General features: G+C 40.2%; 1 protein-coding gene across 4 annotated transcripts; it reads left to right on the top strand.

Annotated features, from left to right (window-relative positions):
• Positions 1-1,910: 1,910 nt before the first annotated feature.
• SUMF1 (sulfatase modifying factor 1) lies at positions 1,911-112,715 on the top strand. Of its 4 annotated transcripts, XM_010365731.1 has the most exons (9): positions 1,911-2,217; positions 16,458-16,631; positions 19,857-19,931; positions 55,388-55,470; positions 57,441-57,563; positions 58,327-58,441; positions 67,469-67,582; positions 101,949-102,008; positions 111,609-112,714. In XM_010365731.1, exons 1-9 carry the CDS (start codon positions 1,948-1,950, stop codon positions 111,717-111,719), a joined length of 1,125 nt encoding a protein of 374 aa, XP_010364033.1. In that variant the 5' UTR covers positions 1,911-1,947; the 3' UTR covers positions 111,720-112,714. The 4 variants fall into 4 exon arrangements, with proteins under 4 accessions (XP_010364033.1, XP_010364040.1, XP_030777544.1 ...); XM_010365738.2 differs by lacking the exon at positions 101,949-102,008 and having other exon boundaries at positions 111,609-112,715; XM_030921684.1 differs by lacking the exons at positions 101,949-102,008; positions 111,609-112,714 and adding an exon at positions 83,569-83,710.
• Positions 112,716-121,896: the final 9,181 nt, after the last annotated feature.

The raw sequence follows: 121,896 nt of genomic DNA, 5'->3' as shown, positions 1-121,896 counted from the left end.
TTTTCTTTCCTTTTCCTTTTTGAGACAAGGTCTCATTTTGTCACCCAGGCTGGAGTGCAGTGGCACAATTATGGCTCACTGCAGCCTCCACCTACCAGGCTCAAGTGATCCTCCTGCCTCAGCCTCCGAAGTAGCTGGGACCACAGGTGTGCGTCACCATGGCCAGCTAATTTTCTTAATTTTTTGTAGAGACAAGGTCTTGCTATGTTGCCCAGGTTGGTCTCAAGCTCCTGGTCTCTGGTGATTCTCCTGCCTCGGCCTCCTAAATTGCTGGGATTACAGGCATGAGCCACGGTGACTGGCTGGTCTTTTCTTTATGCTAAAAAAATTCAAACATATACTACATTAGAATAGTGCAATAAACACCCAGAAGCGTATCAACCAGCTATGACCAGTTACCAACTTATGGCCAATCATGCTTCATCTTTAGCCAGACCCTGATTACCCATTTTTTTGGGAAGCAAATCTTTGACTGCCTATATTTTTATCCATGTATATACCTCAATGAGGGGATTATCTTAAAAAACACAGCCACAAATACCATTAGTACTCCTAAAAGCATAAAAACAAAATTTATAGCAATTCCTTAATTTTATCAAATATCATAATTTGACTTAGTGGTCAAAAGTCCCTGATGATCTCAAAATTTTTGAAATCAGTAGGTGTGAATTAGTATTTAGATAAGGTTCATATATTGCAGTTGGCTGCTACTTTTGTTGGTTTGTTTTCTTGAGATACCATGTTAGCCACGATGGTCTTGATCTCCTGATCTCGTGATCTGCCCGCCTCAGCCTCCCAAAGTGCTGGGATTACAGGCGTGAGCCACCGCGCCCAGCCTGCTATGTTATTTTTTAATCTGTAAGTTTTTCCTTAATCTTCTTTTTGTTTTGTTTTTGCATTTTGTTCGCTTACAAAACTGTAGAACAGTGGTTCTTAAACTTAAGTGTGCATTAGAATCATTTGGAGAGCTTGTGAAACCCGGGATTGCTGTGTCCAGTCCCCAGGGATTCTGATTCCGTATTGCATTTCTCTTTCTTTTTTGAGATGGAGTCTTGCTCTGTTGCCCAGGCTGTAGTGCAGTGGCCTGATCTTGGCTCACTGCAACCTCCGCCTCCCAGGTTCAAGCCATTCTCCTGCCTCGGCCTCCTGAGTAGCTAGGACTACAGGGGCGCCCCACATGCCTGGCTAATTTTTTGTATTTTTAGTAGAGACGGGGATTTCACCATGTTAGCAAGGATGGTCTGATCTCCTGACCTCATGATCCGCCCGCTTCGGCCTCCCAAAGTGCTGGGATTGCAGGAGTGAGCCACCATGCCCCACCTCCATATTGCATTTCTAACACTTTCCCAGGTGATGCCAATACTGTACTCAGGAAGGACACTTTGAGAACCATTGTTTTGCATATCTCACAGTCTGGATTTCCTTATCCCTTGGTAAAGTATCCTTACACATGTTCATCTTCCTCTCTATTTCTTGTTAGGAGGAACTTACTTAATTGTCTGCAGTACAAGATAATGGTTAAAACTCAGGGTTTAAAGTTAGATTCCCTGCATTTAAATCTTGCTTTTGATATTTATTTGTCATGATCTTGGGCAAGTCACTTCACTGTTCTGTGAACACAATATTACAGGGTCTTTGTGAGGATGAAATGAGATTTTAAAAAGTGAAGTGCTTAGCATAGTACTCTGTCACTCAGCAAATGCCCAACAAATTTGATTGTCATTTTTCAACCAAGAAATCATAAAGCGGTGCACGGTCTGTAGAAGGCCTTAAGTTTTGTGTTTTGCTGCGTTTTGACGTCAGCACAGGCAAGCAGGAGGGCCAAAAAAGAACCTAATTAAAAGTGAAGAACAACTCTCCTGGCCACTTCGTGTCAGCTCGAAATTCTGCCCCTTTAAGGAGGGCTCGGCCACGTGACCCACCGGGTCACATGGCTCGCGGGACAACATGGCTGCGCCCGCACTAGGGCTGGTTTGTGGACGCTACACTGAGCCGGGTCGCGTCCTCTTGCTGCTGCTGCTCTCGCTGCTGTGTGGAGCGGCAGGGAACGAGGAGGCCGGGACCAATGCGGGCGCGGGGTCCCTTGCGGGTTCTTGCGGCTGCGGCACGCCCCAGCGGCCTGGCGTCTATGGCAGTTCGGGAGCCGCTCACCGATACTCGCGGGAGGCTAACGCTCCGGGCCCCGTACCCGGAGAGCGGCCGCTCGCGCACTCAAAGGTGCTCCATCGATTTCTCCAAGGCGGGTGGTGACTGCTGGGTTACTGGACCGGGTTGGAGTAGGCAAAGCAAGGGACTAGTAGGAAGGGAAGTAAAGGTTATAACCACACCCCAAATCGAGCACCTGCTGATCCCATTTGAGGAGTTACTTCTCTGTGCCTCACCGGCAGACTCCATTTAATTGACCATTAGGGAGGTTTGGTTTGAGGGTTATTGTTACTTCTTTACCCCCTATTTCTTCCTCCCTCCAACCTATTCTCTTGATGAGGGGCTCAGAATTTTAAGTCAATCAAATTATGGTTTAAATCACCATTTCCTCTCTTATTAACGCAATAAATTGGGATCCTGGCTCTCAGTATCTTCAACAGGGTTGTATACTTATCTGTAGTCTCCTCGAGTACACTCTGCTTGAGGACAAGGGCTTGTATTGTTTATCCTGCTATTCTTAGCACTTTAGCACATAGGAAGGACTAAGCAAACTGTAGTTGTTTTATTACTATTATTTATCTGTGTCTTGCTTAGCGCCTCTATGTGTTAGGTGCCAGGATATATAAATAACTTACTGACCGGGCGCGGTGGCTCACATGCCTGTAATCCCAGCACTTTGGGAGGCCGAGGCGGGCGGATCACGAGGTCAGGGGTTCGAGACCAGCCTGGCCAGCATGGTGAAACCCCCGTCTCTACTAAAAATACAAAAATAGCCGGACGTGGTGGCGGGCGCCTGTAATCCCAGCTACTCGGGAGGCTGAGGCAGGCAGGATAATTGCTTGAACCCGGGAGGCAGAGGTTGCAGTGAGCCGAGATCGTGCCACTGCACTCCAGCCTGGGAGACAGAGCAAGACTCCGTCTCGGAAAAAACAAACAAACAAACAAACAACAAACTATTACTTCATTCTGTCTGCCCGGTATTTTGCATGTTGGTGTGTTGTCGAAACAATTTATGAAACTAGAAGTCAGGTGTTCTGACTCTTAAACTAGTGCTCCTTCTTGTTTACTTAGCGGACCCTATCCTTTTCCCATTCCATTTTTCTTTTCTTTGGGTTAATCCTGACCAATATTTAGGACTCCGGTGAGAGGTAACATCCACAGCAGGTTTTACCTGACCTCCTCTCTTTCTCCTTCAGTATTTTCATATCCTGCCTCAGTAGTATGTGTTTACTCTGACATAACAATTATTAAAGATGTTTTTCTGCTAATGTCTCTCCCCACTTGGACTGTGAGGGTGATAGGGTCAGGACCATGATTTAGTCTCTCAAGTGTAGAGTGTAGGAGGTTGATACATGGGCTTCTCATTGTTTTTCCATCCTGTATAATTTTGGGTCTTCAATTTTTTTTCTGTTACCCCTTGGAGCATGCCCTGCAGCATTGTTTATCTTCTGTGTGTTGAAGACTCCTGATTACTGTTTTAGTGTGTATTGGCCATACTTGATTTTAATTCCTCTCTAACTTGCCTGATAATTGATAATCAATCTCTCCCTCTTTCTTTCTTTTTTTTTTTTTTTTTTTCAGGAGTCTCACTCTGTCGCCAGGCTGTAGTGCAGTGGCGCCATCTCCGCTCACTGCAGCCTCCACCTCCTGGGTTCAAACGATTCTCCTTCCTGTCTCAGCCTCCCAAGTAGCTGGGATTACAGGCACAAGCAACCATGCCTAGCTAATTTTTGTATTTTTAATAGAGATGGGGTTTCACCATGTTGGCCCGAATGGTCTCAATCTCCTGACCTCGTGATCTGCCTGCATCGGCCTCCCAAAGTGCTGGGATTACAGACGTGTCCCACCGCGCCCGGCCAATCTCTCTCTCTTTCTAAGGAGAAATCCTTACATCTGCTTATCTGTTTTTTAATAGGGAGCCATCTCATTTGCATATATGCATTGGTCTGTCTCATAATTTTGTCTAGATTCCTCTGGCAAGCCCTGAACATTTCTCATTTTTAAACATTCTATTTTCCTACAGGTTCCAGAATGGATGTGGATGCTAGAATCTTTTGGATTATGTTTACAAGATGTACATTTTTCATCCCTATAGAGTGGTTTTGTGTCTTGATTGATGCTATATGGGTCATCTTTGGCCAGTTCTTATAGTCTGCTTTCTACACTGTTTAGGGGCATCTCAATTTATTAACAAATTAGTGGTTGATGAGAATATACCTTCAAGCTTTCAAGGGCACAACCTAATGACTGAACCTGAAGTAGTCTTGTTGTCAAGACAATGATGTCGTAGGAGACTGTTCTTAATCTCTCTGTTTTCCTTGGTTTCAAATGTCTTAGTTCATGTGCAGACGACTTTTCTCTAATTCTGACACTTTGCCATTTATTCTAAATTCAGGAACTCCAATATTCAGGAGAAGTAAATGATCATAGTGGTGGTTCTGCTTTTTTTTTTTTTTCTCTTTGTTTTCTGTTTATTTGGTTTAATTCAACAAATGTTTATTTGGTACATTACTGTATAACACTTGTTATATAAGATTCATCCTATGTGCTGGGCATACAGAAAAAGACCCATACACTACCCACATGGCATTTACACTCTGGTAGGTGTTTCTCTCTCTCTCTCTCTCTCTCTCTCTCTCACTCTCTCACACACACACACAAGCATCATTTTTCTATAGTGAGAATACTATAGGAGGAATATGTCCAGAGTACCTGGAGAGGAATAAAGAATTCATTCTTCATGGACAAATCAAGGAGTGCCTCAAAGAAAAGGTCACATTTGAGCTAGGCCTTGGAGGAAATATTTTTAGGAGCTGGGAATGGAATTTCAGATTCAAGGACATTCCAAGAAGGAGAATAGTATCAACACATAGCACATTGTGGAAATGCACGGTGTGTGCTGGGAAACATAAGTGATTTAAGATCTGGGAGTGACATGTTCACACTTTTTTTTTTTTCCTGAGACGGAGTCTCACTCTGTTGCCCGGGCTGGAGTGCAGTGGCCGGATCTCAGCTCACTGCAAGCTCTGCCTCCCGGGTTTACGCCATTCTCCTGCCTCAGCCTCCCGAGTAGCTGGGACTACAGGCGCCAGCCACCTCGCCCGGCTAGCTTTTTGTATTTTTTAGTACAGACGGGGTTTCACCGTGTTAGTCAGGATGGTCTCGAACTCCTGACCTCGTGATCCGCCCGTCTCGGCCTCCCAAAGTGCTGGGATTACAGGCTTGAGCCACCGCGCCCGGCCATGTTCACACTTTTTAATGTAACACTTTTTCGATAAGTCTTTTTTTGTTTTTGTATATTCATACAATGAGTGTGTGGCAAGGTGAGGGACACAGAGAAATAACAGTGGGCTTTGCCCTCAAGAAATTTTCAGTTTCACTGGAAAGTTATGGCAATTAGAATTGTCTGGGAAACAATATAGACATTTAAAAATTTGATGTGTATTCCCTCTGGTTATAAAAATACAGTTCTCATTGAGAAAATTATCTTAACAGTTTTCTGCATGGCTTATGATTGTATAACAAGGAAGCAAAATGTTTTAGTCTGCTTTTATCTTTTAGAAGAGTTATTTGAAAGGTATTTAGGATCATCGGATGCTAAGATTGTAGGTGGCATGTCTGTACATATGGATAAAGTCAGTCTTAATTTCCTGTCTGAGGAGGTTTCTGACTGGTAATGCTTCCCTGGGCATCCAGGCACAATCAAATGCCGTCTCTTCCATGAAACCTTTCCACCTCCTACAAAGAAGTAGTTTTTCTATCCTCTCAGTTCCCATAGCTTATTTTGTTGTTGTTTGATGACAGCTTGTATATTTTCTTTAATATAGTGCTAGTTTTTTTTTATATTTTGTTTTGTTTTGTTTTTGAGACGGAGTCTTGCTCTGTCGCCCAAGCTGGAGTGCAGTGGCACAATCTCGGCTCATGGCAACCTCTGCCTCCTGGGTTCAAGTGATTCTCCTGACTCAGCCTCCTGAGTAGCTGGGACTACAGGCATCTGCCACCATGCCCAGCAAATTTTTGTATTTTTAGTTGAGATGGGGTTTTACCATGTTGTCCAGGATGGTCTCGATCTCTTGACTTTGTGATCCACCTGCCTTGGCCTCCCGAAGTGCTGGGATTACAGGCGTGAGCCACTGCGCCTGGCCCTAATGTAGTGCTAGTTTTGTAGTTGTCTGATATTCTACATTGGAAGCATTTTTAGATATTTTAATCTCTATATCCACCTTGTGCCTTGTATATTTTAGGCATGACCTCTTTCCTTTTATGGTGGATACAATATTGAGAAACTGCCTTGGGAATAAAGAAGGTCACATACTTTTTCAAGAAACATTTGTAAAGTATTCTTTTGCCCTATTCATCCTCCTAAGAATCCTGTGAGAGAGATCGTCTCCCACTTTACAGTGAGGCAACTGCGGCTTAATGGAATCATATAGCTGAGAACTGCAAGAAACTTTGAATGTCATTTCATCTATGATTAGTGTCTGTCTGTAGAGGCAGGAGGGTGACAGAATGGTATAGATAGATAAGCCCTGTATAGATAGATAAGGCAGGGGTTTGTGGACAGATCCAGAGAGAATGCTTCTCTTATTCACCCAGCTTTCTCATGAGCCTTTAGCTTATTTTATTTTATTTTATTTTATTTTATTTTATTTTATTTTATTTTATTTTATTTTATTTTATTTTATTTTATTTTATTTTATTTTATTTGAAGGGACTCAGAACAAGAGCCTTTAGCTTTTAATGTCAGGGCTGAGGAGAGGAAAGAAGGAAAAGGAGAAGTTACACAAAAAAGTTATATGTGATCTTATTTCATCTTTGTGTACAAGACAAAAATCACTTATTAGCAAGTGAAAAAAAGACAAGACTGGCTTAAGCAGGAAAAAACTGGAGGAAACTAGCTCTCCTAGTTGGGAAGTTCAAGAGTAAATATGGCCCCAGACACACCTGGATACAGGGTCTCAGACAGCATCTCCAAGGCCTTTCTCTTTGGCTATCTCTTGGCTCTTCTGCTCCATTGTCAGGTAATGTCCCTTCTACTACTGATAAGATAACGAGAAGAGAAAAAAGTTCTTTCCTGGTAGCTCCAGCAAAAGTTCAAAGATGAACTTTGACTGGGTCTTGGGCCTATCCCTAATTACATCTCTGTAATCAAAAGAATGCTGTGGTTGGCCAGGCTTGGTGGGTGGTGGGAAGTAGGATAGAGTTATCCAGTACCCCTGGGCCACTTAGAAAGCTTAAGAAATGGTTTTGGAAAGGAACTTCAGTATTTTACAAGAAGTAGAGGGAGTGGGTGCTGGATGGACCAAAATAGCAGTGCCCACTGCACGTGGCCTAAGTGTGTAGCCCACATATGGTTCTGTTCTTCTAATGAATAATAGAGTCATTCTTGACTTCACTTACACTTCTGGCTTGAGTGGCAGTGGCAGAAGCTGTGGTGTGGTGGGGAGGGGTTTATCTCACCTTCAGATTGGAGGAGATATGGATTCTTTGAATTTGGACCTTCAATGAAGAGTTGACTAAAATGGTCCTTTTTATGTGGCTTAGGATCCTACAGAGTGAGACACTTGATACTCTGGTTTTTACTTGAATGACATTTGACATTTGTAGGACAGAAAACTTTATTTCATGAGTATAAATGAAAAATTATGATCTACTCAGAGTGATCCAGGCTATTTTTATCTATAGTCTCCAGAATGGAAACTTGGCTTATTCAGCACTGGCTATCTCTGATGCTTAATGAAAGAAGGAAAAAAAGAAAAATTCAGCCAGAAGTCCACAGTGGAAGTCGTGATTGCATTAGCATTGTTGGTACTCACCTTGAGGGAGAAGAAGATGAGAAAAGTTAGATAATTGTAAAAGTTCATTAGGTACAATGGGCACAGCTTCCTGTGGGCCTTTGAGCTGAGGGATGAACAACTGTTCTCATAACAGGAAGTTTTTGCCACAGGAAAGCTTTTTATTTAAGTCTTTTATGAAATCTCTTTTTTTTTTTTTTTTTTTTTTTGTTGAGATGGAGTCTCGCTCTGTCGCCCAGGCTGGAGTGCAGTGGCCAGATCTCAGCTCACTGCAAGCTCCGCCTCCCGGGTTTATGCCATTCTCCTGCCTCAGCCTCCCGAGTAGCTGGGACTACAGGCGCCCGCCACCTCGCCCGGCTAGTTTTTTTTTTTTTGTATTTTTAGTAGAGACGGGGTTTCACAGTGTTAGCCAGGATGGTCTTGATCTCCTGACCTCGTGATCCACCCATCTCGGCCTCCCAAAGTGCTGGGATTACAGGCTTGAGCCACCGCACCCGGCCTGAAATCTCTTATTAGAGCCTCTTAATCATTTTAAGACTGCTCTTGAAACTTTTGTCTGATGTCTTCAATTTTTCTACTTCTTTGTAGAGCTGCTTAAACTGCTGATTTCTCCTCTTAGCACTGCACTATCTTGTGTCCCAGCACTTATAGTGAGAATAATGGACAAACAGTTCAGTCCTTGACCTGCATATGTTAAACAGGTTTCACTGTGATGTTGACATGTTATGCATGTCTAGAACTGTTAAAAATTAAATAGCATTTTTATAATTATGCATAATTCAAATGATAAATTCCTGATTACAGTCATGACCTCATTCAACTAGTAAAGATTTTTTGTGTCTACTGTGGACCATGTACCATGCTAGGCACTGGGGATATAGAAATGAAAGATTCATTTCTGGTCCCCAAAGAGCCTAGGTTCTAGGGAAGATGAAAACACAGAATAGATGACTTGGAAGCAAGTGGAGATGTGAAAGGGGACTGAAGACAGGAACACCCTGTCTTCAGAATTACAAGACTTCTGCAGTTATCTGGGGATAGAAAAGAGGGAGAGATTAGAGAGATACATATTTAGGAGATCGAGTGAGACTAGGTGGCCTGTGTAATGTTGGGAGTAGGGGATGTGAGTAGTCAAGGTTGATTTCTTGGGATAGCAGTAATACATTGGACAAACAAAAACACATTTATTACTAATTTATCATAGATGAAAACAGCACCATTTTTATTGGGAAATGCATGCATAGAATCAAAGCAACCACTAACAAGGAAAGTCAGTAGAAATAGAAAGTAGAATCAATGATTGTGGATTCCTAATTTGTTTCTTCTGATGTTATTTTTCTAATGCTTCTGCCCTTATTGCTAAGCAACTCTTTTTTTCCAACTAGTCGTCTCTCCTTGACTTCTTTTTTTTCCTTTTCTAATTTGAGCCCTTGTTTTTTAAAATTTTATTTTTAATTGACAAATAATTATATAATAATTTGTGGGGTACATTGTGATGTTTTGGTATATGTTTACATTGTGGAATGAGTCAAGCTAATTAACAAATCCATCAGCTCACATACTTATATTTTTTGTGTGTGGTGAAAACATTTAAAATCTATTTTTTGGCGGGGCGCGGTGGCTCAAGCCTGTAATCCCAGCACTTTGGGAGGCTGAGACGGGCGGATCACGAGGTCAGGAGATGGAGACCATCCTGGCTAACATGGTGAAACCCCGTCTCTACTAAAAAATACAAAAAACTAGCCGGGCGAGGTGGCGGGCGCCTGTAGTCCCAGCTACTCGGGAGGCTGAGGCAGGAGAATGGCGTGAACCCGGGAGGCGGAGCTTGCAGTGAGCTGAGATCCGGCCACTGCACTCCAGCCTGGGCGACAGAGTGAGACTCCGTCTCAAAAAAAAAAAAAATCTATTTTTTAATAATTGTGAAATATATAATGCATTATTTATTATAGTCACCACTCTGTGCAATACATCACTAAAGCTTATTTCTTCTATCTAACTGAAATTTTGTACTGTTTGATCAACATCTTTCTTTTTCCCATCTTCCCCACTCCCCTAGCCTCTGATAACCACCACTCTACTTCAATTAGTTCAACTTTTTTAGATTCCACATTTGAGTGAGATCATCAAGGTATGTGTCATTTTGTGCTTGGCGCATTTCACATAGCATACCGTTCGCTAGGTTCATCCATGCTGTCATAAATGGCAGAGTTTTCTTCTTTTTTTTTTTTTTGAGACGGAGTCTCGTTCTGTTACCCAGGCTGGAGTCCATGGCGCAATCTCTGCTCACTGCAAGCTCTGCCATTCTCTGCTCACTGCAAGCTACGCCATTCTCCTGCCGCAGCCTCCTGAGTAGTTGGGATTACAGGTGCCTGCCACCATGCCCGGCTAAGTTTTGTATTTTTAGCGGAGATGGGGTTTCACCGTGTTAGCCAGGATGGTCTCGATCTTCTGACCTCGTGATCCAACTGCCTTGGCCTCCCAAAGTGCTGAGATTACAGGCGTGAGCCACCGCGCCTGGCCAAGTTTTCTTCTTTTTAAGGCTAAAATGTATAAATAAAATATATGTATATGCATATATATATATCATTTTCTTTATCCATTTGTCTGATAAGGGACACCTAGGTTGCTTCTGTATCTTAGCTATTGTGAATAATGCTGCCATGAATATGGGATTGTAGATATTTTTTGAGCATACTCGTTTTATTTCCTTTGGCCATATACCCAGAAGTGGGATACCTGAATCATATGGTAATTCTGTTTGCAAATTTCTGAGGAACCTCCATATTGTTTTCCATAATCACTGTATTTACATTCGCACCAACTGCACAAGGGTTCCTTTTTCTCTACAACTTCTCCAACACTTGTCATCATCCATTTTTTTGATGATAGACATTCTAACAGGTGTGAGGAGATAGCCCATTGTAATTTTAATTTGTGTTTTCCTGTTGATTAGTTGGGATGAACATTTTTCCTTATATTTGTTAGCCATTTGTATGTCTTTTGAGCAATGTCTCTTCGGGTCCTTTGCTCATTTTTAAATTGAGTTCTTTGTTTTCTTGCTATTTAGTTGAATTCCTTATGTATTTTGAATATTAACTCCATATAAGATGCATGGTTTGCAAAGATTTTCACTCATTCTGATATATCTCTTCACTCTGTTGTTTCCTTTGTCATACAGGAGCCTTTTGGTTTGATGCAATCTGATTTATTTATTTTTGCTTTTGTTGCCTATGCTTTCGGGGTCAAGTCCGAGAAGTCTTTGCCAGGCCTGCCTCATGGAGCTTCTTTTCCCAATGTTTTCTTCTAGTAGTTTTACAGTTTCAGACCGTACATTTAAGTCTTTAATATAGTTTGAGTTGATTTTTGTCTATGCTATAAGGGTCTAATTTCCTTCTTCTACATGTGGATATTCAGTTTTCCTAATACTATTTATTGAAAGATTGTCCTTTCTCCATTGTGTGTTCTTGGTGCCTTTGTTGAAAATCAATTGATGGTAAATGCATGAGTTTATTTCTGGGCTCTCTATCCTGTTCCATTGGTTTTTGTGTTAGCTTTTATGCCAGTACCATGCCATTTGATTAGGTTTGTATTTATTTTGAAGTCAGCTAGTGTGGAACTCCACCTTTGTTCTTCTTGTTCAAAATTGCTTTGGCTCTTTGGGGTCTTTTGTGGGTCTGTACAAATTTTAGGATTTTTTTTTCCTATTTCCTTGAAAAGTGACATTGGAATTTTGATAGGAATTACATTGAATCTGTGGATTGCTTTGGGTACTATGGACATTTTACTATTAATTCATTTAATCCATGAACATAGGATGCCTTTCCATTTGTTTGTCTTTTTATACTTTTTTTCATCAATGTTTTATAATTTACAGTATATAGGTCTTTTACTTCTTTGGTTAAATTTACTTCTAAGTGTCTTTTTTTTTTTTTTTTGATGCTACTGTGAATGGGATTAATTTCTTTTTCTTTTTTCTTTTTTTTGAGACGGAGTTTCACTCTTGTTGCCCAGGCTGGAGTGCATTGGCAGGATCTTGGCTCACTGTAACCTTCGCCTCCGGGGTTCAAGCAATTCTCCTGCCTCAGCTTCCCAAGTAGCTGGGATTACAGGCATGCACCACCATGCCCAGCTAATTTTGTATTTTTAGTAGAGACGGGGTTTCTCCACTTTGGTCAGGCTGGTCTCGAACTCCTGACCTCAGGTGATCAGCCTGCCTCGGCCTCCCAAAGTGCTGGGATTACAGGCGTGAGCCACCTCTCCCAGCCTGGGATTAATTTCTTAATATCTTTTTCAGATAGTTCATCATTAGTTTAGAGAAATGCTGGCTGAGCACAGTGGCTCATGCCTGTAATCCCAGCACTTTGGGAGGCCGAGGCGGATGGATCGCCTGAGGTCAGGAGTTCAAAACCAGCCTGGCCAACTTGGTGAAACCCGTCTCTACAAAAAATACAAAAATTAGCTGGGCGTGGTGGCAGGCACCTGTAATCCCAGCTACTCGGGAGGCTGAGGCAGGAGAATCACTTGAATCCGGGAGGTGGAGGTTACAATGAGCTGAGGTCAGGCCATTGCACTCAAGCCTGGCCGACAGAGAGAGACACAGTCTCAAAAAAAAAAAAAAAAAAAGAGAAAAAAAAGAAATGCTGCAGATTTTTACATATTGATTTTTGTGTCCTGCAACGTTGCTGAATTCATATATCAGTTCTGACAGTTTTTTGGTGGAGCCATTAGGTTTCTGTATATAAGATCATGCTGGCTGGGTGCGGTGGCTCACGCCTGTAATCCCAGCACTTTGGGAGGCCGAGGCGGGTGGATCACGAGGTCAGGAGATGGAGACTATCCTGGCTAACACAGTGAAACCCCGTCTCTACTAAAAATACAAAAAATAAAAAAATAAAAAGATTAGCTGGGCGTGGTGGCAGGTGCCTGTAGTCCTAGCTACTCAGGAGGCTGAGGCAGGAGAATGGCATGAGCCTAGGAGGCGGAGCTTGCGGTGAGCCGAGATCGCGCCACTGCACTCCAGCCTAGGAGACAGAGTGAGACTCCATCTCAAAAAAAATCAATCATGGCATCTACAGTCAGGGACAATATAACATCTTTGTTTCCAGTTTGGATGCTGTTTCTTTCTTAACTTGCCTGATTGCTCTGTCTAGGACTTCCAGTATTATATGTAATAGAAGTGGCAAGAGTATGCATCCTTGGCTTGTTCTGAATCTAAGAGGAAAAGCTTTCAATTTTTCCCCATTGAGTATAGTGTTAGCTGTGGGCTTTTCATATATGGCTTATATTAAAGTACATTCCTTCAGTGCCTAACTTGTCAAGAATTTTTATCGTGAAAAGATGTTGAATTTCGCCAATGTCTTTCTGCATATATTGATGTGAACCTTTGGTTTTGCCCTTCATTCTGCTAACATGGCATATCACATGTGTAGGTTTGCATATGTTGAACCATCCTTTGATCCTAGGGATAAACCCCACTGAATTTTGGCGTATGATCCCTTTAAAGTGCTGTTGAATTCACTTTGCTAGTATTTTGTTAGAATGTTTGCATCTGTGTTCATTAGGGATATTGGCCTGTATATATATATATATATATATATATATATATATATTTTCTTCTATATATTCTTGTCTGGCTTTGGTATCAGTGTAATGCTGGTATCATAAAATGAGTTTGGAAGTGTTTCCTTTTCTTCAGTTTTTTGGAAGAATTTGAGAAGGATTGGTATTAGTTCTTCTTTAAATTAGAATTCTGCCATGAAGCCATCTGGTTCTGGGCTTTTCTTGATGGAAAATTACTATTATTATTATTATTATTACTTGAGATGGAGTCTCACTTTGTCACCAGGCTGGAGTACAGTGGTGCAATCTCGGCTCACTGCAACCTCCGCCTCCTGGGTTCCAGTGATTCTCCTGCCTCAGCCTCCCAAGTAGCTGGGATTCCAGGCATGTGTCACCACACCTGGCTAATTTTTTGTATTTTTAGTCGAGACAGGCTTTCGCCATGTTGGCCAGGCTGGCCTCAAACTCTTGACCTCAGGTGATCCACCTGCTTCAGCCTCCCAAAGTCCTGGGATTACAGGCGTGAGCCACTGTGCCTGGCCAATTTTTAAAATTATTTATTCAGTTTCCTTATTTGTTATCAGTCTGTTCAGATTTTCTACTTCTTCTTGATTTGGTCTTGATAGGCTTTATGTTTCTAGGAATTTATCCATTTTTTTCAAGGTTATCAAATTTGTAGATATATAATTGTTTATAAGTAGTTTCTTATGATCCATTTTATTCTGTAATATTGAACCCTTGTTTATAGATGAGGGACTTGACAGTTCCTAAGCTGCTATGGAGTCTATTAATTGACTCACTCAAATGATTTGAAAATAAGACATTATGTCTGTTAAGAGTGTATTTCTGACAGATAGTATGGTTGAAGGCCTGTGGGTTTTGAAAAAACTTGAAATAGAATTCATATAGCATACAATACACTCTTTTAACATGTACAATTTAGTGGTTTTTAGTATAGTTATGAGGTGTTACAACTATCACTGCCTAATTCCAGAAGACTTCATCATCTCAAGAAGAAACCCTATGCCCATTAGCAATCATTCCCCATTCCTGCCTCCCTCTAGCAACCACTAATCTACTTTGTGTCTCTTCGGATTTGTCTATTCTGGACATTTCATATGAATAGATTCATACAATATGTGGCCCTTTGTGATTGGATTCTTTCACTTAGTATAGTATTTTCAAGGTTCACTCATATTGTAGCATGAACTAGTACTTATTTCTTTTTATGTCTGAATTATTCCATTTTATAGATATACCATATTTTGTTTACTTATTCATCAGTTGATAGACATTTGGATTGTTTCTGCTTTTTGACTATTATGAATAATGCTGCTATGAATGTTTTTGTACAAGTTTTTGCATGGACATATGTTTTTATTTCTCTTGGGTATATACCTAGGAGAACTGCAGGGTCATATAACTCTTTGTTTAGCTTTTTGAGAAACTGCCAGACTGTTTTCCAAAGCAGCTGAACTATTTTACATTCCTACCAGCTATATATGAGGGTTCCAATTTCTTCACATCCTCATCAACACTTGTTATTGTGTCTTTTTTGTTATAGCCATGCTAGTGATCATGAAGTGGAACCTCATTATAGTTTTGATTTGCATTTCCCTAATGACTCATGATGTTGAGCATGGACCTGCATTTTTTAACTGAACATTTTCAGTGTGATCCTCAGACCCTGTGCTCAGTGTTGGGAATAGAGCTGTGAATAAGGCAGCCCCAGTTGCTGTCTTCTTGGAGTTTAGAGTTCATGTGGGAAGGTAGATAGGAACAAAGTAATTGCAATTAGGTTTTTTATAAGGAATTATACAACACATAGCCCCTTAGTAAACTTTAAAACTTTCTATTTTAGTGAGATAAGCCTTTTTCATGATTGTTGAAGGCCAAAATTCATGCAGTGGTTATTTAAAGATAGAGATTGTATTTTTACATGTGCTTTTAAAAATAATTCAAAAGAAACAAAAGCATATGCAAATAAAATATGTATAAAGAAAAAAGTGGGGCTGGGCATGATGGCTCATAATCCCAGCAGTTTGGAAGGCTGAGGTGGGAGGATCACTTGAGCCCAGGAGTTGGAGACCAACCTTGGCAACATAGTGAGACCCCATGGCTTAAAAAAAAATTAGCTAGATCGGGCGCAGTGGCTCACACCTGTAATCGTAGCACTTTGGGAGGCCGAGGCAGGTGGATCACCTGAGGTCAGGAGTTCAAGACCAGCCTGGCCAACTTGGTGAAACCTTGTCTCTACTAAAAATACAAAAATTAGCTGGGCATGATGGTGGGCGCCTATAATCTCAGCTACTCAGGAGGCTGAGGCAGGAGAATCGCTTGGACCCAGGAGATGGAGGTTGCAGTGAGCCATGATCATGCCACTGCACTCCAGCCTGGGCGACAGAGCAAGACTCCATCTCAAAAAAAAAAAAAAAAAAAAAAAAAAAAAAAAATTAGCTGGTCATGGTGGCACATGTCTGTACTCCAGCTATTTGAGAGACTGAGGTGGGGAGATCTCTTGAGTCTGGGAAGTCAATAGTCAATGCTGTAGTTAGCCCTGATCATGCCACTGTACCCCAGCCTGGTCAAAAGAGTGAGAACCTGTCTCAAAAGAAAAGGAAAGTTGAGTATTCTCCCTACCTCTGCATTCCAGCCATTAGCGGCTTGGTGACTGTCATTCCAGACCTGTTTCCAGACCTGTTTCCAGTACAGGTATAGATTTGTATCAGTAGAGGTTTGATTAAGGAGATTACTTTCCTAAAGAATTTTCACTTCTTTTTGAGAGACTTGTGATTCACCTTCTTTGGGGTATAGAGAGATTTTTCCTAATTTTACAGTTATTACTGTGGTGAAGATTTACTAACTATTGAGTGCTTACTGGGTGCTAGGAACTTTACCCCTACACAGGTACACCTTGGTTGTGATACATGACTTCCTGTGTTTCACCTTTCATTGTAGATGGTCCCCATCCCTGCCGGAGTATTTACCATGGGCACAGATGATCCTCAGATAAAGCAGGACGGGGAGGCACCTGCGAGGAGAGTTACTATTGATGCTTTTTACATGGATGCCTATGAAGTCAGTAATGCTGAATTTGAGAAGTTTGTGAACTCAACTGGCTATTTGACAGAGGTAATGGGATTGGGGAAAGGAGGGAGAACTTGTTCTTTTCCAGAACTTTTAAGAATGCTTTAATAGCAGCTAAGATTGACTGACCACTTTTACCACTTTCTGTGGTAGAACTGTGTGAAGCATTTTATTGTATATATTTCATCTTAATTTCTCACAACAACCCTATGAGGCAGGTTAGTTTTCAGGTGACATACTGAGGATTAGAAAAGTGATTTGCCCCACATCACACAGCTAGTTGGTGGTAGAGGTGGGATTCCAGCCTGGCCAGTGTGACCTCAGAACCTGTGCTATAACTATTATGCTATATTGTGTTAATGCTTAATGTGTCAGAGAATACCACTGACCACTAAGACTTTTTGAGATAACAGATGGCATGCAAAGTAAGACCACTTTTCTTCTCAGTAAATCGCAGTTTGATTTTTCCAGAAGCATCTCATATTTTTTAAGTGATAAATGCAGAAGTGCAGTTTTTCATTTTTGTGGCTTTATTCCAACACCTTGACAACTCACACACACTGTGCTGTGGCAGTTCCAAACATTATCTGGTGGTCACTGAATCACAAAGCAAGGTTCTGAAAGTGGATATTGTCCTAAATGGGAATAGGAAGAGGAAGGCTTTCTAGTCTATATATGTTTATGTCAGTTTCTGAAATACACTTATTTTATTTGCTTTCCAGTTTTCTCTCACAAAAAAACTTTACTCTTGTCTTCAGTTCGTGGAGTCCCTGTTCCTTTTTTTTTTCTTTAAGGCCCCAAATGTCTTTTTGTAAATTATTATTAAATGAATAATTTGAGAGTGAATGTTTAAAGTAAAACAACTTTCAAATTTGGTTTTGCATTGTCACATTTCTTTGGAATTTCTTCAAATATACAAAGTGGTTAGAAACCTTTTTTGTACACATTTATAGTAAGCAGAAGTCCTTTTCCTTTTGGTTTCACAGGATACTCTCAGCTCAGGTTCCTCATTAGTTTACTTAAGTTAGAAGACTTCTAAAGAACCAGGGTTCTCCATGAAGATTAGATAGAATAAGCAGAACTTAGGGCATCTAAAAACATAGATGGGGAAAAGTTATAAGTTGGTACAAAAGTAATTACGGTTTTTGTCATTACTTTTAATGGCAAAGACCGTGATTACTTTTGCACTAATCTAATACATCTGGTTATTTACTACCCTCGAGCCCAAATGTAGTATTTCCTTCAATTATGATGCAAACAACAAACCACAGCAAGTAGTAGCAGTACCTCTGCCTTTGTTACCAGTAGAAATCACAGACATTTTTAATCATATTTTTGTTGTTGCAGAGATCTTGAAATATTGTCTACATTCATCCCCACTTTGAAATATGATAATTATGAGACCTGCCACTAGATCTTATTTAATATATTAATGAAGAGCATATTTAATACTATAGCACTAATTTGTTTATTAATATTTTGATATAATGACTTTTCTTCATAATACTATTGATTTTATTTTATGCATTTAAATGTTTTATTCTGAGAAGGGGGTTCTTAAGCTTCACCATACTGCCAAGGAGCTCAAAAAGGACCAAGAACTGCCTTGGACCAAATGCTCTATTTTTTTAATGGCACTCTATAGACTTCTTTTCCCATCTCTCCAGCTTCACTTTATATCATGCTCCTCTTGTGTACCGTGTTCTAGCCCTGCTGGTTTTGTTTCTATTCCTTGAAAACTCAACATTCTTTCCCACCTCGAGCTTGGTCCGTATTTTCTCTCTGCTTGGAATTCACAGTTCTCTTGCTTATGCCCCTTATGCATGACTGGCTCCTTCTCGTTCTTGAGTCGTCTCAGCTTAAGTGTCACTTTCTCAAGAACGTTTTTCATGACACTCTTTACCTTACAAAGTGAAGTAAAGTTATAATTATTTTCTTCCATTCTTTGTTTGCTTGATTTTTTCTGTGCTCCCACACTTAAGCACAATAAGGATAGGGACCATGGCTATCTGATACTGACCTTATATTCCCTAATTTAGCCCCAAACTAGGCACATGGTAGGTGTTTAATACACATTTGTTGAATAAATAAATGGCTTAGGTAGTTAGTCATGGCAGTGTCACAAGGGAATGCAGGAAGAAGACTGGGGTGAAGAAGAGATGGTAGCCTCCCCTCCAGAAAAGGAGTTGGAGGTGCTTGTAAGATCTGCAATATAAGATCCGGTATTCAGTTAATTTCATCTAGTAAGAACAGGACAGAACTAGAGGTAGAGATTTGAGAGTCATTTGGAGTACTGGCTATAGTTAATTTGGTGAGATTGAAAGAAGTTGTCCGTCAACAAGCATCGATCAGTGTATCTCAAAGTGTATCTCTTGAGCTACCTGTGTTAGAATGACTAGCTGTGTGCTCTTTACACATACAGACTCCTTGACCTCACCCTAGAGCCCCAGAATCAGAATCTCTGGGGTTGGGGAGCAGCAGTATATAGTTTTAACCAGCTGATTACATAATCTCAATTGTACAAAGCCTGAGAGCCACTGGTATAGTAGAAGTGCAGAGAGCCAAGGGCAGAGCTCTGGGGATCAACAGTGTTTCAGTGGCTGAAACAAGAGCCCACATATTTTAGGAGATGAATAAGAACACTCAGAAATGTAGGAGGAGAGTCATGGCTACCAAGGGACAAATGACCTAATTTTCAGAATAGGGTTACATACAACAAAAATAATCAGGTGGATGAAGACTTGAGACACTAATGTTAAATAAAATCGTTAAAATACAGATTTCCATTTGGTGCTTGAATTGGCCAGTTGAGATTTGTAAGCACATTTGACCCCTTAGTGGAGCTAGAATGTGTCAGAATATGAGCAAACAGTGCCATTTTATTCATTTAGCTCGATTCAGGACAAAGGACAAAGCTTGATTATGTAATCTCACATGTACAGAATACTATTTCCCAGAGTCATTTGTAATACTTGGGGAAATGTATTTCCTTCAGGAACAGTCGTGTTCTCAAAAACTAATCTTGTTCAGTCTGCATTCTTATCAGCTAAGTGAGTCTTAAATGAAAATGGTCTCTGTAAGTGACATTAACTTGTTTTAAGAGGAAGCCAGAGACTTGTAGGTCATTTCTGAGTCCCCTGGGAAGTCATAAGAAAGACCCAAGTTCAACCAGACAAGAGGAGTAACTTTAATAGTGTGGAGAGAAAATGGCACACATGAAACACATTACCACAACCTTTTCTGGATTTTTATTTCCTACCTTCCTTATAGGCTGAGAAGTTTGGCGACTCCTTTGTCTTTGAAGGCATGTTGAGTGAGCAAGTGAAGACCAATATTCAACAGGCAGTAAGTAATGTTTCAATAGGCTCCTGTATTTCTCTAAGGCTCATTGAAAAGGGTTTGGGTGAAAAATCCAAAACACATATGTCAACCCCCTCTCCCCCTGATACCTAACCATTCTTCTGCTGAGGCCTGACCCTAAATAATAGGCCCATGGACCAGGATGCCTTATCTTAAGGAAAATGGGACAAGATGTTATCTGAGGAAGTGCTGGGTCTGCCTTGAGCTTCTGTCTCATGTGCCAAGGAACACACTGTGTTGCTAGGTAGAACTCAGTAGGCTCCAGACACTTCTGAGTTTCATTTACTTATAGCCATTTCTAGAATGGAGGGCTCAATGAGAACATTTTAAAATTCTATTCTTAAAGTCTCCATCTCCTCAGGTGCTGGTGTGGAGATAGCGCTTCCTTAAACATTTTTGAATTCATGGGATCAGAGTAGCATTCAAGAAAGGAGCCTTTTGTTCTGAATATTCATTAAAAAATGGAGGTGGTGAACTGGTTCTTACACACAGGGTATACCCTCTCATATGGAGGATCCAGGGGATGCAGATGAGGTGTGTTTTTCTCAGACATCGTGGAAACAAATAGTGGAGTAGACTTCCACAAGCACCTTTGTGATGAGTGGAACTTGGGATTCTTGTTCCAGACATTTTAGCAGGTTTTTGTATGTTTGAGTATTTGCTTGCTTACATGTCTCTTGAAAATATAAGAACAAGGGATGGAGTGAGGGTAAGCTGGGAAGTTGAGGGTTCACAAAACAAAGAGGGTAGAGAATGCAAAAGAGATAGGAGATGGCGAGAGAGGGAAGGAAATGGGGGTCTGCCCACTCAAGGGAAGCTGATGAAGCTAGAGGCATTGAAGACAAAGGAATCCAACCCTTATCTTCCTTTTTAATCCAAGTTGCCTTTTAGTTCCTGTCTGTACTTCATCTTTATGGTTGGGCCTCACTCTGTCCTCTCTTGTGAGCAGCAGTGCAAGAAAAATTAAACTGTCCTGGCTTATGTTTTCTTTCTCTTAAAACTAATGTAGAAAAACTTGGGGGAAACGGTGAGGTAAAACAAGACTTGTTTTCAGATCATATATAGGTGAATCGAGCCACTTTTTAATATGTGTTTTAGATAAATGTTTGAAAAATGTGATTGAGTTCCATTCGAATTCACAGCTTTCTTTGCTCCTTACAAGTTTATAAGTCTAATATGTTATCTGATACCCCCCCCACCCCACCTTTTTTTTAAAGGACTTTGAGGTCAGTTTAGGCTAGTGTTGATGAGCCAGCAACTTGGGACAGGGGGCCTCATTTTAAGATACTGAGTTCAGGTGAGGGAGGGCGTTTGTGCTTATATTTGTAATTTGGGTTTTCAGACACAAGGTCTCTTGTCACTTGAGAACACATTAGGTGTGAAGACAGAGGTGGGTCATTGCTAGGCTCTGAAGGTGCCTGTTGAGTACATGGTGAAGTATGTGTGCTTGTAATTAGGATGAGGACAAGCAGCTCTCATTGGGTTGTAGTGTCAGTCACTTGCTTAAATGCTCATAATGGAAAAGCAAACCTTTTAAGCTTATTTAGAAAGGGCTGAACGAGTAACGTAAATCTGTTGATCATCAGGGAGAGCAAAGTTTTTGTTTTTTTTCATCCTCCTCATAAGGCCTGACTTACCTTCATTCACTGCACCAGACCTTTTTTTTTTGTAACTCAGTGTCTCCAAAAAAGTAAGATGTGAGCTGGCCTATGAAGTAAATTTAAGCAGTAGGGAAGATGATTTTGAGTGGTAGATAGGCAAGCCTCCGATCTCCCTGAATCACATAGTGAGAAAGCGCTTTCCTTATAGGTGTCTTTCAAGACTTCATTAAGTTAAAAAGAAAGACTCTTGAGTGCTAGCATATCCTTAACACTTGACTACACTTGTTATTCTCCATTTTAACATAGAAAAGGCCTTGGAAGTGTCCTCAGGCTACCGCAGCTAGTTAATAATATTATTTTCATGTAATTATTTTAAGTGTTGCATTCTATTTATGACAGGTTATAAAAGTGAGATAAATTCTCCTTTTTTTAAAAAAAACCTTTTTTTTTTTTGTAAAATTAGACAAATACAGAAAATAACATAACACAAATGTACAGCTTACTGAGTTATCCTAAGGTGAACACACCCGGTTCACCTTAGGTCCAGAATTATAATTTTTCTGCCTGCCCTAGCAGCCCCATCCAGGTGCCACATCCTAATAATCACCCCTCTCTCTCCTTAAAGTAGCCACTCCCCTGCTTCTCAAAGTAGACACTTGTTTGCATTTCTTTATAATATTATTATCCAGGTGTACATCTCAAGTTTAATCTTGCCAATTTAAAGGAAATTTGAGTCTTTTAAGACTCTTCTAATCTACAGGTTTCCCTTTCATTGCATTGCTTCCCCTTACCCCCTAGTTTTTCCTCCAATGATTTATCTGTTGAATAATCTAGGACATTTAGCCTTGAGACTTTCCTACAGTCTGGATTTTGCTGAATGCCCTGTCCTGGTGCTGTTCACCTGTTCTCTCTGACCTCTGTATTTCCTGCAAATTGGTAGCTGGATCCCCAAGTGTCATCAGACTCAGGTATGAACCCCACAGTAAGACATCAGATAATTGGTGGGTTCTTTCCCCATGAGGCACCTGATGTCTGGTGCTGCTTCTTTTTAGGATGTTAGCGGCTGTTGATGCTTAGTGTCTAATCCATTAATCCATTGGAGGCCATATGATGGTGTATTACTCTCTTCTCGTGCTGCTAATAAAGACATACCCAAGATTAGGTAATTTATAAAGAAAAAGAGGTTTAATGGACTCACAGTTCCACATGACTGGGGAGGCCTCATAATCATGGCTGAAGGTGAAGGATGAGCAAAGGCACGTTTTACATGGTGGCAGGCAAGAGAGTGTGTGCAGAGTAACTACTGTTTATAAAACCATCAGATCTCATGAGACTTATTCACTATCATCAGAACAGCACAGGAAAACCTGCTCCCATGATTCAGTTACCTCCCACTGAGTCCCTCCCATGACAGTTGGCGATTATGGGAGCTATAATTCAAGATGAGATTTGGATGGGGACATAGCCAAACCATATTAGATGGTGATAATCTAATCTTTTTCATTTATTAATGGCGATTCTTTCATAAAGAGATAGTTCCATTCATCTACTGTTTCTTAACTATTGTTGCAGGTCATACAGGAAAGATAGGATAAATGCTTGATTCTTTACTAGCTTTTAAGATAATGATTTGGTTCCCTACTGTTCTTCAAAGGTGACCAATTAGAGTATTTTTTGATTAAATATTTCATCTTCAGATAATTATATATTCTCATGCATTGTAAGGAATAATACGGAGAGATCTGGTGTACCTTTCACCCAGTTTCTTCCAATGGTACCATCTTATATAACTATAGTACGGTTTCACAGCTGGAAAATTGAGCATTCATATGACCCACTTGTTTTTGTCTGATTTCGCCAGTTTTATATTATTCATTTGTGTGTCTGTGTATATATTTAGTTCTGTACAATTTTACCACAAATGTAGATTTGTGTAATCACTGGATTTAAAAAAGTCTTCATGAACTCATGGATTTAAATATATTTTATGGCCAGGCATGGTGGCTCATGCCCATAATCCCAGTCAAATTTTGGGAAGCCGAAGCAGATGTTTGCTTGAGGCCAGGAGTTCAAGACCAGCCTGGGCAAGAGAGAGAGAGACCCCATCTCTACAAAAAATACAAAAAATTAGCCAGGTATGGCAGCATGTGTCCATAGTCCTAGCTACTTAGGAGACTGAGGTGGGAGGATCACTTGAGCCCAGGAGTTCGAGGTTTTAGTAAGCTGTGGTACTCCTGGCTGGCTGGAGTACCACTCCAGGCTGGCTGACAGAGTGAGACCCTGTCTCTGGGGAAAGAAAAACAAAACATATTTTATTTTATTTTATTTTACACCGAAATCATGATCCCTTTTGAAGGTTTGGGCATATCTTTTTTTCCAACAGCTTTATTGAGATGTAATTTACATACCATAAGTTTCAACATACTAAGTGTACAATTCCATATTTTTTATATAGTACAGTTTCACAACTAGAAGGCTGACTGTTGATACAACTCACTTATTTTGGGGTTGTATCAAAAATTTATCTGTATCATCACAATCAAATTTTAGAACATATCTATCAGCCCTAAAAGAAACCACATGCCCATTTGCAGTCATCACCGATTCCCATCCCCAGCTTTAAGCAGCTGTCCTGAGTCCTAGCAGTGACCCTGGTGGTCCTTCATGGCCTCATGGCTTCATAGCTTTGCTTTTTGTAATGACAAGATCTGCTTCCATCCCTACCCCTCACCCTTAAAGCCATTTCTTTAAGAAGCTCTAGTATCTTTTAGTAGGAAATAGTATTTCGAGGACCCTGTCTAGGCCCTGGGTGTGCTTATTGCTATTAGGTTTCTAGGCCACTGCAGTGGACAGAGATAAAATGCCAAAATCAGTTTACACTGATACTTCCATTTTGTGATTTTTAATTTAACCTGTTCTGTATTACATCTATCGCCTTTCTCCCACAGCAGGAATCCTGGTTTTCAAGGACACAGGGGATGATAGACTAGTCCATAATCACTCATTTATTTTATCCCAGATTATATACATAATGGTCTCAATAATACTAATGCTACCATCCCCAGTGTAATTACTGAGAATAGGTTTTTAAAAATCTGAAAAGTTTATATCTGCTTTTGCTGTTTCTCCCCTAGTTTTAAAATATTGTACTATTTCTGTATTATTGAAACATATGTCCATTATAGAGAGTACTCTTTCCATTTTAGCTCTCAACTAATCTCAGTTCTATAAGTAACTACATGTTTAATGCTCTCTGTGATCATGTCTCTGTAGTCATTTGAATTGATCAAGCTTATTCTCAACTAGATTCTTCAGGAAGTGGCCATGGGAACAATATGCCCTGAGTTTTTCCATGTTAATAACAGTTAGTGCTCTTTATACTTTAAAGTCAGCTTTTCTGGATATGAAATCTTTGGTTCACATTTATTTTTCTTGAGTAGCTCACATACCTTATTTTTTTTTCTTTTGGAATGAATCATTGCTATTGAAAAGCCTGATGATAATCTATTTTTTTCCCCTTGAAAATTCGTTGTTCTTGCCTAAATACCCAATGATTTTCTTTTTTCTCATTCTTTAGTGTCCAGTGATTTCATTAGACTGTGTGTTGGTGTTGGACGTTGTGAGTCAGTATTCTCAGGTATGGGGTAGAAGCTTTCAATATCTAGTTTCATACTTTTTTTTTTAAACTTCAGGAAATTTTTATATTATACTTTTTACCATTTTTCATGTCCTTACTTTTATTTTATTCTTTAGGAATTTCTCATATCTTTCTTTACATAATTCTTTTTACCCATTTTCATTGTTTATTACTTTCTTTTTAATCATTTTTATCTCTCTCTCTTTTTTTTTTTTTGAGACAGGGTCTTGCTGTGTCACACTGGCTGGAGTGCAGTGGCACGATCTTGGGTCACTGCAGCCTTGACTTCCTGGGCTGAAGTGATCCTCCCACCTCAGCCACCCAAGTAGTGGGGACAACAGGCACATGCCACCATACCTGGCTAATTGTTTTGATTTTTAGTAGAGATGAGGTCTCACTATGTTGCCCAGGCTGGTCTCAAACTCCTGGGCTTAAGCAATCCTCCCACCTCAGCCTCCCAAAGTGCTGGTATTACAGGCATCAGCCACCGTGCCTGGCCTCTTCTTTTTATTTTAATTTTTTCTTCTTTTTTGTCTTCTGTGTCTTTTAATTATCTGTGTATTTCTGAAATGACTTTTTATTTTATTTCTAATTGCCACTTGACTTCTCTACCTCATCTGAGTTTGTGGATTCTGATTTATTTTGTTCTGTCATGCATCATTTTCTTTATGCCATTTACCTCATTTTATTTTTATTTTTATTTTTATTTTTTGAGACAGAGTCTGGCTCTGTCACCAAGGCTAGAGTGCAGTGTGCAGTCTTGGCTCACTGTACCCTCCACCTCCTGGGCTCAAGCAATTCTCCTACCCCAGCCTCCTGAGTAGCTGGGATTATAGGGGCCCGCCACCACACCTGGCTAATTTTTTGTGTTTTTTAATAGAGACGGAGTTTGGTCATGTTGCTCAGACTGGTCTCTAACTCCTGAGTTCAGGTGATCCATCTGCCTTGGTCTCCCAAAGTGCTAGGATTATAGGCATGAGCCACTACGCCACACCATGTTATTTATTTATTTATTTATTTATTTATTTATTTATTTATTTATTTTTGAGCATGTATTCCTGACTGCATTTGTTATTCATAAGGATGTTGTTCTGCTTCTTCTTCTCTTACTTCTTATAGAACTTTGAATTGCATTTGAGCTTGAGTCATTTCTGTTGCTCATTTCTATTTGAACTCAGTTTTTCTGAACTTTTAGAAAGAGACATGGTTCAGGGTAGCCTTGTAACTTCACTGAGCTCCCTCTTAGTTGTTCTCAGCATAGTATTTAAACGATGGCCTCCTGTCTCCTGAGATTTCCTGGATTTCTTCCCCTCCTCCACTACTTCTCTTTCCTTTTTCTCTCTTGTCCATCTATTTCAGGAGTTTGGTTTTGTCTCTTGAGATTTCTCCTTGGTGTGAGGCTGTATTCTGGAAGGGAACCCTGGCAGGTCAGTTTCAAGAGTTCATGGTGCACAACTACTTGGGCACCTACACAGTTTCTTACCATGGGCCCCTTAAACCTACTCCTTATTGGAGTGGACAAAATTCCTTCCAGTGTGAGCTACTATTGTCAGACTGTCCCTCCATGTTTTCTAGTAATGCCTGTTGGCTCTTTTGGGATTTTCCTTTTCACAGGTCTGATTGTCTGTTGCTTTCTTTTTCCTGCCTAACCATTGCCCAGCCACAGACACCATGCAGGTTATATGGCCGTTGGTGGTTTTTCTTCACCTGTTTGTGTTCTGGGTTTGGTGAGGATACTTTGTCACATGGATTTGCTGTGCACATTGTTCATGGGTTTTGGGTATTGCTCTCTAGTTGTTTTGTCTGGTTTTATACGTAGAGAGGAGAGATTCAAAAGCTTTGCTGATGTTGTTCCCATCTTAGCTAGTTTTCTTTTTATGTAAAGTTTTGAGGTGAAACATTGAGCTAACTTTCAGAGTTTGTGTGTAAAAATATCTTAAACTGGTGAATTTAATGGTTTAAAACAGAGTATGATTAATTCATGATTATTATTTGCACATTGAATTTGAGACAAGAATCTTAAAAAGTATAGATATTAAATCCCAGAAAGGATTAAGGCTAGTTTTGCTATTGTGGCAGTGTTTGCTTTTTGGGGGATATTATACTATAGATCAGCAGTCCCCAGCCTTTTTGGCACCAGGAACTGGTTTTTGTGGAAGACAGTTTTTCCTTGGATGTGGGGCAGGGGAGGGGATGGTTTTGGGATGATTGACGCACATTACATTTATTGTGCACTTTATTATTATTAAATTGTAATATATAATGAAATAATTATACAAGTCACCATAATATAGAACCAGTGGGAGCCCAGAGCTTGTTTTCTTACAACTATGTGGTCCCATCTGGGGGTGATGGGAGACAGTGAGAGATAATCAGGCATTAGATTCTTACAAGGAGCCAGCAACCTAGATCCCTTGCGTGAGCTCTTCACAACAGGATTCGCACGCCTGTGAGGATCTAATGCCACTGCTGATCTGACAGGAGGCGGAGCTCAGGCGGTAATGCAAACAATGAGGAGCAGGCTGTAAATACAGATGAAGCTTTGCTTGCTCGCCTGCCACTCACCTCCTGCCGTTTGGTCCGGTTCCTAATAGGCTACAGACCAGTACTGGTTTGTGGTCCAGGGATTGGGCACCCTTGCTCTAGATAACCCTCCTTTCTTGAAAAAAAGGATAATATTTAAGATATACTTCCAGTATTTAAGATGAAGACTGTTTTGATTTTATAATTGTGTTATTAATATGCCTCATAAAACTTTGACTCAAGGGATAGCCATAGGCTGGGTAGAAAACAGTTGCTGTTAGTGGGAGCTTGAGGAACAAGGATTATCTCTTCATTTGTAGCTTGGCACTTTCTAGATTAAGTTTAAGGAAACAAATTCCTGACTAGGTATCCTTGACAAATGAGAGGAGTAGGCTATTTTAAGTTCTTTTCAACTGAAAGTCAATTTCAGTGAAGGATGAGAATTACCAGGCATCTTTTTTCCCCCTGCAGTAAAAAGTAATTTCTAGGCAGTCATATCCTGCCCAAGTGGTGCTGGGTGCTTTGTTATTTGGATGACACTGGACTGGGACAGAAGGCAAAGAATAATGCAGTCTGACCCGCTGTTACTTAATCACAACTGCACAAAAACTCTAAACTGGAAAGAGAACTGTTAGTAACGATGCCATCCAGTTGTCTGAAGGTGCATGGGTTGTAATGACAAATGCCTTGAGGTCCAGCAGAATTCTAAAGTCACACCCCCCAAAATGATTTTTAGAAAAGCTTTACGAAGTTAACTTCAGTGTAAACCAAGCCAGAAAGTATTCAGGAAGGCAAGTTTCAGTACATAGGAAAAGTAAATTAAAATAACTGAAAACACATGTAAGTCAGATAAATTGCTCAGCATCTTTTTTTTTTTTTTTGAGATGGAGTCTTGCTCTTGTTGCCCAGGCTGGAGTGCAGTGGTGTGATGATCTCAGCTCACTGCAACCTCTGCCTCCTGGGTTCAAGTGATTCTCAGCTTCCCAAGTAACTGGGATTACAGGCTCCTGCCACCATGCCTGGCTAATTTTTTTGTATTTTTAGTAGAGATGGGGTTTCACCATGTTGGCTAGGCTGGTCTCGAATTTCTGAACTCAGGTAATCCACCAGCCTCCCAAAGGGCTGGGATTACAAGCATGAGCCACTCTGTCCAGCCTGCTCAGCATCATTTTGAATGTTTGAACTTTCAGTTTTCTAGTAGTTTAAGTAACACCTTCTTGAAAACTTTAATTCTGCTTTAAGAGTTTTTTTTCTTGGCTGGGTGCTATGGCTTCTGCCAGCACTTTGGGAAGTTGAGGTGGGAGGATTGCTTGAGGCCAGGAGTTTGAGACCAGTTTGAGACATACTGAGAGCTCATCTCTAATATTAAAAAAAAATACAAATTTAAAAATAAAAAGAAATTTAAGAAAGAATTTTTTTTTTCTCTTATAAGACCACTAAGACTTTTCTTGCTGAAACTCACTTGTTTGTTTGGAAAAGCTATATGGAAAAGATCATAGCCTTTGAATGAGAGAGATTTGGTTTTGAATCTGAGCTCTGCCATTTATCAAATGATTTTGGTAAAAGCCACTTAACTTTTTTTTAATTATTTTATTTTATTTTATTTTTTGAGGCAGGGTTTGGCTGTGTCACCCAGGCTGGAGTTCAGTGGCGTGATCTCCGCTCACAGCATCCTTGACCTCCTGGACTCAAGCCATCCTCCCACCTCCGCCTCTCGAGTAGCCGGGGCTATAGGAGTGTGCCACCACACCCGGCTAATTTTTGTATTTTTTTGTAGAAATGGAGTTTTGCCATGTTGCCTAGGCTGTTCCCAAACTCCTGAGTTCAACTCCTGCCTCAGCCTCCTAAAGTGCTGGGATTACAGGCATGAACCACCACACCCAGCCTCACTTAACTTCTTTGCTATTCTTTTTTTGACTTCTTAAGTTTAATACATAGTTTAAAATTGTTGAGTCTTCTTTGCTAATGTAAACATTTTAGTCTGCATATTTCTAAGTGACCACTTTAGTTCCACAAGTGTTATTGTAGTTTTGTAATTGTTTATTTCTAAATGTTTTGTAATGTCCATCAGCATTTCTTCTTTAACACATAGTTTATAAGATTTTTACTTTTTAGCATGCAGCTATTTTGCTATCATTTGGTGCTGAGATCTGACTCAGTGGAGCTGTAGTCAGAGAATGTGGCCCTTATAATATTGATCCCTGAAATGTGTTGGGGCTGGCTTTAGCACCTACCAGGGGTCAACTTTCATAAATGAATCATGTGTATTTGAAAATAATTCTTTATATTAATTGGGTGCAATATTCTATACATATCCATTATAGGAAGTTGTTAATTCTGCTGTGCAAATTTTCTATATCCTTACTAATTTTTTCCTTCTGCTTGATCTTAGTAATTGCTGAGAGAGTTGTTAAAAATCTCCATTTAAGATGGTAGATTTGATCATTTCTCTTAGTCATTCTGTCAAGTTTTGCTTTATATATATTAAAGCTATGTTATTAAGTGTATGTAAGTTTGGAAGTATGTCTTCCTCAGATGAAAAATTACTAAGAGGAAACATCAGAGGTAAGTAGGGGTTCTGGCTCAACTAGCCTAACAGGATTCTTGCTGAAGGCAGGTCAGTGTGATCAGACTTCACCTGGGGGACTGGGGAGGATGAGGAGTTTGATCAGATATCAAGGGTGATCACACATTTAAGGGTAGGCAAACTAACTTAGCAGGATTCTTGGTGCAGCTGGACAATGCAGAGATGAGATTGGAAGCCCAAAACTCAGGGCCTAGTTGAAAAGAGAGTTCAGAGGAGCCTCATTAGAGTTTTGCCAAGGAGAGAATCTTTGTCATTAATGAGGTGCATCTTTCATTGTAATCTATGTACTTCTATGAGATGTCTCTTTTTTTTTTTTCGCTCTTATAGCTGTTGAAACTAAATATTGAAATATTTTTATTGAGAAAAAAGTTTTTGTGCTATTTATAAAATGAAATAATTAAAATAGTAAGAAAAGCATGTCTTACCATTGAATTGAACATTTTATTATTATATAGAGATTCTCTTTTACTTTGATAATGATTTTTATCTTAAAGTCTATTTTGTCTGGTATCTGCTATATAGGTATACAAGCTTTCTTTTGGTTAGTATTTGTCTAATATATACTTTTTCTTTTTTTCACTTTTATTTTATTTATTTTATTTTATTTTTGTGTTTTGAGATAGTCTTGCCCTGTTGCCCAGGCTGGAGTGCAGTGGCACGATCTCAGCTCACTGCAATCTCTGCCTCCAGCGTTCAAGAAATTCTCCTGCCTCAGTCTCCCAAGTAGCTAGAATTACAGATGTGCACCACCACGCCCAGCTGATTTTTGTATTTTTAGTAGAAATGGGGTTTCACCATGATGGCCAGGCTGGTCTGGAACTCCTGACCTCAAGTGATCCCCCTACCTCAGCCTCCCAAAGTGCTGAGATTACAGGTATGAGCCACTGTGCCTGGCCTTCTTTTCAGTTTTAATTTGTATCTTTATGTTTTTAGGTATATCATTGTAAATAATATATAGCCACATTTAAAAGTAATTTATTCTTTGTGTTTTAATTAAGACTTTAGTTCATTTATATTTATTGTGGCTACTGATATTTTTGGATTTAGTTCTACCATCTTATTTTTTGCCTTCTGTTTATCTGTTTTTCTCTTCTTTTTCCTTAATTTCTGGCCTATGTTTTATTTTTCTTTTCATTCCAACTTTGCTTGTCTTCTTAGAAGTCATATACTTTATGTCTCCTCATTTAGTAATCAATTTTAATACTTGAGTATAAAGTCTAAAGTTTATTATTCCATTAATTTTTCTGTTGTATAATCCCATAACCTTACTCTAGTCATCCTTATCCAACTTACATATTACTGGTGTCCACTCTTTCATTCTAATTTGTTTTCTTCCTCCACTAATTAGACATTGTTTTTTTTTTTTTTTTTTTTTTTTTTTTTTTGAGGCGGAGTTTCGCTCTGTCGCCCAGGCTGGAGTGCAGTGGCCGGATCTCAGCTCACTGCAAGCTCCGCCTCCCAGGTTTACGCCATTCTCCGGCCTCAGCCTCCTGTGTAGCTGGGACTACAGGCGCCCGCCACCTCGCCCGGCTAGTTTTTTGTATTTTTTAGTAGAGACGGGGTTTCACCGGGTTAGCCAGGATGGTCTTGATCTCCTGACCTCATGATCCACCCGTCTCGGCCTCCCAAAGTGCTGGGATTACAGGCTTGAGCCACCGCGCCCGGCCCCTTAATTAGACATTGTTAATACTTTTTTATATAGTCAGTATTTCTTTACTCCTATAATTACTAATATCTGTACTCTCCATTCCTTTCTGCATCTCCGGGATTCTGTCTGAGATCAATTTCTCTTCTGCCTAAAGGATTTCCTTTGGTAGTAAACTTTCTTGTTATTGTTTGAAATATCTTTAAGTACCTCATTTTTGAAAGATATTTTCACTAAGTAAAAATTTTAGGTTGGCAGTTATTTTCTTTTGGCACACTACAGGTATTATTTGTCTTCTAGACCTCCTCACTCCATCTTCCAACATCTCTTAACCTCACTTTTGAATATTTTCATTTATATCTATATCTATGTCTATATCTATATGTATTTAGCATTCCATTGTAATTCTGTTGTCTCTTTGGCTATATCTTTAGTATCATTTTTAGTGGTAGCTCTAAGAATTACAATATAATATACATACATAACAACTTACACTATAGAGTTAACATTTTAACACTTTAAGTAAATGTGTCCTATAACCACATAGATTCCACTACCCCATCCCCTGTGTTAGAGTTGTCATATATTACATGTACATACACTGGAAAAAACCTAGACTATGTTCTGCTTTTTTTCTTGCAATACTCATACATATTTAATTTAATTTATTTATTTACTCTTTCAAAATAGAGATGGGGTGTTGCCCTGTTGCCCAGGCTGGTCTGAAAGTCCTGGCCTCAAGTGATCCTCCCACCTTAGCCTCCCAAACTGCTGGGATTACAGATGTGCACCACTGCATCTCGCCTCGTACATATTTTAAAGACAAAAAATAGTCTGTTATAGCTATCCAAACCATTTCTGTTGCTCTTCCTCCATTCCTAAAGTTCCATGTTTCCTTCTGGTATCATTTCTCTTTAGCCTAAAATAAAACTTCCTCTAGTACTTTTTTTAGAGTAAGTCTTATGGTAATGAGTTCTCTTAGTTTTTCTTCATCTGATGTTTTTATTTCACCTTCATTTCTGAAGGGAATTTTCTGAGCTGACAGGTCCTTTCTTTCATCACTTTACAAATGTTGTTTCACAATCTTTTCTGGTCTACATGATTGCTGATGACAGTCATTTCAAACACTTTTCTTATGTGTATTGTGTCATTATTTTATGTCTTCCTTCAAGTTTAAAATTTTTTTGTCTTCAACAGTTTGATGATGATGCATTTGGACATTGTTTTCTTAGGGATTATCCTATTTGAGATTTGTTGAGATTCTTGTGTGTGTCCATTTATGTTTTTAATCATATTTGGGATATTTTCAGATATTGTTTCACTTGTTTTTTAAAACCAATCTCTCCTCTCTTTTGGGGACTCCAATGTATAAATTTTAGACCTCTTTACAGTATCCCAGAGGTTCCTTAGGTTTGTTCATTATTTTAAAGTAGTCTTTTCTCTGTGTTCTTCAGATTGTGTACTTCCTGTTGATATGTCTTCAGATTCCTTATTTTCTCTGTCATTCTCTTGAGTTTCTTCTCCATTTTTTTGCAGAGCTTATCTAGTAAGTTTTTAATTTCAGGTGTTGTACTTTGCAATTCTAAAGTTTCATTTTTAAAGACAGCTTTTTTTTTTTTTTTTTTTTTTTTTCCTGGTGAGAGCTCTCATCTTTCCATTCGAGACCATTCACCTTTGCTTCATAGCTGATGATTGTAATAGCTCCTTTAGAGTCTTTGGCTGGGCGTGGTGGCTCACGCCTGTAGTCCCAGCACTTTGGGTGGCCGGATCTGAGGTCAGGAGTTGGAGATCAGCCTGGCTAATGTGGCGAAACCCCATCTCTACTAAAAATACAAAAATTAACCAGGTGTGGTGGCGCAGCCTGTAATCCCAGCTACTCGGGAGGCTGAGTCATGAGAATCTCTTGAACCCGGGTGGCAGAGGTTGCAGTGAGCTGAAATCACGCCACTGCACTCCAGCCTGGGCGACAGAGTGAAAGTGTATGTCAAAAAAATTAAAAAAATAAAGTGTTTGTCTGATAATTCCAACTTCTGGGTCATCTTGGGGTTGGCATCTGTTCATTTTCTTTTTTTTTTTTTGAGGCGGAGTCTCGCTCTGCCGCCCAGGCTGGAGTGCAGTGGCCAGATCTCAGCTCACTGCAAGCTCCGCCTCCCGGGTTCACGCCATTCTCCTGCCTCAGCCTCCCGAGTAGCTGGGACTACAGGCGCCCGCCACCTCGCCCGGCTAGTTTTTGTATTTTTAGTAGAGACGGGGTTTCACCGTGTTAGCCAGGATGGTCTCGATCTCCTGACCTCGTGATCCGCCCGTCTCGGCCTCCCAAAGTGCTGGGATTACAGGCTTGAGCCACCGCGCCCGGCCTCATTTTCTTTTTCCTCCAGTATTGGGTCTCTGGGGCTTGTTATAATTCTCTGGAGAATTTTTTTTTTTTTTCCCAGCAAAATCAACCTGGTTAGGAACAGACTGTAAGTTTTGTCTCACCTAAAGCTCGTGATCATTCTGCAACTCTGTTCATTCATGTTTTTCATGCCAGCACAACATTGTAGTTTTTTATTCACTAGTATTTTACTTGTTTTAATCATAGAAAGCCTTTTAGTAAGTGGCATTGTTCTAGTTTCTTCCAGTGGACTATTTCTTTGCTTGATATAATTGAATATTAAGTTAAATTTCCTTTACTGTTGCTTATTTTTAAGATTTGGTAATGCCTCATATAGTATTCTGCCAAGTTACAATGATGTTTTGAAAAGATTTGCTATTGTGGAATACCAAATTGCAAAATTTACTATGAAATAAATCCTCTTAGATTATCTCAGAGGCCTTGGCTGGAGGAATATTCTAATAACATACATTGTATGTGTGTGTATGGTACACTATACATAGCATAAAATTTACCATTTTAACCGTTTTTAAGCATAAAATTCAGTGGCACTAAGTACAATACCAGTGTTATACAACCATCAACATTATGCATTTCCAGAACGTTTTCATCATTATAAACAGAAGCTCTATGCTCATTAAACAATAACTCTTCAGCCTCTGGTGACCTCCATTGTACTTTGAGCCTCTATGAATTCTCCTATTCTAAATACCTCACCTAAGTGGAATCCTTGTCCTTTTGTGCCTGACTTACTTCACTCAGCATTACGTCTTCAGGGTTCATCCATGTTGTAGTATGTATCAGAATGTCCTTCCTTTGAGCCTCTGCTTTCACTTGTTCTGGATCTATACAGTGACATATCTCTTGACCTATCATTTGTATTCATGCCTTTTTGAGGTCTGTTATCCATCAGTGGGGTGTGTTCTTTGACTTCCAGTGATGGAAGTGAGTCTAATTCCTTCTGTGACAATTTGCTTTCTGGCTTAAGATGTGGTCTGTGTGTTTAGCATACAACTCTAGATGTCCCACTGTCTTCCAGATACTATGCTGTTCTGTTCCTGAGAATAAAGGGATGAAAGATACCCTCCATGCCTTTTAGCTGCTCAAAGTCTAGGAGATGCAGTAACAGACACTGAGCCAAAAGTAGGTTGGATTTCTCCCCCGATTTATACATTTTAACATCAAGTATATTAGAGAAATACAATGAAAATATATTTTGTTTAAAAATTATACAGTAATTATTCAAAAGGAACAAGAGTATGTGAAACCCACATTATCCTGGAGTGTCTAGGTCATATGAAATAACAAATTGAGAATAGTATTAGGATGGGAACCAGCAAGGTGCTATGGTCAAGAGCACCAATAAGGAGTTGGGGAAGTGTGTGGAAAGCAACATTTGTTTATCTGGGAAGGCCTGGGTGAGGAAGAGGCATTTGAGCGGAACTTTGCTGATGAGGAAGAAGTCATCCTGGGAACACTTGGGGCAGAGCATCTGACAGAGGGCCTGCTATGTCCACATGCTTTAAGTGCGCACCTTTAGCTTTGCAGCATCAGGTCTCAGCCACACTTACTCTGGAAAGTCCATTTGGAACACTGTTCTGTCATCCACATGCCAGATTTAGACGATCTGCATGTGTTACTTGTTCCTATGGTTTCTTGTGCCTTCCTTTCATATCATTCATCTCACTTATGATAATTATTTCTATACATGTTTCTTGAATGTTCTTCCCTTTACTACAGGGGTGTTCAATCTTTTGGCTTCTCTGGGCCACATTGGATGAAGAAATATCTTGGGCCACACATAAAATACACTAACACTAACGATAGCTGATGAGCTAAAAAAATTGCAATAAAATCTCTCAATGTTTTAAGAAAGGTTACAAATAAGTGTTGGGCTGCATTAAAAGCCATCCTGGGCTGCTTGTAGCCCATGAGCCATGGGTTGGATAGGCTTGCTTTAGTAGGTATGTTCTGTGAAGGTGGTGGGATTGCATCTGTATTAGTCACCACTTTATCCCCAGCACAGTAACTGTCACTTAATAAGCACTTAATACATATTTGTCAAAACATGAAAGAATGCCATTTGAATATCATCTATTGGAGCCTTTAGTTTTTGAAAGCAGCAGGGCTCAGACCTGGTATGACCCATCTCATGTTGTAAAGTCAGCTTTTCCTTGGTGAGAGAACACTAGCCCAGTCACCAGGGTGAAGGTGGGTTCACAGTAACTGAGTTATTTGGCAAGGGCAGGCCAGGGCTGGCTGACTGGATGAGATAAGAAGGTAACACTGTCTTTTGTATCTTTTTTTGAAAAGAGTAGTTGTTCACTTGACTTAGGAGCCAGTGTGTGGCATAAGCTCAGGAAGCAAAACATGATAACCCTGGAAGGTGAGAACCTAATATAATAGGATAACAGGGCACACAATATTTTTTTCTAACCTGCTCCAAGAGACCTGATCAGAATGAGTATGTGTGAGGCCTGCTGAGGTCCCAGAGGTGCAGGTTTGAAATACCTATTTAATGTAACCTTAAATTTCTTTTCATGTCTTGGTTCTTTTGAGGCCAAACTTAGATTAAGAAGTAACAGTGATTCTGATATTCCCTGCCCCTCGAATATTGGACTCTGTATCATTGTCCTCTGTGGGAAAACCAAGGTAAACTGTTGAGTAGAGAGTCATCCCCAGGGATATCTAGCTTTAAGAGAAACTTATGAAAAAATAAGAATTTAGAATGGATGAAACTTTCAAAATTATCTGGCAAAAAATCTTATAGATGAGGCAACAATGGCCCACGAAGGGGCACAAAGGGATATCCCACTGAAAGACTGTATTCGAAGTTGATGTTTATGCAGAAGAGGGTCACCCAGGGATAGGGTGGGTTTGGAAATCATGCAAACCTAAGGAACAGACGACTTTTTTCATTAAAAGTATTGTTTATCCAGTATGTCCTATGGGCTAGGTTGTGTTTTAAGTGCCGTAGATACGACAGATAACTAGATATAAATCCTTATTCTCATGGAGGTTATAATTCTAGTAAGGAAGAGACTCTAAACAGGTAAATTTATAACTGACTATGACGATGGACTGCGATTAAAATAAAACAGAATAATGGAAAAATTATTGGAGTATAATGCGGTTGAGCTCTTGGGTCTTTTATTTGTAGGATTAGTGATGGCCTGTCTGAGGTGATGACTTCTGAGCTGAAACCTAAACAATGAGCAAGGCTAGCATGACCAGGAAGGAGGGAGTTAGGAACAAGGGGGACTGTGATGTGGGGTCAGGGTTAGGTTGGAGAAGTAGGCAGAGTTGGATTACACAGAGCTTTGTAGGCCTCAAAGAAGTTTGGTTTTCATCTTAAACACAGTTAGAAGCCATTGGATCTAATTAACATTTTAAAGAGACTACTCTGGTTCTGTTTGGGGTTTTGTGATAGTCCAGGTGAGAAATGATGGGTCTGAGGAACAAGGTGGTAGGAGGAGAGAAGCTAAGAAGTGATCTGATATTTGGAAGTACCTCTGAAAGCATAGGGAGAAAAGAAAAGACAGAAATCCAGTATGACTCCTGGGTTTTGGGGAGATGGTGATGCCTTTAATTTGAGATTGGAGTGCCTGGGAAAGGTTGAATAAATTACTAAACCTAAAGACTAAGAGATAAATGAGTTATGATTATTCTACAAATGTCTGAAAGATGATAGAGAAAGAATTTGATCTATTCCATGTGATCTCTGGGAACCTAGAAAGGGACAGCAGAGGCAAGGTCTCCAGGAGACAGATTTCAGTTTAGCTAAAGATTAGGAACTCTGTTAGAGTGATCTGAACATGACAGGGACTGCCTACCAGGAAGTGATATCTGTCACCCAGATTGTTCAAGCTGAGACTGTGGGACCATCTATTCACAGAGTGTCTTCATAATTTATTGTCCAAATCAAGACACTTTTGAGAGTGAAATGGGATGCCCTTAATTATGCTTGGATAATAGTGACTTAGGACTTTTCTCAATCACTTTTGCCAGCTGGAGATAGCTGGCTGGTAATGCCCTTGCCACACCTTGGTCTGTGACTTCAGGGCTAGCTTGGCCTCACCACCATTTTTGTCATGTGGGGTGGCTGCTCTCTGCTGGTAAAGGGCAGAGGGCATGGTGTTACAGCCTTTTCTGCACCCATGTTCAGGGGGTCCCAAGCTCTTGTCCTACATCCAAGAAGAATGAGGATATGCTGACAATCAAAGACTGAGGAGGGCGGAGAAAAATTTTATTGAGCGACACAACAACTCTCAGTGGAGAGAGGACACGGGGGTGGTCCCTACCCTCGCAGTTGGGTAGTTTCTCTCTCAGTGTGGCTGAGTCCAGGGCTTTTATGGGCTCGGAATAGGGGAATGCATGCTGATTGGTTTGTGTGTATGCAAAAAAGGCTAAAGCAAAGAAACCACTCAAAGGTGGGCATGGCAGTGTAGAAAACCAATTAGTAAAGGGTAGGTATATGTAAAATTAGTGAAGGGTAGGGATCAATCAGAGGAAAGTGTGCCAAATGGGAAGGCAGGTTCTCAATCTGGTCTGTGGCTTTGACTTAAAGCTTGGCTTTCAGGCTTTAAACTGTCTTCCACTTTTAGGTGGGGTTTCACCTTGGACCTGCCTCTGTCTGCCTAGGCATTTGTCTGCTTCCTGCCACTATCAACAGGTATAAATTTGGACTGCCCTTGTCAAGTAGGGAACAGTATTCATCCTACCTTATTTCTGTTCATCCTAGAGACACTATAGAGGGAATGCTTTTAGATACCTGTTAAAATCAAGTAACCTTTTGGCATCCTTCCAGATCTAAGGTTCTGAAGATCTTTGGTACATTTTATTTAACAAAAAGTATTGATGCCCAAGTTTTCTGGATTAGTTCAAATCCACCTGTAATACAGGTGGCCTCCCGTGTGGAACACCCTTCCCACTCCTGCCCTGCCTTACTTGCTCCTCCTTCTCACTTCCTGCAGGAAGCACCTGCAGGGCATCACCCCCCTGACTTTGGGTGCCCCACCTTTGGCTACCATGGCTCATTGAGCTTCTCTTGGCCACAGTACTTAGAACAGGCTTGAAATCATCTGCTTGTTTGTCTCTCTTCCCTTCTCAATTATGTACTTTGGTTGTGTATCCCTGGGGGCTAGCACAGGAGTGGCATAGAGAAGATGCTCACCAAGTATTTGCAGAATGAGTAGATAGCATTATGAACCTATTCTATAGATTTGTAGTCATGTGCCAGTACCTACATAATACCTAACTACATGTTGAGTGCTTTTTATGGTATATCCTCATGGCAAGCCTATATGATAAATTTTCATAGAGTACTAATTTTACTGATTGAGGAAACTGAGGCTCAGAGAGGAAAGTAATTTGTCCAGCCAACATTACATGGCTAGTGATGTAATAGGAGAGCCAAAATTGGCACTCAGAATTAGCCACTTGGCTCAAGTGCCTACTATCTGTCCTGTTACTCAAGACTTACCATACACTTTATAAGATTCTTAGAAGTCCTGCAGTTAAAAATTAGTTTAACTTTGAGTAACCCGGTGCTTTCCTAACTAGTGTGACTCCTTAGATGGTGGAAACCTTTTATTCTCTGTACCTTCTACCATCTTATGGAAAACTGTCAGGAAACAGCTGTTGGGAAATGCTTGAATAGTGGAAAAATTTCTGAATTGTAAACCTGCAGCCGTGGGTTACTTTCCTGGCTCTGCCACTATCTTCCACTTTTAAGGGCCTATTTTCCCATTTATAAAATGAGGGAATTTCAGTAGATATCTTCTCAGATCCTTCCCAACTTTAAAGTCTTTGCCACTTTTAAAATCCTTTAAAAGTATGCAAATGTTTCCTGTATAGTTTGCCTCCACCAGGAGGAGAATCAGCAGTCGCCATCTTGCCACTGGTGCGGTGTCCTGCTGCAGGGTGAAATGAGATGTGCCAGGCTGGCAGCCTGAGGAAATTAGCTTTGCAGAATGTTCAGAATTTGTTCTGTGCTCTTGCGGCCATAGGCTGAGATTGGCTCATATAGTACCAGCCTCTCGTTTGAAGGGCTAGCAACAGAGCCATGATGTTATATGGTCATCTGCAGGTATGAGTCTCTTACTATTAATGTAAGTAGGAAGTAGATCATCTCAGGCTGTGAGCCTGTGCTGCCTTTGCAACTAGAGCCCCTGTCCCTTGAGGATGCTCTTTTTCCTGCTTTTACAAATAATCGATGAGATTATTTATATTGTTGTTTACCTCCAAGACAACGTGTGTGGGAGAATTTCCTGTTCTTAGAATGCCTTTTCTATGTTCTGTCTTCTCTTTGACCCCTCTTCTCAGAAACTTGAGAGCTTATAAACCATGAAAAAATAACATAGGAGCAATCAGATGGCATTCCAACTTTCTGTAATTTCCCTGTTTTAGACACTGGAAAAGATCTATAAGTAAGGTACTAGCAATGTAAGGAACCTAAGTGGAGCCTTCTTGTAGAGTTGAAATAAATACCTTCATCTTGGGTGTACACTCAGACGTCTTTCCAGAAGGAAACTAAGCATACCATCTAATAATATTGAGGATTTTTGTAAATGATTTTTAGCAAAGGCTATGAAGACATGCTCTTAGGTTGCAGTGATGCTACTTGTGGAAATTTAGCAGAAGCAAAAAATATACATGAAGGTGTTTGAACATCTTCACTGTAGTGTTATCTATAACAGCAAAAAAAAAAAAAAAAACACCAACAGACAAACTTTAACATAACCTGAATGGTTCAATGTTAGGAGACCGAAACTTATAGTGTATTGACAAGACAAAAATATTGGCAGCCACTAAAAGTGAACATTATGAAGTTCGGATAAAACATAGAAAAATATTCAATAAAATCAGTGAAAACATTCAATATAAAATTTGGAAAAACTGTAAAAATGTGTATGCTTACTGATGAAACTGGAAGGTAAATATAAAAATGAAACTTGTAATAGAATGATGAATATAAGTAATTTTTAATGAACGCTTATTTGATATTGCTTACTTTTGTTTTTTCAATGTAAAATTAAGTCTCACCTCCATTAAAAGAAGAAACTAAATGAAACTAAAATGAAAATACGAATAAAAAAAAATATGTTCAGGGGGCGGAGCAAGATGGCCGAATAGGAACAGCTCCAGTCTCCAACTCCCAGCGCGAGCCACACAGAAGACCGGTGATTTCTGCATTTTCAACTGAGGCAAACAGGGTCTGGAGTGGACCTCAAGCAATCTTCAACAGACCTACAGCTGAGGGTCCTGACTATTAGAAGGAAAACTATCAAAAAGGAAGAACACCTATACCAAAACCCCATCAGTACGTCACCATCATCAAAGACCAGAGGCAGATAAAACCACAAAGATGGGGAAGAAGCAGGGCAGAAAAGCTGGAAATTCAAAAAATAAGAGCGCATCTCCCCCTGCAAAGGAGCGCGGCTCATCGCCAGCAACGGATCAAAGCTGGTCAGAGAATGACTTTGATGAGATGAGAGAAGAAGGCTTCAGTCCATCAAACTTCTCAGAGCTAAAGGAGGAATTACATACCCAACGCAAAGAAACTAAAAATCTTGAAAAAAGAATGGAAGAATTGATAGCTAGAATAATTAATGCAGAGAAGGTCATAAATGAAATGACAGAGATGAAAACCATGACACAAGAAATACGTGACAAATCCACAAACTTCAGTAACCGACTCGATCAACTGGAAGAAAGAGTATCAGCGATTGAGGATCAAATGAATGAAATGAAGCGAGAAGAGAAACCAAAAGAAAAAAGAAGAAAAAGAAATGAACAAAGCCTGCAAGAAGTATGGGATTATGTAAAAAGACCAAATCTACGTCGGATTGGGGTGCCTGAAAGTGAGGGGGAAAATGGAACCAAGTTGGAAAACACTCTTCAGGATATCATCCAGGAGAACTTCCCCAACCTAGTAGGGCAGGCCAACATTCAAATTCAGGAAATACAGAGAACACCACAAAGATACTCCTCGAGAAGAGCAACTCCAAGACACATAATTGCCAGATTCACCAAAGTTGAAATGAAGGAAAAAATCTTAAGGGCAGCCAGAGAGAAAGGTTGGGTTACCCACAAAGGGAAGCCCATCAGACTAACAGCAGACCTCTCGGCAGAAACTCTACAAGCCAGAAGAGAGTGGGGGCCAATATTCAACGTTCTTAAAGAAAAGAATTTTAAACCAAGAATTTCATATCCAGCCAAACTAAGTTTCATAAGTGAAGGAGAAATAAAATCCTTTACAGATAAGCAAATGCTTAGAGATTTTGTCACCACCAGGCCTGCCTTACAAGAGACCCTGAAGGAAGCCCTAAACATGGAACGGAACAACCGGTACCAGCAATTGCAAAGCATGCCAAAATGTAAAGACCATCGAGGCTAGGAAGAAACTGCATCAACTAACGAGCAAAAAAACCAGTTAATATCATAATGGCAGGATCAAGTTCACACATAACAATATTAACCTTAAATGCTAATAGACTAAATGCTCCAATGAAAAGACACAGACTGGCAAACTGGATAAAGAGTCAAGACCCATCAGTCTGCTGTATTCAGGAGACCCATCTCACATGCAGAGACATACATAGGCTCAAAATAAAGGGATGGAGGAAGATCTACCAAGCAAATAGAGAACAAAAAAAAGCAGGGTTTGCAATCCTAGTCTCTGATAAAATAGACTTTAAACCATCAAAGATCAAAAGAGACAAAGAAGGCCATTACATAATGGTAAAGGGATCAATTCAACAGGAAGAGCTAACTATCCTAAATATATATGCACCCAATACAGGAGCACCCAGATTCATAAAGCAAGTCCTTAGAGACTTACAAAGAGACTTAGACTCCCATACAATAATAATGGGAGACTTCAACACTCCACTGTCAACATTAGACAGATCCACGAGACAGAAAGTTAACAAGGTTGTCCAGGAATTGAACTCATCTCTGCACCAAGCAGACCTAATAGACATCTATAGAACTCTCCACCCCAAATCAACAGAATATACATTCTTCTCAGCACCACATCACACTTATTCCAAAATTGACCACATAATTGGAAGTAAAGCACATCTCAGCAATGTAAAAGAACAGAAATTATAACAAACTGTCTCTCAGACCACAGTGCAATCAAACTAGAACTCAGGACTAAGAAACTCAATCAAAACCGCTCAACTACATGGAAACTGAACAACCTGCTCCTGAATGACTACTGAGTACATAACGAAATGAAGGCAGAAATAAAGATGTTCTTTGAAACCAAAGATACAACATACCAGAATCTCTGGGACACATTTAAAGCAGTGTGTAGAGGGAAATTTATAGCACTAAATGCCCACAAGAGAAAGCTGGAAAGATCTAAAATTGACACTCTAACATCACAATTAAAAGAACTGGAGAAGCAAGAGCAAACACATTCAAAAGCTAGCAGAAGGCAAGAAATAACTAAGATCAGAGCAGAACTGAAGGAGATTGAGACACAAAAAACCCTCCAAAAAATCAATGAATCCAGGAGCTGGTTTTTTAAAAAGATCAACAAAATTGACAGACTGCTAGCAAGACTAATAAAGAAGAAAAGAGAGAGGAATCAAATAGACGCAATAAAAAATGATAAAGGGGATATCACCACGGACCCCACAGAAATACAAACTACCATCAGAGAATAAACACCTCTACGCAAATAAATTAGAAAATCTAGAAGAAATGGATAATTTCCTGGACACTTACACTCTTCCAAGACTAAACCAGGAAGAAGTTGAATCCCTGAATAGACCAATAGCAGGCTCTGAAATTGAGGCAATAATTAATAGCCTACCAACCAAAAAAAGTCCAGGACCAGATGGATTCACAGCTGAATTCTAACAGAGGTACAAAGAGGAGCTGGTACCATTCCTTCTGAAACTATTCCAATCAATTGAAAAAGAGGGAATCCTCCCTAACTCATTTTATGAGGCCAACATCATCCTGATACCAAAGCCTGGCAGAGACACAACAAAAAAAGAAAATTTTAGACCAATATCCCTGATGAACATCGATGCAAAAATCCTCAATAACATACTGGCAAACCGGATTCAGCAGCACATCAAAAAGCTTAACCACCATGATCAAGTGGGCTTCATGCCTGGGATGCAAGGCTGGTTCAACATTCGCAAATCAATAAACGTAATCCAGCATATAAACAGAACCAAAGACAAGAACCACATGATTATCTCAATAGATGCAGAAAAGGCTTTTGACAAAATTCAACAGCCCTTCATGCTAAAAACGCTCAATAAATTCGGTATTGATGGAACGTACCTCAAAATAATAAGAGCTATTTATGACAAACCCACAGCCGATATCATACTGAATGGGCAAAAACTGGAAAAATTCCCTTTGAAAACTGGCACAAGACAGGGATGCCCTCTCTCACCACTCCTATTCAACATAGTGTTGGAAGTTCTGGCTAGGGCAATCAGGCAAGAGAAAGAAATCAAGGGTATCCAGTTAGGAAAAGAAGTCAAATTGTCCCTGTTTGCAGATGACATGATTGTATATTTAGAAAACCCCATTGTCTCAGCCCAAAATCTCCTTAAGCTGATAAGCAACTTCAGCAAAGTCTCAGGATACAAAATCAATGTGCAAAAATCACAAGCATTCTTATACACCAGTAACAGACAAACAGAGAGCCAAATCATGAATGAACTTCCATTCACAATTGCTTCAAAGAGAATAAAATACCTAGGAATCCAACTTACAAGGGATGTAAAGGACCTCTTCAAGGAGAACTACAAACCACTGCTCAGTGAAATCAAAGAGGACACAAACAAATGGAAGAACATACCATGCTCATGGATAGGAAGAATCAATATCGTGAAAATGACCATACTGCCCAAGGTTATTTATAGATTCAATGCCATCTCCATCAAGCTACCAATGAGTTTCTTGACAGAATTGGAAAAAACTGCTTTAAAGTTCATATGGAACCAAAAAAGAGCCTGCATTGCCAAGACAATCCTAAGTCAAAAGAACAAAGCTGGAGGCATCACGCTACCTGACTTCAAACTATACTACAAGGCTACAGTAACCAAAACAGCATGGTACTGGTACCAAAACAGAGATGTAGACCAATGGAACAGAACAGAGTCCTCATAAATAATACCACACATCTACAGCCATCTGATCTTTGACAAACCTGAGAGAAACAAGAAATGGGGAAAGGACTCCCTATTTAATAAATGGTGCTGGGAAAATTGGCTAGCCATAAGTAGAAAGCTGAAACTCGATCCTTTCCTTACTCCTTATACGAAAATTAATTCAAGATGGATTAGAGTCTTAAATGTTAGACCTAAAACCATAAAAACCCTAGAAGAAAACCTAGGTAGTACCATTCAGGACATAGGCATGGGCAAGGACTTCATGTCTAAAACACCAAAAGCAACGGCAGCAAAAGCCAAAATTGACAAATGGGATATGATTAAACTAAAGAGCTTCTGCACAGCAGAAGAAACTACCATCAGAGTGAACAGGCAACCTACAGAATGGGAGAAAATTTTTGCAGTCTACTCATCTGACAAAGGACTATTATCCAGAATCTACAAAGAACTCAAACAAATTTACAAGAAAAAAACAAACAACCCCATCAAAAAGTGGGGAAAGGATATGAACAGACATTTCTCAAAAGAAGACATTCATACAGCCAACAGACACATGAAAAAATGCTCATCATCACTGGCCATCAGAGAAATGCAAATCAAAACCACAATGAGATACCATCTCACACCAGTTAGAATGGCAATCATTAAAAAGTCAGGAAACCACAGGTGCTGGAGAGGATGTGGAGAAATAGGAACACTTTTACACTGTTGGTGGGATTGTAAACTAGTTCAACCATTATGGAAAACAGTATGGCGATTCCTCAAGGATCTAGAACTAGATGTACCATATGACCCAGCCATCCCACTACTGGGTATATACCCAAAGGATTATAAATCATGCTGCTATAAAGACACATGCACACGTATGTTTATTGTGGCACTATTCACAAGAGCAAAGACTTGGAATCAACCCAAATGTCCATCTGTGACAGACTGGATTAAGAAAATGTGGCATATATACACCATGGAATATTATGCAGCCATAAAAAAGGATGAGTTTGCGTCCTTTGTAGGGACATGGATGCAGCTGGAAACCATCATTCTTAGCAAACTATCACAAGAACAGAAAACCAAACACTGCATGTTCTCACTCATAGGTGGGAACTGAACAATGACATCACTTGGACTCAGGAAGGGGAACATCACACATCGGGGCCTATCATGGGGAGGGGGCAGAGGGGAGGGATTGCATTGGGAGTTATACCTGATATAAATGACGAATTGATGGGTGCTGACGAGTTGATGGGTGCAGCACACCAACATGGCACAAGTATACATATGTAACAAACCTGCACGTTATGCACATGTACCCTAGAACTTAAAGTATAATAATAAAAAAAAATTATGTTCACTGTAGACGTTTCAGACATTAAAAGTGGAACAGGACCTAGAGAGGTGGCTCATGCCTGTAATCCCAGCACTTTGGGGGGCTGAATTTGGAGGATTGCTTGATGCCAGGAGTTCAAGACCAGCCTAGGCAACATAAACAAGACTCCATCTTTACAAAAAATGAAAAAATTAGCCACGTGTGGTGGCATTTGCCTATAGTCTTAGCTACTTGTGAGGCTGAGGTGGAAGGATTGCTTGAGCTCAGGAGTTCAAGGTTACAGTGAGCTATGATAGTGCCACTGCACTCCCACCTGGGTGACATAGCAAGATCCTCTCTCCAGAAAAAAAAAAGGCACAAGAAGAACATTAGACATACCCACAATCTCACCACCCAGATTTAATCATTATAAACATTTAAATATATGTTCTGCTAATATTTTCTTGGGTTGTGTGGGTATGTGTGTGGGTGTCTCTATATACTGATATATTTTTAATTGAGCTTGGACAAACATTTTTGTAAATGGCTTTTTTCACTTTCAGTAAAGGGCAGACATTCAAATTTTAGTTTTTCAGCGTATAATTTTTAATGACTATGATGTATTCTTTCAAATGGTATAAAATAAATGATTCTGAATATTGTCATATTGCTTTCAAGGTAGGTTATACCAATTTACAGTTACTTATTTGACAAAAATGGGTAAAACTTATTTTTAAATAATAAAAAGTGTTTTTCTTTTATTTTTGTTATTTTTTTTTACAAGCCCAAATCAGTTCCCCCTGTCCCCTGATAATTATGCAGGTCTTAACTGAAAATGAGTAAACTAGATCAATTTTAAGGCTTAAGTCCATAGATTCTTTGGGCCATATTTTGCACAGTCTAAATAGTGCCTAGAAATTCTGCCTAGAATTTCCACTCCTCTCTTCAGGACATGAAATGTTTTGAGTATACTGATTACTGATTGTGTGCCTTGGGAATGCAGTGTATTATAGCATGAAGAATTTCACTAAGAACTGAACCAAAAAGTATTGAAAAAGTTCAAGTCTGCCTGAAGTTTCATAAATATTTTTACCCTATTTGAAAAAGCAGGCATTTTTCTCTCCCATGCAGTCTATTAAGTCGTCAAGGTACCTGATTTAGGATTTAATTTGAAGTAAGCTGCAGACTTGACTACCTATTTTCATGATGAATTTGTTTTTAGCCTTCATTCAAGCCTCATTCTTAGCTTTCCACACTTGTATTGGGTACTGAAGAAATATTTTTACTGTGTGCTCTTTACTCCATTTAATTCCTTCAGTTGCTAAATTCTCCTCTGGTTTTATTTATACTTCATGAATTTGAGCAGATCTGTAATTTCTCATTGTTCACTGATGCCAGTTGAAAAATTCTCCCTGGTTGTTTTTATAGGGGTAGCTGTCATGTTTATACTACATTTCAAGAAACGTCCATCTTTTAAATTTGCTGTCTAAATGCATTTAATTTTTAAGAGAGCAGTTGTAAAGTTGTGAACTTGACATCTTTCCACTTGAGTATGCATAATTATACAGAGCTTTCTTTTTCCTGTGCTGATTTTATTCTGGGCTGTTTGTATAAGAAGCATAATTTGCCACCTCTGGCAAGAATAAAGACACCTTTGCTGTCTTGTTTCCTTTTCTTTAAGCTGCTACTACAAGTCTGGTTACATCCCCAGGGAGAGGTGGGAAACGTGTCTTTGCTCTCTGAAGCCCATTTCTCAAGGGGACCTCAAAACTCACATGGGTCCTATTTACATTGTAATTGGTCACTGGCTGGCTCATACAGCTGTTTCAACTTAAACCCTAGACAGTTGCTATGGAGATGGTTGACTAGAAATAGGTCACGTTAAAGTCCTTTTTCCTCCGAATATAAGGGGGTGCTGTAACTCTGGAAATTGTCTCAGTTGACCAGAGAATGCGTAGGTGGAAAACCACATCCAAAAAAATGTCTCTTTTTAGGTTGAGGTTTATCATAGATGCCAGTCCACTCATGTTGCTGCTTCTGCTCTGTAAACAACACACCTGAACACTATTCCTGTTAAAAGGAATTAGAGATGTCACAATCTGCAGTATAGCCTTGATAAAATGCCTAATATATGACTCTTAAAAGTTGTTTATTTTGTTAAGTTCCGAAACCTAGTAGAATAGCACTTATTTTCAAGACAGAGTCAGGATTTCAAGAACAAGTTATTTGAAATGTTTAGAAACAGTGACACTTGGAAAAGGAAAGCATCTAGTGAGTTTGGATGGGATTTGCCCTAAATTTGGCCAGAAAATATTTGACATTCCAAGGGAAACTTGGGCAGGATGAATAAGGCCCTACCTCTGATTTTGTCAGTCCTCAGTTGTGGGGTGACTTTGATTACTTGTCTTTCCTTCTTCATGTGTGAAATGGGAAAATGGTTTCTGACTGTGCATCTGACCATCACAATGGTGACTTATGATCTGTCTTACAGACAAGTGTGTAGTTTTGTTCCCTTACAGGGGCCCAAGCTTTCTGGAGTTTGGAGGTTGAGGAATGTGGATCCCTCCTGTATTCTGTTTACCCCTCACACCCTCCCTGATATGGTTTGACTGTGTCCCCAACCAAATCTCATCTTGAATGAATTGTAGCTCCCATAATCTTAACGGGTCGTGGGAGGGACCCGGTGGGAAGTGATTGAATCATGGAGCTGGGTTTTTCCCACACTGTTCTTGTGAGAGTGAGTAAGTCTCACGAGAGCTGATGGTTTTATAAAAGAGGGTTCCCCTGCGCATGCTCTCTTGCCCTCTTGCCTGCTGCCATGTAAGGCATGCCTTTGCTCCCCCTTCACCTTCCACCATGCCATGATTGTGAGGCCTCCACAGCCATGTGGAATGTGAGACAATTAAACCTCTTTCCTTTGTAAATTACCCAGTTTCGGGTATGTCTTTATTAGCAGTATGAGAATGGACTAATACACTCCCCTTGCCCTACCCTCATAGTGCTGCTTGCTTTAGAGAGTGGGTTAGTTCATGTGTGGATGGTTCTCACACCTTGACTGTGATGGAAGATGGTACGTCTTCTTGAGAAGTCTTTGGAAGTGACACATGTTCCAACACTTCCTTCACCTCTTAGCCCTTGGTCACTTTTCTCAGCTGATCAGTACTCTGAAAAGGGTGAACTGGTGGGTGGAGGGGGCTCAAGCTGAAGAGATATGGGGGTAGATTTTCACTAATTAGCATATATGTTCTTTGAAAGCTCTAAGAGAATATTGTAACTTGTAATAACATAAATGAATAGTAGTAATAATGACAGTTAACATTCTGTACCAGGTACTTTTCTAAGCACTTTACATGTATTTTTAAATTTAATCCTTATAACAACCACAGAAAGTAGATAGTAGTATTTTATCCCCACTTTGCAGATGAGTAAACTGAGGCCTGAAGGGGTTAAATATGCAGCTGGAGATCTTGTAGCTTGTAAAAAGTGGTACTGTTGTTCAAGCTTAGGCAGCTTGGCTCTAGGGTCAGATACTCTTACCACTATGCTACTATGAACTGTATGTTAATATTTAAGAAGAGTAATCTTTTTTTTCCTAATTATCATAATGCAGTAGATAATTTGCTTTCCCCAGAGGACATTTAGCAATGTCTGGAGACATTTTTGTGTGCCACAGTTGGCGTGGGAGCGGGAGGATGCAACTGGCATCTAGTGGGTAGAGGTCAGAGACACTGCTAAACATCCTGCAATACATAAGACAGTCTCCTATAACAAGGTATTTGGCCTTAAAATATCAGCAGTACTGAGGTTGAGAAAACCTGTGATAGTGACGCACACTCATTCTAAAAATGTCTAATAGTACTCTCCTGATCCTTTGCTCATGTTAAGTTTATGTATAGTCTTTCCAGACATTTTTCTCCTGATGATAATAACAAAGATTGTTATGCATACATTTTACAGAAACGGAATCAGATGTGTATTCTGTAGGTTACCTTTGTGACAGTATATTATTTTCATATTTCCTTATTAGAGTATATTTTGATAACTAGCCATATAGTATTCCTTTTTTCATGGACACCAAGGACAGTTGGGTTATTTTGTAATTCTCAGTTAGAAACAATATTATGTCTAGATTTACTATACATATATCTTTGCATACTTGCTTCAGGTCTTACTATTTTGGACCAAAAAACTAGGTTGCAGCCCTTGGTCAAGGATAGTGTTATCGTGGTGGTGTTCTCTTCCCCGTCCTCCAGCTAGTGTGTTGGCGTGTTTTTTCCATCTTACTGTGCACCTGATTGAGATTGGTGATCATCGTATAGCTCCATGATGTTAAGCTAGTAGTGTGTTTTGCGTGGGTTGCTAGGGTAGCATGAAAGATTTCAGAAAGAATAGATGCCGAGAAAAAAGAAAAGCAGGTGTCTAGAATGAGAGAAAGTGTGAGTGAGTAGGTGTGTGTATAGCAGAGGGTGGGGTAGCGGGTGGAAGGAGATAAAAAAACTATAGTACTAACATGTGTAGGGTGATATCTGGACCCACCAATTTGTATTTTAGAGACATTTATCAAGGAAAATGAGGTGACTAATTGTACACTTTCTATCCCAGTTATTGCAACTGAGGAATTAATTGTTGTATTAAGCCATTCTTGCATTGCTGTAAAGAAATACCTGAGGCTGGGTAGTTTATAAAGAAAGAGGTCTAATTGGCTCATGGTTTTGCAGGCTGTACCGGAAATGTAGCTCTGGTATCAGCTTTTGGGGAGGCCTCAGGAGACTTTCGATCATGGCAGAGGACGAAGTGGGAGCAGGAGCTTCCCATGGTGAAAGCAGGAGCAAGAGAGTGAGGTGGGGGGAGGTGCCACACACTTTTGACCAGATCTCCTGTGAACACAGTGAGAGCTCACTCATCACCAAGGGGACGGCGCAAGCAATTCATAATGGTTCTGCTCCAGTGATCCAAAGACCTCCCACCAGGCCCTACATCCAATGCTGGAGATTATATTAATATTTTAACATGAGATTTAAGTGGGGATAATAAATAAACTATGACAAATATTATATGTAAAATAAATACTTTTAAAACTATTTAATATACCAACTGTCTTAAATCATACTCTGAGGATTCCTGGGACTTGTAGATCCCCTCCAAGAATCAGGTTCAGTGCTAGCCATATAGTGGGTGCTCAATAATATTTGTAACCAGATTGAATTGAGAGGAAAAGGAGAGTAGAAGAGTATGGGCTGAGAGGCCACTAGAGAGAAGCCCTGGGGACTTCTATACATAGACTGACTTGAGGGAAAGCTCCCCTTTGAAAAAGGGGTAGGCTCCAATCCCATCCAGGTTGCTATGAATGCTATTAATTCATTCCTTTTTATGGCTGAGTAGTATTCCATTGTGTGTGTGTGTGTGTGTGTGTGTGTGTGTGTGTGTGTGTGTATCACAGTTTCTTCATTCACTTGTTGATTGGTGGGCATTTGGGTTGGTTCCACATTTTTGCAATTGGGAATTATGCTGCTAGAAACATGTGTGCAAGTATCTTTTTCATGTAATGACTTCCTCTGGGTAGATACCCAGTAGTGGGATTGCTGTATCAAGTGGTAGCTCTACTTTTAGTTCCTTAGGGAATCTCCACGCTATTTCCATTATTCTAAGTGAAGGTAACTCAGGAATGGAAAACCAAACAACATATGTTCTCACTTATAAGTGGGAGCTAGGCTATGAGGATGCAAAGGCATAAGAATGACACAGTGGACTTTAGGGCCTCAGGGGAAGTGATAAAAGACCACAAATTGGGTTCAGTGTATACTGCTCAGGAGATGGGTGCACCAAAATCTCACAGATCACCACTAAAGCACTTACTCGTGTAATCAAATACCACCTGTTCCCCAGAAACCTAAGGAAATAAAAAGTTTAAAAATAAATAAATAAATAATTTTTTTTTAAAAAAAAGAAGAAAAAGGGGTAGGAAATGGCAGGGGCCTTCTCATGTTTAAGGCTTGTGTTTGTCTCTGCTAAAGCTGTGCACATGTGTATTCTAGGACCCAGCTGTTCCACTCCACCGTGTACTGTTGGCAAAAATGCATACATATATTTGCCAAAAGCCACAAACTCTTTTAAGAATATCCATAGAAGCAGTACTATTCATAATAACCCCAAACTGGAACTACCCAAATGCCCATTAGTAGTAGAATGGATAAACAAATCATAATTTTTAAAAAAAATCACTAGTGATGAAATATTCTCATACCCACAAAAGGGTATGAGAAGAAAAGTCATTCTAGTATCTACCACTCAGATTTCACAGAGGTTAACATATTGCTATATTTTATCATTCTTTTAAGCTTTTTTTATTTTTATTTTTTAATTTAAGAACTAGAACCTTCTGGTGGTGGCGTTAGTGTTGGGGACAGGGTAGAGTTGGGAGAATGATCTGAGGATCGTCCTGAAACACAAGTGTGGGCTGACCTGAGCTTTCACTGCAGCTCCTCCCTTGACACTGAATGAGTTACCTGTCATGGGCACCTAAACCTGCACAGCCCAGTCAGTGAGAACAGCCCCAGATGAGCTTCTACAGCACCACAAATGAAATAGAAAGAAGCCATGCCTTTTCACTCTCCTGTTCTCTGTAAAATAAAACACCTTGCTGTAGTGTCGTTTAAGGAGCTAATGCCTTCTTTTGTTGAAATATTTTAAAAATTGGTTTTTCCCACCAAATTGTGATTGAGATATCATGAATATTCTGATTGTGTTGGTGTGAAAAGAGAATGAACAAGAATGGGGCTTGGTGTTTTCAGTGATTGCTGTAATGGTTAGCAGGAAAATGTTCTCCCTTAACTTCTACTCAGACAAGCTCAAAAGGATGAAAGCAATCAAAGAGTAACATTGTTGTGGGGATAACCATGAGTCACTTTCTTTTGTATTTGTATTTGTATTGGAAGAATCATTTGCAGGCCAGATGCAGTGGCTCACACCTGTAATCCCGGCACTTTGGGAGGCCAAGTTGGGCAGGGATCACTTGAGCCCAGTAGTTCAAGACCAGCCTGGGCAACATGGCAAAACCCCGTCTCTACAGAAAATACAAAAAATTTAGCTGGGCATTGTGGCGCACACCTGTAGTCCCAGGTACTTGGGATGCTGAGATGGGAGGATCACCTGAGCTGAGGAGGTCAAGGCTGCAGTGAGCCATGACCGTGCCAGTGTTCTCCAACCTAGGCGACAGGGTGAGACCCTGTCTCAAAAAAAAAAAAAAAAAAAAAAAAAGAATCATTTGCAACATCCGTTCTTTAGCTAGTATTAGCAGCAATGATTAGTTTTGTGGCTCTCCTTGTGACTGAGTGTCATGGGGCCATAGTGAGACTGGTTTCCTTTACTGAGTGCTTGCTAAGTCATATTAACCTCAGTTGCTAAGGGCATAGTCATAAGTCCTGTATGCGTATTATATTTCCTCCTTGTAATAACCCAAGATATAGGTGCTGTTACTATCTCTATCTCCACGTGAGAAAACAGGCTTGGGGAAAGAGGTTAAATAAGTTGCCTTGGGTCACACTGTGAACAGCAGAGCCATGATTCAAATCTCATTTTGACTGGCTCCAAAGCCTGTGTTCCTAACTAAACCATTCACTAAATGAGGACCACATACTGTTGTTATTTTGGTTAACAGAACCATAAAGTAGGAGTTAAGGTTCTAGTTGCAGTTTGCTGAGCATTTTCCAATCTTACCTCATTTGACCTCTGTATTCTGAGTTAGGTGAGGCAGGTGGGTGTGCTCCCATTTCACAGACAAGGACTAGGAGGGTCCAGACAAGTAGTGAACTTGCCCAGGGTCACCCAGCCAATGTTGGGTTGGAAGTTTAATCAGGGTCTTTTGAGAACACACCCCATTTTTTCCTCTGTGCTTCAGCTTGATCTCTGACCACAATGGATGACCTTCAGCCTCACATTTAATTGTAAGGTTAACTATGTTTCCCCATCTTTTAAATAGGAGCAGCACTACCTGTCTCACTTGTTAGAGATTATAGAGGATTGACTAGCCATGCACTTTTAAAAAATTCTTACAAAGGCCGGGCACGGTGGCTCACTCCTATAATCCCAGCACTTTGGGAGGCCGAGGCGGGCGGATCACGAGGTCAGGAGATTGAGACCATCTTGGCTAACACAGTGAAACCCCATCTCTACTAAAAATACAAAAAATTAGCTGGGCGTGGTGGCATGTGCCTTTAGTCCCAGCTGCTTGGGAGGCTGAGGCAAGAGAATCAGTTGAACCTGGGAGGCAGAGGTTGCAGTGAGCCAAGATTGTACCCCCTGCACTCCAGCCTGGGTGACAGAGCAAGACGCTGTCTCAAAAAAAAAAAATTCTTACAGATAAACACCATTTAAATACATATTTATTTGTTCACTGTGATGCTTTATGATATTACATAATACTCTTTTGTTAAAGATTTATTTACATATAAGTCTTTTTTTTTTTTTTTTTTTTTTTTTTTTTTGGTATTCTGGCAAATGTATTTGTTTGGTAACCCAAATGGAAGTTGAAGACACTGAGATTTTTGCTGCATGCACTAAGTTGATGTTTTTCTAGAGTTGATGTTAGTAGCTAACATCAGCCTGTTCTGGGTTGCTTTGAGGTTGCAGCTGCTCCCTGGTGGTTACCTGTGAAAGGCGCTAACTGGAGACACCCAGAAGGGCCCGACTCTACTATTCGGCACAGGTGAGGCTGGTCCCTCCTTCCCCAGTTGACAAGTTCCATTGCAAAACAGATACCCTTTGCTCTGGCAAAAGAACTTAGTGGGCGTCTTCATCTGTAAAATGGTGAGAATGACAAACTGTAATTGATTGGTAGGAAAATAAGCTGGTGGGAAATAATGTATGTAAAGACCCAAACATTGCACCTTGCTCATAAGAAGGCTCTTAATTAGTGGCCTCTTTCCTTCCTCATTTGGCCTGTCAAAGAGTTGCCTCTTCCCATTTTCCCTGCTCCTTTTGAGAGGCCTATTCCAAACCTCATGACTTGTTTAATCTTTACATTGTGTTTCTATTCTCTCTTATTAGTGGGTCATTATGAGGAAGAAGACATCTGTCTTACAGATAACTAATTGTGTCCTGCCAAGTTGCCACTGTAGAAGCCCAGGCCTTGGGTATAGGATTCACATGATCTTTAGTCCCGGATTGGAATTCTTTGAAGCCACCATCTAACTGGAAAACCACAGAGAGCCAAGTCGGTCAGCAAGTCTCCAGGGTGGCAAGGAAATAATTATCTCAAGCAAAAATAGAGTAACACTTTAAACCCTGGAGTTGGAGCAAGGTTTGGGTTAGGACTCAGCATCTCAGCAGCCCAAGAAACCTACTCTTCTAACCTAATTTTTCAGATGCAATTTTTAAGTCACTATTTTTAACAACATTCCTGGTTATTGCCCTCATTGTCAGGGAGCTGGGAGTATAGGAAGTTCAGCTTTAGGGATATAGCCCCTTGACAAAAGTCAAACGTCTTTCAAAGCCTGAATTGGAAACCTCTGTGCTGAAATTAGGCTTCAAGGTGGAAGTTATAGGATTCCTGGGCTTCTCAGGTAGACTTGGCTTCTTAGCTCCCAGTTAATATCTGCTTTCCTGAATTTAGTAACAGAGGAAAAAGCTAAGGGAGGAAGGAAAACCCAAAGGGAAATGTATGTTATTCATGCAGTCAACACCAATGGGTCTTCTGAGAGGAGTACATCTCTTGGCTGTGCTGGGAAACAGTGACTGACACGTGATAGGTACTCAGTAGATGTTTGTTGAAAGAATAAATGAAAGGCCTGGTGTAATTACTGTGGGGAATTGAAAGGTGTATAAGGAATGGACTAGGAATGTGTAGCCCACTTTAAAAAAAGTGAGCAGGGAATTCATCCAAAGCCATCTAGTGCTGGGTGAGTGAGTCTATCCCCTTTTTCTCTGTTTTTTTTTTTTTTTTTTTTTTTTTTTTTTTTTTTAACCAAGCTTCCACACCCTTTATACCCTCAGGAGAAAAAGACTGGCCACCTGTAGAGGAAAAGTAGAAAAACACAGAATTGAAAGCCAAGGGTCACGGGGTGGGTTCTGTGGAAACAGAGGCTGAGATAGAGTTTAGGATGCAGAATGTTAGGGCTCCACACCTGTGGAAAGGAGGTGGCCAGAGCAGGACCAGGCAGAGGGAAAAATCAAAGCCACAATGCAGGTCCAACCAAGCTCCATCCAATACAGGGGCCTGTAGGGTGTATGTGGCCCTTAGGTTGAGCCACTGTAGGCTGAAATGGCTGGGTCTGTATGCCCCTGCTGTGGTTGGTTAGTCACTGGTGGCTCTGAGATGGCTCTCAGCTCTGCTAAACCCCAAAGGAGCTAGAAGCTTCTGCTGATGGCCCTCCTAGCAGCTGGAGTATCTCTGCGTCTGCCATAGCAATGAAATTCTGTGGGAGTCCAAGCCTACAAAGTGAAGAAATGTTTTCAGTCTAGCTCCCAGTGGAACTGTAATCCATTTTGGAGCCTGGGTTGTCAGAAACCCTTGGTGGAGTGTGACAGATGTAGCATGGCTGGGGTTTGACTTCAGGACCAGGATGACCTCAGTGTCACAGATTGAAATGAGGGGGATTATGGGCACTTTGCTGAAGCCAGTTCCTGCTTCCTGTTGTGGTTGGTGCTGCTTTTCATTCTACTTTTGCTGTTCACCAGGCCGGATCATCCAGTTCTCCATGTCTCCTGGAATGATGCGGTTGCCTACTGCACGTGGGCAGGGAAGCGGCTGCCCACGGAAGCCGAGTGGGAATACAGCTGTCGGGGAGGCCTGCACAATAGGTACTTAGAGGGTCTCATCTTGCCTGACAATATGTTGATCATTTGAACAAACAAACAAACAACAAAAAACTCCATGGAACTTACTTTGGTTAGAAAGTTAGCAATGACAATAATTCTTTTTCTTATTTTTCCACAAAATTACTTAGAAGACACTGGAGAATGGTTCACAAATCTTTTATCACCCCTAAACCAAGTGTCTGGCCAAGTGGGCTCCCTGCAGCCCCAAAGCAAGTCCTAGCAATTCAACCCCCTTGAGTTACATATCACTGTTTAGAGCTTCTTGGCAGACTGCCTTGCTTTTAGCATTTTCTTATTTTGGGCATCTCCTGAAGCAGCGGTATTTCTCTGCTTCTAGAGCCATGAGACAGAAAACTCATGTTGGGTTCACATCTTCTAGGAAAGGCTCCTTAAAATAGCCCAGGCTTCATAAAAAAGTGTGGTGTGGTGGTGCCTGATCACGCTACCGTATAAGTCCAAAGTGAGGTCTACTCTCCCGCTTTCTATAAGTCCTTCTTTTAGTTTTGTGATTTCAGGCCTCCTGAGTACCTGGGCAAGACTGAGGCTGTTGTGGACATGACATGAGAAGTTATAAGGAAATTGAAAATAAATCCTGATTAAAAGCTTTGTTTATTTATATATATATTTTAAAAGGCTCACTCAGAACAAGTGAGCAATGTTCTCTTTTTCATTGCATCCCTTCTGTTGACTTTAATCCAAAACCTGTGCCTGTTTGACAGGCTGATGCCTGTGTCTCTTCTGACAGACTTTTCCCCTGGGGCAACAAACTGCAGCCCAAAGGCCAGCATTATGCCAACATTTGGCAGGGCGAGTTTCCGGTGACCAACACTGGCGAGGACGGCTTCCAAGGAACTGCGCCCGTGAGTAATGAGACCTCTGCAGGAGGGTGGCAGCTGCTGAGAACTGCGGCTCCCAGTAGACATGGGTGAAAGGCATTGCTCATTTTCTGACTCACATGGTGTTCCCTTCGTGTATGCATTCACTGTTGCACGTAGTAAATACTAATAATTAATCAGATGTTCTTTTTGTATAATGGATTTTCTTTTCTAATTCCATAATACTTATTGTAGAATATTTGGAAAAACAAGAAGACTATAAAGGAGAAAGCTAAACTGACCTGGAATTCTACCACCCAGAAATAACCTCTGTTAGCATATCGGTGCATTTCTTCCCCATTTGTTCTCTGTGTTGATGATGCTAATAATGGCTTGTAGTTGTTGAGTGTTTGCAACGTGCCAGGCATTGTGCTAAGGCATTTGCATGAATTGTCTCATTTACTGTCCATTCAACTCTGTAAGGTAGGTACTATTATCCCCATTTTCCAGGTGATCATTCTGAGGCACAGAGAGGTTAACTAACTTGTTCAAGGTTACACAGCTGGAAAGCAGCACAGCTGGAATTTGAACCAGGTTGGTTTGTTTCCAAAGCCCACGCTCTTAACTACCATATTTGCCAGCATATGTGTTTCTGGTGTATATGTATCATATTTTTTTACATATTGCATTTAGGTCAGACTGGATACAGTATTTAAAATCCTACTATTTTAAATAGTTTTAAATTATAGGCAGGGACTATATCAGAAACGTTTCATCTGTCATTAGCAGTATGCCACAAATACATTGTCTTTCAGCAGCTGGGTAACCTATCATATAAATAAACCCCAATGTATTTATCAGAAACAGGTTATTTCTGTTTTTTTTTTTCCACAGTGAACATCTTGTACATAAATATTAACCTATATCTTTGATGATTTTTGAAAGATAGATTCCCAGCAGTGAAATAATTCAGTCAAAGGCTAGAAAACTTTCTTGGTAAGAGTTTCAGATATATGGCCAAATTGTTTTCCAGAACGCTTGGGGCATGTTTTCCTCTGTGGGTGTATGGTGTATAAGAGTTCTTTTCTCACCGTTCTTTTGTTGGCATAATCATATACTCATAAAGCCATGACTTAGTCTTAGTGCCTTTGTGCTGCTGTAAGAAAATACCACAGACTGGATAATTTGTAAACAACAGAAATTTATTTCTCACAATTCTGGAGGCTCAGAAGTCCAAGACCAAGGCACCAGCATGATTGATGTTGGCTGCATCCACCAGAAGGAGCTCTCCTGGCAGAAGGCAGAAGACGGGCAAAAGAGCACTCACTTCAACCTTGAGCCATTTTATTTGCTTAATTATCTATCTGTTTATTTATTTATTTTTGAAACAGAGTCTCACTCTGTCACCCCGGCTGTAGTGCAGTGGTGTAATCTTGGGTCACTGCAACCTCTGTCTCCTGGGTTCAAGCAATTCTCCCATTTCAACCTCCCAAGTAGCTGGGATGACAGGTGCACACCATCACGCCTGGCTAATTTTTGTATTTTTATTAGAGACAGGGTTTCACCATGTTGGCCAGGCTGGTCTTGAACTTCTGACTTCAGGTGATCCTCCCGCCTCAGCCGCCCAAAGTGTTGGGATTATAGGCATGAGCCACTGCACCCGGCCCTTTGATGATTTTTTATTTTTTATTTTATTTTATTTTATTTTTTTTTTGAGACGGAGTCTCGCTCTGTCACCCAGGCTGGAGTGCAGTGGCCGGATCTCAGCTCACTGCAAGCTCCGCCTCCCGGGTTTACGCCATTCTCCTGCCTCAGCCTCCCGAGTAGCTGGGACTACAGGCGCCCGCCACCTCGCCCGGCTAGTTTTTTGTATTTTTTTAGTAGAGACGGGGTTTCACCGTGTTAGCCAGGATGGTCTCGATCTCCTGACCTCGTGATCCGCCCGTCTCGGCCTCCCAAAGTGCTGGGATTACAGGCTTGAGCCACCGCGCCCAGCCTTGATGATTTTTTAAAGATAGATTCCCAGCAGTAAAATAATTGAGTCAAAGGTTAGAAAACTTTCTTGGGAAGAGTTTCAGATATATGGTAGAATTATTTTGCAGAACGCTTGGGGCATGGTTTCCTCTATGGGTGTACAAGAGTTCCTTTCTCACCGTCCTTTTGTTGGCATAATCATACACTCATAAAGCCATGTTAAAGAGTGTCTTAGTCCTGTTGTGCTGCTGTAACAAAATACCACAGACTGGATAATTTATAAACAACAGACATTTATTTCTTACAGTTCTGGAGGCTGGGAAGTCCAAGACCAAGGCACCAGTATGATTGGGTTGACTGTATCTGCCAAAGGGGACTAACGCTGTGTCCTCACCTGGCAGAAGGCAAAAGAAGGACAAAAGAACACTCCCTTCAACCTTGAGCTCTTTTATAATGGTGCTATTCCCACTCATGAGGGAGGAGCCCTCATGATTTCATCACACCCTCAGAGGCCATACTTGCATTGAGGATTAAGTTAATCCCCAATGGGGCACAATGGTTCACGTGTATAATCCCAGCACTTTGGGAGGCCGAGGCAGGTGTATTACTTGAGGTCAGGAGTTTGAGACTAGCCTGGCCAACACGGCAAAACCCTGTCTTTTGTAATAATACAAACATTAGTCAGGTGTGGTGGCAGGCACCTGTAATCCCAGCTACTCGGGAGGCTAAGGCAGGAGAATCATTGGAACCCAGGAGGCGGAGGTTGCAGTGAGCCGAGATTGTGCCACTGCACTCCAGCCTGGGTGACAGACCAAGACTCTGTCTCAAAACAAACAAACAAACAAACAAAACAAAAAAAGAGAAACCAAGTTAATTCTGTTGCATTGGGGATTAAGTCTCAATATGAATTTTCGAGGGGACACCATTATTCACAGCATAGCAAACACATTTTTATTTTTTCTTAACACTGTGAGAAAGGAAATCTTGTGGTGGAGAAATAGCCCTTTACTAGGTTTGTTGTTACAGAGAATAATTTTCTTCCAACAACCCTTCTAACAGTAGTCATTTAAAAAAAATTTGTATTTTTGTTTCATGCAGTAATTGTTCTTCCAAATTTTTTTTCTTTTTCTTTTTCTTTTTTTGAGATGGAGTTTCACTCTTGTTGCCCAGGCTGCAGCGCAGTGGCACGATCTTGGCTCACTGCAACCTCCACCTCCCAGGTTCAAGCAGTTCTTCCACCTCAGCTTCCCAAGTAGCTGGGATTACAGACGCCTACCACCAAGCCCGGCTAATTTTTTGTATTTTTAGTAGAGATGGGGTTTCATTGTCTTGGCCAGGCTGGTCTCAAACTCCTGACCTCAGGTGATCCACCCGCCTTGACCTCCCAAAGTGCAGGGATAAAAATTTATTTCTAAGTGTGACACAGACAAGCTATTGAAAACATCACCAAGTGATTCCAAGATTTCAACTGAAAAACTAAACAAGCAGTAGGGAAAGAACAAGAGATTTTTAGAAAAGATGAAGAACAAAGAGACACTTGACCTAACAGAAATGAAAGATTATTTTGAGCTATAGTAGTTAAAACATTATAGTTCTGGCCCAGGCACCATGGCTCATACCTGTAATCCCAGCACTTTGGAAGGCTGAGGCTGGTTGATCACCTGAGGTCAGGAGTTCAAGACCAGCCTGGCCAACGTGATGAAATCCTGCCTCTAGTAATAATGTAAAAATTAACCAGGCATGGTGGCGGGCACCTGTAATCCCAGCTATGTGGAGACTGAGGTAGGAGAATTGTCTGAACCCTGGAGGTGAAGGTTGCAGTGAGCCGAGATCGCGCCACTGCACTCTAACTTGGACGACAGAGTGAGATTCTGTATCGAATGAATGAATGAATGAATGAATGAATAAATAAATAAATAAAGCATTATACTTCTTAGGGTGGAATTAATATAAGAAACAAAATACTGCATGAGAGTGTTTGTTTGTCCCTTAAATAAGTATATGAGTGCATATGTGTATAAAATTCCATATATGTGAGTTGCATATGTAATAAACCAACACAAACTCATGGGAAATGGATGCATTATTTGGTAGCGGCAAATGACTTATCAAACCTAGTAGCTGTTTCCTCTGACGTTTCCCTTAGAATGAGCTACTATTGCAGGCGAATCATTTTATTAGAAAAAGTGACTGATTAGAGGTCTTGGGGAAAAAAATGATCTCAACCTTTTCTCAAACTTTAAATGGGTAGGAAGCCCGGCTTGCTGGTATGGAGCTGGGTGTGGAATGAAGGTGCCCAGCGAGCTACTTTTGGTTCAGCAGAAGTGGTACTGCAGGATGCACAGAATGTCAGTGAAGGTGCCTGCTGTGGATGCTCATTAGACCCCAGGAAAGGTATTGGTTGTTACAGACAGCAGGACAGTAGCCATTAAAGTCAGAATCTGCTAAGGAGTGTATAACAACTGACCTGTGGATGCATCTGACCCTGAAAATGGATGGCACTGGGCCACCAGGCCCATATTCGGCCTTCTTAGGCAGTGGACACACTAGAGATGCTGGCAGGAAAAGGGCCTTAGCAGGCTGGATCCCCCTCATGCATGCCAGGGTGTGACAAGCAAGGCAGCTGCAGTACAGCTTGAAGCCTAGGTATGGGCCTGGGTGGAGCTGTAGATGCAATTGTTAGTTGTCCTAGTAGCAAATATTCAAATAAGCGCTTTGAGAGCCAAAGTGCAGGAGGGTCCGTGTGATGAGCAGTTGAACAGGATCAGTTGGTCCTGAAAGATGGGTGAGCTCCGTTCCAAAGACACAGGCGATGGCCTTCATGGCCCTCATTTGGACAAGACAGTGATAATCATTTCTTTTCTTTTTATTTTTTTTTGAGATGGAGTCTTACTCTTGCCGAGGCTGGAGTGCAGTAGCGTGATCTTGGCTCACTCCAATCTCCACCTCCTGGGTTCAAGCGATTCTCCTGTCTCAGCCTCCTGAATAGCTGGGATTACAGGTGCACGCTGCCACGCCTGGCTAATTTTTTTGTGCTTTAGTAGAGACGGGGTTTCACCGTGTTTCCCAGTCTGGTCTCCGAATCCTGAGCTCAGGCAATCCACCTGCCTCAGCCTCCCAAAGTGCTGGGATTACAGGCATGAGCCACTGCGCCTGGCCTGTGATAAGCATTTTTGATGAACCAAACAAATGATATAAGTGCCTGTTCATTTTAGCAAAAGGCCATGACAAGGTTTTCTTGGACAGTTATGCATATTTGACAGCACTTGCAGCTACAGAGTTTCTTTTCTATTTAATTACACGAGCTACCAAGGAATATAGAGCCATTTACTCTTTTAAAATCAGTGTACCTTTTCAAAAAACACATTGTTCAGTATGAAATAAGGACACTCTACAGATGTTTAGAATTGGAATATTTAACTGGAAGTTCAGCATGTGCGTAGGAAATTAACCTGAAGAAGTTGCCATGGAAGTTACTAAAACAAATTAGAACATTTACTGGGAGTCCTAAAGGAACCAATTTGACAAACAGGACTAGAGGAGAAAGCAAGCAAGCCAGCCAGAGAGAGACAGCTGCCATCTGTGTTTAGAATGAGACTTAATGAGATCTCTATCTTATGGAAATCATTTACACGTAGTATCTCAAGTCCACCTAAGCTGCTCTTTTGTGTCCACATGCTCTGGTCAATTGGAGCAGGAATTTAACTTTGATGATGAAATGGACTACAGGGAAATAGCTCCCTGACCTGATATTTCATGTATTTATTATTTCAGGTCTGATTTTATTTATTTGAAACAGGGTCCTGCTCTGTTGCCCAGGTTGGAGTGCAGTGGCATGATCACAGCTTGCTGCAACCTCAGCCTCCTGGGGCCTCCCAAGTAGTTGGGACTACAGGTGCACACCACCATGCCCAGTTAATTTAAAAATTTTGGTGGGGCCAGGCACGGTGGCTCATGCCTGTAATCCCAGCACTTTGGGAGGCCGAGGCAGGTGGATTGCCTGAACTCAGGATTTAGAGACCAGACTGGGAAACGCAGTGAAACCCCGTCTCTACTAAAATACAAAAAAATTAGCCGGGCGTGGCAGCGTGCACCTGTAATCCCAGCTACTCAGGAGACTGAGGCAGGAGAATCACTTGAACCCAGGAGGCAGAGATTGCAGTGAACTGAGATCAGGCCATTGTACTCCAGCCTGGGTGACAGAGACTCCATCTCCAAAAAAAAATTTTTTTTTAATGAAGATGGGGTCTCATTGTGTTTCCTAGGTTGGTCTTGAACTCCTGGCCTCAAGCTATCCTTCTTCCTCAACCTCCCAAAGTGCTGGGATTACTGGCATGAGCCACCAGACCCAGCTAGATCTGATTTTATACTGAGCAAACTATTTTGACCCCAGTGAGCCTAAAGAATTTACATTTTGCTATGCTGCTTGTTACACAATGATTAGTTTTGGCTTTAATGCATATCAACTCATTCATCTGAAAATGTGCCAGGAGTATTCTCATATACATTTGTTTGCTTTTGAGGCTCCTGAGAGGAAGCTTTAGTTAGTGGATTGGTTTAACAGCAGGCAGTTAAAATTTTTATTTTCCTTAGTGGCATACTCACGTATGGTAATTTTAGGGGTGGTGACCTCCACATTCTACCTCACTTAAACATCAAATTATTTAAGGTGGGTAAAGAAAAAAATACCCAAACCCTTGAGTAGGTACTATTATTTTTCCCATTTTACAGACGAAATATAGGTTAAGTTGCTTGCCTAATGTTAGCTGTTAACTGTTGGTGTCACTGGGTCTGGTGCCTCATGCTTATAATCCCAGCACTTCGGGAGGCTGAGACAAGAGATTTGTTTGAGCCTAGGAGTTCAAGACCAGCCTGGGCAACATGGGGAGACCCTATCTCTACAAAAAATTCCAAAAATGAGTCGGGTGTGGTCGTGCACACCTGTGGTCCCAGCTACTCAGGAGGCTGAGCTGGGAGGATTGCTTGAGCCTGGGAAGTTGACACTGCAGTGAACTGTGATTGCATCACTGTACTCCAGTCTGGGCGACAGAGCAAGACCCTGTCTAAAAAAAAAAAAAAAATAGTGTTGGTGCACAGATAGGACCTGAGATTTGAGAGCACTTCCACCTGTGCTCTTTGAGTCTGGAAAATGATTCCTTCCTCCAGTGTGTGTTTCATCTGTTTTTGTTTGTTTGTTTGAGACGCAATCTCGCTGTGTCACCCAGCCTGGAGTGCAGTGGTGCCATCTTGACTCAGTGTAACCTCCACCTCCTGGGTTCAAGCAATTCTCCTACCTCAGCCTCCTGGGTAGCTGGGATAACAGGCATGGGCCATGCACCTGCCTGGCTAATTTTTTTTTGTATTTTTAATAGAGACAGGGTTTCACAATGTTGGCCAGGCTAGTCTTGAACTCCTAACCCCAGGTGATCCACTCACCTTGACCTCTCAAAGTGCTAGGATTACAGGCATGAGCCACTGTACCTGGCATGTTTCATCTTTTAACTGCACTTGCTCCCCTGGCTCCTTTCCTTTTCTTCCTAAAATAACTGAATTTCTTCTTTTCCTTCGTACTCCTTCCAGCTATTACTCTACCATGTTTTTTTGGATCATCTCCAAACTGTTGAAAAAGTTGTTTATGTCTGTGGCCTCTTCTTTCTCTTTTGAACTCTGAGCCCTATTCGAAATCTGCCCAGACAACTCTACTTTTGTAAAGGAGAATGCCTTCAGCCAGAAATTTCTCCCTCTTGTGAATTTCTCTGACATTTTATTTCCCTCTCTTACGCTACTCATCCCATTCTGCCTTTCAGAATTAGATTTTGAGTTTTGGGCATATTCTTTTTTTCTCCCTCATTAAACTAGTTGAGGTCATTCATTATTTGTCATTGAAGCCTTCCCTGTCTTTAGTCACTGTGCATGAAATTACTGAATGAACCAATGAATAAGTACTGCTGTTTCCATAATGATTGCTGATTTTGGAAGCAGTGTGGTGAGAATTTTCAGCTTTCCAACTCATCCAGATTAAGTTCTTTTCACACTAGCTTCGTGACTTTGATTGGAGTGCTCTGAATTGCCCAAGCATCAGATGCTTCCATATTCATGTGTAGATGTGAAACCATCTGAAGCCACATGGAATGAATTTTAGTTTATTCATTCCTTCCATTCTACTTCATTTAGTATGGAAAAAGCATGGATTTACAAAAAGATTGTTAAACCCCCAAGGATTACTTGATATATGTATATATATTTTTCATTTTAAAAATGAAATTTTCCTTTATGTTTGAGAATTTCCATTTTAAAATGTTGGGAAAAATGTTAAGCCATTAAGCCAGCAAAACTATTCTGTATTTACTATTGTTCAGTTAGATTTTTTTTTTCTCTTGCTCTCCCTGCTTTTATAAAAACTCTACACTTTGGTCCTGTGTTTGTGACAGTATTATGTGGCACTGTCTGACCTACCTTTGAAATGTATAATTTTCTGCTGAAGAACGCATACACTTTGCCTCAGACTCAGGTTTCAGAGGCTGAAACCCCTCTATTACCAATATATTTGATAATGAATTCACATTTTCTTTATAAAAACAAATCCCCTTAAGTTTTGAGGCTTAAGATAAGATGATGAGTTGGCAGAAACTTGTGGAGAGGACAGAGCTGACTGACTTGGGGTTTCTCAGTGCTGAAAGACATTTTGTGGCCAGGAAAGTTGAGCTCTGATGGCAAGACTCATATTGGGTCCAATGGGATTTGTGAATGATTTTTAAAGTCTAAGTATCTTCTATCCTCCCACTACTCACCCAATGCTTGATACAAATTTTTAATTTATGATAATATTAGTAACTCTATTAGGAATAATTTGTCTGACTTTCATGCCATTTAATATGAACTCTCTTTAGGTTTCTGAATTCTCTTAGAGCTCAAAGCCAAAAAAAAAAAAAAATGCCCCTTTCTTTGTCTTTATGTTGGCCGAATTGTACTTTGACTATTGGAATAAAAATCAGTATTCATACTCTGAAATTAAAGCTCTTGTTGCATTTCTGCACTGAAGACTTTTTCTAAACCAGGTGAATAGTTTGACAGCATTTTTCTTTTCTCTATTTTTAGGTTGATGCCTTCCCTCCCAATGGTTATGGCTTATACAACATAGTGGGGAATGCATGGGAATGGACTTCAGACTGGTGGACCGTTCATCATTCTGTTGAAGAAACGCTTAACCCGGTGAGTATTATTCGCAGAGCATGTATCTTGGAATGGTAACATCCGTCCTCTGGGCAATCTGCAGCCAGACTTTCATGTATTTCCAAAGGATATTTACTTACTCTGGAAATTAATCTTGGGATTTCCCTAAAGGGATGTTAAGCACATGTTTCTTATTTCAACCTTAGAGCATTTTGTAAAAATGTCTGTGAGCATCTTATCTTTTCCTGGATTGTGATGGTGATAACTATTTGAGGAAATTTGCCTATAACTTTAGAAATTGTATTCAGTCTCATAAATTTGATCAAAGCGTGATATATAAATAATTATAAAGTTTATTACTGTTTTATTATTAACTATTAAGATCTGTTAGATGGTATTTATCATGCCTCTAGTTGCCTGAGTTCTGATGGGTTGAAATTTTGATTCAGCAGCATTGTTTGGAGAGAATGAGAAGGGGTGTTTTCTGGTTAAACATTGAAGCAGGAAGTTGTGTCATTTAGTGATTAATTCCTCTTAGTATGTCAGGCCAATGCACCTTATACCTTGGGAACAGAAGACAACCATGTTTGTCTAAGTTTTACTTATTCTGGCATGTGAAAAATGTTGAATGCAAATAGTATACTACCCTGCCTCTAAAACCAAACTATCCCAGCAGAATGTATACAAATTGAGACACTACATGGGCATGTGTGTGGAAAGTGCTTCCTTTAAAAAGAACATCTCTGAATATTTTTTATGGTGTGAACAGATTGGGGGGAAAATATCATGTAAAATCCCATCTCTAGCAAAGTAGCCATTCATAAGTCAGTTCCAGGAATGGATATTTATAACCAAACTAGCTAGACTGGGTACTTGATGTGCTTAACTTTAAACCTGAACCTTTTGAAAAGGCTCAAAGGGTAATGATAAAGAAAATTAATTCTTAAATATTTTCTCAATATAGGATTATAGAGCAATTGAAGAAATAGACTCTGCCTGAGGTTCATTTTTCAGAATACAGGAATAAAGTTGTTTGATATGCTTAATTTTTCTGCACAGAATAACACATGGGCTGCTCATGAATAATCTAGAGAAACAGATCTACTTTTGGGGGGGTGCAGATAAAAATGCTGAGTTCTTCAGAAACTGTCATCCCTCCTCAGTTTCTTTTAATTTGCAGCGGGGCTGGTGGAAGTAGTGGTCAAAATGAAAATAAGGTTGTAAAATTTTAGGTGGGTTTGTGGTTGGGAGATGTCCTTCTCTACTGGCAAGATGTGACTTGCCATTTGCTGTCAGAATCAGAAGTAGAATTTTTTTCCTCTCAGATAAAAGCATCTGCATGCTTGGAAGGGAGTGCACAAGGCCTTAGAATGCTGGCAAGTTGTGAATGTATCTATGTGACCATCTGGTGTGGAGCTGAGTGCTTGTTAGCTTTCAGTTTTAGAACTACTTGTGTTTCTTCTAAGGATTTACAGAAAAATTCACATTTTTCTTTTTACCAATCCTAGGCTTTATCCTGGATGTTGCCCTTGCTCTAATGAAATTGTTCTCATTTTAGGTTTCTCTTTGTCCCAGTGGCCTCCTTTGCTTCCTCATTTGACTGGGATATAATTTAGCAGTTTTGAAAACTAAACCCCAAATCCTTAGACAATTCATACTCTATAATTCAGGTCTTTACAGCTATTCTTCATTGCCAGCAGAAAAGCCATGATCATCCCTCATCTGGGTTACTGCAGCAGCCTCCCAGAGGGCTCCCTGCCTTCCCTCTCTTTGTCATATTGAGACTAGACTGATCTATATAGATAGCAAGTCACATGCGGTCACTCCCCTATTGAAAATCCTTTAATGCCTTCTTATTACCTGAAGAATAAAGTGTAATATATTTTTAAAAAACTTATTACTTTTATCTTTTTATTATTATTATTATTATTATTATTGTTTTTTTTTTTGAGAGAGAGAGTCTCACTGTATCCCTCAGGCTGGAGTGCAGTGGTGTGATCTCAGCTCACTGCAGCCTCTGCCTCCCGTGTTCAAGTAATTCTCATGACTCAGCCTCTCAAGTAGCTGGGATTACAGGTGCCCGCCACCACACCCAGCTAATTTTTGTATTTTTAGTAGAAATGGGGTTTTGCCATGTTGGCCAGACTGGTCTTGAACTCCTGACCTCAGGTGATCTGCCCGCCTTGGCCCCCCAAAGTTCTGGGACTACAGGTGTGTGAACTACCATGCCAGGTCTTATTACTTTTATTTTTAATTTTTGTGGAGATGGGGTCTTGCTCTGTTACACAGGCGGTCTCGAACTCCTGGCCTCAAGCAATCCTCCCGCCTTGGCCTCCTAAAGTGCTGGGAGTACAGATGTGGGACACTGCACCTGGCTGATTAAGTATAAATTCTTGCACATGACTTCTGAAGGCTAACATAATTTAACCCTTGCTGATCTCGCTAGCCACATCTTTTTTTTTCTTTTTTAAAGTTAATTATGAAATGTTACAAAAATTCAAAACAGGGCAGAAAATAGTATAATAGATAACTGTGTACCTACTACATAATGTTAACAGTTTACTGTGTTTACTTTCTGTCTCTTTTAGCCAAAGAAAAAGAACAAAAACTGTTCTTCTCATCAGTGCTTGATATCATCAGTATGTTTTATTTAAGCTGCTCTGGTCAGCGTGCAGGGCTGTTTCACTGTGTTTTTCAGTCATCATTTTTAAAAGTTTGTCTGATAACTCTGATATCTGGCCACCAGGTTGATCTGTTTCTGTTGTTCTTGGCTTTCAGTCACATCTTTTTCTCTCACATGCCTGGTTAGTTTTGACTGCGTGTCAGACATTTTATGTGAAAAATTGTGGAGGTTATTTGAGATCTAGATAGTGTCATGTGTCTCTGGAGAGGATTTACCTTTGCTTCTAGAAACTTCTATTTCAGATTAGCTTTAATCTAGTCAGGAATTGAGATGATTTGAAGCAGAGCTTCAGACTCTGTAATGGCCAGACTATTTCTAGTTCCCCTTGGTGCCAACCAAAAGTCTAGGGGTTTTACCATAGATCCTCCACCTTGGAGGGCCTTGAACTCCAATTTTTTATTTCCTCAGGCCATGAGTCTATTGAAAGTTCTGCTCAGCTTCTCAGCCTTACATCTGCCATTTGAGGCAATAGATCTCTAAGGACAACAGTTTCTCTTCTCTAGGATTTGAGCCCTGCAATTCTTCACAGCTGTGATAGTTCTCGTCGGGTCTGGTTAAGTCCTATTTCTCTTTGAGATCTTAATTTATTTGCTTTTCTTCCCTAATGGACTATGTATCTCTAGTGCTTAGCAAATAACCTGTATATAATTATTGACCCTACAATAATACCAATTCAAGATATACGGAATTGGGGGAGTTTGGTGACTGTCCAGACTCCAGGTGTTTCATAAGCAGAGGCTGGTTAGAAGAGACATTTTCAGGGAAAGTTTAGAACCAAAATATCCATGTGGTTAGTAAATATTTCAATTCAGGAACTGACCTCTTCTATGTCGTGTATTTATGTTAGTTCTGTGACTAACTCACAACGGCAAGTCATTTTAAAGCTTCTTTGGAGAGCTTGGGAATATCAGTGCCCTGTATGCAAAGGTTATTCAGGAAATATATTTTTCTTATTCAGTGATTTCCAGGGAGCAAAAGTTAATCATTAGTTTTTATTTTATTGGGCAGTTATTTATGGCAAAAGCAGGTTGTGGAAACAGCCGTGTGTGCTTTGTACACATCTAAGAGAAGATGAGGTATTTGGCCATGTGAAAAAAGGGTCAGCTTGGTTAGCATGTGTGTGTGTGTGTGTGTGTGTATATGTCCCATGTGTGTGTCCTGTGGAGGTGCCACATTAAGATGGCCTCATTCCCCTCCTCACAGGCACAATCTAGTATATGGCCAGTGCTGCAATGTATTTTAACCCAATAATAATGTGGTTTTTGCAAATGTAGTTTGTGGTTATTTGCTTCTCAGTTGCCTAAGTCTGAGACGAATATGAATCTGTGGCGCCATGTAGTGCTTTCAGTTAAAGAAATATGTAGCGGTTATATAGCATTCTGATTTCCCACATCTGCGTACTCACTTTCAGTACCAAAGTACCATGCTGACTTGTTCAGTTGATGATGTGACAGGATGGGGTGATCTGTGATATCTTTCCCTCTCTGTTAGGGACACAGTTGCATTTAGGTGGTGTCTTTTTCTCAGGGAAAGAACTCTAATTTTGTTTTTGTTTTATTTGAGGTGGAGGCTTGCTCTGTGACCCAGGATGGAGTGCAGTGGCACAACCTTGGCTCACTGCAACTTCCGCCTCCCAGGTACAAGCAATTCTCCAGCCTCAGCCTCCCGAATAGCTGGGATTACAGGTGCCCATGCAACCATGCCCAGCTAATTTTTTTTGTATTTTTAGTAGCGACTGGGCTTCACCATGTTGGTCAGGCTGGTCTTGAACTCCTAACCTCTGGTGATCCACCCGCCTCTGCCTCCCAAAGTGCTGGGATTACAGGTGTGAGCCACCATGCTTGGCTGTCAGGGAAAGAACTCTAATTTTGGAATTAACCAAAGTAACTTGGATTACAGCTCTGTCACTTAATATTAAAGGACTACTGCTAAATTTGGAATATATCTTCATTTTCCTTGTCTACAAATTGGAAATAATTATACTGGATGAAATTGTGTGAAATTTAATTTGTCACTGTATGTGCAAACTTTATATCACTTCCAGAGGACTGTTGTTATTTTACTGTTTTTGTTTATATTATGTTTTGGCTATCTAATTATAATATTGCTTACTTCCATCAGCAGAGTTAATGAGAAACGTTGGTCTTCAGAAGCATAGGGGGAAAAAAAGAAAAAAGAAGCAGAGGGGAAGAAAACGATATTTATAAATAATGATTGCTGATATTCCTCTTACCCTTACCTTTTGTTGGCTTATCGCATACTCATTCTCTCAATGAAAACTTTGCTCATCAAAGCCCAGTGAGATCAAAGTTTTCCAAAACGTATTCCTCCTCTGAATGAATCTCTGCTACTTACCACATTTTAGCCAGAAATTCAGTTTGTTTTGCTTCCGTTAATGTGGAATTTGATTGTCTGGTAGATTGTATAGCTCTCGACATTTTGGAAAGTGTCCTCTGTTTCTCAGGGTTGTTTGATGTATGGAATTGACCTGAGATATGCTGGGTGCAGTGGCTCATGCCTGTAATCACAGCACTCTGGGAGGCGGAGGTGGGAGGATCGCTTGAGCTCAGGAGTTTGAGACCAGCCTGGGCAACATGGCAAAATCTCATCTTTACAGAAAACACAAAAAGTTAGCTGGGCATGGTGGCACATGCCTGTAGTCCCAGCTACTTGGGAGATTGAGGTGAGAGGATGGTTTGAGCCTGGGAGGTGGAGGTTGCAGTAAGCCGAGATCACACCACTGCACTCCAGCCTGGGCAACAGAGCCAGACCAGGTCTCAAAAGATAAAACAAACAAAATACACACAAAAAATAGAATTGACCTAGGATAAGCCCTCCTTGTCTGTCCTCCGTGGTGTGCAGAGGCCACTCCTCTGAGCTCTTGCCTATCCACACATAGCACATTAAGTACATTTGGGGCACATACCAGTTCTCTGGCCAGAGATTAGCATGTATACTCATGCTTGCAGATGCCATACTTGTTGACCCTGCTCAGATCCTTCTTTGTCATTGCATGATAGGGCTTAGGGCTTGGACTCACAGTAGTTTTTTAGATCCTCTAAACTCCACACTTGATTGTTCCTCTTCCCCATGATCCTCTGGCCTCCCACCACTGTGTCTCAGTGTGCAACAGAAGCATGAGACTGTTACTTAGCTTGCCTCCTGATCTTCCTCTGCCCAGGCGATGAGACTGCCATTTTCTCAGTCTGGCAAAAACCGGTAAATATCATGTCATCTTTCTCCTTAATTAAGACTTTCATACCCATTGATGGTCCCATCAACAGTCTCATCATTTCAAGCAAGCATTCATTGAGTACCTAGTATGTGCTGGGGGCTGAGGGAGGAAGTTGATTAAGAATTTTTCCCTGCCATAAGGCCTTCACTCACATGTTTTTTGTTTTGTTTTGTTTTGATTTTTGGAGACAGTTTCCTTCTTCTTGCCCAGACTGGAGTGCGATGGCACTATCTCAACTCACTGCAACCTCCACCTCCTGGGTTCAAGTGATTGTTCGGCCTCAGCCTCCCAAGTAGCTGGGATTACAGGCATGTGTCATGTGCCACCACGCCTGGCTAATTTTGTATTTTCAGGTGAGATGGGGTTTCACCGTGTTGGTCAGGCTGGTCTCGAACTCCTGACCTCAGATGATTCACCTGTCTCAGCCTCCCAAAGTGCTAGGATTACAGGCATGAGCCACTGTGCCTGGCCCACTCACATGTTTTTGATCAGGACATTCTGAGGACATGAATAAATCAGTTTGATGGAGAACTAACCTAGTGTTCAAAATGAAAAAAAAGCACGAAAGTGATAATGAAGTTCACCTGATAATAAATTTAATACGGCTACAAGTTATACATAGTAAATGCCAAGGGCAAAACAAGGTGATCAAAATAACAGCCTTTTGGGACTATGTTTGGGAAAATAATTTTATCTCCTTATCCCTAGTGGAAGATGAATGTCTTCTGGAGGAAGTACTAATATTTACCCATTGTAATTTTTCACTGTGGATCAGTTGCAAGGTTCTTCACCCAATAAAATAGAACTATTGAGAAGTAGAAATAAACTCAAATGTATGGTTCAGATATTTAGATCCTGCAGACACATTTCCAAACACGTTATCCAAACATATGCTTCTTGCTTGAAAAGAGCGAATTCTAATTCCAGTTACTATTTGGACGATGTTAGAAATACCATTTGTTTCCAGTTCGGGACAAAATTACCCTCAGAGCCTCATGTTACAACTACTGATTCTTCCTGAGCAAAAAGAGCAGAACACTAAAATGTACCATGGCCTCCTTAGTTTGGAGGGTCAGGGGGGTATCTGAAAGGTGGGAAGTGGAAACCTCCTCTAACCTCTCACCCTGTAGGAATTCCTTCTTTGATACCCCTGACAGCTGTGGTCCTGCAGCCTCTTGCTAAAAGCTTCTTGGTGAACAAGAACTCTCCAACACTTGGGGCAACTTACTGCCTTGTCAGATGTTCTCACTGAAGGTTCCTCTGTCCAACTCAAATCCTCCTTGAAGTGTCAACTCAGTGGCCCTCATTCTGCCGTTGCTGAGAATAAGAAAGTATCTTCCTTCTGCCTTGTACATACAAGCTCTTGAGATACCTAAGGACAGTTGTTGTGTCTCTCCTGCCCCACCCATTTTTCTGTTTCTAGATAAGCATTCCCATTCTTCTGCTGCACCTGGGATAACTGGGTTTGCAATTCAGGGCAACCCAGTTACATTGCTCTGAATAACATGAATTGGGGGAAAATGCCCCTTTTTGTAAATGGACATGCAGAATTATACACAGTGTTCTAGATGTTGTTGGATAGATGCAAATAATAGTGGGGCTATCCTCTTTTTATTCATTCTGTCTCATCAGGTCTCAGATTATGTCAGCAGTTACGGGTTTGGTTAGTGGATGCCAATCAAGCTGGGTTTGAATCTTGTCACTGTATCTGTGGCTTGCCAGATGTGTGACCCTGTGCAAGTCACTTAAGTGCTCTGAGACTCAGTTTGCTTCCTTCTTAAACGGGGATGAAGATTCCTACTTCATAGAGTTGTAAGGAAGTGAGAGAGTGTAGTACGGTACTTAGCACAATGTTTGGCAAATAGCGTGTGATACATGGTAGCTTCCGTCCTAATTGCTGTCAGTGCTATACCACCACTACTATGGGCACTACTACTGTTACTATGAGTAGTAGCTGCAGTAGTAACGAAGAACAGTATCTCACTGATGGTTCCTGTTAAGCTTGTAGCCAAATAAAACTTGCATTTTTCTCCCATGTTGATCTCAGGCAAGGTCTCCCCTAGTGTTGTTGTTACACAGCGATTTTTTTTTTTTTATGTAGCTATTTTTTACATGCAGTTATTTTTTAAGAAACATTTTTAAAAATTTTGAATCTTTTCTTTGTTTTGTACGTGCATTTTGAAACTTCATGCAATGCCTATCTCATCTCTCCATGAGATTTCATTTTGTTTATGGGTTTCAACCTTGAGAGACAGCTTATAGAAATCATTCTGGCTCTCAGTGCTGTCTTCAATGGTGGTAGCTTTCCCTTCCAATTTATTATAACCAACAGATTTGGCTGTTTTAAAGTCATTGATATAGTATGAATGGGACAGGGCCCAAGGCAAAGCCCTGTAGCACTGGAGTCAGCCTACATTTTCTGAGTATCTACTGTAGTATCAGGCTATATATACTCTTGGGTTACAGAGATGTGTAACACAAGTCTTGCTGTTAAGAAGCTCCTAGTTTGTTGAGGAAAGATTGAGTGCCATTCAGATGAATCAAGATGCACTATGGTAAGATTTGCTATGGATATGATTGAGGTGGAGCCTTGGTGACCTCTCTGCTCTCCACCAGTTGGAGCTGTGAAGGCTTCTTGGAGGAGTGCCTTTAGAAAGAATGGCAGCAATTGGCGTGGTAACTATGATAGGTCCATGGGATCCAAAGATGAAGAAGACAGGGTCCAGCCTTTTGAGGAATTCAGGGTAAGTGGTGAAAGGATTTTCTTCTTTCTTTCCCCACTTCTTTTAGTTTCTTAAGTAAATGCCTAATCAGTGCCCTGAGCCATAGGTGCCCTCCATTTACCCTTCAGTCCTGAAGCGTGATGACTTTTCCATACCCAAAGTAAATACAGTGAGAGGGGAGCATGTGTGTACGCACACTTCTTTCTTCTCATTTTTCTGCAACATATTTTCCTACTTCTTACGGAGCAGTAGAACTGTTTCAAGAATTTCCTTTAGCTTACCAGCTAGAGGCTTTGGAGAGTGACTGGCAAATTGTCTTCCTTACTTCAGTGTGCTCAAGAAAGGGGCTGTTATTGGTTACCTTTTCACAGTGTATCACACTCCTGGGAAGGGAGAGCCATATGCTATAAGATTGAGATGGCAGCAAGTGAGCAGGATGGGTTGGGCTTATAACAGAAACATTAAAAGAAAAGAGCAGAGAGTTTGCTAATGTGGTTATTCGTCATTCTCAGTAAAATTCTTTCTGCTGCACTGAATAACAGAGTCATGGTTAAGTGATGAAAGTGAGGTCAGTCGCCTGGGTTTCCATCTGAGATTTAGCTTTAAAATGTCGTGGGGCCCTAGGTGAGTCATGTCACCCTTGTAGGCTTACTGGTTCATCTATAAGTTGTGCTGAGGATGTAGCAAGCCATTCCTAAGGGTGCAGTAAATCTGGGGAACTGCCCTTGGGTCTGCTGCTGGCTTGGAAAGTAGGCAGTGATGGAGGCTGCAACTGACAGTAACATGGTTAAGAGGGTGGTTTTAAAATGATTTCCACCGAGTATAAACTAGTTCAACCATTGTGGAAGACAGTGTAGCAATTCCTCAAGGATCTAGAACTGGAAATGCCATTTGACCTAGTGATCCGATTACTGGGTGTATACCCAAAGGTTTATAAATCATGCTACTGTAAAGACACATGCACACGTATGTTTATTGGGGCACTATTCACAAAAGCAAAGACTTGGAACCAATCCAAATGTCCATCAATGATAAACTGGATTAAGAAAATGTGGCACATATACACCATGGAATACTATGCAGCCATAAACAAGGATGAGTTCATGTCCTTCGTTGGGACATGGATGAAGCTGGAAACCATCATTCTGAGTAAACAGAAAACCAAACACCGCATGTTCTCACTCATAGGTGGGAATTGAACAATGAGAACACTTGGATACAGGGTGGGGAACATCACACACTAGGGCCTGTCATGGGGTAGGGGGAGGGAGGAGGGGTAGCATTAGGAGAAATACCTAATGTAAATGACAAGTTAATGGGTGTAGCACACCAACAAGGCACATGTATACATATGTAACAAACCTGCACGTTGTGCACGTGTACCCTAGAACTTAAAGTATAATAAAAATAAAATAAAATGATTTCCACCTAGGTCCACATCCCAGCTCTGCTATCTTAGGGCCAGGGGGTGAAATCCTTTGCTTCTGTTTCCTTGTCTATAAAATGGAGTAATAGTAAGATTCAACAATATCGAGCTGTTCTGAGGATTAAAAAGAGAGGTTAACTCACTGTGCCCACCACACAGCAAGCACTCGGTAATGAGAGCAGATTATGGTTTCTAAGTGCCTCTCAGTCGGAACATCTCCCTTTGGAAAATCCTTTCCCCTTCAGCATTGCCTCTTGTTGTGTAGTAGACCAGATTATGTTCTTTTTCTTTTGTTTGTTTAATAGCATTTTTGAGCACCTGCTCTGTGCTAGTGGCAAACGTAAACATCACACAGTCCTTGCCTCCAGAGAATTTGAATCTCAGAATTCCTAATGGTGGTTACTTATCATTTCCATGGTAATAGGCACTTTTGCTCCACTGATGCTTAGGAAGCCAGAACCAAAGCCCAGGTTTTTGGATTTCTTTCAATGAAAAGATTGTTTATTCCTTTCCTGTACTTTTCTTCACCTGGAAAGGCCATGGGGAAATTTCAGGGTGAGGACTTGAAAGCCTGTGTCTCTTGGCTCCCTTAGTTGCATCCACAGCTGACAGGCCATGTCTGAGCAGCTTTTCTGGGCAGAGGAAGGGTACTCTGGGAATTCAGGTAGAATTAGGCCGCCAGTTTGGGTCGGTTGCTTGAGGATTTTTATCTCTTGTCTTGGTGTGGTTTGAGGTATGAATTGAGAACATAAATTTAGGCTCTCGGCTGGGTGCAGTAGCTCATATCCGTAATCTCAGCATTTTGGGAGGGTGAGGTGGACGGATCACATGAGGTCAGGAGTTTGAGACCAGCCTGGCTAACATGGTGAAACTCCGTCCCTAATAAAATATACAAAAATTAGCTGGGTGTGGTGGCATGCACCTGTAGTCTCAGCTACTTCGGAGGCTGAGGCGCAAGAATGACTTGAACCCAGGAGGCAGAGGTTACAGTGAGCCGAGATCGCGCTACTGCACTCCAGCCTAGATGACAGAGCAAAACTCTGTCTCAAAAAAAAAAAAGAAAGGAAATTTATGCACTGTTTGGAGGGCCAGACCCTTTGCCAGGGCTGGCATCCTGTCTTCCACTTCTGTGTTCCTTCCTTTCCATCTTCTTCATGACCTGGGATCTCCCTGGACAGATTGTTTTTTCTTGGCAGTGAATTACAGTTAACCCCAAATATTCCTGCATTGTCTCAGCCTGTGATTGCTGCTTAATATTTTCAGATAGAGCTCAGTCTCATCACTCTTGGCTGTAAGCAAAGATTAATATACATATATATTCCAACTCACACAATAATTCTCTTCTTTACATTTTCTCACATACAGTAGTCCATATTCATAAACAGTTTTCCCACAGTACTCCTGAGTCATTTCAAATGGTTTGGGGAGGAAGAGTGGTCTCCGTCAACTTAAAGATGGCCCCCAAGCCCATCCCCACTGTAGCTTTATAGATTTTTAGTGTGAAATGTGTTTCGGGTTAAAAGAAGGTATATGCCTCATACCCTGCCTCCCTGTGTAATAGTCCTGACTTTACTCCAGACTGCTGTGCTTCTGGAGTGAACAAAATGAGGAGTGAGGAGTGAAGTCAATGTCTTAAAGCTTTGCATTTATATGGGACTTTTCTCCCCTGAAGAGCTCTAAGTGTTCACGCATGCGTTTTTCCCACCCCTCCGCCCCCTCTCATTCTCATATCCTCAAAATATTCCTGATTATGCAAAAAAGAAGACGTGGTCTTGGACTCATTTTTTATGGTGTGGAGCTCTAGAGGTTTTGACTTAACCGAGATTTTGAACTTGATTTGTGGTCAGGATTAAATCCCAGATCTTCTGATCCCCAGATTGTTAATGTTTACTGGATTCCAGATGTTATTTCAAATACAAAATACGAAAGTCTACTTATTTCCTTGTAGTAGTATTTTGTCACAAGCCACATATGTTAAATCAGGCATCTCAAGACTTGTTATAAATATAAAGATAATTTAAGAGATGGGAATTGCTATGTCATACAGTGGCTTCTTCCAAAAGCAAGAGGGAGGCAGTGAATTTTTTCTATAGTTTTCGATCTCTTGAGATTTTAAATCACTTTCTTGTCCTTTTTACCTTCCTAACCTCTTATTTCCATTAAATTATTTTTTAAAATTATTGATTTGGCAAGCTAGTTTTTGTATCTGACGTCTGACTTGTTAATGAATTGTAAAGTAATATAGTGCCGTTTCCCATTCCTATAGCTTACTTTTAGTGACTTCCCCATGTCATAGTATGACTCATTTGTTCTTTCCCTAAGGATCTGAAAATAAAACCAGGTTATTAAGAAGAGAAAATAGAATAGTTAAATTGTCTTTTTTTTGTTACCAAATTATGCTGTGATTTTTTTCATGTGGATGTATGGATGCCTTTTAAATATGGGAATATGCATATCCACACATAGAAATTTTATGCAAGGGTATTCTTTTATCCATTCAGCAAAATGTACTGGCAAGCTACTGAAAGCCAGATTTGTGTGCTGGGTTCTGGGAATCTAACAGACAAAATCGTCTTTTCTTAAGGAGCTTGCAGATGTTAAAAGAGCAAGCAAAACCCACCTCAGTGGGTTTACATACATATACATTCATAGCAATAAATACATATACATAATGAAGGAAGAAGTATAGCATGATGGTTAAAAGCATGCAGTTTGGAGTGGGACCTGGATTTAGGTCATAGCTCAGCCACCTACTAGCTGAATAACCTGGAGCAAGTTAGTTAACCTTTCACCCAGCTTCCTCATCTGTAAGTGAGGAAATAGTAATACCCTTTATGGGGTTATTGGAGGTTTCAAGGAGATGCTACAGAGAAAAGGTCTAGGATAGAGGCTGTCATGTAGTCAACACTTGATATATGTTAATTATGAGTATTATGTTTTATGTATAATGAAAATTCAAATAAAATAAACCAGCAAGCTATGAAATTATACCTTACTCTGAAATCTAATCCATGGAAGACATTTTTTTTGGACCTTTTTAGGGATGTGGAAAGGAGATAGGCCATCTGGTAGCATGCAATTATAAATAACACTTCTTTCCATGGACAGTCTCCACTTTATACTCAGTAAAGGAAGTAAACATGGCATCTAATCAAGCAGCAGAACATACAGAATTGGGCACTTAGCACTTATCCACTTTCAAAACGTCCAAATAAAATCATGGAAGTCTTCAAGTGGTTCTCTGAAAATAATGTTTAAGTAAAAATGCCATTTGGTATAAGCTAATTGCTTTATTCTCTCATAACTTGCTAATGAATTGTCACTGAAGAACACAGAAGATTGTGAGAATAAAAGAATGTGATAGATCCATAGTGAGACTAAACCGTGTCTGCTTTTCTCACTTCAAGTAATACTTAGAACCATATGTGGCCTCGCGCTCAGGACTGACAGTTTTATACAGCTATTCTAAGCAATATAAGTGATTGATTCTGGAGCAAATCTTTCAGTGAATGTGGTCTCTACCCTGTGTTGTTGGTGGTTTGGTTTTAGTTGACCTAGAAGTCGCCTTTGCATTTAGGATGATGCCACTGTATAACATGCATTGCTTAGGATAAAACAAACTGATTTCTCTATACTTTAGATCTAATCCATCTGAAATTGGATAGAGCAGGCATGTTCTTTTGTGTTGCATATTAGTGTGTTACACTTTCTGAAGTTAAAGAACCACCTGCATTATTAGGAAACTAATTCCATCTAGCAGTCTACTGCATTCCGCCTGACAGTCTACCACTACCAGTAGATGAGAAAGTTTCTTCTTTGTTGCAGAAATCTAATGTGTTATATGTTTTCTCTTAATCGTTGCTTCTTCTGTGTTTAGGCTGATTGGTTTTCAGCACATAGATGCTTTATAGCCTTGTGTTTCACAGCTATAATAATTCATGCTTCTTAAACAGAGCATATGTATCTGCCGTTATACAGGTCAGAGAATTAACTGTTCTCCTGGGGCCTCACTCTTTTTTCTACTGTCTCTCCTTCCTGTCTCACAGTGGGGAGAGAGGCTGCAAAACTTGAGGCCCTCGAATGAGGCACCTCAAAGAAGATTGTAGTTGCTTATCTCACACCTCAGCAAGAAACCATGGAAAGTTCCCTGAAGGAAGTGAAACAATTTGGGATGGAGAAGCTCCAAGATGAAAGGATTTGGACATGTGTCCACCAGCTCACATCAAATGTTTGGCAGGGAAGGACCTTATAAGGTCTCTAGAGGAGCACAAATGAGGGAACTCAGGCCAGGAGGGAAAGAATGGAGCCCAGACTAGATACTGGTTCTCCCAACTACCTGGCCTATACGGTGGGTCCCCTGGTGATGCCTTCTGCCTGGGCTCATCCTGTGGAGTCTCTGCAGGTTATTTTGCAGGCACTTTCTACTTGCAATCTCTTGTAAGACTTTTTATTGTGTGCTTTTAGGCCTTGTGAAACTTGTGAACTATAGAGAGGTTTGTGTGTCTGAAACTAGAATAGTTGGATGATTTATTTGAAAAATGTGATAGTCTATGAGTTAGCTCAGAAGGGGCACATGGCAGAATGGCTGAGTATGATGCTGAAGCCAGACGTCCTGGCCTTCAACCTGGCTCCTCTGCTTACTAGCTGAGTGACCTTGGGCACACTCTTCAACTTCTCTGTTCCTTAGTTCTTTAGCTGTAAGATAAGGCCAATGAGTGGGTGTCCAAACATTCCTGGTTTGTATCTGTGCCTGGCACAAGTGTTAATAGTGCCACCTTTCAATCTCTAAAGTATGCTTATTTGGATGATCAATTATATGTCTGCCATACCAATAAGAGAATCTATATCAAAAATTTGTTTGGAAGACTAAAAATATAGAAAACAATACCCAATTGTAACGTGCTCAGTAAATATTAGCTGCTATTGTTTATTTATGTGCTGTTTATTTTACAAGTAGACTAGTATTTTAAATACCCAATTTCATGTATTACTCCAGGAGCAAAAACTGTTACCACAGACTTTGGGGTCTGAAAGTGACTTATATTATTGGAAAATGAGGAGCTACCAAGGTATAAGCAAGTGTAATACAATTTCAAAAAGTCTCTTCCTTTCTAATCTGGCGTGGGTGAAACAAGTAGCATGGAGGAAATGACTGTTTTCATTCATTTCACTAAAATGGTAATCACCTCAATGGCATGCTGGTTTTACAGAGAAAATACAGTGGAGGTTGCTAATTTGGTTCGTGTGTTTTACTGCACTGTTCTTTCCAATTTGATCTCGTTTTCTTTCTTTGACCTTTCTTTGGGTGTCACCTTTTCCTCTCGCAGGAGAGGCTAGTTGCAGTCCCTTCTTCATTGATCCTTGTCTCCAGAAATAAATAAAATTAAACATAATTCAAAAAGCTTTATTTGAAGTAATGGTTTCATCTGCTCACTCTTAAAATATTTTTTCATGTTGGACATTAGGTAAAATAAATACAAATTATTGGTATTTTGACTTTATTTTTCACAAATATGTACTTTGGATAGAGATGCTGCTGAACCTAGAGGATCCTCTATCTGGTTAGGCAGGGGGGTGGGATAAGCTTGCAGGGGCCATGGTGTGATGGACTTTGACTCCTGGTTCTCACTTGCTAGCTGTGTGATCTTGGGGATGCCATTTATTTCATCTCTCTGAGCTTCAGTATTTTTCATCCTTAAAATGAAAATAATGATACTTCCTGCTCTACAGGGTGATTATGAGGATTAAATACAATGATAAGGATTAGTATACTCTTAACAAACGGATGGTATGGTAATTAACAGTTGTCAGTCATTTTAAATTCTAGGATATTTGGAAACAGAGTTCCTTTCTCGAAAGATGGTTGAGGTGATTGAAAGAGACTTCTTTTAGGAGGAAGATATGCAGAGGCTGTGTCTCTGATGATAAAAATGCTTTGATGATGTGGGTTTCATACAGGAGAAGCTAGTGCTCTTCATCACAGAGCTAAATACAGACCTGCCCAGGACCCGGAGAAACTAAAGGAGGATATACGGTCAGTGAGAAACAGCTGTAGCCCCGCCTGGATCCCTTGTATCAGTCTTCTGAGAATAAAAGCACTGTGGCTATTGCTACTCTTTTGTCTTCCAGATCACTCAGTAAATGTCTTTTGTAGCACACCCTAAGCAGAAACATAAAGGGAAGAGAATTCTGGGAAATGAGGTTCAGTCTAGCCAAGGTGACACATTACCAAACTGGCACATTAACAGTTATCCAATCTAGTTTAATCTAACACCTTTAAATTATTATAAAACCAACTCCAAATCATATATACTTTTTTCCCTAGAAAACTTCAGTATGTGGCTGGATGCTGTGGCTCATGCCTGTAATCTCAACACTTTGGGAGGCCGAGATGGGAGGATCACTTGAGCCCAGGACTTTGAGACCAGCCTGGGCAACATAGTGAAACACCGTCTTTACCCCAAAATTTAAAATGCTGCATGTGTCTGTGGTCCCAGCTACTCAGGAGGCTGAGGTGGTAGGATTGCTTGAGCCCAGTAAATTGAGGCTGCAGTGAGTCATGATCATGCCACTGCACTCTACCCTGGGTAACAGAGTGAGACCCTGTCTCAAAACACACAAAAAAGTACTTCAGTATGTGACTGTAAAAGCTAAACACTCTTTTTTAAAACAAACAAACAAACAAACAAACTAGAATGACATTATCAAATCTCAAAAAAACTAAAAATAATTCCTTAATATTATCAAATACCCAGTCAGCATTCACATTTCCTTAATTATCTCATGAATGTTTTTCTGTAATTGGCTTGTTGAGAATCAGGATCCTAATAGGTTCCATTCTTTTTGGGATCCTAATTACATTTGGTTGAGTTCTTATTTTGGTAATTGCAATGTCAGAGGTCAAGTGATTCACTAATACAGAAAACAAGTACAAAACTGAACAACATTGTAAAGAAAAAAAACCACACACCCAACCATTGGAAACTGAAAATCCACCAAAGCAAGGTGAAAAATTGAGAAGTGTTGATTCTTGAGAAGCTTCTGTAGCTTTGGCCAAGAATGGGTGAGAATGTGGCATTCTTGCCTGGAACCGATTCCATATCCTCTTCCTGCCACACTCTATTATTTAAAAAAAAAAAAAAAAAAGGCCAGGCATGGTGGCTCACTTCTGTAATACTAGTACTTTGGGAGGCCGAGGTGGGATGATCACTTGAGTCCAGAATTTCAAGACCAGCTGGTCAATATAGTGAGATGTTGTCTCTGCAAAAAAATAAAAAATTAGATAAGTGTGGTGGCGTATGCCTGTAGTCCCAGCTATTCAGGAGGCTGAGGTGGGAGGATCACTTGACCCCAGGAGGTCGAGGCTATGGTGAGCTATGATTGCACTACTGCATTGTAGCCTGGGTGACAGAGGGAGACCCTGTCTAAAAATAAAATAAAATTTTAACTCAGTTCAGGACTGGTGGCGAAAACCAAAACTTTACAGCCAAAGGTAGACGTGATTCAGGGTGGAGGATGGGGGCACTGAAAGCCTGTGGCTTTGTGAGCTAAAAAAGCAGACTCACGTTAGAATATTTCAGGAAATCCTGCAGCATGACTAGCCCACGGTAGCAGTTGTGATTTGGGATGGGTGGTAGACCAGCCAGAATTTAACAGGGAGATCGTGCAAGTGAGAGAGACATTAAAGGTGTGAAATAAGCTTTTCTAGGCTTTCTGGGAAACTAAACATAAGCAGGGAAGACCCAAGAGAGCCCAGCAAAAAGTAAAAGCCAGGGGGACTTGCGATGACTGCCACTTTGAATGCCATTCCTCAATCCATACACCTTGGTTAAGGAAGGGTGAAAGCGCAGTGAGTTCAGGGTGTCTAAATTATTGGTCAGCTGTTCAAGTATGTAACACAAATATGACCTCAATGGAATTGAAAAAAGAATTCTGAACAGAGACATCAGTGGGTACAGACCACGGAGAATGAGATTCTACAGTTTATATTCAGGTAAGTTATCAAAACAAAACGAAACAAAAACCTTCAGAAAAATAAGGTAATCAAGAGTTGCTGTTACTTATATATGTGCTCTCTCTCTCTCTCTCTCTATGTGTGTGTGTATATATATACACACATATATATCTGAACATATAAACATTTAAGATTATATATGTAATCTTAAATTATGTATATTATATATATAATCTTAAATGTCTAGTTTTCAGCTAAAATGTAATAAACATGCAGACTAACAAGAAAGTGTGACCCATACTAAAGAAGATGAGTATTTAAGTTAAAACTAACTCTGAGTAGGCCCAGATGCTAGATTTAACAAAGACTTAAAAATAGCTATTATGATTATATTTAAAGAACTAAAGTATATTTGAATAGTTGCTATAAAATACGCCAACTGTGAGTCAACAAATAGAGAATCAAATGGAAATCATAAAAAAAGAACCAAGTAGAATTTCTAGAATTGAAGAGTATGCTACTAACTGAAATGAAAAATTCCCTGGTTGAACTCAAGAGCAGATTAGAAATGGTAGAAGAAAGATTCAGTGATCCTGAAGGTAGATCAAGAGAAAGTATCCAGGACAGGTGCAGTGGCTCACACCTATAATCCTAGCACTTTGGGAGGCTGAGGTGAGTGGGTCGCTTGAGCCCAGGAGTTTGAGACCAACCTGGGCAACATGGGGAAACCACGTCTCTACAAGAAATAAAAAATTAGCCAGGTATGGTGGTGCACATCTGTAGTCCTAGCTACTTGGGAGGCTAAGGTGGCAGGATCACCTGAACCTAGGGAGGTTGAGGCTGTGGTGAGCCAAGATCATACCACTGCACTCCAGCCTGTGTGACAGAGCAAGACCCTATCTCAAAAAAAAAAAAAAAAAAAGGGAATTATCCAAACCAAAGAGCAGAGAGGGCTGGGCATAGTGGCTCATACCTGTAATCCCAATACTTTTGGAGGCTGTGGCAAGTACATCACTGGAGCCCAGGAGTTTCAGACCAGCCTGGGCAACATGGCAAAACCCTGTATCTACAAAAATTAGAAAAATTAGGTGTCATGGTATGCACCTGTAATCCCAGCTACTCAGGAGGCTGAGGTGGAAAGATCTCCTGGGCCCAGGAAGTTGAGGCTGCAGTGAGCCAAGATCATGGCAGAGTACTCCAGCCTGGGTGACAGAGTGAGACCCTGTCTCAAAATAAATAAATACATAAAAATTTAAAAAGCAGAAAAAAATTCAGAGAAAAATCAACAGAGCCCTGTGCAACAACATCATGTGTTCCAACATAATTTTAACACCTGTGTAATGGGAATCTCAAATGGAGAGGAGCAAAAGGAACAAAAAAATTGAAAGAAAAATCTGAAACTTCCCACATTTGATGAAGATTATCTATAGATCCAAGAAGCTAAGTGAACCACAATTAGCGCAATTATGATAAACCGCAAAAAAAAAAAAAAAAAAAAAAATTAGACAAATCATATTCGCACTGTTGAAAGACAAAATCTTGAATATAACAAGAGGAAAACGATTCATCACATACAGGGCAACAATAATGTGATTAATAGCTGATTTCTGATCAGAAACAGTGGAGACCAGAGGATGATGGTGTGACATAATCAAAGAGCAGAAAGGAAAAAACAAAAAACTTGACAGCTAAGAATTCTATATGCAGGAGAACAATCCTTCAAAAATGAAGGTGAAGGAGGTTTGACTCATGGTTCTAGAAAGATGGAGTAAATGTACATTTACTAGTTGTATCTTACTAAATACAACTAAAACTCTGGACACTGCACATAAAAGAATTAGAAGCATAATTATAACCATGGAAAATTAAAAGAAAGCAGAGTGGCTGAAGATCTGAGTCCTAGAAATCACATTATGGTGAGCCCAGGAATTTGAAACCAGCCTAGGCAACGTGACAAAACCTGGTCTCTACAAAAAATACAAAAAGTAGCCAGGTATCATGGTATGTGCCTGTAGTCCCAGATACTCAGTAGGCTTAGGTGGAAAGATCGCCAGGGCCCAGGAAGCCGAGGCTGCAGTGAGCCAAGATCGTGCCACTGCACTCCAGCCTGGGTGACAGAGTGAGACCCTGTCTCATATATTTCCTTTTTGCTGCATATATCCCAGACTTGGACCTAAAGAAGCAAGCAACTCAGAAATGCTAACAGGTGCAGACAAAGGAAGTCTCAACAAAAGCCTGCTCTCTCTAGCCAAAGGAGCAAGTAGGAAATGGGCAGTCTAACAATATAGAAAGCTTTTAGACAATAACCACTCTACTCTATCTAAACACCAAAGAAAAAACTGTCCAGCAAAGGCTGAATGGGGGAGCCTAGGCTTGTACCCTCGTGAGGCTGTATTTAGGTGTCAGAGAAGGCTAAGTAGGTAGTCAGGTCTTTCATATTGTCTAGTAGTAAAGAGGTTACCTCTACCTTGCTATAAACAACCAGGTGGGGAGCCAAAACTCCTGCCTACATCTAGTAGTAATGAGTGGTCCCTTTTGAGTTGTTAATGGAGGCTGAGCAGGGAACCTGAACTTCTACTTCTGGCTGGCAGTAACAGGATCACACCTCCTCTCTTCCCCTGCCAGGGTGGTATCAGAGAAAGACAGCTAAAACGGGGTGTTTAATAAGATCCAGAGTCTTTTAACATAATAAGAACATGTCCAGGTTTAAGTTGAAAAGTCACTTGCCGTTCCAAGAACCAGGAAGATATCAAAGTAAATTTAAATAGACAGCAGATGCCCACGCTGAGATGACAGAGATGTTAGACTTACCCACCAAAGATTTTAAAGAAACCGTGGGAGAAAAAAGAAATCAGTGAGCAACTATGATCACATTTGAAACAAATGAAAAAATTGAAAGCTTCAGCAAGAACCAAATGCAAATTTTAGAACTGAAAATTGAAAAATCAAACTAAAAAGCTCAGGGTATGGGCTCAACAGCAGAATGGAAGGCACAGAGGGGAAAAATCAGTGAACTGTAAACTAGAACAAAAGAAATTACCCAATCTGAACAATGGAAAGAAAATAGTAAATAAATAAAGAAATGTTGACAGCCACAAGGATCTACGTGATTATAACAAAAGATCTTACATTTATGTATTGAGAATCCTAGAGGAGAAAAGAAAGAAGACAGCACAAAAAGAGTACTTTACAAAATAATGACTGAAAAGACCTCCAATTTGGCAAGAGACTTAAACTCACAGATTCAAGGAGCTAAGCAAGCCCCAACGAGGGTAATTCTGAAGAAATCTACAAGAAGACACAGTTATAATTAAACTTCTGAACACTAAGGACAAAACTTGTAAAAGCAGCCAGAAAAAATGACCATTTGACAATGGATATCCCATTGGTGACCATGAAGATCAGAGGAAATAGCATGATGTTTTTTTAAGTGCTAAAAGAAAAGTACTGTTAACCCAGAATCCTTATCCAGTGAAATATTTTTTGGAATAAGTAGAAATCAAGACATTCTCACATAAAGGCAAACTAAGAGAATTTGTTGCTAGCCAGCCTATCCTAAAAGGATGGCTAAAGGAATTTCCTTAAACAGAAAGAAAATGATTAAAGAAGGAACCTTTGAATATCAGACTAGAAGGAAGAACATGGTAAGCCCAAATATGAGTATATGCAATAGGCTTTCCTTCCTCTCTGGAGTTTTCTAAATTTTATTTGACAGTTGAAACAAATTATAACATTGTCTGATATTGTTCTAAATGTACTTAGAGGAAATATTTAATATGATTATATTATAAACAAGGGAAGCTAAAGGGATTTAAAGAGAGTTATGGTTTTGTTACTTCACTGGAATTGTTAAAATGACATAAGTAGACTGACACATTTATGACTATACATACATGAGTAGAGTGATATGTTTATGAATATGCATACATCTTTTAGCAGCCACTAAAAAAGCTACACAAAGAGGTATGCTTAAAAGCACAATAGGTAAATAAAAATGGAATTCTTTTTTTAAAGTTTGGGTAACCCACAGAAAGTCAGAGAAAGGAAAACAGACAACAAATAGAGAACAGACAGAAAACAAAAAATAAAATGACAGACTTAAGTCGATATATCAATAATTATATTAAAAGTACGTGGCTTATTATATCAATTAAAAAGACAGATTGGCATAGTAGAATAAAAAACCAACCCAATTATATGTTGTATACAAGAAACTTCAAATATTATGATATATAAGCAAGTTGACAACAAAATGATGGGAAAATATATATTACGTAAACATTAGTCAAAGGAAAGTCAAGAGTGGCTATATTCATATCATGTAAAGCAGACTTCAAAGAAAATTACCAGAGTCGGGGAAGAACATATATAATGATAAAATGGTTAATCCGTCAAGAGGACATAGTAATACTGTATATGCCCCAGTGAATGAAGCTGAAACATGTGAAGCAGAAACTAATAAAATTGAAAGGAGAAGTAGACTAATCCACAATTTTAGTTGGGGACCTTACCACTCCTTTCTCAATAATTGATAGTACAATTAGACAGAAGGTCAGCAAGGATACAGAAGAACTCAACAATACCATCAACCAAAGGATCTGATAGAGATTTCTAGCACTGTCTACCCTATAACTACAGAATACCCCTTTTCAGGTATGCCTAGAACATATACCAAGTTAGACCATATCCTGTGCCATCAGATGAACCTCAACACATTTTTAAAAATTGAAGACATACAGAATGTGTTCTCCAACCACAATAGAATCAAACTAGAAATCAGTAACAGAAATATAATAGGAGAATCTCCAAACAGATGGAAACTATGAAACATGCTTCTAAATAATCCTTAGGTCACAGGGGAAGTTCCAAGGCGAATCAAACAATGTGCGGAAGTGGGTGAAAATGAAACATATCAAAATTTGTGGGGTACAGTGAAAACATTGCTAAGAGGGAAATTTATAGAACTGCATGTGTACATTAGAAAAGAGAAAACGTCTAAAATCAGTATGTTTCAACTCAAGAACCCAGAAAAAAAAGGAGAAAACTAAACCCAAAGCAAGCAAAAGGAAGGAAATAATAAAAACAGAAATCAATGAAATAGAAAACAGAAAAACAGAGAAAAATCAGTTAAATGAAGAGCTGGGTCTTTGAAAAGATTTATAAAATTGACAAACCTCTAGCAAGTCTGACAAAGCAAAAGGAGAACACCCAAATTACTAATATGAGAAATGAAACAAGATATCAGTGCAAACTCTGTAGACATCAAAAGAATAATGAGGGAATACTGTGAACATCCGTATATACATATAAGTGTGACAACTTAGACAAGGAACAACACTTCCTCAAAAAACTCCAACTACCACAGTTCACCCAATATGAAATAGATAATTTGAATAGTCCTATAACTATTAAGGAAATAGATTTAGAAATTTTAAAACTTCTCCAAAAAAAAAAAAAAAAAAAAAAAAAAAAATCTCCAGGCCCAAATGGATTCATTGAAGAATTTTTTTTTTTTTTTTTTTTTTTTTTTTTTTTCAGAGACGGAGTCTCGCTCTGCCGCCCAGGCTGGAGTGCAGTGGCCGGATCTCAGCTCACTGCAAGCTCCGCCTCCTGGGTTTACGCCATTCTCCTGCCTCAGCCTCCCGAGTAGCTGGGACTACAGGCGCCCGCCACGTCGCCCGGCTAGTTTTTTGTATTTTTTAGTAGAGACGGGGTTTCACCGTGTTAGCCAGGATGGTCTCGATCTCCTGACCTCGTGATCCGCCCGTCTCGGCCTCCCAAAGTGCTGGGATTACAGGCTTGAGCCACCGCGCCCGGCCCATTGAAGAATTTTACTAGACATTTAAAGAAGAATCAACACCAATTCTACACAATTTGTTTAGAAAATGGAAAGAAGGGGGCACTTTCTAATCATTTTATGAAGCTAGTATAGCCTTGATCCCCAAACCAAAAGCAGTTAAAAAAAAAAAAAAAAAAGATTACTACAGGTGAACGTCCCTCATAAATATAAACACAAAAATCCTTAACAAAATGTTAGCAAATGGAATTCATCAATGTATTTTTAAAAACATGATAATTGAGGTTTATTCCAGGAGTACAGTCTGGTTAAATATTTAAACATCAGTCAGTGTAATCTACCATAAGAAGAAGCTAAAGAAGAAAAAAAAAATCACATGATTATATCAGTGCAGAAAAAGCATTTAACAAACTTCAACACTCATTTATAACAAAAATTCTCGAAAATAGGAATACAAAGATTTTCTCAAACTTAATAAAGAGCATCTACAAAAAAACTGTATAGCTACCATTATATTTAATGGTAAAAGACCAAGTGCTTTCCCACTAATATCAGGAAAAAGGTAACTATGTCTGTTTCAAGAACTCTTATTCAGCATAGTGCTGGGATTTCTAGCCAGTAGAATAAGGTAAGAAATGGAAATAAAAGATATACAGATCAGCAAGGAAGGAACAAAACAGTCCCTATTTGCAGATATATGAGTGTTTGTTTACATAGAAAGTCCCAAGGACATTGAAATTTAAAATACAATACATTTACAGTTACCAAAACCAAATGAAATGTTTATCTGTAAAGCTAATAAAATGTGTATAGTACATGTGTGCTAAAAGCTATGCAACACTAATAAAAGAAATATCTGAATAAATGAAGAGACAATGCTCATGAATTGGAAAATTCAGCCTAGTAAAGATGTCAGTTCTACCAACTGTTTTATGTAATTCCTGTCAAAATCTCAGCAAGATTTTTTGTAGACATTGTCATGATTATTCTGAAATATATATGGAAAGGCAAAGGAACTAGAATTGCTAAAACAATTTTGAAAAATAATAATGTGAGAGGAACCAGTATACCCAATTTGAAGACTTACTACATAGCTACAGTAATCAAGACTGTTTGATATTGGTGGAGGGATATACTCATAGGTCAGTGAAACAAAATAGAGAACCCAGAAATAGACCCACACATATATGATGCCCAACTGATTTTTGACAAAGTTGCCAAAGCAATTTAATGAAGGAAAGAAACCCTTTTCAACATATGGTGCTGGAACAATGGGACATCCGTGGGCAGAAAGTGAACCTCTACCTTAGTCTCACACCTTACACGAAAATTAACTCCAAATGAATCACAGAGTTAACATTTAAACTGCAAAACTCTAAAACCTTTAGGAAAAAACACAGGAGAAAATGTGAGATCTAGGGCTAGGCAAAGAGTGTATACACTTGACACCAAAAAGCGTGATCACCCACATATGGAAAAATAAATAAACTGGACTTTATAAAAATTAGAACTTTTTTGCTGTGAGAGATCCTGTTAAGAGGATATAAAGACAAACTACAGAGTGAGAGAAAATATTCACAACCCATATATCTGACAAAAGCCATGTATATTTACAATATGTAAAAAACTCAACACTCAACAGTAAAAAACCAAACAATCCAATTAGAACATGTGCAGAAGACATGAAGAGACACTTCACAGAAGAAGATATACAGATGGCACTAAGCACATGAAAAGATGCTCAACATCATTAGCCATTGGAGAAATACAAATTAAAAACATAATGAAATACAATTATACACCTATCAGAATGGCTAAAATTAAAAAGTAGTGACTGGCTAGGATACAGAGAAACTGGATTGTTTATCCATTGCTGGTGGTTATGTGACAGAGTACAGGCATTCTGGAAAACAGTTTGATGTTTTCTTTAAAACCTAGACATTCGACTGGGCGCAGTGGCTCACTCCTGTAATCCTAGCACTTTGGGAGGCAAAGGCAGGCTGATCACATGCGGTCATGAGTTCGAGACCAGCCTGGCTAACATGGTGAAACCCCGTCTCCACTAATAATACAGAAATTACCTGGGCCTGGTGGCGTGTGCCTGTAATCCCAGCTACTCAGGAGGCTGAGGCAGGAGAATCACTTGAACCCAAGGCTCAACCCTTGGAATGAGCCAAGATTATGCCACTGTGCTCCATCCTGGGCAACAGAGCAAGGGACTCTGTCTCAAAAAAAAAAAAAAAAATTCAAGTAAACATTCGACCACCATATGCCCTTCTTTGGCACAGATTCCAAAGGGATGAAAACTTACGTTCATACAAAAACCTATACGTGACTGTTTATAGCATCTTTATTTGTAATAGCCAAAAAAAAAAAAAAAAAAAAAAAAAAAAACCTAGAAACAGCTGAAATATCCCTCAGTGGGTGAATATTTAAACAAACTGATACATCCCCACTATGGAATACTACTCAACTGTAATAAGGGACAGACTGTTGGTACGCGGAGCAACCTGGATGAATCTCTGGAGAATTATGCTGAGTGGAAAAAAAGCCAGTTCCAAAAGTTTACATACTGTATGATTCCATTTATATTAATATAACATTCTTGAAATGACAAAATTATAGGAGTGGGAAGGGGTTAGTGTTTTCCAGGGGTTAAGAAGGGGTTTGGGGACAGGAAGGAAGTGGTTCTAACTATAAAAGGGCAACGTAAGGGATCCTTGTGATGGAAATGTTCTGTGTCTTGACTGTGTCAATGTCAACATCCTGGTTGAGATAGAGTACAGAGTTTTGGAAGATGTTGCCATTGGGGAAAACTGGATATAGAGTACACCAAACATACGATTGTTTAAAGCAATAATGGTCACACTGTGTTGTTAAGTTTTTCACGTATATAACTGGAATATATATGCCAGTAAAACTGTGTATTTTGTTTGTTGATATGTCTTCGTCAAGACTATGAAGAGTCTGAAATTTTATCCTATTTGCAAGCTCAAGAGTTAGGCCACTACAGTGTCATGGATGCTGGCAGAAGACATGAAGTTTCTGTGTCAGAGTTACAGATTTTTCTAGTCACAGCACAGCAGGCAACATGCACTTCATGTTCACATCGCTTCCCCTTGTCCCCCAAGTCCCACAAGGATGACACAGTAGGTCTTTGTCACAGCTGGATAATCCTGAGCTTAGGAGACTTCCAGTCTTATAAAGAGGTTTCTAATAAACATACCCAACCTTTGACATTATTATTCTGGCCAGGAAACAAACCTGCCTTCTTCTGTCATCTTCTGAGACTCTTGGTTACACAAACATCCTTCAAAAGATAATCCAAGACAAAAACTGCCACAAGGCATATAGAATTGCCCCATGCCACCACCACGACCAGAGAATATTTTAAGTCTCTCAATTTATAACTTTTCTCTTTTTCCTCCCTTGCTATTTATTTGTTGAAAACATGTCTAATCTCTTCTTATTTTTATTTATTTATTTATTTATTTTTGAGTTGGAGTCTTGCTCTGTCGCCCAGGCTGGAGTGCATGGTGCAATCTCGGCTCACTGCAGCCTCTGCCTCCCAGGTTCAAGCAATTCTCCTGCCTCCCCCTTCCTAGTAGCTGGAATTATAGGTGTGTACCACCATGACTAGCTAATTTTTGTATTTTTACTAGAGACAGGGTTTCACCATGTTGGCCAGGATGGTCTTGAGCTCCTGGCTTCCAGTGATTCATCTGCCTTGACCTCCCAAAGTGCTGGGATTATGGGCATGAACCACTGCACCCGGCCCTGATCTCTCTTTTTTTTTTTTTCCTTTTTATTATACTTTAAGTTCTGGGGTACATGTACAGAATGTGCAGGTTTGTTACTTAGGTATACACGTACCATGGTGCTTTGCTGCACCCATCAACCCATCACCTGCATTAGGTATTTCACCTAATGCTATCCCTCCCCTAGTCCCCGACCACCGACAGGCCTCAGTGTGTGATATTCCCCTCCCTGTGTCCATGTGTTCTCATTGTTCAACTCCCACCTATGAGTGAGAACATGTGGTGTTTGGTTTTCTGTTCTATTGTTAGTTTCTTGAGAATGGTGGTTTCCAGCTTCATCCATGTCCCTGCAAAGGACATGAGCTCATCCTTTTTTATGGATGCATAGTATTCCATGGTGTATATGTGCCACATTTTCTTTATCCAGTCCATCATTGATGGGCATTTGGGTTGATTCCAAGTCTTTGCTATTGTGAGCCGTGCTGTAATAAACATATGTGTGCATGTGTCTTTATAGCAGAATGATTTATAATCTTTTGGGTATATATCCAATAATGGGGTTGCTGGGTCAAATGGTATTTCTGGTTTTAGATCATTGAGGAACCACCACAAATGATCTGTTTTTAGAAGAATTTCCCATGGCCTGGGTTTTGTTCATTGCATCTTTGTGGAATCATTTTAGAATATTCTTCTATTCCCTGTATTTTCTACAATCTTTATTTAGATTTAAAGTCTTGATTATATTTAGGCTTTAGGTAGGGTGTGTGTGTGTGTGTGTGTGTGCATGAATGAGTGTGTGTATGTATAAGAGTAATTAAAAATACTTCATAGGGCTGTGTACATTCTTTATATCATATCAGGAGGCATATTATGCATGGCTCTTATTGTGACACTGATAAGATTGTTTGTTAATAAGATTGATCAGTATTTAAGTAGGCATTGTCAATCTGAACCATCTGTTACAAGGTTCTTCATTAGCCTTTCACTCACTGATTTTAGCAGCCATTGATACTCATTGCCTAGATTCAGTTCTTTAGGAGGGTTTGTTTTTGTTTGCTTGTTTGTTTGTTTGTTTTCCTGAGACAGGGTTTCTCATTCCTGTTGTCTGGGCTGCAGTGCTGTGGCACAGTCACTGCTCCCTGGAACTTCTGCCTCCCAGGTTCAAATGGTTCTTCTGCCTCAGCCTTTTGAGTAGCTGGGACTACAGATGTGCCCCACCACGCCTGGCTAACTTTTGTATTTTTTGTAGAGATGAGGTTTCACCATGTTGCCCAGGCCGGTCTTGAACCTCTGGGCTCAAGGAATCTTCCCACATTGGCCTCCCAAAGTGCTGTGATTACAGGCGTGAGCCATTGCACTTGGCCAAGATTTTTGAAATAGTGATATTCTATTACTCTTTCTGCATTAATTATCTGGAATTCCTCTATAAAGAACATTCACTCATAACTCTTCTATTTTCCTGAGGCATAGTTTGTGTGAGGAAGTCAGAATAAATGCTTGATGCTGTTATTTTCTTAGTAAAAAAGTATAGTAACGTGTACACATACAGAAGTGCCTCGTTCTTTTTAATGGGTGCTTAGCATTTCATTACTATGGATTGTATCAAATAACATGTTTATTATTTGTTTTACTTTTTTTATTTTTATTGGTTATTAGGGAACAGGTGGTGTTTGGTTACATGGGTAAGTTCTTTAGTGGTGATTTGTGAGATTTTGGTGCACCCCCACCTGAGCAGTATCCACTGCACCCGATTTGTTGCCTTTTATCCCTCACTCCCTTCCCACCCTTTCCCCCTGAGTCCGCAAAGTCCATTGTGTCATTCTTATGCCTTTGCATCCTCATAGCTTAGCTCCCACTTATGAGTGAGAACATATGATGTTTGGTTTTCCATTCTTGAGTTACTTCACTTGGAATAATAGTCGCCAGTCCCATCCAGGTCTCTAGTAGTGCCTTTTGACTATTTGCTAAGTGATGGAAATTTGTCACACTCTCCATCCCTTCTGTTGCTTTCCTTGTCAATGTATTGGGCATGACAAGGAGGGAAAGGAAAATGTCTCTTGACTACACAGAGTGCAACCATGGTGCTGTGAAAAATGTCCTGGTAGCCCTGAGCAGGATGGCCACCCCTCTTCCTTACAGACTCATTCATCCTCCAAACAAGCCAGTCTCACTGATTCGTGGTTCTGTGGCATCTCCAGTGGATTTGGACTCATTGTTAAACATGCCTTCCCAGGTGTTTTAAACAGGGGTAGATTTCTCTACACTAATGCTGAGTGTTGCTTCTTCATCTCTTTTCCTGAGAACTTTAACTTTACCTTGGCCTTTTGAGATTATTGGGACTGATATGTAGAAACCTGTGTGTTTTGCTGTTCTTGCAACCATGCAAGCATTGGAGATGTGTTAATATTTTGGTGTCTATGGGACTAGAGCAGTTACAGGCAATAGTACCTTTGAAGATAGCATTCACGATGGTTCCTGCCTGGTTATAGGCAGAGTCCCTATGTTCCGTATGTTTTTCCACTGAGACATTTTTTTTCTTTCCAACTTTCATTTTAAGTGCAAAGGGTGGATGTGCAGGTTTGTCACATGGGTAAATTGTGGGCCGTGGCGGTTTGGTGTACAGATAATTTTGTCACCCAGGTAATCAGCATAATGCTCAGTATGTCGTTTTTCAGTCCTCATCCTCCTCTCACCCTCCACCTTGCTCAAATAGGCCCCAGTGTCTGTTGTTCTCTTCTTTGTCTCCATGTGTACTCAATGTTTAGCTCCCATTTATAAGTGAGAACATGCAGTATTTGGTTTTCTGTTCCTGCGTTCATTCACATAGGATAATAATGGCCTCCAGCTCCATTCATGTTGCTGCAAAGGACATGATTCATTCTTTTTTATGGCTGTGCAGTACTCCATGGTGTATATGTACCACGTTTTCTTTATCCAGTCCACTGTTGATGGATATCTAGGTTAATTCCAAGTGGTTTCTTATGCATCCCTGAGACTCTTGAGCATAGGAGGTGGAGGTGGTAGGGCCCTGTGGCTGCTCTTCCTGCTGCGGTATACAGGCAAACAGATGAGGTGTTTAAACACCACCACCAGTAGCCACTTAAGTTGTTTTAGCCTGCAGTAATAAACTTGATCATGAGAGAGTGTTAATTTTGATTTATTAATGTTTTTTTCCACAAATGGATATGGAGATACCCATCTTCCCCAACTCTCTGGATTAGTCTGCTAGGGCTGCATAACAAACTACCACACACTTAGTATCTTTTTTTTTTTTTTTTTTTTTTTTTTGAGATGGAGTCTCGCTCAGTTGCCAAGCTGGAGTGCAGTGGCACGATCTTGGCTCACTGCAACCTCTGCCTCACAGATTCAAGTGATTCTCCTGCCTCAGCCTCCTGAGTAGCTGGACTATAGGTGTGTGCCACCACGACCAGCTAATTTTTGTATTTTTAGTAGAGATGGGGTTTCACCATATTGGCCAGGATAGTCTCTATCTCTTGACCTTGTGATCTGCCCGCCTTGGCCTCCCACACTTAGTGTCTTGAAACAACAGAAATTTATCCTCTCACAGTTCTGGAGGCTAGCAGTCTGAAATCAAGGTGCCAGCTGGGCCACACCCCATCTGGAGTCCCTAAGGGAAGATCCTTCCTGGTGGCTTCCAGGAATCCTTCACATTCCTTGGCTTTTAGCTGCCTCACTCCAGTTTCTGCCTCCATCACCATGGAGACTTCTCTGTGTTCCTCTGTGCATACTCTCCTCATCTTACAAGGACACCAGTCATTGGATTTAGGGCCTGCCCTAATCCCTTATGATCTTATATTAATTACAAAATTTACAAGTCTGCAAAGTTCCTATTTCTGAATCAGGTCAGATGCTAGGGATGTGAATGAACATTAATTTTGGGAACATTTTTCAACCCACTACACCCTCCTAGTAATTTTTCTGTTTTTTGGCAAAGTGGCAAGCATTTCAAACAGTTTCAGTTAATTATCATGTTGTTTGCTAGCAAAAATAGTTTTATTTATAAGAAGCAGCTGAGCAGTCACCTAAATTGAGGACTGTGTTAGGGGCTACAGTTGTGTCAGCCTGGGATGACTGTCATTAGTACTCGCATCACTGTGGTAAGTGTCGTAGTTATTGATTGCAGACTTAGTTCATTGAAGTTGATGATGAAAGGGAACTATTTTGTTCCCATGCCTTCCCATTGGCAAATCAGCTCCTCCTTGTTCCTAGATCTACTTGAAGAGTCTAAATTGCATGCTAGCAGATACTGTGAAAGACTTGAATCACAATTTGATACATTGTAACAGAGCATGCAGAGAACCACCTAAAGCAGTGTAATGTAAGAACTGTTAAGCAAGAAACAGTGTAGGAGAGTGTGGCTGTAACATGGGAGAGTTCCACAATTTTAAATGCTTTCATTGATGCTACGGTGAATTCTCGGTAATTGTCTTACTTTTATAGAGTAATAAACTGCCTCGGAATGTTTGTCAGATTCTAGATATTCCTGGGAAGAAAACTGCTGCCAGCCATTATTTTGACATGTAGCTTTTCACGTTTGCAGTGTGTCTGTTTATAATTAACAAAAGTTTATTAATATAACATTAAGCATTTAAGGCCTTGGAAATATTGTAGCCCTGCAGATGAAGGAGGACTAGCCAATGGCTTTGTCTGTGATAGTTTCTGAGCACAGCAGTCCCCTACTTACAATGGTTTGACTGAAGATTTTTTTTTAGTTTACAATTGTGTGAAAGTGATATGCCTTCGGTAGAAACTGTGGTTTAAGTGTCCATACAACCATTCTGTTTTCCACTTTCAGGTCAGTATTCAGTAATTTACATGATATATTCAACACTTTATTATAAAATAGGCTTTGTGTTGTTAGATGATTTGCCCAGCTACAGACTAATGTAAGTGTTCTGAACATGTTTAAGGTACGCTAGGCTAAGCTATGATGTTGGGTAGGTTAGGGGTATTAAATGCATTTTCAACTTAATAATATTTTCAACTTATGGTGGATTTATCAGGACAGGACCTAATCCCATGCTAGGGAGCATCTGTACCTGGAAATGCTTAGAAGGTAATGTGCACTTCTGCCCACATGATTTACATTTGCAAGAAAGTACTTTAGCTATACTTGGAGAAAACGTGGCTCTTTTAACTTCTGCCACTTGAGTAAGGACCCTTTTGATTCACAGGAAAAGGAAAAACTGAGATATGAGCGGGGTTGTCCCGGCTTCTTGCGTTTTCGGAGCAAATAGTAGACAGGTGTGTGATTCATTGTCTTTTTGGACAAAAAAAAGGAGATAAATCCCTCTCCCCACAGACTCCCCTGATATCGTTCTGACTTATTAGAGCCTATTTATTGGTACCTTTCAGATGCTGTGTATGGCTTACCTGATATTGAGGCTTTTATCTTGGCAACTGATGCCTTAGGATTTTCATTTCCTTTGAACTTTTATCTGAAGCCCGTCCTAGAAAAAAGACTTGCCATTGTACTGGCTCTGTGTAGATCTCAATTCTTATTACAGTGGTAGACACTGCTCTTTCTTGCCTCCTTTTAAGCACTGCCTAATTTCCTATACTTCTTGTCTCTAAGTGGGTGCACAGTGGAGTGCCTCAGAGCTTGGAGTCTCGAGCAAGCCTGCCTGGTTGTGCCACTTATTTTGCCAGTAACTTAACCTACCTCCAAGGTTGGATGGAGAATACCTGAGCTAATATTTGTAAAGTGCTCAAACTGTGCCTGGTTCATAGTATGCAGATGTGTCTTTTTTTTTCTTCAAGATAAACCATGTTCTATATCTTGATTGTGGTAGCGGTTACATGATTATATATGTTTGTCAAAACTCACTGGAACTGTGCACTTAAAAAGGATGAATTTTACTGTACATTAATTATATCTCGATCTCCTGATCTCGTGATCCGCCCATCTCGGCCTCCCAAAGTGCTGGAATTACAGGCTTGAGCCACCGCGCCCGGCCAGCTTATTAATTATATCTCAATAAACCACACCTAAATTTTTTGTTAAGGCTAACAAGCAAACTCTTTCATTCAATCAGCAAAGTGTTAAGTGTTACACAGTGGGATTATAAAAACATATAATTCTGGCCTGGCATAGTGTTGCATGCCTGTAATCCCAGCACTTTGGGAGGCTGAGGTAGGAGGGTCACTTGAGCCCGGTAGTTCAAGACCAGCCTGGGCAATATAGCGAGACCCTGTCTCTACAAATAATAATTTTTAAAAACTAGCTGGGCGTGGTGGTTCATGCCTGTGGTTCTAGCTACTTGGGAGGCTGAGGAGGGAGGATTGCTTGAGCCCAGGTGGTCAAGGCTGTAGTGAGCTGTGATCATGCCACTGCACTCCAGCCTGGGTGGCAAGGGAGACCCTGTCTCAAGAAAAATTTTTGTTTCAAAAAAAAAAAAAAAAAAACCATGTAATTCAAAGAGGCTTGCCAGTGTAGATGAATAAACCAATTATAACACAGGATAAATTTCCTTATTAGCATGACATGGTAAGAGATGAAGCCAAGCAGCTTATTAGTTATCTAGGCAAGAAATGCTGTAGGGACTTAGAGGCAGGATTGCTTCCTATAGTCACGAAGACTTCACCAAATAGTGGGAACTTGAGGGGGGCCTTGGAAGATGGGTAGGATTTAGGGAGGTGGGCATTTGGGAGGGCCCATGAATACAGATACAAAGCCTAGGGGTGGAAATACATGTGGAGAGTTTAGACAACCATGAGAGAGCTGGTTGGATCAAAGTGGATTCTCTCCCACTGTGTAAGGGGCAGCTTTGCCTTCTGCTCTAACACAGCCTTTTTTCTTCATCCGTAGAAAGGTCCCCCTTCTGGGAAAGACCGGGTGAAGAAAGGTGGCTCCTACATGTGCCATAGGGTAAGTCATGTCACTAAACTATTTTGCTGTTCTTGTTCTGATAGCAGTTTTATGGATCCATTGTAAATGATAGCCCCGAATGTCTCATTCACTTCTGCAAATGCATACCTGACCCCACTGAAACCAGAAAAAAGGGAGGATAGTCATCTCAAATTTGGTTACAAGCATGGAGAAAAGTAACACAAGAGGCAGAGGTTGTGAATGACGTATTGTCAACCACATTTCATCTATTGAATCTTGCCCCTTTGAGAGACCTTTGTTGTCTCGTGAACTGCATGGGGGTGAGTGTATATATACCTTTTCCAGCATGTGAGTCTGAAAGCACACCCTTAATTTATTTGAGAATCCTGTACATTTCTGGATTTTCTATTGAGATTCAGGTGAGAGTTATATATGGAGGGCAGATTGTGATATACTGAAATGAAAGCATCCCGTGTTCTAGATACAGAGTGTGCCTTATGAAATAAGCATCATTCCCAGAGAGTGTTTCTTCTCTTTGGGCTATGATCTTAGCGTCTGAGCTGGCTTTCTTCGTCAGTTAGAGTGACTTGGTGTTTCATAAATAACCTTTATAAGGAATTTGGAAATAGAATACCATCCCTTCCCTTTTTTCTTTGAGTCATATATTTTTCACATCTCCTCAACTCCAGCTTTCTCTCCCTGTGCAAAGATGGCATTTTGCAGATTGTTATTGCCTGCAAAGCTTCCCCTAGTAATTTATTCAGTCCAGGTGGTTAGAGACTTAAAACCACCTATAATGGCTCCAAATTAAGTTACTAATTTGATAATGATGGCATTATCGAATTTTGTTTTAAAACAGTGGTTCTCAAACTTTATTCCACATTGTAATCATCTGGGATCTATATGAAATACTGATGTCTGGTTCCTCACTCACCCCCATTCTGATTTGATTTTTCTTCAGTGTGAGCTGGGCGTTGCATTTTTTAAAGCTCTCCCGGTGATGAAAACATATGTCCAAGTTTGGGAATCACTAGCCTAAAGCAAATCTCTCTAGATTATATATATATGTGAGTTTGTATGTATGTGTATCTTCTGTATTTCTTAGAATTTTTAATCCAGTGATTCAGGTAGAAGTTCATAAAGCAGAGCTCGATTGATGCTTTAGACCTACACTGATAATAAAATGTAGACCAATTTGTGTTCATAAAATCTTTTTTTTTTTTCTTTTTTTTGTGACAGGATCTCACTCTTCATCCAGACTGAGGTGCAGTAGCACAATCACAGCTCACTGCAGCCTCGACCTCCTGGGCTCAAGCGATCCTCCCATCTCAGCTTCCCAAGTAACCTGGCGAATTTTTAAATTTTTTGTAGAGATGGGGTCTTGCCATGTTGCCTAGGCTGGTCTTGAACATTTGGGCTCAGGAAATTCTTCCTGCCTTTGCTTCCCAAAATGTTGGGATTCGCTGTGCCTGGCCTAAAATTCTAGTTTTAATTTTAAATAAAAAGCGTTGTCCCATGTCTTCCCAATATATTTATACGTCCACATATACATTAGAGTCTTTAATCCCAGATTGTTTCTCTATTTGAAGTTGTTTCTACAAATGTACCTGGATCTTCTTGCCAGGGAACCAGGCTTCCATGGAAAACACGTGAATCTCTCTTTGTACAGTAGTATCTCAAAATCCTAATTGTCACCAGTTATGTCTCTGACATATGGCATTTTTCTAAATTGAGAATCCATTTACTTTCTAAGTAATCGAGGACCAGAAGATTTTTCTTCAAGAACAAATGGGGTAACAGAAGCTTGTAAAAAACATTTGAAGCAAGTAAAGAACATTAACTGTCCTAATTCCATGCATATGAATGTATCTACTTTCATGTTTGTAATTTTTAGCTTATTTGTAATCTACATTTTTATAAGCTTCCCAGTAGATTCTTTTTTTTTTTTTTTTTTTTTTTTGAGACGGAGTCTCGCTCTGTCACCCAGGCTGGAGTGCAGTGGCCGGATCTCAGCTCACTGCAAGCTCCGCCTCCCGGGTTTATGCCATTCTCCTGCCTCAGCCTCCCGAGTAGCTGGGACTACAAGCGCCCGCCACCTCGCCCGGCTAGTTTTTTATATTTTTTAGTAGAGACGGGGTTTCACCGGGTTAGCCAGGATGGTCTCGATCTCCTGACCTTGTGATCCGCCCGTCTCGGCCTCCCAAAGTGCTGGGATTACAGGCTTGAGCCACCGCGCCCGGCCAGTAGATTCTTTAAAAATATCTTTTAACCTCCTACATGCTTTATTAAGTACACTTACATGGTACTGATTTTTGTATATTCATCTTGTATCTTGCAACCTTGCAAAACTCATTTATTAGTTCTAGTAATGTTTTTGTATATTGTATTATATTTTCTACATAGGTGATCATATGATCTGTGAATGTTGACAGTTCTTCCTTTCTAATCTAGATGCCTTTTATAACTTTTTCTTGCTGTATGCCATTGGCTAGAACCTTCAGTATAGTGTTGAATAGGAATAAGAGTAGACATTCATATCTCATTCTTGATCTTAGGGAATAAACATTCACTTTTTCAAAATCAGATATGTGTTAGCAATAGCTTTTTGATAGACGCCCTTTACAGCTTGAGAAAGTTTTTTTCCATTGCGAATTTTTTGTGAGTTTTTTTTTTTTTTTTATCAGCAGTGGATGTAGATTTTGCTGGGTGCTTTTTCTGCATCTATTGAGATGATAATATGATTTTGCTTTTTCCATCTGTTCATATGGTGAATTACATTGATTTTCAAATATTAAGCTATCCTTGCATTCCTGGGATACGTATCATTCCACTTAGTCATGATGTATTATCTTTTTTATACATTTTGGATTTGATCTGCAAAAATTTTGAGTATTTTTGCATCTAGTTTATTCTGCGTTTCCTTGTAATATCGTTTTCTGATTTTGGTTTCAGGGTATTGCTGTCTTCATAGATTGAGTTAAATGTTAACTTATTTTACATTTTTTGCAAGAGTTTATGTAGAATTAGTGTTATTCTTGAAATGTTTGATAGGATTCCTTGGTGAATGCATTTGGGCTGAGAGAAAATTTTAACTATTAATTAATTAATTTAGAAAACAGGATCGAATTTCTGAACTCAAAAAATTGTCCTACCTCAGCCTCCCTAGTGGCTGGGACTACAGGTGTGAGCCAGTATGCCGATGTTTTTTTCTTTTACTATAGGCCTAATTTTTAAAATAGATGTAGGACTATACAGCTTATCTGCTTCTTCTTGAGTACATTCTGGTAGTTTGTATCTTTTAAGGAATTTGTCTATTTCATTTGAGTTATTGTATTTATTGACATAATCTCTGCCTTTCTTTGGGTGTTTAGACTATTTATATTTAATGTGGTTTTTGATATGGTTGGGTTGAAATGTGCCATCTTGATTTTTTTTTCTCTTTGTCTCACCTGTTCTTGTTCTCTGTTTGTCTTCCTTTTGATTACATACTTTTTATCACCCCATTTTCTCTCCTTATGCTTATTAGCTGTACCTCTTTGTTTTATAATTTTAGTGTTGCTTTAAAGTTTATATTATGCATTTTTATCTTTTCTTAGCTTACCTGAAGGATTTGTTTTAATTTAGTCAGGTTCCATATGATGGGGATAACATTTTAGAAGAGGAGAATAGCAGAGTGACAAAACTGAGTGGGATCCACAGGATTTTCCATAGAAAAATGGCACTTCCAGGATCTTGGTCAAGTGAATTGTTTATTAGGTTGGTCTTTAACATCAGTCTGGTTATATCTGTAAGGTCAGGAAAATAGCACAGTGTTGATTGTGAATTATTTTCAGAGTGCTTAGCCTTTCCAGTAGATTAAGAGTGACAGCTTTTACTAAATTATTGGGATGTGGATTAGGGAATTACATCTGGATTTGAGTTCTATATCTGTTTCTTGCCCGGTATGTGACCTTGGGCAAATTACTTAATCTTTCCAAGCCTCAGTTTTCACATTTGTAACATGCTATAATTATACCCATTATAAGGTTCTGGTGAAGAGTAAATGAACCAACATATATAAGTTCTTGGTACAGTGCTTAGCTTGTGGTAAAGGCTCAGTAAAAGTTGCTCCTATCAGCATCATCTTTATTGTAATTAGATTATTTCCCCTCTTCTTTTTTGAAGAAGGAACCGACTAATAAACTCCCAACTAGACAGGCAAAGGCAATGTTTATGGCATAGGTGAAAATCAATAAAAGGAAAAAAAATCAATAAAAAGAATAATGTTATAATTCATTTTTAAAAACATTTTCTTGCTTAGACGATAACTTATTTTTGATCATGGGCCAACACGAGTTTGCCTGGCTAAAGTAAATTCTTTTTTTTGAGACAGACTCTCACTCTGTCACCCAGGCTAGAGTACAATGACATGATCTTGGCTCACTGCAACGTCCGCCCCCCAATTTCAAGTATTTCTCCTGCCTCAGCTTCCTGAGTAGCTGGGATTACAGGTGTGTGCTACCACGCACAGCTACTTTTTGTGTAGAGATGGGGTTTCACCAAACTGGCCAGGCTGGTCTCGAACCCCTGACCTCAAGTGATCCTCCCGCCTTGGCCTCCCAAAGTGCTGAGATTATAGACATGAGCCACCATGCCCAGCCTGCCTGGCTAAAGTTAATTCTGATGATCATTCATAATTTTTTGAAAATCTATCCAAAGTATAGCTTCAAGAAGGAGATAGGGGCACAGAAAGAAAAACTATGAGGCAACATGTCATCTGGTTAAGGGTGCAGACTTTGGAATCAGATTGAATAGGCTGGAACCTTGGATCCACCATTTATAAACGATGTGACCTTAGGCACACTATTAACATCTGTGTGCCTCAATTTTTCCTCAAGTATACAGTGCAGATACTAATAATGCCTATCTCATAGGATTGTTGAGAGGATTAAGTGAATTAATACATAAAAAGTTCTTAGAACAGTTCACATAGTAAGTACTCAAGAAATACTCGTTGTTGTTGATGTTGTTAGATTAATCCCTCTGGGTCTTTAGCTCAGCCTACAACATTGAGGAAATCCTCACCTTCCTGCCAAGATGAAGAGCGAAAGGAGTTGGTCTAGTGTCAGTGGCAAGTGCAATGGATGGGAAATTGAGACATCTCTTCTGTTGTGGAGTTCTCAGTAATGATTTTGTTTAACATGAGCTACAATTATCTTTAAAATGCCCTTTCTCCCTAAAAGTCTTCCTCTCATAAAAACCATATTGCTGTTCCACTTGACTTTTAAGCCCCAAGGCTGGTAAGTCATTATCTTAAATGGATTGTTCCCAAGTCCAGGATCACATTCTTAGCACAGACATGGAGATCAATTTCACACAGTAATTAGCCATCTTGATGAAATAGGACTAAAACAGGTCCTTCCCACTTTCCCTGTTCTTAATTAATAGAATGACCCATTTTTTAGCCACCTAAAGACCTCACATCCTTAAGAACCACTTTTGGGGCTAAAAATAAAGTTGGAAAAAAAGAAAGAGCAATGAGAACATTTATAATGAGGCCATTTACCTCTTTAATTATGTGCTTTGTTAGTTGGAATTTAAAATGAACGACTTATTAATAAATGTTTGCTGAGTGAATGAGTGCATTTGAAATGGAATGATGTGTGAATTGACTGTTTTCTCCACTGATGGCTCTGACCTCTCAACACTAACTTTTGCAGTGAGTCTTGCTTTTTAGGGTTTAATTCTTTATTGTCATTTTGGTTAATGGACAGTCTCAGGGATTGCTGTGATCTAATAAAGAACTTTTGGTGGTGGGGAAGGGAGAAGCACTGATTTTAAACTTTTTATTATACAAAGAAAACATTTTCATAGCATAAAAATTAGAAAATATATAATAAAGATCAAAACGAAAATGAAATCATTATGTTTCCTAAAGAAAACAATTGATAGTATTCCAGCAAACTTAATTTTTGTCTTTCAAGAATGGAATTATTCTGTATATACCAGGGTCTTCAGATACAGCCCTAGGAATAATCTCTTATGTATCTCTTTTCTACTGTCCTGTGTCACAGCTGTAGAATCCTCAACACAGTGCTTTGGGCAGGTCCCACCAGTTCATTTGAGTTGTTATATGCTAGGTTTTGTGGCATATGAACATCATCTTATTTTAAAATAGTTTCTGATATAATTTAAGAGATAAGTGACAGGTAGAAATACGCCGTTCAACAAAAACCTAAGTCCTATGCCCTATCACCAGAGACATTTCTTAACTTTCCCATTTATGCAGCAATTGTATATCCACATTCAGATGCTGGCAGGGGTATTACCATCTTCCTGCAGTTGAACACAAGGTTTCTAAGACCTGCTTAGAAGCTGGCTAATACCTTTGTTGTTTAGTGAGGAAGCCAGTTACCCCAAAGACAGTCATTGCTCTTGCCTGGAATTCTCATGCTCCAGATCTTTGAGCAACTCAGCCCACATGTGATCTTCTTAGAGGGGCCTTTCCAGACCACCACCCTGTCTAAAGTAGCTACCCAGTCACTCTGAGTCCTCTTTCCCTGTTTGCCTTCCTGCAGAGGTGACTACTCCTGGAAAACAGCTTGAATGTATTGGTTGATTTATTGTCTGACAATTCCCTGTTGAATGTCAGCTCCCTGATAACAGGTATCTTGTTTGTCTTGTTCTGATTGTATCCGTCATACCTAAAATAGCATATGGCATATTGTAAGCTCTTATATATTCAATGAATAATTAAACCATGCTCTGATATTATCAGGATGTGGCCTTGCTATCCTCTCAACTTGCCCTTCTAAATCCTATAAACCAGTGTTACTCAAAGTGTGGCCCATGGGCCTGTAGCATCAGCAGCACCTAGAAGCTTGTTAGAAGTAGGTTATCGAGGCCCATACTAGACTTCCTGAATCAGAGTTTCTGGATGTGTGGCCTAGGAACATGGATTTAAGCAAGCTGTATTGGCCGTTCTTATGTATGCTGAGGTCTGAGGACCACTGCCATGATCATGGAAATCTCATCCACATCAATTTTTGCCTTCTAAAAAAGTCTTTCCTAAAAACTGTGGCATTCTACAAGGGACAGCTCCTTCACCTGAATTACTAATTACCTCAGAATTGTTTACTCCTACATGCTTTGTAGCTGTTTGATGTATAATCTGTTTCTTTAACCAGTCTGAGATCTCCAGCAAGACAGGAACATAATTCTACTCTGATCTTTTCTGTGGGTGTAATGAGTGAGCCATCAGGAAACACTTGATTGTTTTTGGTCATGTGTGTACATTTATGGGACAAGAATGTCATGTCGTCTGTGTAGCTCCCCCTGAACCTGATCTTTGCTGCGGTGTGGAATTGGCCACACATGCTTGGTTGCATGGGGCCCTGGATTATCCACAGGAACTTGGTTCTGGAAATACCAAAGCACTGTTGTTTCACAGCAGCCCAATGAGTAGGCCCTGCATGGGATGAGGCTTTTGCTATGTCTTCCTGCATGGTCACCTGTAGTCATTTGAGAGCTTCCATTGCATGCGGATCACACATAGTAGGAGATGCCATCAATTTATCAATTATTTCAAGCACATTTTAAATTCATCTTCCCTCTGTCTACCTGAGAATTGCTAATGCTATATTCTTCACTGACCACAAGGCGAATGAGAAAATTGGTTGCTATCATTTCACTGTCTGTAGAAGACAAAGCACTGTGTCTTTCTTTTTACAGTAGAAGTGCTCCAGAGAATTTCTGTGTCAACTTTAGAGATACTTTTCATAAAGATAAGAAGCATTTTATTTTTCTGAAAGGAGAATAATTAAAAAATAAAAAAACCTTTTGTATGCTGACTTCCCCCTGACTCCAAATTATCGCTTCTGCACAGATTCTAAAGTTATTCCACATGTTTCTTTGTGAAACTTCTTTAACCAGCTTGCGGAGACTTGAGCTGTACTGGGCCAACTCATAGTTTATGCTCATGGCACACAGGATGACTAGTTTATTTTTATTCTCCGTTATTTTGGATCGGAGAACAATCCTAGGGCACAAGAGTTTCATGCGTGGTTATTTTTGGCATGTGGAGGCTTTGGAAGTAATCTGTGGTTAATCACTGAATACCTGCTAGGTAGGCGGGGATATGTGCATTAGGCTGTCTTATGTTTGTGCAAGTGTACAAGTGCATGCAGGGCTTGTGTACTGGGCAGTGGGAAAGAAGACATGAGTTGTGATAACCTTCCCTCTGGAGTGTAGAATCTTGCCAGGAAAGCAAGCACACCACAGTTAGACCTGAGCTGGAATTCTGCTTTCTTTAATAACTGCAATCTTGGGTAAGTCATTGAGTTTCTCTGGGCTGTTACAATCAAATGACATAACAGATGAAGATGCCTAGCCCCATGTCTGGTGTGTACTAGGTGCTGAAGGTCTGTGTTGGTGTGCATGTGTGTACTTGTGCCCGGCTCTTATTTAATAACACAGATGTAAAACAAACTGCACACAACATTGTATAGCTTTATTAGTTACTGTGATTTAGACTCCCAAAGCAACGTGTTTTTAAAAAGCAATGTTGTCCCACAGCCTTTCCTACATTTGATGTTCCTAGGCTTATTGTTTAATTTTTTGCCAATCTACTGGTATTAAATGAGATCACAAATATGATTTAGATAGTAAATGGTATTATAAATATTATTTAGATAGTAAATGATATCTTAGTGTTATTCTTAATATTTTTTCAGTGGCCATCTATCACTTATTACTTAGTTTAATTTAAAAAATTAATATATATTAATTCTTATTGTATAGGAATACTGCATAGGTTTCATATAGGAAGTATGAAACTCAGATTGCTTGAGGGATAACTCCTGTGCACACTGTGGTGCATTCAGAACCTTCCAGTCTTTTCTTCTTGGCATATGTAGTTATATCTACACTGAGGTCATACCACATATACAGCTTTATATTCTGACTTTTTCATTTAACTTTTTTTTTTTTTTTTGGAGACAAGATCTTGCTCTGTCACCCAGACTTTAGCACAGTGGCTCAGTGATGGTGCACTGGCAGCCTCAAACACCTGGACTCAAGAGATCTTCCCACTTCAACCTCTCGAGAAGCTGGGGCTACAGGTGCACACCACCATGCTCAGCTAATTTTTTGTAGAGATGGGGTCTTGCTGTGTTGCCCAGTCTGGCCTTGAGCTCCTGGCCTCAAGCAGTCCTCCCATTTCAGCCTCCCAAAATGTTGAGATTACAAGTGTGAGCCAGTGCACCTGGCCTCATTTTACATTTTGTCATGAAAAAGTCCTGTGTCATTAAATATTACGTAAAAACATGACTTTCAATGGCTGCTTGCTTTTCTGTTATATGGATGTGCCTAAACTTAGGCAATCATTGGTTTTTACGTTTTTCTTTTTTGCTGTTCTATCTAATGTGGAACATCTTTGTACTATATCTGTGTTACGTTTATAAGGTAAAGGACGTTGGAAAATATGTGGTTAATTCTTGAATGTGCTGCCCTTTTTAAAGCACACATGTGAAGTATCCATACAGCCAGGGTTGTGGGGAAGCACTGTCTGCAGCCGCTGCTTTTGTGCAACATGCATCTGACAGTTAGAGCCCTTGGCCGAGAGTCCCCGTAGCACTTACCTTGCTTTTTCTCTCTGCACAGTCCTATTGTTACAGGTATCGCTGTGCTGCTCGTAGCCAGAACACACCTGATAGCTCTGCTTCGAATCTGGGATTCCGCTGTGCGGCCGACCGCCTGCCCACCATGGACTGACAACCAAGAAGAATTTTCCCAATCCAAGAAGGAGTCGTGTCTGACCTACACTGGGCTTCCCTCAGAACTCTGAACGATCTCATGCAAAGAACTCCCACCCTGAGGTGGGTTACATACCTGCCCAATGGCCAAAGGAACCGCCTTGTGAGACCAAATCGCTGACCTAGGTCAGTGCATGTGCTTTATTGTGTGGTGCATCTTTGAAGATCATCGCCATATTTTACTTTTGAGAGTCTTTAAAGCAGAAGGGGAGTGGAGGAAACCCTGACCTAGGCTTCAGGAGGCCCGCATCCTACACAGGCTCTGCCACAGGGGTTAGACCCCAGGTCTGACACTTGACCTTGCTGGGCCTCAAGTTCCCTCCCCTATCAAATGAGGGGATGGACAGCATGACCTCTGGGTTTCTCTCCAACTCATCAGTTCTAAAGAGGATAACAGATTCTATTGTGACTTCATAGTGAGAATTTATGATAGATTATTTTTTAGCTATTTTTTCCATGTGTGAACCTTGAGTGATACTAATCATGTAAAGTAAGAGTTCACTTATGTATTATTTTCAGAAAAGGGATGGTGGTGACTCCTTTATATTCATACTGCACTTTGTTTTTCCAAGGAAATCAGTGTCTTTTACATTGTTATGATGAATCCCACATGGGCCAGTGATGGTATGCTGAAGTTCAGCCATTGAACACACAGGAATGTCTGTGGGGTGACTCTACTGTGCTTTATCTTTTAACATTAAGTGCCTTTGGTTCAGAGGGGCAGTCATAAGCTCTGTTTGCCCCTCTCCCCAAAGCCTTCAGTGAATGTGAAATGTGCTAAATGGGGAAACCTGTTTAATTCTAGGTATAGGGTAAAAGGAATGAGGACCTTGAATTAGCTATATTCAGGGTATCCAGTATTTTGTAATAGGGAATAGGAAACCTTGTTGGCTATGGAATATCAGATGCTTTGAATCATGCACTATGTCGAATAAACTTATCTGCTAAATCAGGCTTCACTCTCATCAGCTTCTTTTCTCTTTCTCTTCTTTGCGTTTTCTTTTAAAGAGAGGACTTTGTGATATGCATCTTTTATTTGCTAGAAAACTTCCATGTTTATTAGCTAGTGGATAACTTTGATATGTAGGTAATTTGTGGGAATTTTTATTCCAAACAGCAAGGCTATTCCACCAGCAACCCTATCATGACCTTGCTGCTTGTTGCCACAGTAGATAAATGCCAAGTCAAAGGCACTGCCCCGGTTGGTGGTCTTGTAAAACCCAGCATTTGCTTCCCATGCCAGGAAAGCACCTTGTTTTAGAACAATGGCTTTCGACCTAAGGTCCCTCTTATCAAAGTTCCCATCCTGATTCCTCAGTCCTGAGAACTCCTAAGCCATTTCTTGCATGCCATTCAAAAGAAATGTTTAAATCAAATAATATTCAAAAGTGTTTAACCAACACATTTACTACTTTTGTGCTTCGCCTCTTAACATGTTAAAAGATTTCACTTGAAAAGCAATTGTGTAGGCCAGGCTCAGTGGCTCACGCCTATAACCCCAGCACTTTGGGAGGCCAAGGTGGGTAGATCACTCAAAGTCAGGAGTTCAAGATTAGCCTGGCCAACATGCCAAGACCCTATTTCTACTAAAAATACAAAAAAAAAAAAAAAAAAAAAAAATTTAGCCAGGAGTGGTGACATGTGCCTGTAGTCCCAGCTACTCGGGACCGAGCCAGGAGAATCGTTTGAACCTGGGAGTCAGAGGTTGCAGTGAGCCAAGATCACGCCATTGCATTCCAGCCTGGATAACAGAACAAGACTTTGTCTCAGAAAAAAAAACATTTGTGGTTCATTTTGTGGATATTAAATGTTTTTCTACAAACTTCCACCTACTGATGATTAATCCCGGGGCGGGGGGGAAAAAACATTTGTAGCAAATAACTAATGTAGGAAATAAGAGATTTTGTTTTTAAAGTCGCCCTACTCCAGTACAGTTTGTTTTTACTTGTTACCTCCCACCTGCATATATTTTTTACATTGTTATATTTATAGTGTGTATATTTTGAATTCTTCTCTTGTTAATTAATGCTATATTGCATAAATATTTTTGGTGTTTTGGGTATACTTTTTAGAATTGCATTTTTAGCAGCAGCACAATACTGGAAGGCATTTAAAATGAATTCCTAAGTTGGGGACAGTGGCTGATATCTATAATCCCAGCGCTTTGGGAAGTTGAGGCAAGAGGATCATTTGAGGCCAGGAACTTGAGACCAGCCTGGTCAACTGATATGGTTTGACTGCGTCCCCACCCAAATCTCATCTTGAATTGTAGTTCCCATAATCCCAAGGTGTTGTGCGAGGGACCTGGTGGGAGTAATTGAATCATGGGGGCAGTAGCCCCCATGCTGTTCTTGTGATAGTGAGTTCTCACAAGTTCTGATGGTTTTATAAGGGGCTTTTCCCGCATTGCTCAGCACTCACTCTCCTGCCACCCTGTGAAGAGGTGCCTTCCACCATGATTGTAAGTTTCCCCAGCCATGTGGAACTGTGAGTCAATTAAACCTCTTTTCTTTATAAATTACCCAGTCTCAGGTATTCCTTCATAACAGTGGAGTAACATAGCAACAAAGCGAGACCCCATCTTTACAAAAAATGAAAAATCAAAATTAGTTGGGCATGGCAGTGTGTACCTGTAAACCCAGCTACCTGAGAGGCTGAGGTGGGAGGTTTGCTTGTGCTTAGGAGCTCAAGGCTGCAGTAAACTATGATTGTGCCCGCTTACACCAGCCTGGGCAACAGAGAAAGACCCTATCTCTAAAAATAAATAAAATAAAATGACATCCTAACAAGCCATTTATTTAAGAACTACATGTCTGGGTTACCAACTAAAGAGTACCCTTAACTATGGCTAGCTATAGTCACTACAGTTTATAATGTTGGATAATGACAGATGAGCAGACCAACAAAATGGGACTGTGAAAAGTTCGGTGTGAATGCCATAGATGTAGTCCTGAAAAGCCTCACTTTCTGTAAAATTGCACACAGAAAAATAGAGGCATAAAGGGAAAATAGGGGTAGAGGCAGATTACTCAAGACTTAAGGAACTTTGTACATTGTACCACAGCACTAGCAAAATAATAACTATCCTAACAAAACCAGTAGCTTAATTCAATCTCCACTGGCATTTGCAGCCAGCATTACAGCCCAGTTGATCCTTTGCAGCCTTAAGCCTTGAGGCACCTTCTTTCTTCTCCAAGATGTAAGACCTTCAGGACATACGCTTCTAATGGAGACCACTTCCATCAAAAGTAAAAAATCTGATCTGGGATGTAGATTTCTTCATCAGTCGACTTCAAGAGGGGCAGTGTCTTTGCAGCATCTTTACCTGCACTCTGCTTAACACAGAGAGAAGAGAGCTTAACACAGTGGAAACTGTAGCAGTTCTTGAAGCCACTAAATAAATCACTAGATGCACTAAAAGAAGGCACTTTCATAGGATTAATTTTTTTTTCCTGAAGGTCTTCATATATTGCTAAGGTTTTCTCTTAAATTATGAGAAAGTTTGTGCCTGCTTGTTTCAAAACATGTTTTAAACCACATGTGATCCAACATGACTTCCACATTCTACTGTCCTCCATTCTGTTTTTTAATTGCTTGTGAGCTATTTCTGCTTTAAATAAACACTTGGAGCAGAGCAGACCATTTGGTCAATGTGCCCGTTCCAGTTGCAGTATTAAAAAACTGGCTTTTGTTGTTGTTGTTGTTTTAGGAACTCTTACATCTAGAGTCGGTTTCTAATTCTCGTTTCTTGCCCCATTGAAACATGGAAGGAATTTGAGGTTTGTTCTCAAGTCTGCTTTAGTCCTAAATCCTGGATGGTCTTTATTTTTGGATTGTACATGACAGTTGAGTGAGAAGCAAGGTGTATCTCTTTTTTTTAAAAGCTGTAAACATGATTAGAAGAAGATAGGGGCTGGGGGAAATAGGGGTGGTAATCAAGAGGGACCTTTTCTTCATGGAAAATGGGCTGCATAGATGCCTCAAACTACATGGTTCAACCTACAGCTTAAAATGGAGTACAGCTCTGTGTCAATATGGACATTTTCTTTTCACCCCTACCTTCTACCTTTTTTTGAACAGAGCATCTCGATTGTCCATATGACCCTTGAGGAAAAAAAGAAATGGAAGCTACCATTTATTTTAGTAAGAGTTCGTTGGGGCCAGGCACGGTGGCTCATGCCTGTAATCCCAGCACTTTGGGAGGCCGAGGTGGGTGGATCAGCTGAGGTCAGGAGTTCATGACCAACCTGGACAACATGGTGAAACCCTGTCTCTACTAAAAATACAAAAATTAGCTGGGCTTGGTGGTGGGTGTCTGTAATCCCAGCTACTCGGGGGCTGAGGCAGGAGAATCAATTGAACTCAGGAGGCGGAGGTTGCAGCGAGCTGAGATCACGCCATTGCACTCCAGCCTGGGCGACAAGAGCGAAGCTCCGTCTCAAAATAAATAAATAAATAAAAGTTGGTTGGGGCAGGGATGTGGTAGGAGTGGTGGCTTCAAAGTAGTGCGTTGGTAAATTCTATTTTTCAGGGACTGTCTTTACTGAGAATTCTGTTGATAAAAAATAATGACTGAAATTTCATCCATGAGAATCCAGTATTTTAATTCTCTTGCTAATCACCTTTTCAAAATAGATCACATTTTTGTCCTCAGTATTCAAGCTGCAAACAGAATTTTTGCATGTGGTAAAATCCATAGTTGACTTCAGGAATATCTTGAAAAAAACACCGTAAACATAGTGCTTTCTGTTCTGAAACTTCAGGAATTTTATGAAAGGGATTAGTGTGGGCTTATGTTTTCTTTTTTAAATATTTGGCATTTCTGTCTCCCTCCTTCCCTCCTTCCTTCCAACAAATATTAACATTCCATTAGCAGTATTTCTCATAAGGGAGTTAACCTGCGGGCTGGCTATGGAGGAACAAAGGAAGTGCAGAGCCAGGCAAGACGTGTCAACAGGTGAAGCAGGCTGGGCATGAGTGAGGCCTGTTCTAAGCGTGTTGCCACTGCTCTGTTCTCGTCCATGGCTGCCCTGCAGAAATGTCAGCCGGGAGTTGCTCAGTTATCCAGTTTCCAGGACTGGCTGGATGTTTGCATTTTCGTGTGAAGTCTTCTGAGTTTTTAATGTTGGAAACCAACTAAGATTTTAAAAAAGCAAACACTGTGAAGACCTAATAAATTGCTTCTGCAGCTTTGTTTCATCTGCAGGGTGCCAGTTTGCATTTGCAGCCTGGATTATGAAGAGTTGACACAGAGGGGGAAAAAAAAAGTATGTATTTATATCTGAAGAATGACTGATTAAGTAAGTAATGTACTAGTAAGAAATGTATAAATGTAAAAAAGGGCCATGGCTTGCCCAGGGATCTCATCTTGCCTAGAAATGCCTTACGAGACTCCTCTCCTCTATCCCCACCCTGTCCTCACCAAAAACCATTTAACAGCAATGGGTAATCTCAGCAGAGCCATGGACAGCCCATTTTCATTAACTTGAGCGCTTATGGCTAAGTGTGCAGATTAATATCAGAGAATAGCAAAATTTTAATTTATTGACTGTTGATTTAATTTTATTTGTTAAAACTTAATTCTCTGGATACAAACCACCCTAGAGCAGGCCTCATTTTTATAGGTTTTCCAGAATCAGTTGTGCTATTAGTGAAAGCTAGCCTTTGTTGTTTCAAATGCTTAAAACGCCATGGAAATTATTAACTCCGAGAGCCTCAGATGGAGCTTTGGCGGGTGGCCAGAACTTCCTTCCTCTGACTCTTGTGTTTAGACCATTAGAGCAAGAGTTTAATTAATTTTTTGATTAAGCAAAATTGTTACAATATTCAGGTAGGCTGTAAAATGAGAAATGCTCTTTCCTGAAACTTGCCCTATTTAGGATTGGAAAGTTCAAGGGATTAGTACCAAGGGGGTGGAATTTTTCAGCTTCAGATCAGATTCTAATCTGCCCCCAAAGTAATTGACCCCAAAGTCATCATCATGAGAAGGCTGGTTAGGCCTTTGGAATTAGTCACAGTTGTCAGGGAAGAAGGCGATTCCAGTTCAGAGTAATTGAAGGTCAGATAGGATTGCTCTCCCACCGTTGGGTCTGGGCCGTATTTGACAAACCCCTTGTTTTCTTTGCCAAGGAGAATGGAAGACTGATCAGAGCACCTCTTTTCCAGCATGTCGGCTTGGACCTCAACAGGGTAATGCCAGAAGCTGTGAATCAACGCTTAGGGGAAAAGTGAAACCACTAACAGACTATCAGGGGAGAAGAGATCAGGCTTTCCTTGTCAGGTGGCACTGATAAAAGGTTCACCTACATTTACTTTGGTGCCTGTGGGGAAGAGCCATTTGTTGCTTTTTCAAAGTCCACAATTTTTCTCTGCTCTACACCTTTGCCAAATAAGATTTTATTTATTTACCTTTAAATGACATGGGAAGGATGCCCTTTTAATCTCTTCCATCACTGTGTTTTATTTTTATTTTTATTTTTTTGAGACAGACTCTCCCTCTGTCATCCAGGCTTGAGGGCAGTGGGGCAATCATAGCTCACTACAGCCTCTACCTCCTAGGCTCAGGTGATCCTCCCACCTCAGCCTTCTGAGTATCTGGGGACTACAGGCACATGCCACCATGCCCAGCTAGTTTTTTGTATTTTTTTGTAGAGATGGGGTTTTTCCATGTTGCCCAGGCTGGTCTTGAACTCCGCGGCTCAAGCAATCCACTTGTCTCAGCACCCCAAAATGCTGGGATTATAGGCGTAAGCAACTATGTCTGGCATCACTGTCTTTAAAAGGCAGTTTAGCATCGTGGGTAGAGAGCCTTGGGATGAGATTGTCTGGGATCATATCCCTGCACCACCACATACGTAACTGTGCCACCTTGAGGCAAGCAATGTCCTCTAAGGTAAAATGGAAATAATAATACCTCCCTTGTGGGGTTGTGGGGAGATATGAGACAATGCAAAAATAAAGTGCTTAGCACAAAGTACTTGGATACGTGCTTCCTAGGTACTTGGATAAGTGCTTCCCAGGTACTGGGATAAGTGCTTCCTAGGTACTTGTTCCTGTTATAAATATGATTATTAGAAGCAAAGGAGCAGGAAGGTACTACCAGATGGTCCTGGGCAGTCATGGAGTTACAGCCACAGAGCAGAGGACAAAATAGACTAAGAGAAAGAAAGAACGAAGAGACTGCATAGAAAAGCTTAACCTTGACCAACATATCAAACATTAAAAAAGAAAAAAGCTGGCATGATTAATCCCCAAACTTCTGTTAGTACTTGAATTTGGAAATGTGATCCTGTATGATCTGTCTGTCCTACAAAGTTCTCACGGAAGGGGAAAGTGAGACCTGGTTATTTCTACATAAATTGTGAAACTCTGGGACTTTTCCTCTTGAATCCACCTCATAAAGAACCTCTAGCAGGTTTAATACCAATGGAAAAGTCATTCGTGGGCATAACCATAATTAAAAAGAAGGAATAAAGAAAAGGGAGGATAGTCTGTTGGCCCATATTATATTGATCAGCCTGTTCAGGGTTTTCTGTGGTGTCTTCAGTGCTAATTTGCATTTCAGTTTTAGAGAACAGTTGTTTGGGTAGTTCTGCCTAATTGTTTACATCCTTCTTATTTAATCCTTCTTTGAGATTACTGGTCCAGGATCTTAATTGTAACTACATAAATTACCAGATTTAAAAATCTGGGTGGCTCATGCCAGTAGTCCTAGTAGTCCTAGCACTTTGGGAGGCCAAGGCAGGAGGATCACTTGAGGCCAGGAGTTCATGATCAGCCTAGGCAACATAGTAAGATCCCATCTCTACCAAAAATAGAAAAAATAGCTAGGCATGGTAGCATAGTCCTATAGTCCTAGCAATTCAGGAGTAAGGCTGAGGTGGCAGGATTGCTTGACCTCAGGAGTTTGCTATGATCACACCACTGCACTCCAGCCTGGGTGACAGAGCCATACCCTGTCTCTAAAAATCATAAAAATGAAATAAACAAATGAAAATCAATATGATGTCCAAGGAGAAGAGTTCAGGATGTGGCAGACAGAACTCATTACAACCTGTTGGAGGAGGTTTTATCTAGCTCAGCAGTTCTCCAAGTGTGGTCTGGAGACTCCAGAGACCTCCAGCGCCCTTTCAGGGGGCCTGTGAGTCAAACCGATTTTCATAATAATATTAAGATGTTGTTTGTTTTTTAAATTATCTCAAAAGTGTACAGTAGAGTTTTCTAGAGACTACATGATATGTTGCCTGAGGGCTCACAGAATATGAGCCTGTATATTTTTAAGTTAAAAAATTTCCTAATCTTAATTTTTTCTTAAAATGCAAAGAGAGGGGGTCTTACTACGTTGCTCAAACTGGTCTTAAGCTCCTGGCCTCAAGCCATCCTCCTGCCTCGAGCTCTCGAAGCTCTGGGATTACAGGAGTGAGCTACCATACTTGGGTCAATCTTTTAATATGTTCAATGTCTGTAGATAAAATGCACATTACAGACATTCTGTGGGGTCCTCAATGATTTCTAGGAGTGTAAAGGGATTCTGAAACCACAAAGTGTGAGAGCTGTTCATCTAGGAGAAGAGCAAGGTCTGAGAGTGACTGAATCTGTCTTGGGAGAAAATGACAACCTTTCTCCATCTCTTCTGAGGACGGTCAAAAAGAATTGGGTTGAAATGACCACAAGAGCAAGTTAAATGAACTGTTAAGAGGCACTTCCTTTCTGTTTGTTTTGGGAGACCTATGAAATGCAGAGGTGAATTTCCTTCCCTGGCCCCTTCACAGACAGATGGCCCTGCCATGGGTTGTTACACTTTTTTTTTTTTTTTTTTTTTTACAGGCAGCAATGATGGACCTACATCCTTTGGAACATAATTATATGCATGGACTGCCCTCAACAATCCTGTACTTGGAATCACTTTGTATACAATGACTCCCAAAAACGGCTTTGCAAGTATTCGGTGCAAGTCATGGAAGATTCCCTGACTATTGCAGCCTCCACTCAAGGTGACGTGGTGGTGGGACCCTGCGATGTCCCCAGCCATCTTTCCCCAGATGGTGGCTGTATAAGGCCAATGAGGAAGGTGAAAGTGTTACTTTCTGAAACCGCTCTTTTCTCCTGGTAGACTGTGTTCATTATGTGATAAATTGTGGTTGTTCTATGTCTTCTCTTGTCTTGGCTGGTTTGCTTTCCAGCCAACAGGCACCTCTCAGGTGCCAAGCACTGTGCTGGAGGCTTTGTGTAAATGACCTAATTTAATTTGCAGAGCAGTCTTGGGGGAACTGGTTATTTTTGGTTAATATTCCCAATGTGCATTTAGAAAACTAGGACTCAAGATGCCCCAGGTGACACGGTTGAGTGAGGCAGAACCAGGACTCACACCATTTTTGTGACTTCCGTTCTCTCCACTGTATCATTGAGTCCGTTGTTTTATTGTGAGTTTGGGGTGGGGAGCAGTGGACTGAAGACAGGAGATTACTGGGGCAAGGGATAGCTTTCAGGAGAAAAAAGGCAAAGAGTGAGGAGGTGGATGGATTAGTGGTTAAGAACATGGGCTCTGGAGCCAGACTGTCTGGGTTTAAATTCTTCTACCACTTACTAGATTTGTGACTTTGGACAAGTTACTAAATCTGTTTCTTCTTCAGATTTTGAAAATTAAGTGCAAGCACTTCTAGAAAAGGTAGAATCAAGGCAGGAGGGTTAAAGCAGTCAGTATAGAGGGATCTGAGTGTAAACCTTTGACCTGCTTTAAATCCACTCCAAACTTCAAGGGCCGATGCTTAGTCACAATGCAGTAATTATTCTCAATATGGTAATGAAATGGCCAAGGCTAAGACTACACATTTTTGAAAGACGTGTTTTCATTGCACCTCCCTCCCCACCCATGTGTCACTTCTTTTTTAAAATGATTATGTTGCCCTAAAGAAATGGAGTGTGTGTGTGTGTGTGTGCTTTTTTTTTTTTTTTTTTGAGGGGCGGCATGGAAGAAGGCTAGGGTGCATGGAACACATTCATCCACTGGAAAAAATGATCAAAAGGTGCATTATCAGCTAATTTGTTCCAGGCACAAATACATAAAAAGAATGTGGCTGATAAAGACGACTGAGATCAGTGTGTGAAGAATGAAAGGGAAAGTGTGCTGCATCCTC

Source organism: Rhinopithecus roxellana, chromosome 1, assembly GCF_007565055.1.
Source record: "Rhinopithecus roxellana isolate Shanxi Qingling chromosome 1, ASM756505v1, whole genome shotgun sequence".
Classification (NCBI taxonomy): domain Eukaryota; kingdom Metazoa; phylum Chordata; class Mammalia; order Primates; family Cercopithecidae; genus Rhinopithecus; species Rhinopithecus roxellana.
Note: the sequence above shows the minus strand (reverse complement) of the source record. Positions and strands in the feature narration are given on the sequence as shown.

Coding starts and splice junctions, on each gene's coding strand:
- SUMF1 (XM_010365731.1), top strand. CDS start 1,948: ATGGCTGCGCCCGCACTAGGGCTGGTTTGTGGACGCTACACTGAGCCG. Junction 16,632..19,856: donor CAACTGGCTATTTGACAGAG/GTAATGGGATTG, acceptor CCTTCCTTATAG/GCTGAGAAGTTTGGCGACTC. Junction 19,932..55,387: donor AGACCAATATTCAACAGGCA/GTAAGTAATGTT, acceptor GGTTGCTTTGAG/GTTGCAGCTGCTCCCTGGTG.